At 35.7% G+C, this 125,369-nt stretch overlaps 17 protein-coding genes, 2 non-coding genes and 7 pseudogenes across 21 annotated transcripts; 16 read left to right on the forward strand and 10 right to left on the reverse strand.

Annotated features, from left to right (window-relative positions):
* Window positions 1-13,501: 13,501 nt before the first annotated feature.
* Window positions 13,502-15,089, forward strand: LOC125201271 (cytochrome b561 and DOMON domain-containing protein At5g47530-like). Its single transcript, XM_048099313.2, has 2 exons — window positions 13,502-14,209; window positions 14,341-15,089. The coding sequence occupies exons 1-2, from the start codon at window positions 13,601-13,603 to the stop codon at window positions 14,914-14,916; spliced, it is 1,185 nt and encodes a 394-aa protein (XP_047955270.1). The 5' UTR covers window positions 13,502-13,600; the 3' UTR covers window positions 14,917-15,089.
* A 64-nt stretch (window positions 15,090-15,153) lies between these two features.
* On the reverse strand, window positions 15,154-18,137 carry LOC125201273 (inositol monophosphatase 3-like). Its single transcript, XM_048099314.2, has 12 exons — window positions 18,005-18,137; window positions 17,847-17,902; window positions 17,627-17,677; window positions 17,226-17,306; window positions 17,022-17,125; window positions 16,851-16,935; window positions 16,467-16,521; window positions 16,343-16,386; window positions 16,056-16,124; window positions 15,847-15,947; window positions 15,714-15,770; window positions 15,154-15,392 (listed from the first exon to the last, which is right to left on the reverse strand). Exons 1-12 carry the CDS (start codon window positions 18,015-18,017, stop codon window positions 15,296-15,298), a joined length of 813 nt encoding a protein of 270 aa, XP_047955271.1. The 5' UTR covers window positions 18,018-18,137; the 3' UTR covers window positions 15,154-15,295.
* An 898-nt stretch (window positions 18,138-19,035) lies between these two features.
* On the reverse strand, window positions 19,036-23,117 carry LOC125202819 (putative MO25-like protein At5g47540). Its single transcript, XM_048101292.2, has 11 exons — window positions 22,702-23,117; window positions 22,166-22,327; window positions 21,839-21,957; window positions 21,625-21,699; window positions 21,346-21,439; window positions 20,668-20,727; window positions 20,335-20,403; window positions 20,109-20,207; window positions 19,636-19,680; window positions 19,440-19,542; window positions 19,036-19,345 (listed from the first exon to the last, which is right to left on the reverse strand). The coding sequence occupies exons 1-11, from the start codon at window positions 22,822-22,824 to the stop codon at window positions 19,269-19,271; spliced, it is 1,026 nt and encodes a 341-aa protein (XP_047957249.1). The 5' UTR covers window positions 22,825-23,117; the 3' UTR covers window positions 19,036-19,268.
* Window positions 23,118-27,370: 4,253 nt separating this feature from the next.
* Window positions 27,371-27,739, reverse strand: LOC125202821 (cysteine proteinase inhibitor 5 pseudogene; annotated as a pseudogene).
* A 4,641-nt stretch (window positions 27,740-32,380) lies between these two features.
* LOC125201889 (cysteine proteinase inhibitor 5-like) lies at window positions 32,381-32,926 on the reverse strand. The gene has a single exon (XM_048100179.2). The coding sequence runs from the start codon at window positions 32,889-32,891 to the stop codon at window positions 32,526-32,528; it is 366 nt and encodes a 121-aa protein (XP_047956136.2). The 5' UTR covers window positions 32,892-32,926; the 3' UTR covers window positions 32,381-32,525.
* Window positions 32,927-33,630: 704 nt separating this feature from the next.
* LOC125202606 (hydrophobic protein RCI2A-like) lies at window positions 33,631-33,894 on the forward strand (annotated as a pseudogene).
* Window positions 33,895-35,474: 1,580 nt separating this feature from the next.
* Window positions 35,475-36,042, reverse strand: LOC125203457 (cysteine proteinase inhibitor 5 pseudogene; annotated as a pseudogene).
* Window positions 36,043-37,941: 1,899 nt separating this feature from the next.
* Window positions 37,942-38,012, forward strand: LOC125202881 (small nucleolar RNA R66). Its single transcript, XR_007173217.2, has one exon. It is a non-coding gene; the product is annotated as a small nucleolar RNA R66 (small nucleolar RNA).
* Window positions 38,013-38,091: 79 nt separating this feature from the next.
* Window positions 38,092-38,173, forward strand: LOC125202912 (small nucleolar RNA snoR118). Its single transcript, XR_007173242.1, has one exon. It is a non-coding gene; the product is annotated as a small nucleolar RNA snoR118 (small nucleolar RNA).
* Window positions 38,174-39,656: 1,483 nt separating this feature from the next.
* Window positions 39,657-41,111, forward strand: LOC125210113 (F-box protein CPR1-like). The gene has a single exon (XM_048109695.2). The coding sequence runs from the start codon at window positions 39,745-39,747 to the stop codon at window positions 40,945-40,947; it is 1,203 nt and encodes a 400-aa protein (XP_047965652.2). The 5' UTR covers window positions 39,657-39,744; the 3' UTR covers window positions 40,948-41,111.
* Window positions 41,112-43,455: 2,344 nt separating this feature from the next.
* On the forward strand, window positions 43,456-45,637 carry LOC148931664 (protein FAR1-RELATED SEQUENCE 5-like). The gene is made up of 2 exons (XM_089063377.1): window positions 43,456-44,256; window positions 44,961-45,637. The coding sequence occupies exons 1-2, from the start codon at window positions 43,496-43,498 to the stop codon at window positions 45,097-45,099; spliced, it is 900 nt and encodes a 299-aa protein (XP_088919503.1). The 5' UTR covers window positions 43,456-43,495; the 3' UTR covers window positions 45,100-45,637.
* A 36-nt stretch (window positions 45,638-45,673) lies between these two features.
* On the forward strand, window positions 45,674-46,518 carry LOC148931665 (uncharacterized). Its single transcript, XM_089063592.1, has 2 exons — window positions 45,674-45,975; window positions 46,072-46,518. The coding sequence occupies exons 1-2, from the start codon at window positions 45,771-45,773 to the stop codon at window positions 46,458-46,460; spliced, it is 594 nt and encodes a 197-aa protein (XP_088919718.1). The 5' UTR covers window positions 45,674-45,770; the 3' UTR covers window positions 46,461-46,518.
* Window positions 46,519-47,082: 564 nt separating this feature from the next.
* LOC148931666 (uncharacterized) lies at window positions 47,083-49,490 on the reverse strand. Its single transcript, XM_089064854.1, has 3 exons — window positions 49,116-49,490; window positions 47,286-47,494; window positions 47,083-47,092 (listed from the first exon to the last, which is right to left on the reverse strand). The coding sequence occupies exons 1-3, from the start codon at window positions 49,488-49,490 to the stop codon at window positions 47,083-47,085; spliced, it is 594 nt and encodes a 197-aa protein (XP_088920980.1).
* Window positions 49,491-53,045: 3,555 nt separating this feature from the next.
* On the forward strand, window positions 53,046-54,586 carry LOC125202206 (F-box protein CPR1-like). Its single transcript, XM_048100570.2, has 2 exons — window positions 53,046-54,251; window positions 54,366-54,586. Exons 1-2 carry the CDS (start codon window positions 53,122-53,124, stop codon window positions 54,403-54,405), a joined length of 1,170 nt encoding a protein of 389 aa, XP_047956527.2. The 5' UTR covers window positions 53,046-53,121; the 3' UTR covers window positions 54,406-54,586.
* A 2,217-nt stretch (window positions 54,587-56,803) lies between these two features.
* Window positions 56,804-62,131, forward strand: LOC125200598 (E3 ubiquitin-protein ligase UPL5-like). The gene is made up of 3 exons (XM_048098259.2): window positions 56,804-58,650; window positions 60,807-61,396; window positions 61,662-62,131. The coding sequence occupies exons 1-3, from the start codon at window positions 57,009-57,011 to the stop codon at window positions 61,923-61,925; spliced, it is 2,496 nt and encodes an 831-aa protein (XP_047954216.2). The 5' UTR covers window positions 56,804-57,008; the 3' UTR covers window positions 61,926-62,131.
* Window positions 62,132-62,628: 497 nt separating this feature from the next.
* On the reverse strand, window positions 62,629-65,052 carry LOC125187848 (E3 ubiquitin-protein ligase UPL5 pseudogene; annotated as a pseudogene).
* A 6,643-nt stretch (window positions 65,053-71,695) lies between these two features.
* LOC125204206 (uncharacterized) lies at window positions 71,696-72,723 on the forward strand. Its single transcript, XM_048102802.2, has 2 exons — window positions 71,696-71,770; window positions 72,134-72,723. Exons 1-2 carry the CDS (start codon window positions 71,753-71,755, stop codon window positions 72,560-72,562), a joined length of 447 nt encoding a protein of 148 aa, XP_047958759.2. The 5' UTR covers window positions 71,696-71,752; the 3' UTR covers window positions 72,563-72,723.
* A 3,451-nt stretch (window positions 72,724-76,174) lies between these two features.
* LOC125187858 (E3 ubiquitin-protein ligase UPL5 pseudogene) lies at window positions 76,175-78,527 on the forward strand (annotated as a pseudogene).
* A 932-nt stretch (window positions 78,528-79,459) lies between these two features.
* On the reverse strand, window positions 79,460-80,410 carry LOC125201822 (uncharacterized). Of its 2 annotated transcripts, none has more exons than XM_048100079.2 (2): window positions 80,281-80,410; window positions 79,460-80,078 (listed from the first exon to the last, which is right to left on the reverse strand). In XM_048100079.2, exons 1-2 carry the CDS (start codon window positions 80,293-80,295, stop codon window positions 79,614-79,616), a joined length of 480 nt encoding a protein of 159 aa, XP_047956036.1. In that variant the 5' UTR covers window positions 80,296-80,410; the 3' UTR covers window positions 79,460-79,613. The 2 variants fall into 2 exon arrangements, with proteins under 2 accessions (XP_047956036.1, XP_047956035.1); XM_048100078.2 differs by having other exon boundaries at window positions 79,460-80,081; window positions 80,281-80,372.
* A 5,066-nt stretch (window positions 80,411-85,476) lies between these two features.
* On the reverse strand, window positions 85,477-88,880 carry LOC125202160 (uncharacterized). Its single transcript, XM_048100516.2, has 8 exons — window positions 88,657-88,880; window positions 88,471-88,564; window positions 87,687-87,806; window positions 87,549-87,597; window positions 87,194-87,293; window positions 87,023-87,084; window positions 86,812-86,870; window positions 85,477-85,834 (listed from the first exon to the last, which is right to left on the reverse strand). Exons 1-8 carry the CDS (start codon window positions 88,806-88,808, stop codon window positions 85,727-85,729), a joined length of 744 nt encoding a protein of 247 aa, XP_047956473.1. The 5' UTR covers window positions 88,809-88,880; the 3' UTR covers window positions 85,477-85,726.
* Window positions 88,881-89,453: 573 nt separating this feature from the next.
* On the reverse strand, window positions 89,454-93,302 carry LOC125211003 (uncharacterized; annotated as a pseudogene). The gene is made up of 7 exons (XR_016134976.1): window positions 93,059-93,302; window positions 92,466-92,852; window positions 91,830-91,941; window positions 91,578-91,749; window positions 91,300-91,487; window positions 90,889-91,034; window positions 89,454-89,805 (listed from the first exon to the last, which is right to left on the reverse strand). The product of XR_016134976.1 is annotated as an uncharacterized LOC125211003 (transcript).
* A 935-nt stretch (window positions 93,303-94,237) lies between these two features.
* LOC125223280 (sulfate adenylyltransferase subunit) lies at window positions 94,238-98,044 on the forward strand. Its single transcript, XM_048126362.2, has 4 exons — window positions 94,238-94,442; window positions 96,122-96,343; window positions 96,444-96,661; window positions 97,747-98,044. Exons 1-3 carry the CDS (start codon window positions 94,272-94,274, stop codon window positions 96,648-96,650), a joined length of 600 nt encoding a protein of 199 aa, XP_047982319.1. The 5' UTR covers window positions 94,238-94,271; the 3' UTR covers window positions 96,651-96,661; window positions 97,747-98,044.
* A 548-nt stretch (window positions 98,045-98,592) lies between these two features.
* Window positions 98,593-101,330, forward strand: LOC125223273 (rho GDP-dissociation inhibitor 1-like). Its single transcript, XM_048126351.2, has 5 exons — window positions 98,593-99,232; window positions 99,341-99,407; window positions 100,157-100,375; window positions 100,470-100,594; window positions 101,011-101,330. Exons 1-5 carry the CDS (start codon window positions 99,038-99,040, stop codon window positions 101,086-101,088), a joined length of 684 nt encoding a protein of 227 aa, XP_047982308.1. The 5' UTR covers window positions 98,593-99,037; the 3' UTR covers window positions 101,089-101,330.
* A 4,578-nt stretch (window positions 101,331-105,908) lies between these two features.
* On the forward strand, window positions 105,909-110,098 carry LOC125202770 (uncharacterized). Its single transcript, XM_048101234.2, has 9 exons — window positions 105,909-106,292; window positions 107,228-107,472; window positions 107,692-107,776; window positions 107,893-108,078; window positions 108,153-108,320; window positions 108,394-108,585; window positions 109,010-109,181; window positions 109,638-109,809; window positions 109,898-110,098. The coding sequence occupies exons 1-9, from the start codon at window positions 105,972-105,974 to the stop codon at window positions 109,989-109,991; spliced, it is 1,635 nt and encodes a 544-aa protein (XP_047957191.1). The 5' UTR covers window positions 105,909-105,971; the 3' UTR covers window positions 109,992-110,098.
* Window positions 110,099-115,919: 5,821 nt separating this feature from the next.
* Window positions 115,920-118,362, forward strand: LOC125187880 (uncharacterized). Its single transcript, XM_089064855.1, has 6 exons — window positions 115,920-116,306; window positions 116,406-116,734; window positions 116,939-117,013; window positions 117,289-117,437; window positions 117,670-117,747; window positions 117,857-118,362. The coding sequence occupies exons 1-6, from the start codon at window positions 115,920-115,922 to the stop codon at window positions 118,360-118,362; spliced, it is 1,524 nt and encodes a 507-aa protein (XP_088920981.1).
* A 73-nt stretch (window positions 118,363-118,435) lies between these two features.
* Window positions 118,436-119,032, forward strand: LOC148931667 (uncharacterized; annotated as a pseudogene).
* Window positions 119,033-125,369: the final 6,337 nt, after the last annotated feature.

Below are 125,369 nucleotides of genomic sequence, written 5' to 3' on the forward strand. Positions count from 1 at the left end.
CTAGCCATATTATTTTAGTCAAAACTTTATCAGCATGACTATGATTGGTTGAGCTAGTAAAAAAAGTATCATTAACTAATGATTTACAATTGAATAAGAGGTGAAGTCAAGATAACCTATTAAGTAAACGATAGGCCACTAAAATTAGTTTCTACTCACCTAACTTTTTAAACAAAACATCCATTATGAATTTCAATAAATTAGTTTCTTTTATACCTAAGTTAAATTAAGTAAGTTTCATAATTTCTTAATTTCTATTGATTTATGTACGCATATATTTTGGAACCTTTGTGTCTATTACTTGCATTATTGATTGCCCTTTTTTTGACCTCATAAATAATTTGTTGAAAAAACTTAACTGCAAATTTCTCCGTTGAAAATTAAAATGCTAATATCTGATTGTATTTGCATCTGAGCATGATATAAATTGTGAGCTATATCAGTAATTTAAAATTTGCATTTATATATAGTTCCGTTACAATTTTAAAAATAGTGATCCTCTAATTGTACATCATATACAAGGATGTACTATGTGGATTTGTCATGTATTTTTAATTAGAGAATATTGTACTTTTCGCATTTTCATCATAGTGGGATGGGTATGCCCCAATAAATTAGTTTTATGTATTTTAATTCGTTTTAATATTTTTGGAGGTGGTACTATTGAATATGGTGGAGAAGTAAATGATACTTAGTGGCTGTGGCGGTAATAATTGAATTTAGTCCTTTAGATTATACTATGTTTGAACTATGAAGTCTCACACTAAGCAGTGAGTGTGTCAATTCAAAGTAATGGAACCGTGTTCGCTCAACTTGCGATTTATTTTGATAAATGAGTATAATCATTATCAGAAAAAAACGTGGTAACCTGTTTGTAACACGTTTTTAAGAGAAAATTTACTGACTCGTTTGAGGCTTAATGGAATTACTAATTACCACTGACCACTGACACACACACTAATTCACCATCATAATTTCCGCGCTCAAACAAAATACATTTAATTTTTCATGAGGTATATCATTATTTACCACTACTTGGACATGCTCAGTGGACTAAATACACGTAACATCTAATATTGGTTGTGGATTATCATTTTCATCGATACAACACATCACAATCACTAAATATCAAATTAATTAATTTGCCAATCTTAAGATAAACGCACATAGAAGCATCGACATCAATGAGAGTTAATTTGATATTTTTGGCTGTGGATTGGTTAAAGAGCCACACTATGGTGCATTCGTCCTAATCGGATGAGTGAATTCAATATACATCTACACATACGAGTATTTTTTTTTCTTTTTAACTTAAATTTAATTTTAATATTTATATATTAAGAGTGATATTATTATACTCCATGTCTTAATAATGCTACTCCCTTCGTCTCCAAAAAAATATAAATAATGAGCTTGACACAAGTTTTAATATATAAAGGAATGAATAAGAGAGAGAGGATTGTGGAAATAATGCAAGGGGAGAATTGTTAATGGTAATGTTATAAGTTGTAAATAAAATGACATATAGGGGTAATATGTTATTTGACTTTTCAAAATTAGAAATTTCATATTTTCCAGGGACATGCAAACAAAAAAAATACTACTCATATGTCCCAAAATTTAAGTTAATTTGTTTTTTTACATAAGATTTAGGAAAATTATATTTAATAGAATAATTGAAGATATAACTAAAGTAAGAGACATAATAAATAAGTTATATTAGATATTTTATTTTTATTATAAAAATAATAATTCAAGTAATTAATTTGGACCATTCAACAGCAATGTTAGTGTTCAATTAATTTTTAGATAAAGGAAGTAAAATCTAATGTTTTTTATTTACTGATCACTATAGTTCCAGTATCCAAGATTGACTATTAACAGTTTAGCATAATTGATTAAAAGTCAAAAAAAAATTTCTTCGAACAGAACCCTTAACACTGTGATTAGGGTAGGGTGGCGGTGGTCTTAACAAAATCTTTACTAGTGGTTGACCTAATTAAGTAGATTGTATCAATCCAAGCAACACATTGTTTCTACTCCATAAAATATGAAAAAGTATTTCTTTCATGGAATTAAAATTAAAACTAAAAGTTCATAAAACAGTTCACAGGTGATTCACAGTTGATATTCACACGATTACACTGGAGCTCTTAAAATTGAATCTGATCATAGCAACCGATACAAATCTTTTATGACAAATAAATTAGTATTTGATGTGTATTTTTCGAGCTTTTATATCAATAAACTAATAACACACAAGTATATAAAATAACTTTAAAATTATAATTTTTCTGCAAGAGTACAAATATAGTTGTAGTAAAAGAGTGTCAAACTACAGGGAGGCGTACGGTTATCTAATTCGAAAGAAAGTAAATTTTTGGAATTTTTGGATTGAGAAACCAAATTGAAACAAAAACAAGTGAAGAAATAAAATGACAACGCAAAATAAAACCAAGAGAGTAAGAACATTGCTTCTAATATGCTCCAGTTGTGAATTAACTTAATGGACCAATAAAGCTAGCTATGGATTAAAGATTAATCTAATGAAAGTTGTAAATATCTCGTTCATTCTACTCACACTAAACATGTTCGCAGATGCTTGAATTTAACCTTGCTGAACACTAAGATTAAATTCGTCTCATAGGATTATCACTTCTACGGTAGCGTGGTAAGCTCTAACCCAACTTCTAAGTTCCAACGTACATGATTCATTTACAAAATCAATTGAACATTCCTACGGAAGCATAGTAAATGTCCAACAATTATTGTAACGACATGTAAATTAACTTATCCAAAATTCATATGCGGAACACAATACAAATCTCAAACTCTTTATATACGTTTCCACCTTTTAACCAAGTTAAAGAGACATTGGCTAAAAGACATGATTAAATAATAAATCAGGCCGGAATTATAAGTCAATGTAAAAAGCACCGTAGAAAAAGATCATAAATTAATACTAATCCATAGAATCCAAAAGTAATTCACATCTTTCACAAATTAGGTGTAACGACCCGCCCATCTAGGGTATAATAAATGCGGCGATCGTTAAATAGGCAGACTTAAATGTATCAAAGATCATAGGCTAGGGTTCCATTCAAGAAGGGATTTAACCAAAGCATTTAATGAACAAATAAGTAGAAGAAGAATAATGTCTTAGCAAAGAAATCCAACCAAAAAGGCTATCGCAATAAATGCTTATCAAAGTTTCCAAAATAATCCCATCTGTTTCATATCCAAAATATTCCCACGAAATAAAAGTATTCACCCAACCAAAAGATCACAAGTTTTAATAATATATAGCGGAAGCGACCAAGAAAGAAGTGAGGCTATGTATGGAGACACAACGACACTTAGAGTTCCAACAGATCATGATATTATTTCCTACTCAACACCGCCGCCCGCTCGTCACCGCTCAACCTGCACATAGGGAAAACACATGCAGGGCTGAGTACTTATAATCATACTCAGTGGACTCATTGCCGAAAACAATTTTATCAACAATAGTAATTATCATGTCATTTTCAAGTGTCCTTCGGGGTTTTAACTTTAGAAAGACCCGAGGCACCAAAATATATTCTTTATCAAATATCACGGTCGCGCAACCATTTTTCACATCGACGTTTACCATATCCTCATTCTACATGACAAGGAATGCGGCCGCAATCCAGGTCACTAGACCGGCCAACCCGTACGCTGACACTCGGTCTAACATTGGTGTACACTAACCCAAGTAGAGTTTGCGGCTCTATAAGGATTCGAATTCGATTAAATCAATAGTGGCATAGCCACGAGGGATAGGCACGACAAAACAAATCAAGGCATGATAACACATATCTCATTCTCATCAATATCAGTTTAGGACAATGTCCTTATTTTAAAAGAAAGCCCACCTTGTCGGCTTAGCTCGTAAGTGTTCTCTTCTCCTCGTTTATCACGATGAGAGCGCGAAGTATCACCTTTAAATTAGGCGTATCATAAATCAGTTTCAATCATTGATCTCAAATCATGCATGTTCCCATGTTTCCCTTTTTCCCATCGATAAATCTTTAATATCATCATTCAAACATCGAAGTACGATTAGCATATCGTTTTTATTCGACTAACAACTCCAAATTCACCATTAAATCGTGTCACGCATGAGTGTTCTACACACACAACACACGCACACGAACACCACACATGTGCACGCACGCCGAGGCGTGCGCACACACACACACATCCATGCATCCCAAATTCATCAATTTAGTTCCCCTTCACTCAATCTAAATGCATGTGGACTCAAGAACACCGATTAATCGGTAGAAGAAGAGGAGATCAAAAGTAAAGTACCTTTTTCCAAAAGAACAAACGGTAGAAACAAGTTATAGCCTTGATTCTTCAATAAACTCTTGAATTTCAACTTGAATTCTTCTCAATTGATGAAGAAAATTTGGAGAGAGTGGGGGAGAGAAAAGAGCGACGTGAAGTAGAGGGGGGGGGGGGCGGTTCTCTTCTGATGCTAGGGTTTTGGATTCTCACTCTTATTTATAGAGTGCAAGATATAATCCAATAATTAAATAAATAAAGATTTGGGAAGATTTGTTTGTTGAAATAGCCGAATATTTGAGGAGTAATAATAGGGAATTCGAATTCTAGGCTATTAAATTAGCCTATGATTTAATTTGAATATTTCACGGAGTAGAATAATATATCACGGAGCAGAATAAATAATTAAATCCTCTCCAAATAATAGTAGTAGGCGATTTTTATGCCTATCTCACAAGGGATTTAATTTCAAATCCTAATTTAATTAGGATATGGCAATATCTTCTTAGATATGACAAGATATGGTAAGATATTCTAGCATATTTTTATTTATTCATGGAAAATCAAAGTGGAGTTTTTCGAAAATTCCAAGGTGGAATTTAAAGTATAATCGGACTTTGGATTTAATTTGGATAATTATCCCAAACAAATAATTAAATCCAAGAAAAATAGGATTTCTTCTCCAAATAATAATAGGAGGGATCGAATAATTCCACATGATTAAATAATGCTCCTATTTAATTCTCACTCATCCCTTAGGAAAATAATCCACCACAATTATATTACTCCGCATCAAATATTCACACCAAATCAATCATTTTTTCATTTTCACTTCATTTTCTCAACGCATTGACCTTTCAACGGCCACGTCATATTTTCCACATCTTTGACTATTCAATAGCCACGTCATAATTTCAACAAGTTGACTATTCAACTCAATCTCAATTCTTATACGCAATTAGGTCACAAAGACACCATGCAATTAATTACTCATCAAATAATCCAAATATCATAGCATTTAAGGCATTTAAGCAAAAATTTTATAACCCAAAAATTAGGGTTTGAAAAAGTGGGGCGTTACATTAGGAGCAACGTAAGACTTTAGTTACACATCCACGACCAATAAAGAAAAACCATAGAACTCATGAAATTGATGTGTAGATGGTAGCAAATCTCCTCCGGGATGATGGAAGTTGAATGATTGCATCCCCAATCTTCCTCTCTTCATTTCTCCTCTCCTTTTTCGTCTGGAATATCTGAATCACTCCCCAGAAACCGCTCCAGAAACCAATTTGAAGACTAAATTCGGCAGTTTCCGAGAAAAACGCCCGACCCGGGCGTTTTTTATGCCAACCCGGGCGTTTCTACTGGACCTGATGGACATGGGCGTTTTCGCCGGGTCCGCACTGCTCCGCACAACCTTCGTCAAATGGTCATAACTTCTTCATCCGAGCTCCGATTGAGGCATACAAGGTACCCATGCGAAGCTATTTCTAAGACGAAGATAATGGTGGTAATATAAAAGAATTTGGACCCCGTCTTGATAGGCAACGAACACTTTGAATCAAACCCACCATTTTGGCTCATTGTAATCACTTCACATGTACATCTATCAACTAATATATAATAATCAAACTTTAATGATTAATTGATAGATGATTTTAATATAAAAAAGAAGAGAAATCTTGGAGTAGAATTAACATCATTTAATTCACATCAGTATTAAATAAATAAAACTAAATGTATATAAATTATACATATACATTATAATGAACTTTCTTTAAAAATTTAATTGAATTTAGTTACTTATTAGATCTGTTATTATTCTATTGCAATATGAGTTATTTATGACAAATTTTCAGTTGATTTCAAGCTTAATTCTAAATAATTACCCGTATTCAATAGAAAAAATTAAAAATATTGAATATGTAGATATTTAATTGTTGCAGAACGATTTGTATATAATTTATTTAAAATTAATAAATTTTTCTAAATTCATTTTCAATATAGACTATCTTTACAAATTCAATTATTAGTACATTTATTAAATGAGATCCCTTGATTCAGACAGTGTGCCACAGTCTTGCTACATTTATATGCAGAATAGGAATGGTGCGGTCTAAATGGAGATCCCTATGTAACAATTTTTAATTAATTGATTACTAAAAATTAAAATTACTGTATTAATAACTGCTTTAGAATAAACACAGGTGAAAGCCGGCAGCTGTCCATTACAAAGTAGGTGAGCAAGATCACATGCATTAAATTTGCCTGATTTTGTTTTTTTCTTCTTCTTCTTTCTATTAATTTGTTATTTTCTAAATGGCCAATATTCGATTTATCATGTAAAAGAAATAAAAAATTAGTACTATCACTTTAAACCATAAACTATCTTATCTTTATCAAATAAAGTTAAATTATGTCCATTCTCATATAGTAGTAAATTTAAAAGGTGCTCATGATTAAATCCTTTTAAGAAACTCAATTTTTGTGAGTGATAATTTAAAAACTTTAATTTACTCTCCAGTATAAATCCGAGTTGTGAATGATAATCTGAAAATCTCATTTAAAAAGTATTACTACATTGCAAATTAATTAATTAATTAATGAGATTATGCTTTACTAAAAAAAAATGGCAGTAATTCATCCAACCCGTTCTTGAAATTCTTGCATGGATTAATTGTTTTAGGTTTCAATTTCCATGAGACTGACAGGATTTAATGCTTCTAGTTGATAATAAATATATGCCTCAAGAAACAAAAAATTTAAAGTCTGGTCCATCATCATCCATCCACAAAAAATATGAAAATAATGTTGACTTAACAAGTGGTAGATGGTGTGTGATGCAAAAGTATTATATACACAACATATACATCTTTTTCTAGAGGTAGGGCATCCAAATCTTGAAATTGTAACAAGATACAAGATATGTTAAACATCAACATTCAAATTTATTGCAAAATTGACTCAAATCTTTAAAAATTTATTAGTTACCCAATTTCTCATCATGTAGTATTCATATCCCTGGATTTTGTGTGCGAATTTGAATCGGATTTCTAAATATCAACCATACATCACATAGTCTAATTGTACTAAGTATCATATTGTCAAATTCATCATTGAATGCTCGAAATTGTGACTCGTACGCCCCGAGAGCCCTAAATACGCCAACTAACTCCTAACTCGGTTATCCAATCTTTGGACGTCGGATGATTAAATTGGCAACATTGATGATAGTCCAAACAATGAATCTTAAAAGTTGGATATCAAAACATTTTAAAATTTAGATATAATTTTTCAACATGGCATATACAAAGAAAAGAGAGTTGAAGAACAATCATCCATTTTCTCTTTATGCAGTTGGGCTGGTTACACTGTGTGGAAAAAAAAAAAAAAAGGAAAAGAGAAAAGAATTGTTTCATGTGGGCCAACTCGTATTTCCGAAATAGGCCCATCAAGAAGTTTTATTTGGGTTAATAAAAAAGAAATAAGGCTCGTGTATTTTATGTATCTGGGCCTATTCGTTTTCCTAATTATATGGGTTATACATCTTAATCTATAGTGGTAATTTTATATTCTCAACACACACGTATGCATGAATTTATTGTGTGTTTTACCAAAATGTATGGCTAGATGACCCCCTAAAGCGATTTAATATTTCACCTAAAACACTAATTTTTTTATTAAAAGAGAGGGCAAAGCCCTTAAAGAAAATACTAAACCCTATCCAGCTTGAACATATGCATTTCTCAAACGATAGCTCAATAACAAGTTTCGTACTTCAACTTGTGGCTCATCATGCAAATACAAACCTGTATCCCGACCTGACGACTAACTTGCCAAACTAATACGCAATCAAATTACATCATTACAAATCAATTTCTGACATATACTCAAATATTTCAAATGAAGCTGCAACAACTTCCATCTTCTTTATTTTCGGACTGATCAAAAAGACCACAACTTGATTGCCACTTTCAACTTCAATACTTTGTATGTCATTGTCCCAAGCAAGCAACAAACCATTATATATGGTCCACAACTAAGCCACAATTACTGAAAATATGACCTAAACTTTTAGAGTATCCTTTAAACCAGCTGACCCTGAAGTCATTTCTAATAACACCACTAAACACCAAATTGCCTAAGCACATGTGTTTAAATAAATATATTTGGGCCTAAGAATGAGTGACAGAATCCTAATGTTTTCATTTCCAAAGAGACAACTCATGGCCCATCAATATTATAAAAACATTGTTATTGCAATTAACCGAGGCGTTTACCGTAAAAAATCAAACATAATTTAAGCACATAGAATAAAATAGTGGTTAGATTAGGGGTAAAGGAAGGATTAATTGGAGTGGTTGAGTCAATTTTAGTGATGCAAAGTCTTTCACGAAACCTCACTTTGAAATGTTGATTCATGATATCAACAAACTAATTCTGCCCAATCACTAATCAAAAGTTGTTGGTGAGAGAGTCTCCAGTTACGCCATTGTTCTTCTGTTTTTTATTTTTAATATTCTAATCCGTTTACTTCCTCCAGCCACACTGCTAAATTGCTAATAGTCTTGATAATAGATGTTACTACTATATTTTGAAAAAAGAAATTTTTTGAAATATTGTTAGATCAGAATAAGATTCACGAAAAATAATACAAAAATGAAAGATAATTAATTTTTGTGGACAATTTAGAATAAAAAATATAACTATTGATTAGAAATAAATGGAATATTTATTTTAACTCATCTAAAAATAGTAAATTAGTAAATAATGCAATCTTGACAATTGATATTATCATACAAAAATGTTGAAACTCCAATCTTAAGGGCCCCACACATCTCAGTTCGACATCATTGTGACGGGTGTTAAATCAAGGTACTCACCTTCTAAGGCCTTACACTTATGCCTAAGAGGTGTTGCAAGGGATTTAATCCTTGGCCAACCATACAAATCTACCCCCTCCGGAATCAACTGCACTCTGCTCTGCGGACTTGACAATTGATATCATGGAGTACGTGATAAAGGAATACAAAATTGAGACAAAAGTTATCAAAATATTGACGATGTTGAGATGCAAAATCATAAACAAATAAATGAAAGTATATACCCTGATGATGATTTTTTGCGGGCTTCGTTAATTTGGAAGAAATTAAAAAGTAGTGGTTGCTGACTAATGGTAATGATACCAATATATATATTTTTTATTGTGGAAAATAAAAGAATAGGCCATACCCAGAAATTGCTCATTCAATCTTGCATGTCATGCTACGTGCCACTTGTTGTCATAATCTTACCAACTTCTCGACGTATGAATAAATACATTAAATAATACATACGTCTTCTGCAAGATCTTTTCACTAATATTCCAGAAGTTCTAATTTAATACTACTAGACTAGATGCGTGTGAAAAGAATTGCGAATAAACAATTCATATATTTCTCCGCGAAATAATTAATTATAGATTTCATCTTAATATCTCCAATCAAATTATGTAATTTTATATCTCTCTGACGTATTTTCAAGATCATGCAATGCTACGATGGCAAGTAGCATTTTAATGGATGAACCCTTGTCAGGAGATAATGTGCATGAAAGTAATACGATCATTTCTTCTATTTGAAGCCTTCAGCTATTAAACGAGCTATATGCAGTTTATACTATTTATCTATTGTCCAATTGCTCAATTGTATTGGACCTCACTCATCCCTCCACGAAAATAAACAAATGAATACACTAATTAAGAATACCTATCAGATTTCACACCAGCCATTTAATTTCAACAAATCCAAATTTGTTATCAAATAATTAAATATTGACTTTACGCTATATATACTCAATAGTCCTAACATTTATCTGTGATTGTGACTTTTGTAGTTCTTGATTGATATAGTAGTACTCCTACTTATGTATTTATACTAGCTACATGTTCAATTTTAATAAGATATTCTAATTAAATTGAGAATAATGATGTCATGCTTTGTCATGCTCACTACATATTAGTGTTATATAAATATGTACAGTTTTAATGTAAAATTAAGTAAGATAAGAAAAGATTGAAAAGAAAAAGCAGTTATAGTATATTAAAAACTGAGACTCGTTTATGTGGTGACCTTGAGGTCACCGGTTCAAACTTTATCACCTGTTGGGAGACTTCAATCCGCAAGTTCGGTCGAACAAAATTAGTCAGATTCCGCCGAAAGGCGGATTCAATACACCTGTGGTTAAATAATAAAAAAATTTGAGACTCATTTCATTAACGTAAGAAACTTGTAGAAATACATCAATTTTGTTGAATAACAAAAAAAATAGAACTACTATCTGTAATCGGTGATGATAGTATTATATAGCAGTTTATTATTTAATTTAGCGCATGTTTGGTAGATATATTAAATTAACACAATATAATTAGTTAAGATGGCTTTAAGATAAGGATGTGGTATCTCACTCTTTTGGAATGTTAAATAATCCACCTTTTTGAACTAATTCGCTTCGGGCCTCAGCGGGCTGAGATGGGCTTTGATGGCCTAACATGACCTTGTTTTATCAACCAAACAACCAATAACCTATATAACTCATATATCTTGATTTTATCTAGGCTACCAAACAAGCACTAGTGTATGTGTTATTTCTAATATACGCCAGTAATACAACTTTATCAAGTCAGAATGCACGCACTAGAACAAAAAAATCGGTTAGAGTCGTTTTTAAATGCATTTAATGACACTAATTTGTGTTTCCAAATATACAATTAACGCTTGAAAAAAAAATCTTTATTATTGGTGTCCTAATTAAAATTAGAGAATGTAAATAAAAACGTCCTAAAAAAAGCAAAGATTGAGTTAATTTATGTTGTCCTTAATTGTTGTTATTTTTATAAATTTTACAATGACGTCTTCATGTTTAAAAAGCAACAACAAATCACAATGCATATTTAAATTGTGATTTTGGATTCCATTAGTAACTCTTATTTATATATAAAAAAAATGTTTTAATAATTAGATGCAATTTTCTTCATAATTCCATAAGCCATATAGTGATATTTGAATCATAAACATGCCGATTGCAATCAAAAGGCATATATACTGTTTCGGTGAAAGGGAAATTGGAAGAATATTGCTTATGAATCTTCTTCAACTTTGCATTTACGGCAAAGATATAATTATAAAGTGAGCTACGCGGTTTCTAGTAATGGAGTCATTTCAATTGACTAATTTAATTTTGAAAATGTAATTAAGATGTGTAGCAGATAAATTAAAACAAAATCAAGAGACAAAGGGGTCCATCTCTACTAAATCAAGCCTGTAAACATCAATCAAATTTCACAAATCTTTCCATTTATTTTGTATATCATATATTTTAATGTATATATATGTTTCTAATTGAAAAGTCGAGAATAATTGAGACATCATTAGATGCTCGAGGGGTACAAGCCATGCACGTAATCCAACATTAAAAAACAGTCTTAAAACATGCAACTATGATTTGAATTTCCTTATACAAAATGATCCTTGTTTGATTTTAATTTTTAAATGAATTCATTATAATTGAAATATATATTTAGACGGATAGAATTATTTGTATACTACTTAGAATATAATCAGTGTACGTTGTTGATTTTAGTTGATTGGAATGGAGGGATGAGCAAAATAATAAAAAATCGAATATTCAATCTGTATCAAATCGAGATATATAAAACTTAGTTCGATTTGATATAACTAAAAATCAAATTGAGTCGAAAACCAAATACTCATAAAAGGTTATGATGAGGTCAAGTGAGGAGAAAATTTCACACGGCAGCAATGATTGTTATTCTACAAAACGTGAAGTGGTAAGAGACTCTACCCCTGCATGCTCATCTCCAATAATACTATCACAAATAATTAGGAAGCGTATGTCACACATCAATATAACTTTCAAGTCTTGTATGGCTTCAGTCTTTCAGTTTTAAATTAATTATCACATTTGTTCCTAAAATAATTTTCTTAATAATCCTGAAAAACTCGTCTTGAAAGTCTACGTTTTAATTGAAAAATTTAACCTAAAATATCGATTACACTTACAACTTTGGAAGTTAAATACAGGCCTTGGTACTTTTGGTAGATAAATGTAGATAGTTAGGTAAAAATACTATGCTACACTCTTAATTTGCACAACATATTGTTCAGAATATTTTAGTTCACACAAATTATAACGTGATATTTCTATCTCTGGCATCAATCATAATTTAAAAGAATTATAGCCTATCCAACCATTTACACTAAATTCAAATCTATTGTAATATAAATATCATATTAAATATAATTTTACTCCAACCATTTACATTAAACTAAAACTTAAATGAATATTATCTATATTATGCTTTTTTTACTCATAAAATTTGAAAAACTTTTTGGTTTTGGTATAATGTAAACCTAAATATCGGTATTTTTCTCCAAAAACCAAAAATATAATTGATTTTGGAGTACTATTGGAGCTAATTATCTATCTCATTTTAAATTTTAATGTACTCTTATGGTCTAATAGCCTAAAAGTACAGCTTTTGGCCAATTCAGACTTCTATCACGGATTTTAAAAGTGGTTAAAAAATACACCAACTTTTAATTTGTGGAGTAACAAATTCTCCCGCGAATCAAAGTTTGTGTATTCTTTTTTACAACATTATCTTAGTCGGGAACGACTATCAAATAATGTAGACATCTTGATGCACCACGTAGGATTAAATTTGGGCGAAGTTGATTTTTATGGAAAATTTACTAATAAGTTAAACGCTGGTACATATTTTTACCACATTTAAAGTTTGTGGTAAAAATTTGAATTGACCTAAAATTAGTGTATTTTTTCGACTATAGCCCTAAATAAAATATAGGGGTGAATTTTAAATAACTAGCACAAACGATATATTCTATCCAATTGAAACAAGCCCTAACTACACCCTGATACATCTTTGTCACTTGAAAACACTTAGCTTTATTGCGTGTCGATTATCTTCCAAATTAAACCATGAAGTTGGGTGGTTGAAGTTTAGACCTAAACAAGGGTGGTTGTAAACTAGTAAACAAATTAGGATACCAAATATTTTGCCAGATGCAATTATCTCAATAAAACAGCACCAATTATTTCCTCACACTTCCTTTACCAAACTGTAACTACTCTTGTCCCCACCATCCTCTTTCTATAAAACCACCTTCATCAAACTCAAACTCATCTCTTCATTTCTCACAAATTCAACAAACATAAAAGTGATCAAACCAAAACTCTCATTCCTAGATTACTGCAATTAATTAAGATGTTGAGGATCCTCCCTCTCCTCCTCTTCTTCTCACTCTACATATCCTCTTCCCACGCCCAATCATGCGCCACCTACAACTTCGCCGGCAACCGGATATTCAGCCACTGCGCCGACCTCCCGAACCTCAACTCCTTCCTCCACTGGAACTACGACGACTCCGCCAAGACCGTCCAAATCGGGTACCGCCACACGGGGGTGGCGGCCACGAGATGGGTGGCGTGGGCGATCAACCCCACCGGGAGAGGGATGGTCGGTGCGCAGGCGCTCGTGGCGTTCCGGAAATCGGACGGCACCATGAGGGCCTACACGTCGCCGGTGAGCAGCTACCAGACTCAGCTGGCCGAGGGGGATTTGAGCTTCCCGGTTTCCGACCTGTCGGCGACTTATGCCGGGAATGAGTACACCATCTTTGCCACGCTCAAGCTCGATAACGTGACATCCACGGTGAATCAGGTGTGGCAGGAAGGCCCCCTCTCCGGGGATTCTCCAGCGAGGCATCCCACCACCGGCGCCAATGTTCAGTCCACTGGGAATTTGAATCTTTTATCTGGACAGACGGGAGGGACGACGACCGGATCAGTCGACTCGAGGACTAAAAAGAAGAATGTGAGTTTTTTTTAAGTCAAAAACTGATATTAATGTATTTACGAACTGTGTACAACATTCTCGTTTTAAGAAGAGTTCTTAAATGAACCATCTCCTTTATGTATCTTGAACTTCAACTCGAAACGATGCAGATTCACGGAGTGCTGAATTCAGTGAGTTGGGGAATACTACTGCCAATCGGGGCTATCACAGCAAGGTACCTGAAAGTATTCCCGGCAGCTGATCCAGCGTGGTTTTACCTACACGCACTTTTCCAGAGCTCGGCCTACATCATCGGAGTCGCAGGCTGGGCCACCGGCCTCCAGCTCGGTAGCCAGTCTGCCGGAATCACATACACGGCCCACAGGATCATCGGCATTGTCATCTTCTGCCTCGCGACCCTTCAAGTGTCTGCTCTGTTTCTGAGGCCCAAGAAGGAGCACAAATGGAGACTCTATTGGAACATCTACCACCACTTCAGTGGATACTCTGTTATAGTCCTCAGCATCGTCAACATTTTCAAGGGCTTCGACATCCTACACCCCGATCAGAAATGGAGGAGATCCTACGTTGGGATCCTGATCGGTCTGGCTGCTCTCGCTGCCATTCTAGAGGTCTACACATGGTATGTCGTCTTAAAGAGGAAGAAGTCGAGCCGCCCAGACAAGATGTCCAATGGAAACAATGGCTATAATGGATATGGTGCAGGTGATCAAGATAGAGTATGAAGGATAGGTTAATGTTTGCTCTGTTTTGCTCTTGTTGGTTTTTGGTAGCCAACTTTTGATGTTTCCATGATTTTCTACTGTCTTTAGTTTTTTATTTAGATTTCTGTTGGATAGTTATATATGTTCATTATTTATTTGGTCATTTGGTGCTAATACATGATTTTATTCTCTTCCCCACTTTCTCAATTTTCACAAGTACAAAAAACGGAGAACATATTAGTGCATCACAACAAGGAATTATTCCATAACAGAAAGTATATATGTTTTGTATAAAATGTAAAAATAGTATGGGTTTAAGCCTCAACCAATAGGAAGAATAAGCAAGCAAGTAAATGATATGTGGTGCTACAGAGGTGACAAGAAACTCAACTGGCTATCTCTATTCTGATTGTTTCAGAGCATCAACAAATGCATCCTTTAGAAAACCATTTGAAGCTGCTACACGTTGAGCAGTGATGTCGAATTCCTTGCCGGTGCTGTTGAAGAATGAAAGCATATGATTATTTTGTGATAAGAGAAAGTTCATGACCCCATCTTTCAAAACCTAAAAGTTTGTATTTAGGGTAAATTTGCTATTGTGCATCCAAATTATACTCCTAATTTTTTGTGTTGTCGTATGAACTTTCCGGTACTTGTTGGCTGCTATCTAGTGCCACTTCTGGCAAAATATGTGAGAACATTCCTTGCATATTTTGCTGGTGGTGGCTCTAGATGGCAACTAAAATAACACGTATAGTTCTTGGATGGCCATAAACAAGTACTCATGGTTTGAAGGAGTTTGAAGGCTTGTTACTTACGGATCAAATACATGCCCTCCAGCTTCAGTTAGAATTACAGCTCCAGCTGCTACATCCCTGAAAAGATACAACCTACGTTTAGTACTTCCTTGGAAAAATTCTAGTAGCATATGAACCTCACGTAAAATCTTACCAGGGCCCTCCAAAACCGACTTCATAGAACAGATCAAGCCTTCCACATGCAATTCCACAGAGATTTAAGGCACAAGAGCCACTCATCCGAAGTGACCGAACCTGATTAAGAGAAAACCCAAGCCATGTGTTAAGCCATCTATCAGAATTACAGAAACAATTACTAAAAATCATCAACAAAACCCACAAGACCGCCAATAGTGAGCTTACCTTGAAGAGTAAGCTATTGATCCTATTTGTGGATGCATCCAAGGTGGCCTTGTCACGCTTGGTACCTGCCTGTCATTATAATATAGACAAATTTGATGAGGTTCTGACAAGCAGAATTACCTAAACAAATATTTGATGAAGCTAATAACTGAGAGAATCCAGCAAATAAAGAAGAATGAGGATGGAATAGCTTCCGAGTGATTCATAATCCCTTCACTAAATAATTGAATAACGCCGTATTTCAGTCTGTCAAACAGTCACTATCTGCAATATGTATAGCTAAGTACCTCTGTTGCAAGTAGAGACTTTACGAGCTCAGTTTGTGAAGACGCTGCATTTTCACAATACAATATCAGTGATCACATTGACGTTAATGTTCTTAAAAATTTTCTACAAGGAGAATTGACTTACCTTTAATAGATTTTCCGTTGAGGAAAGCACCTTTTCCATGAATTGCAGTAAAAAGCTGAACATCAGAACGTAAAGCACAGTAAATAAAAATTCTGTTGAAACGCAATGCATGCCATATATATTCTTATACCAACAGGTGGCAGTGGCTAGAATGACTAGAACGGTTAATGACGCTTTCGACCTTGCATAATTCAGTATATCTAGGTAACACGAACAGAACACTACAAGGAGTAGGAATACAACACTTTGAGCATGACGAGAATAGCCATAATTGGAAGTGTATAAGAATTTCCCAGAATTCCTAACAACAAGTCACGATATAAAATATGATCATTAACAGAAGTTGACCTCTACTACTAGTGCTTAGCAGCTGTACAATTTTACCTCATCCATTATCGGGTTGTAGACGACACCCACTTTAGGAATTCGTCCGATTGTGAGTCCAATAGATACACATACAAATGGGAACCTGCAATCAACAATCAGCCTCAATCAAGTATAATCAGGAATATGAGAAACTTTTCTCAAAACAGATGAAAGAGATATGGCACTTGCCCATGGACAAAGTTAGTTGTTCCATCTAGAGGATCAACGATCCAAGTTGGTTCATCCGTCAATTCAGTCACACCACAGGCAGCAGTTGTTTCTTCCCCAATGAACTAAAGATGAGCAGCAATAATGTCAAGAGTAACAAATCATGCAGTGAAGACGATTCAACATCAATCCAACACAGGAAGCAAAACCAAAAAGACGGTTCACCTTATGGTCAGGATATTGCTGTTTTAGCGAGCTGAATATGAGTTCTTCGCATGCCTTGTCAGTCTCTGTGACCAAATCCACCTACACACATAGAAAGAAACCTTAATATAGGAAACCTTAGAAGCTAGAATTAGAACCCAAGCTCATTGTATTCCCATCCACATTTGTAGCATTCAAACAATACTTGCCAAACATATTTCTTCCAAATAAATTTTTTGATCAAATGTCCCCATTCTAAAAATATAGCTTTTCATGAAGCAGATGATGCATTCCCAATTCAAATAAATGATTGCAGGATAACAGATTATTCAAGATCCTTCAATTTTATCCACAAAATCAAAGAAAAAACTTCACAAACTTGCCAAAAATGAGTTAAATCATTTAAAAAACGAATATTTTACCAGGCCTTTGTGCTCAACAAGCTTGGTCTCATAAAAGCCACGACGAATAATCTGCAATCCAGTTGAATTCATAAGTAATTAGATGATTGAGAATCAAATTCATAAGTAATTAGATGATTGAGAATCAAATTCATAAGTAATTAGATGATTGAGAATCAAATTCATAAGTAATTAGATGATTGAGAATCAAATTCATATGTAATTAGATGACAGAACTCACCTCTCCAGCTTTCTTGGCAGCTTCCACCGCCTGGGCCAAAAAATCCTCAACCGAACCTGAAATCCGATAAACTATCAGCAAAGGTGTGGATATTCACAGGGAGATAGATACATTGTGCAGATAATTGAGTGCGCGAGGGGAAATGATAGGAGTCGCGCCTTTTTCCGCCATTTTTGTTTTTCTTTGAGGATTGGGAAAATGCAAATTTGGTGGTTGGAGCTTTTTCTATTTCCACTTAGCAGATGACTGATGCTAATTTTTTATGTGGAAAAGGAAAACAGAGAGAAACACATATTTATACAACAAATTTAATATTTTTATGATTTTATAGTTCAGTGACTTCATTAAATCTTTTTTTCTGAAATATTTACACTAAATATGTACTCACTTTACTAAAAGTAAGTACTAATATGTTAATTAAATGAATGACTGATCACTTGGATTTGAAATATTTTAGTAAAACACATAAAAATACTTTTGATTATACATATTTGATGTAATCAAAAGAATTAAATGGAGTATGATATAAATGCAATTTAGAACAAAAATTTATCTGAACAATGATGAATAAATTCTAAATAATATTACTGGCCCATAAAATAACAAGATTTGGTCTAATTTAATATTTTTCATGAACTTAGAATTAGTCGGAAAAATTATGAATTTTTCTATTGTAGTAAACTTTTTAAGTATGAATTAGGAAGAAACTAATTTCGTGGAAATTTACTATACAAAACTTATGTTGATAATTTTGCAACTTCAAATTCGTGAAAAATACCAAATATTTTAGCATGTGGTTTTATAAACTAATACCATTTAATAATTATTTAATTTGGATACCTTTCTCCTACGGAAATTATTCAACTCAAACCAATTATTAACAGGAACGTGTAAAATATTGGCTTGATTCTCAATTGATAAAATAATAGATTGGTCTTTGATTATCAGTAATAATTTTAAAGTGATGAAATACAGGTCATTTTGAAGTTGGCAACGGAATATGCCAATATCCTAGCTTTATATTCGAATCTAAGCATTATTTATATTCATTTATTGATTCGAATCAATTTCTAAAATTCTCGTGACTTCCACACAATTATAAGACGATAGAGAAAGCAACCATTATCGAAAAAGTAACCCTCACGAGAAACGTCACTAGCTTCACAGTTTTTGCAGACTTGGCAAAAAATGAAGAACGAATAAAGAATTATTCCAATAATTTCTTGTTTAAAAATGATACCACATGTAATTACAACATGTAAAAAATATTTATTACCAAAGATGCAACACAGGAAGCACTTTGCAGATCGACTTCTTAGTATCTCACAACATTGAGATCTGATTTGTATTAATTCACAATTATATATAGCAGAGAGAAATGAAATGTCACAAGACAGCTGATACACTTCACAAGAGCTGAATTCATGGCCGCTCTTTAGGCTCGAGGGCAGCAATTTCTTTGACAACTTGCGCTTTATCAGCCTCGAACTGCTCATCCTCTGCAACCGAAAAAAAATCCATCAGAAACACACCAGATAATGCAAATAAAAATATTCGAAGATTATCTGTGAATATATCATTCCTCGATTTTACCTTTGTCGGGCTTGAAATCAGCAAAGAGGCGGAGGAGCTTGCTTCGGTTGGTGATGAGAATACTAACAATATCCGGAGGTTTGTTCTGATTAGCTGCAAATAGCTGCAAATATTTGCATTCCAGACCACAGTATGAGTTACCTAAGTATTTCCAATATAGTAGCATGTGACAAGCTCGGTAAGCAAATACCCGTACCTTGAAAACATGGAACGCTTCAATCTGTATGCTCTTGCTCGTCTCCTGGGATAAGTCAACAGTTCATCACTAACATGTGGTACACAATATGCATGACTAAACATCTCGAATTCTTTCAAGTAAGACATCACCAAAATGACAGGGTTCAGAACGAATTAGTACATTTTAATTCATTTAACATGTTCGGGAAGGGTTCAGAATATGGTAAGTCATTAAACATCGACAAATAAACAAGTAGCGCTCTTTCAAGCTCTTATGACATCGATAGAATATTCAGTATGTGATAAGAATATTCGAGAATGAATGGGGTCTAATAGCATCAGATCAATTCAAATCCTTGAGATTAATTAAATTACATTTGCCATGCACTTATAGCCTACATATATTTCATTTCTCAACACTTCGCTAGCCATTCAAGTGGTGAAGGGAACTTAGGGAAGTAAGGACTGACTAAAGCCAAGAAATTAACATACCCTGAGAAGATTCATGAGGATCCTCAAGTTGTCCCTTGAGCTAACATATCGTGTCATTACAGCCGAATTCGAACGATCCAGCAAGATATCACCCAAGAGCTGAAAGGGGTGCATCATCAAGAATCAGAATTATAGTCAACCATACACAAACAATTGTGCATGTGAATGGTTCATCATGTGAACGATGTCTAACAATACTAAAAATGAGATACAGGCGCCACATTACCTTGATAGCCTGCCTCCTAGTGATGTAGTTAGTAGATTCTAGCAGCTTCGAGTTGTACTCAGCAAAGAACTATGAACAAGAGATGAAAAGTAAATCAGGATCAGATGCGATGCTCATGAAGCACTCCAAAAAAACTATATTGTGATATTTGAGGGCGGGACATGCAACATCATATTATAAGGTATGGCTGGGTCTCTGAGTTGTTTGTATTGACCAATGAGCATAATGTATAAAAGCATGTAGAGACAATATTCGAAGCTCTGCAGTATAAATATTAAATCAGGAAATAAGCAGTACAAAGAAGCTCTAGGTACTAAAGCAGTAAAAACTTACCCAGTCATAGTTTTTAGAAAGGAATTCGGCTACTGTTGACTTGTGCCTAGTCAATAATTCCTGCAATAAGATGTCAATCCTGTTAGATAGACTTTAATGTCAGTACACATGCCAAAAATACCCAAAAAAAAATGCATCATTAAGGAGCATAATCTAGAACTTAAATAACCTAGGTTTCAGTAGCTTATATCATTAGTGTCTTAGAAGAAAATTGGCACACTGTGGACTTCATACATCATCTAGGTGTTGCACATGTAGTAAACCATTCATGTAAGAGCACATGAAGAAAAATATAGGGTCATAAAAGACAATGCTACCCAGCTTAAGAACCGAGTGGCGCATCTCATCGAACATCAATACATCATAAGTTCACTTTTCCCATTACCATCCCTAGCACTTCCTCAAATCATAGTAAACCTGAAAGTTATCTCTTTAAGGTATAAGGTATTCTATTAAAGATTTTTCACCAAGCAACCACATTTTTAGTAGAGTGCCAAATGAGGGAACTGTATACTTAACACTAATTGCATATGAACCTTCTAATGATTAGTTAAAATGTAAAAGTCAGTAACTTGTCAACTACACTGCATATACTCTAATGCAGCAAAGTGAAAGATAAACCAATTATTGAAAAAAGGAGGATAATATATAATCACTACTTCAGATGGAATACCCAACCTTGAAAGTAGCAGCAGCATCTGAGGCAATGTCGAAATTTGGAAGTTGGATAAAATCGAAAAATTTCTTCATATGCTCCGATTCCAAAACATACCTATAGCACAGAGCAGATCCTAGCATTAATAAAATGTTGGTTTTAATCTGCAGCACTTAAACACTGAAGTAAGCTAATGCAATAAAGAAAACAAAAAAGGCAGGCAATTTAGTCAGTGACTGCATACATGATAGAATGATCCACACAAGATATCAGAAAACGTGAAAATTGAGTGATTTACTCACTTTGCAACAATTTGATGGCGTATGCATTCCCTCAACATTGCACCATAGTGTAAAGCCAGCTCAGTGTTCTCATACCTAGATGCAAAAAACAAACCAAATTGAAGTCAATAGATTGCAAACAAGAATGAAATCCCAATTCAAATGAAAACTTGGAAATATAAGTTATTTCATTGAACAATCCAGAATCTAATGCAAATTCTTTATCATAACATACCCTGCTATTAAGACATCCATGAGATCTATGTTCTTTTCCAAGTAATCACACGCAATCAACTTTGACTGAACCTGTTGCCTCTGCAGATTTGCAACAACCTGAGTAGCATCTTTGCGGGTCTGCAAAATTGTCTCTTTAGTCAACAGAACAATCCCTTCACTTCTCATGGTATAACTTAAATTTAACAACTATAGGTTTAGAGATTACTACACCAAGAATACACTATGCTCCTAACTCGATCCATTCAATACAACCATGAAGCTAAATGCACAAAACAGAACTCTGATAATTTCTAGTAACCAAATTAGGGATCAACACTACACTTACCTCTAAATTCAACTTCGGCAGACATGTAATTAGGATGCGAAGAGTGTCCTCTCTGAAAAACTCCTGAGTCAACTGGGCACAGGCTTCTGCCACTGGCTCAGATTCACTGTCCCCATAAAGAACTTGCTTCAATTCTCTCATTAGTTTGCTCAATTCCACCATCTGCGCAGTACAATCAGCAAAAGACACACCATTAGAATCGTAAAATCGTCCTCGAGACCGCACTCCACTTGCTACCATACAACAATACAAAACAGACATTTCAAACACCAGAAGCCATCAACTAAACCATCAATCCAGAGCTTTGCCTATATTCACTTAGATCCTCACTCACAAAAACATAGACATTCCAATCATGACCTAAATGAGCACAAATTAACAAGTGAAACAGTAGCTCGCAATTCACTAACTAATACCGCAATTCACTAACTAATAACAGAAACAATTTTCCTTCTATCGAAATTCGACGATAATGTCAAACTACAAGCACCACCAGATCAACCAAAGCTAAACGCAAGGAAGTTAAACAGGACAACCTTCTCGTCTCGCTTGCTCTCCTTAGTATCAGGAGCGCCGAGATCCGCGAAGATGAGTAGATCGCGAGTCTGCCGCACCAAATCGACCGGAGTCCTCGGCTTAGACTTGAACAGACTCTTCATCTTAGCGTTTTCCGAGCCGCCGTCTGTGGTATCTGGTATCGGAAGCCTACGGACGGACGCCTGCGGCACCGGCGGCCGCGGCGCCGGCGGTTTCCCGCCGGAAGACAAACACCCTCCTATTTTGGATAATTGTCAAATCCCCCCTTTTTTGTGAAAAATGGGTTTGAACTCGTTGAAGTTAGCTCGACTCTTTTCCAATCGATTGGTTTAGGGATTCGGATTCAACAAAGCAGATTTTTCGTGGTGAATCCTAACAGAATATTTTGGAGCTTCGTGTATCAGACTGAATTTCTGGGGATTTTTTAAATTTTATTTATATAAGCTACATGACTCGATAGTATGAAGCATTTTTATCCATTCAAATTCAAATCAGTAATTATTTACGTAAAAAAATTGTGTTTCTTATTTACTTACACTAGATTTATATAAAATCAAATTAAATTAAATATAGGTCACACTTCTTGCCAAATATTTTATTCATGGAATACGCTAGTCTCAAACACATATTACAGATTATTTATCTAAATTGATAAATTTACAAAATAACAAGTTTTCTAGTTTATGACATTAAATTATTTTACAAAACTGATTTAACATAGCCAAACATGATAAAATTAATACAATCCACAATACAATTAATTAAATATTTTATGTGTCCATCATTAAATACACTTATAGTTCTATTTTATTAGTTTTATGTACTCCCTCCATTTCAGATAATTCGTCTCTCTTTGATCGGGTACGAGTCTTAAGAAATGTAATGAAAAATGAATTTGAAAATGAGTTAATATGGAATCCAAAATTAGTATAAAATAAAATGTGACAAATTATGTGTGACGGATTGAAATAAAAAATGGGACAAATTATCGAGGCAGTATTTTCACATTAGTGACCGGTACTATATGGAATCTATATTCTTTTGGAGGTATTCAGATTTTGGAATCGGCCCAAACCCATTATTGAAGTGGGCTGAATTTTTTCTAAACAACTGGATCCAGTCTAGCATAGACACACTTGGAAAGTGAATTAGAGCATCCACTATAGGTGGACAACATTTTTTTTGTCCATAGCCCCATTTTATTTGTCCACAACCCTAAAAAAAAAGAGTGTTTGCAGCAATAGTGGACACTTTTTGGTGGACAACTTTCACTTTATTTTTCTTGTTGTATTTTTTAATTCAATTTTACAATTAAAATTATCGGACTAAAAATAATTAAAGAACAAGACAATAAATAATAAAATTAAAAAGTGCGATGAGATCAAATATTCGTTGTATTCATGGATACCGGAAAATTACACAACGAACATTTAAAAAAAAACATACAAAAACAAATAAAAACACCGCCACCATCTACTCGGTGGCGGAGTCGGAAACATCGGCCTCATCTTCGTCGCCCACTCCCCCCGGCGCCGCCGCCCCTGCCCCCGTCGCCCCCGGTGTCGCCCCTGGACCAGTCAGCCCTAGTTCCTCTCTGATCCTACACATCAGCTCATAGTATATCGACTTGGTGATCGGGTCGGTGGCCGACTCGTAGAAACGGCAGTTATCTTGCAGTTGTTTCATCAACTGCACATTCAGGTTCCTGTTCAAGACCACATGGGCCCCATGGTCCACAGACTGAGCTCCAGAAGGCGCCTGCGCGCCCCGCGATCTAGACGCGGCCGCCGAGTAGCGGGAGGAACCTGCAGACATCCGGGCGCTGCGGATACTGGCCTTCTGCCCCGGAGGGCGTGAGCGCCTGGTGTGTGTATCAGAGGGCTCATCCGCTTGGGCGTCGTTGAGGTCGATTGAGTGTCCGCCGCTGCTGCTGCTGTAGTTCCCGGCTCTGTTGCGTCTGTTGCGCTTCGCCGCGTGACCCTCGGTCTCCTCTGCACAGATGGCCTTGAATTTCGGGCAGTTCTCGAGAACGCGGAACTCCTCCCACTGGGTGAACTTAGGCTTGTATAGCGCGTTGTATTGGGACACGGAGAGAGCCTTCACGTCGGCTTCGTTGCGGCCACTCTCAGCGTTGATAAGGTTGTTGCCGTAGATGCCCGCGAACTTCCTGGTGGGTGTCAGAATCCTCCCAAACTTTTTCCGGATCTGTTCCGCGTCACGCGGTTTGGCGCCTCTCGGCTTGAACTCATTGTAGGTCAACAAAACGCGCTTCCAAAAGCCAATCTCGGTCTGATCGGTACCAACACAGGGGTCGGATGTGACGGCATCCCATGCCCTCGCTACAGCAATCGACTCGTCTTTGGTGTAGTGCACGGCCCGACTTGTTACCGGCGAATCGCTACCGCCGCTGCCATCCCCATCGCCGTCGCCGCCGGCCCGCCCCCCACCGCCGTCGCCACCGCCCCTCCCCCCACCGCCGTCGCCGCCGCCGTCTCTCCCCCCACCGCCGTTGCCGCCGCCCCTCCCACCACCACCGTTGTCGCCGCCCCTCCCACCACCACCGTTGCCGCCGCCTCTCCCACCACCACCGTTGCCGCCGCCTCTCCCACCACCGCCGTCGCCGCCAGATCTCGTCGGCGGGGTCTCCGGAAGGCCCGGACTCATCATCCCCATCATCTGCTCTAGTGTGAACCTATCGAAATCAGACAAAGGAGTCTGGGTGCGCTGGAAAGAGTGAGAAGGGGTATCCGGCCGCGGATGGTTGGGCGAGTCCATAGTGGGTCGATAATCCCCAAACGCCGAACGACCCAAATTCCTCTGATGAGAAGATTGAGCCCGATATTGGCTTTGTTGCCATGGCGGGGATGTCGGTGACCACGCCTGGAATGGAGGGGGACTGGGACTCGATCCCCGGGGGGTGGGACTCGATCCCCACAGCTGAGATGGCTGGGAAGAAGGATAGTATCCATATCCCGATTCTTCCGTGCCGGGTGAATCTTCGTCTCTCCCGTGCATCTCGGTAAAATCTAGGGTTTAGGGTTGTGAAATTGGGGGTGGAGTGAAAATGGGTGTGGAGTGTAAGACAAATTGGTGGGTATTTAATTTAAATGGGTGTGGAGTGGAATAAATTAAATAAAAATCGAAATTAAAAAAAAAAAAAAAAAAGGCGGAACCGGCAGTCCGCCGCGGCGGTGTCGCCGCGCAATAGGTAGGCGCGGCGACCGCCGCTTTTCTCTCTCCAGCGGCTCGTCCTCGCCGCAAAGCCGGCGCTACCCCTTCCGCCCCAACAAATTTGTCCGCCCCCGGGGCGGACGCGTCCGCCACTATACGCCGCCGCGGCGTAGCCGGAAAGGGGGCGGCCGGCGCGCCGCCCCTATAGTGGATGCCCTTAGTCTGGATTGGATTGAGACTATACATAAACTTATTTGACTTTACATAAAATTATTTTGACTTTTTATTAAATGGAAGCGTAAAGTGTAATAAGGGTTTTCTATTGAAGAGATTGAGAATGTATTTAATGTTTATTTTTAGGAAGATATTAAGTGGCATAAATTTTGTGGAACAAATGAAAATAGTAAAATGGACAAACTTTGTGGGATGAAAGAAGTAAGTACTTGTAAATAAACAAAATAGTTACTGTACATTTTTAAAATATTTTACTAGATTTATATTCTAATTATATTTCATATGTATTTATTGAATAATTTTAGAATCATAAGAATATGCATATTTAAATTTCTCATTTGTAATTATTTTTAGAAAGTTCATTTGTAAAGATAGATTTTGAAAATTAGAAATTAATACCAAAATTTAGAATAAATATAGTTAAAACTATAATCGAAATAATTAAAATATAAAATTAGTAATTGTAGTCGTTATCTTTACTAGTGTTGAGACTTCCGATGAGCATGGTTTTTAAAAATGATTCAATTGAAATTCATCTTAAGTTCTTAACTAATGGAGTGATTTTAGAATATAATATTAAATTAAATGACATTTCAGTTTTTGGGATTATATTGTATTTGCTTTTCAGAATCTTTTCATTCTAGGGGATTATTATCTTTTTCTTTTCTTTTTTCTTATTATTTATCTCACTAGTAAATGAATGGACCAAACTACCCAATATAAGATTTCTCTTGAAATCAATGCCTTTGTGAAAGTATATGGTAATTCTTATAAATTTGAGAGGGAAAAGAGGAGAAAGTAGGAGAAAAGGGCCAAATTTGTGTACCTCAATCCATATTCTGAAAAGATGTTGAATATACAGTTGGATTGTTTAATCAATTCGTTTACTTTGTGATAAAAATAATAAGAAAAAGAAGAAGAAGAAAAAGATCCCCTAAAAAAAGATGTCATATTTTGAAGGTTCATCTAATTTAATCTCGAAAATTAAAGATTATCCAATTCAATCACAGATGATTATCATAAGTCATAACTGATGCGTCGATTTCAGTCGCCCATTGACAACTTAATTTGCGGAGATCAGATTTGATACTAAATTGAAAAAAAAAATAACAGCTGTGTTGTACAATTTGATATAATAAAAAAACGTAAGTGAGAATGGGTAAAAACATTAGAATTAAAGTATGCATCAAATTTGAAACTCAACAACTATCCTCAACATATTTACACGCATCCAAACACCAGATTTAATTTATTACTACTATTTTAGGCTTTAATAATTTGGTCGAAGGAGTCAAGCTGCTGGACTCCCATCGCAGGCTTGGTCCATACGACGGCGGAGTAGATATAGGGGGGAGGGCCGCTGCCGCCGCCGACGTCCATCTCCAGCCTGTATTTCACACCATTCGCCACCTGCGATTCCGCCTTCAACACGGAATTCAAAGCGAAGCCCGTCTTCGCCTCGAAGTTATGCTGCGCCACCGCGAATTTCGCCAATTTCACAATCTCCGGTGCGTTTGGATCCGCGATCGGGGTCCAGCCGCCGGCGAGTGGGCCACGAGCGGCGGAGGCGGAATGCGCGATTGCGAGAAGCGCGAGAGAGGCGAGGAGAGTGTGGACAGATTTGGGGGCCATGATTTTTATTGGTTGGGAGAAATGTGCGTGGGAAAGTTGCTTTTATAGTTGGAGGCTTTCCTTTAATAGTCAAGTTTTTATTGTTGAACGGTCAAGTTTTAATTACTACATTTAAGTAAGGCAGGATTTTTTTTAATTAGATCGGAAATTTGAATCAATATTTGTATCTTATTTGAAAAACATGAAAGTACAAAAAAAATGAGTGATAATTTGTTTGCTTGGCGATGTACAAAGAATGGAAACCAAGATAAAAAAGAGTGTGTAGTTTGGAATGGAAAAGACAAAGGTGTGGAAAATAGTTGATTAAAATCAAATCTAGCAGTATGAGTAACTTTTTAGTGTTTTTTTTATTTCTACATTATGCACGTTGCTTAGAATGAATGAATGAATTTAACTACGATTTTCATTCTTTCATTCCTTTACGGTTTCTACATTATTTTATTCTAGAGTAAAAGTCATTTTTGTTCCTTAACATATGACGATTTTTTGATTTTGGTCCATAACATTATCTTTTGAATTATTTGGTCCTTAACAAATAAAAATCGATCACATTTGGTCCGAATTGGACGAGAAGGGCTAAATTTAACGGTCAACGAATATTAATTGGATTTTGACCGGATTAAGTTAATTATTAACTTAATTAATAATTTCTTACAAAATGCTCATGTATGATTTCGAAACACCAATCTCCGCCGCGTCACTGCCGCCTCCGCCCATCGGAGTAGAGGACATCGGCACCACCTCCTGCAGTGGCGTTGGGAGCGGCGAACTCCGGCACATGGGGCACGACGCATTGAGTTTCAGCCACGCATCCACGCACATCACGTGGAAGCAGTGGCGGCAATCTGGCAGCATCCACAGCATTTCCGATTTCCTGTAATCAGGCAACAACATTGGAAGGGGATGATTCCTTAATTCTGGAGTTCCCGGTAAGAGAGGTACCCCATGGAACCACAAGCAGAAGCCGTCCACAGCTGAAACACCAAAATCCCCAATTCGGCACCAGCCCTAATCGCGAAGCTCATTGCTCCATCCGAAATTATACAATTAATTCCCGACACCTTCGCCGCCGTAGCCAGCTTCCCCAGCAACCGCCGGAAAAAGGGTAGGCAAGTCTTCCTAATGGAGTCGCACAGCGCCACAAGATCTTGACACACATCTCATGCCGTCATCAACTCCTATCCGAAATTCGTCTTCACGAAGAAGAGCGGCGCCGCTGCGGACGACGGCGTATGCTCGATTTGTTTGTTGGAGTACAGGAAATCAGAGATGCTACGGATGCTGTCGGATTGCCGCCACTGCTTCCACGTGATGTGCGTGGATGCGTGGCTGAAACTCAACGCGTCGTGCCCCATGTGCCGGAGTTCGCCGCTCCCAACGCCACTGCAGGAGGCGGTGCCGATGTCCTCTACTCCGAGGGGTGGAAGCGGCAGTGACGCGGTGAAGATTGGTGTTTCGAAATCATACATGAGCATTTTGTAAGAAATTATTAATTAAGTTAATAATTAGCTTAATCCGGTCAAAATCCAATTAATATTCATTGACCGTTAAATTTAGCCCTTCCCGTCCAATTCGGACCAAATGTGACCGATTTTTATTTGTTAAGGACTAAATAATTCAAAAGATAGTGTTATGGACCAAAACCAAAAAATCGTCATATGTTAAGGACCAAAAAGTACCTTTAGTTTTTATTCTATACATTTGTTATATATGCACATTCATCAACATTATACATGCTTTAATTTGAATTTTAGGTATATTATCATAAATGAACACGTCTGCATTAGATTTGTAAGGAGAGTTTCATATAGTATGATTTTTATTGGTAGTGTAATGAAATTATTTTCATAAATAATTTATTTAAAATTAAGAAAACGTAATTACGCAGTTAGTTTGTTGCGTAGGGTTTAAACAAGAGAATAAGAGAATTGTGTGATTAAGAGATGAAAACCACATGTGGACGCTGCTAGGTGTTTCCAGAGTTGAACAAGTCTTAAAATTTAATTTAACTAGGTAAATAATAATGGGGGATACATAAACTACAAAAAAAATTGCAATTTTTTTTCATATTAGTAATTGAAATAGGCCCACTCTTTTTTTATTTTTTGATTACTGTGCATTTATTAAATTATCAAGGTTATATTAAAATTATGACTGGTTGGTTTCATAAATATTAAATTAGTGTTTATATCAAATTGGTTACTAGAGTTTGATTTGTTTCAAAATGAATTCTAAACTTTATACTCCTATTTTATATTGTTTGTAATTTAATTGATTTACTTAATTAATTAATTCCACATACTAATTAAAATACCTCATAAGATTTTCTATTTAAGCAATTTAATAAATTATTTACACATCCTGAAAATCAAATAAATCACATTATACAATGAATATTGATCAGGAAACAAAATTTCTTTCATATCACATATGATTCAAAATTTTCTTCGACCATAGTAAAAGCTATTTGCTTCTCCAATTTCAATTTCAAATTCAATTCCAATTCCAATTCCAATTCAAATATAATATTATTTGATATCTTCGTTTCAACTATTTATGTGCAAGATTACAAAATTCGGTTCACCATAAAATACAAACACATATCCACAAATTGCAATTCACAAGTTCGCATCAAGGCTCGGAGCATGTCACAGGACTAGAGGGCGAAAGCGGGCGATGACACCTACAAGTTAAGAGTTCACGGCATGCAAAAAAATCTATGTCACTTCTACCGTTTTTTTGGAGGCGAAGAGAAACGTTCAGATGATTAGGTTTTAATTTTAGGGACTTAAATTGTAGGTATAATTTTGATCTAAAACATTTTCAACAAATTGGGCTTGATTTGGACTTGGTTTAACCCTTGGGCTAATGGCTTTGTGGACTCGCAGCTTGACCCAAATCCATCAAATTTTATTCTTATCAAGTCTCAACCCAGGGGTTAAGTGGTAATTGGTCATTGGAGGTTGGCCGCACTTAGATTTGCCAGTGATCCCATTGGCAGATAGAGAATAGAACTAAGGGGGGACAATGGTACCCCCAATATATTCAAATAATAGTATATATAATCCCAAAAATTGCATGGAAATAAGTTAGCCGAATGGTTGAATACACTAATATTGTCGTCAAGACCTGGGTTCAATTTTGGGAAAGGCCATTTCTTTTATTTTAAGATCTGTTGAACTGAAAATGTTTTTCTATTTATATTTTCAATTTCTAATGCACTTAACTATATTATATTAAGTGTAATTCTATTTATATTTTCTATTTTTAATGTATTTAAAAATTTTAAATTATTTTTTCAATACATTTACTTTATGCATGTTTAAAATTTCTCAATTATTTTATAAAGTAGTAGTAGTATTTTAATCATCTTCTATTTTTTTTTAAAATAATTGAAATTTGTTGATTAAATCAATAGATGATGTGTTATTTAGTTTAAATAAATTATTCGTAATGTATAAATATGAGAACTTTCATTTTAACAGCGAAAGTTAAAATAGTAATATTAAGTAATCCGTTTTTATAGATAATAATGTTTTTTACCAGAAAAAATAATGAGGAAAAATAACGACGTAGAGAAGATAAATGATTAATTGTGGAGTTCCAAGTAGGTATTACTCTCTACTAAATTAATCGTACTCCCACAATGAAAATTCTAGATTCGCCACTGGCTGATCCCAACCCCTTTCTTATGTTATTTTAAGTGAATCAGTGAGTTGTGCATTGAGTGCAAATATTGTAAAGTAATACTTCCTTCATTTTGAGAAAGATGACTTCTTCCTTAGACGACTAATATTTTATCCAACTTTATTTTCTGTGTTAGTTAGAGAGAATAAAATTAAAAATAATGAATAAAGTAAAGATAAAAAGTATTTTCATTTTTAATAATACATCATTTTGCCTAGGATACACCAAAAGAAAAACTAACATCTCGTGACCATCTACAAATTTGACATTTTCTACGAAGCAAAAAGAAAGTTAATAAGAGATCATGTAAAGATTAATCCTTGGACCTTGGGTTTTGGACATTCTATGGGCTTGCTGCTTGTGTAAGAAATTGGAGATAAAAAAGAATAAAAACACATTCAAAAAAGAAGTCTTGAAAATAGTCTCATCTCGTCCACAAAATAATCTTAAAATCTTTGGAGAAAATACATTTTTTAGTTGCAAACTTTGTCGAAGTTTCATTTTTAGTCAATTATAATTTATAATAGCATTTAAGTTTCATAAACTTTAATTTAATAGTGATATATTCCACGAATTATTTTTACACTTTTTAAATTTTATTTTGGGCAAAAATACCCTCAAGGCTCAATACTATAAAGGACAACTTAGTCTATTTATTCTTCATTTTTTATTAAAATATTTAACTTATCAATTATTTCTTTCTTCTCTTCTTTTCTTCCTTCTCTTTTTCTTTTGTCAAGTTCAATTTTAGAAGACTTACGTCTTATTAGAGGAAGAAGAGAGAACGATGGATAAATAAATATTTTACTAAAAAAAAGAGAGTAAATAGTACATTGAATTATAGTACTCCTACTTGGTTAAAAAATTTACACTCTGAAATTATTAAATGAAATTTATAGACATCAAATAATACTCCTACTTAGAAAAATAGCTTATCATGAAAAATAGTTTCAATGAAAAGTGAAAACTAATAGGCATAGATATAAACGGCAAATTCTGCAAGCAGATTACAATAATCTCGAAATTTTATTTCACTTTAATACGAACTGATACAAAATGTAGCCAGTTTGGTAAAACAAAATTCTCGTATAATCAGCGATTAGGCTTTAATTGGGTCGAAGGAAGTGAGCTCTAGGGATTTCGGCGCAGCCCTGGAGTAAACCACGGCGGAGTAGGTTTTGGGGGCGGCGCCGCTTCCGTCCTTGGCGGAGATCTGGAGCCTGTAATTGATTCCAGCCACCACCTGCGTCTCTCCCTTCACCACACTCACGAAAACCAAGGAGGCGTGCGCCTGCTTGTTGAGCTCCGCCACCGCGAATTTCGCGATTTCGACGATCTCCGGCGCATTGGCATTGCCGATCGGGCGCCAGCCGCCGACGATTGGGCCACGCGCGGCGGAGATGGCGAGCGCAATTGCGAGAAGTGAGAGAGAGGCGAGGAGGATGTGGAGAGATTTGGGGGCCATGATTTTATTTTCTTTGCTTTGAATTTTGATTGTGGGTTGGGGACACTTGTATTTATAGTTGGATAACTTTTCCTTTCATTGAATTGTTTGGATTAGAGATATAGATGAAAGTTGCCTCTCTTGGTGACGGTTGAGCGGTCAAGTTTTAATTAATACTCCTTTCTATTTTATGATAATACAAATTTTGAAATATTAGTACTAAATTTTAATGTATAATTAAAAAAAAGTAAGACAAGGATTTAAAAAATATTATTTATATAAAAAACATGAAAATACAAAAATAAAAAGAAAAGCTACTCCACATGACAAATTTGTTTACATGCCAATAAATGATTACAAAAAGGAGTAGTAAAAAGAGTAACACGTTTTGTAGTTTAGAATGCAATAAAACGGTGTGGAAAATAGTTGACTAAAATCAGATCTATATCTATCTATACCATCTATAATACCAATCTATAAAAAGAGAATTTTGAGGGATTTTGAATAATCATTTTACGATGAGGGATGTAAATATAATTAATATAAAATTTAGAAATTAGTTCTAATAAATATATAATCTTACTTAATTGGTCTCCCACATTTTTTCTTATTAGTGAATATTAATTTTCCATATTTCATATATACGTGAGTGAATGAGTGGGAGGTTAGCAAATATAATTTGATTCAATTTATCTTCTAAACGTTTCTACATTTCTATTTTCTTCTTCTTGGAAATTAAAAAAAAAAAGAGAAAAGAAAAATGAAAACAACAACTTTCATGAACATTATCGTGGCTATTCTTCTTCCTCCACCCGGTGTTTTCCTCAAGTTTGACTATAGGGTACTTCTATTTCTCTTTCTAATTAATATTCTTTTCTTTAATTTGATAGTATATAATTACCACTATATTTATATTTGATTTTGGTGAAATTAATAGGTTGAGTTTTGAATTTGCTTCTTATTGACACTTCCTTTTGGTTACATTCATGGAATCATTTATGCTATACATGTTCTCACACAGTAGACATATTCACCTCCCTCTCACTTTCCCAGGTAAATAAATACTTTTATTCTCTATTTGTTACTTTGATTGGTGTTAATTTGTAGTCAATACAACTTTATCTTTTTGATTTGGATGGCTAGGGAAGCCTCCACAAAATTATGCGGTATGAATTGTTCGATTGTGTACTTTCATGGGTCTTAAACATCTTATGTTTTGCTCTACGGATGATCGTTTTAATACATATTGATTATTGATTTTGTGCATTACAAATTGATTTTGTTCTTTATTTTATTGTAGTTTTAGGTGAGGCAGTTGGCTTTACCAACGAATTCTGTTGAAGAGTGACGAATTGTGAAGAATTGAAGGTTTTAGTTTATAATGATGAGATTGATTTTAATTTTAAAGTTAATGTAGTGTATAAAGAAGTTTTAAAAATAATGAGTAATTAACCATTGTATTTAATTCTTTATTGTGATAGATTTTTATCTTCCTACTCCATAATTTATTGTTTAAACATTATATTATGTGATTTATTTCAAATATCATGCTTCAATGTTGATCTGTATAAATTTTTTATTCTATAAGTAAAATTGTTACTTATATTGTTCATTGTTTATATTGATTCTAATTTGTTGAATTAATTTAAAATTTAAAATTAATATTTTAAAATATTAATCTGTGCATAGCACAAACGTGATACTAGTTTAGTAGTAGTATTTAACTTTGTTCCACGGTAGGTAAGATACTTTGTTAAGTATGAGTTTTAAAAACTGATAGTATGAAGTATATTTAAATTAAAATTGAGAGAAAGTAAACTAAGAGAGATGGATAAAGAAAAATCAATTTAATTATTTTTCTAAAACTCGTGTTTAACACTAAAAAAATGGCTCGTGTGTGGAGGAACGGAGGAAGTATATTATACTCCTAAAATATATATCTCTAAACTTATTAATAGTTTATTTTATACATTTTGTTATATGCACATTCATCATACAATATAAAATTATTAGTATTCCCTTATCTCATAAAAGTTGAGTCACTTTATTTTTTGGACTCGTTTTAAAAAAATATTAATAAATAGTTAGAATGAATAAATAGTAAAATAAAATCGAGAATAATGTAGATAAGAGTGTTTTCTACATTATTTTCGAATTTATTTTATCATTTATCCAATTTAGCTATTTATTACGATTTTTTAAAAATGAGTGGACAAAATGAAGTAACTCAACTTTTATGGAAGAGAGGGAGTATCTTTTAAGGACACTAAAATTGAGATCCAATTACTTGCATTAGATAGTTTTAGGATAACAATTTAGGATATAAAAAAAAGTGTCCCAAAACTAATGACAAATTAACTTAATCTTTTGGGGTTTTAAGTTTTAGGATGCTTAAGGGAGTATGATTTTTTAAAATGGTCGAAGGGAGTATGTCATTAAGTTATTAGATTTATAGAAACAGGTTCAAAACATAAAACCTTTATTCAAATATATAATCATAACAATTGTCTTAAAAATCTCTTTTCATACCTACGTTTCAACTTTCAATTACTTACTCCACTATTTTATTAACATACCAATATTTCAAAAAAATCTTCAAGCACATACAAAAATCTCGAAATTTTATTTTACTTTAATAATTCATTCACAGTCTAGCCAGAAAACTAAATTTTCTTAAAATCGGCGATCCGCATTAACCCTATAAAATATGCAAAATCGTCGATTAACCTTCAATTTGCTCGAATGAAGTGAGCTCTAGTGAAATCGGCGCAACCTTTGCATAAACAGCGGCGGAGTAAATTTTGGGGGCGGCGCCGCTGCCGTCGCTGACCGAGATCAGGAGGCGGTAATTGATACCAGACACCACCTGCGACTCTCCATTCACCACAGACACGAAAGCCAAGGACGCCTGCGCCTGTTTGTTGTGCGCCGCCACCGCGAATTTCGCGATCTCGACAATCTCCGGCGCGTTCGGATCGGCGATCGGGCTCCAGCCGCCGACTAGCGGGTGGGCGGAGATGGGAAGCGCAATTGCTAGAAGCGAGAGAGAGGCGAAGAGGATATGAAGAGATTTTGGCGCCATGATTTTCTACAATTTGATTTTGGATTGTGTTGGTGAATCACAGAATTGTGTGTGGGATGGTTATTCATTTATAATCGTGGATTAATTATGAGTAATTGTGCTTTTAACATAATTTTTTAATATATCGACCGTTTTCGCGATGAATTAAGTAAATTTATCAAGCATTAAATAAAATTAAGGCCGGATTAATTTGCTAGTATTTATTTCTTTTGCCATGGTAGTCAAAGAAAATTAAATTAAATAAACAATTATGTACAAGCATTCGCGCTCATGGAGTATCATCATATGGTCATCCAAATATAGATTATTAATAGTATGAGATTTTAATATAATAATTTACAAATTTGTTGAATAAATTTGGAGATTCTATATAAAAAAATGGCTCCTCTCCATGACAACACAACTTCATTTTAAATCTCAAATCAAATTCACTACTCACCTTTTCGTTTGCTACGTTAATAATTTACTTAAAACTTTAAAACATACCTTCTCCGGCCTATTTCAAATATTCATATTCATTTTTGTATTTTGTCTTTTAGATAAAATTTTTATATTTCTTTTAATTTTTTTATCTACTATTCTCTGTCTCATACACTTTATTGGAATATCTTTTTATTTAACCACTAGACAAAACTTCTAAAATTACGTAAACAAAATAATTAATGCTTCCCACTTATTTTGTATATCTGATTCGCTACGGTGGAAGCTTTGCGCGCAAGATTACCAAATTGACTGTGAATTTTTCATTACAAATTTCAAACATACTTTCCCTCTGTAGTTCAAGAATTTCAGATCTGGTGTGGAGTGTGAAGCATCGTTCGAGGTCACCTGCACATCGGCAGCTAGATCGAGGCCATGCAAGTCACACGGATTAGGGTATTAGAGTTTTTTTTATTTGTTTGTTGATGTGGTTGTCTTAGAGATATTGTTTCTTCGATTCTCAGTTTCCTCGCCACCGCCGCCTCAGGTAACCGTCGATCTCTCACCACGTATATAATCACTTACAGATAGCTATTGTATTACTCTCTAATGTGGTCGCCAAAGAAGCACTGGAAATTAGGAAGCCAGAACAAGAGCAGGAAGGGGAGGTCGTCGCACGATCTGAGAGCCATCTGCCTCGCGGCGGAGATTCCGCCGACGCTGAGGACAGTGCCAGATTTGTTGACCGGTAGCGGATCCGCAGAGGCTGCGGCGGCATCGCCGCCGAAGCTGCTTCTCCACGTGACTATTCAGAGGAGCATCAGCGTGGTAAGAGTGGTGATGCCGCCGGAGGCGACGACGGAGGATCTGATCATCGCGGCGCTATGATAGTACGAGAAAGAGGCGCGACTGCCTCTCATTTGATCCAGCGACGAGAAGGAGGCGTGGCTGCCTCTCGCGCGTCTATATGTGATTGGGGTAGTTGGTGGAAATTGTAAAAAATGTCAGGAACATTATTGCCCATCACTAGCGGGTATATTGTCAACCCGACCCATAAAGTCAATTAGTGATGTTCATTTCGTGTAAACCAAACGTGGAGGAATAATACCAATGTGATGGGGTCACCCACATTCATCTCTTTCCTTAATTATTTCTGCCAAATGGAAATGTGCACAACCGAATGAGCCCTTATAGTACGTCATAGTACTAGTTGAATCAATATACTGGACAAAGTTAATAGCCATTAGCCCAACCAAAAGTGATAGCCATCAGCCCAACTAGTTGAACATACATAAGCCCAGTTTCCAAACCCTATTCCAAAAATCCCACTATTTAAGCCACAATAAGCCCTTCTCTTCATCTCATTTCTGTGTCTACAAATTTCCACAAATTTAGCTGAGAAATGCTTCCGGAGCTGCGAATTTAGATAATCACCTCCTTTTTCTCAATTTGATTTATATTCAACACAGTTTTATGATTTATTGTTAGAAATTCTTCACAGATTTTTTCTAGGTAATGAAATTTCCGATTTGATCAATTTTTTCTATTCAATCTGAATTTTTTGTGATATCCAATGATGGCATGTATCTTTGAGACCTGATTGTCAATTTGATGACAACTATAAGCTTTTCGCTGAGGATTTTACCAAAAATTCGAATTATTCAGTTGCTTTTATTAACATTTGATTTCATTTTCTAAATTTATTTTGATTCCTAATGTTGAGATGATGATCGCACTGGGCTCTGAGCAGTTAAACTGCGATATTGATGGATAATGCAGCCTAGAAAGCTATATCTGATCTTGATATTCATGGATTTTTAATTATATCGAATTCTTATGTTGTTTACAGCGTTAGTAACTGTATTAACTTCTGATTTAAAAAGATTAGGAATTTACTACTTAAATGACTGTTTCAATCAAATATGTATACAAAAATATATGCTGCACCAAAATCAAATTGTTACTGTATCGACGAATCTAAAACATTATTGATTTGTAAAACACATGTTTTTCAATTTGTTTTTTCAAGACCTCGACAATTCAGAAAGAGGAATCTTGAATTCAAACAACCCAAATACTAAGTCTTAAGCTGGGTAATTCTTGAGAGTCCAATCTTCGCTTTGGATGTCATCTTTTTTAGTGCAGTACTATACTGAACGATAGAGTGCATATTAATGTTAATAAATTAAGGTTTATATTAACGGTAACACGTCAAAGTGTCATACTCATTTTAGTCTGTCTCAATTACTTAGAATTATCTTGTTCTATAATTTCAAATATATCATATATTCTACTAACTTCATTTTACTCAACAACCAAGGTTTTGAGCCCAAGTGCCCAACCATCAGCTTCAAAGCCAATGACAACTAGCTTCAACTAGGGTATTATTCGACCTTTGAGATTTACCCTAGATGATTCGTATTTTTTAGGACGATCAGATGACCTACATAGCCGAAGAAAGCTTACTCTGTGCACCGGTAAGAGGTTGTGCGAAAGGACCGGGAACAAACATTTTAGTCAGTCGAGAATGTAGTGCTGGACTCAGTGATTGAGTGAACGAAGATGCTGCTAGATCAAGCCACAATGTGGTCATTAATCCCATACAAATGGGTGTACCGCATGGCAAGTCTTTAAAGCTTCGTGAATTTATTAGTACCACTAGAGGAAGAAACCTATCTTCAACTCCAACACGATATTATTGAAGAAATTTGGCACGTAAACATTGATGTGCATTTGACTTTTATTTTAATGTTTGTTTATCGTTGTACTCCAAAAGTCTAATACAATGAAGATTTTCGTGTAAGTAGTGAAGTAGTGTGAAATCATAATTCTGGATATGTTTTTTTTAATATGTTTTTTTTGTCCAATTTATTTGATTTTTGTTGTTTTATACTCCTTGTGTCCCCAACCATGCAATCGCTCTTATTTTATGCTACTGTCATTTATTCATAGTCTCTATATATCTCTACTTTCTATTTATTTTGAAAAATTGTCACTTATTTTTATTTTAGTTTGTTCCTTTAAATTTGTCACATCCTAAAAAGAAATTTACAACTCAACTTAATTGAGACGTGTGAGTATATAAAAGTAAAGTATAATTCACATTCGACTCATTTTTCATTATATTTTATTATATTTTTTAAGATGTAATTGAAATGGACGGAATATTTGATAAACGGTCACAATTAAAGTCAAACAGTCACAATTAAAATTATTTATATTGAATGAAAAGATTATGAGATAGGATTAGAATTAATTATATAGAGATGAAGAGATATGAGATATTCTGAGGCACTAAGATGGGCAATGAGATAGTAGTAACTACTTATGTGATGTGGCATGGCAGGAGGAAAATGAAGATATTGATTTGAGATGGGCTCTCGTGAATGCTCTCGTAAACACCCAAACTCTTCTTCCAACCAAATCCAAAGCGCCGCCATGCCGTTTCTACCTGAAGAAATCGTCCGAGAAATTATCGGCCACCTGCCGCCAAAGGCGCTGTTGCGCTTCAGGTCCGTTTCCCGATCATGGCGATCCTTTATTGACAGCAAACAATTCATTCAACTGCATCTGCACAACTCCTTGAGATCCAACAGAAATCTCACTCTTTTAGTCGATTCATCCCGGTTTTACTACGTAGATCTGGATTCCTTCAACCAATTGCAAGTTGGAGACGCCCGAATCGAGCCTTTCTCCGTCAAAGGCTCCTGCAATGGCCTCGTTCTCCTCACCCCCACCTCCGGCGACATATTCCTCTGGAATCCGGCGATCCGTAAGCGGATCAAATTGGCCGCGCAGCCGCCGATTCCCTATCGATTTTTCAGATTCGACTCAGTGCAGCTGGCTATGTTCGCGCTGGGATACGATTCCAAACACGACGATTATAAAGTTGTTAGTGTTAATCAGGCTGCAATTGACAAGGATGGCAACACCTTCACCACGGAAACGACGATCTACAGCCTCAAATCCAATTCATGGAAGAAGGCAAAGGATTTCCCCTATTTGTTGCCACGTCACACTTCAAGGTGGGGAATCTACCTGAACGGCGCGCTCCACACCGTTGCGAAACACGGCGGCAACCCTGAGATGGTGATCATGGCGTTTGATCTCGGAAAGGAAGAGCACCGCGAGATTCCGCTGCCGGAACACAGCAGCGGCGCGATTCGTGGTTTGGAATCGGTGGAGGTGTTGGGAGGGCGTCTCGCGGCGGTTGTTCCTGGGAGGAAATGTAGCACTGAGATCTGGTTGATGAAGGAATACGGCGTGAAGCAGTCATGGATGAAATTACTGCAGCTCGATCCGCCGCCGCGCGGCGATCTGCGGCCGCTGGCTTACTCCAAGAGCTGCCGCGAGGTTTTGCTGAACGATGACGGAATGTGCCTCAGCTGGTACGATCTGAAGAAGAAAACCGCCGCAATCGCTCGTGTTAGCGGCTTCAGCGCCTCGTTTGAGGCGAAGGCGGATGAGCCGTTTTTCGATACGGAGGTTGTTGTTGGGAGCCTTGTTTGGCCTTGTGTGGAGGAGCACAATGGTGTGAAGGAGATGAAGATAAAGAAGAGAAAGGTGGTTTGCTGATTTTACAATTTTGAGTGCTTTGGATATTTGTTTTGTTTATACAGTATTTCTCCTTTTTTGTTGTGATGTTTTGCTGGGATGTTTCTATCAAATGGTGATTCGAGCTAATTCTATGAAGAATTAACAGTGAAAGTTAATGGAGAAATGGAGGTTTATTACTACTATGATAATATTTCATTTTGCTTGTGTGAAGTGCTCAGTTTTTGGGCCATCAGCTCTTATCCATCTCTTCTCTTTATACTATCCATACTTCCAACAATTTTTAGTCAATCACTTCTCCACAAGTAGAGCACTCTGTTGGTGTTGGTCCGGGGAAGGATCCAGTCGAACTGTAATCGACGAACCAAACCATCAACAAAGGGAATAGCTCAATAGCCCTATGATAAAAACCAGGAAAGCCAGCTGATCTTTTTGAACATGAGTTTATCAAGCAATTCATTCTCTTTATAGAGACCGCCATGAAACTCTTCAATGACGATGTTTATGAGAGCCTCCACGAGCTTCTTTGTAGGGCCAACATCTTTTGATTTCAACATCTTAACTCTGCCTTCTCTTAGATGGTTTATCACTGCCTCTGCCTCAATTGATCCTACCGTCTTGAAAGAATCTACTTGAACTGTTTCGAAGGAATCGTGTTTGTAAGGTGTTGCAGTAGTAACGGAGGAGGATAGCGTTGAAGTCGGAAGTGACTCTGATGGTTGTGTCTCTATTGGATGAACTGAGTCAATAAGTTCTGGAAACAGAAATGGTGGTTAATCATCAAACACTTATTATCAAAGTATTCCTACCTGATGATTCACTATTCGAGCTTGTTATATGCAAGCAACAGTAATGCAGGTAAAAGATCCTCAGAATATGATGAGTGAATTGCAAATTTATTACTACATCAAATTCATGATGATACTCACCAAAATCCAAAAGCAATAGTAGATAATACTCTTATTTCATGGCACAAGAAATGGAGTTTGTCCATTATCTCACAGAAATCTCAGTTATTTACTAGGAAATCATCAAACAAAAATGTTACTAGTATTGAATTTGTCAAAACATTCAAAGCTTCCTACTGCTAAATATTCCCTTTCTCCACCATTTGAAGTCCAGCTTTATCATTTCAGTTTGCTTGTTATTAGCAATCACAGTTCATTTTTACTATAAAGATTGATCTCATATTCCACTATGTTTTCTCACCCACTTTTCTTTATAGTATTTCTTAAAATTCGTGCCGAATTAAAATAAGACTTCTAATGACGGACGAATGGAGTACTAGACACAAGGAAAATAGGAAAAGATAAAAAAAAAATAACAGCTAACGTGAGAAAAACACAAAAATGAAAAAAAAAAAAACTAAAAAAGATGTTAGTATATATTGAGTGTGTATATTATGTGAATTCTCTATGTATTCAGTGAGTGTGTGCGATTACATATAATGTGTGTTTTACGACTTTAATTACTTCTAATACGACTTTAATTTGCATATAGTGTGTGCATACAATGTGTATTATATATATATATATATATATATATAGATGCGATCATATCATAACCCTCAAATCACATGATAACTCTATAACTAAATCTGGACCACACATATTTTATAATCTTGTGGTTGAGATTCAAACTTAGATTTACTTAATAAAAATAGGCGCAGAGGGTAAATATGTCATTTCGCTAATTTAATTTTTGAATTTCGCTCCAGATTCACTCCAGATTTCACGCTCTTCTCATCGGTTTCTTCTCAGCGATTTTCGATTCTCTCCTCTTCTCTGTGATTTTGTTTCCATTTTGATCCAGATCACTCAATTTGATTCTCTCCTCTTCTCTGCGATTTTGTTTCCATACTTCTCGCTTATTTTGTTTCCATAGGCTCCAGATTTGATTCATTTTCCATAGTCTTCAGATTTTGTTTCCATAATTGTGATCGGGAAGATGTTTTCAATTTTGCGTTCTTATTTTCATTGATTACCTCTTCAATTGCTGTGAAAATTTGCTTCGATGGAATCTGTAGCAAATAACGAAGGTAACAATCATTATCTATTATTTAACTTATTGATTGTGTTCATATTCATGTATTGAATTTGATTTTAGATTAATATTAGTTGTTGATTGGTTTATGTTTCTGATGTACTGAAATTCTTATTTGATTATATTATGTATTGTCGATTATATGTTAAAATGATACTTTTGGCTTATAAATGTTAGGTTTACTGCATAACATGATAGTTTTGTCGGATAAAATGATATTATGATAAAATGATACTATGATAAAATGATACTATTACTGATTTGTAGGTATGTACATTCCTGTTTGTGATGATAGGTTTACTGCATAACATGATAGTTTTGTCGGATAAAATGATACTATGATAAAATGATACTATGATAAAATGATTCTATTACTGATTTGTAGGTATTTACATTCCTGTTTGTGATGATAGGTTTATTGCATAACATGATATTTTTACTGCATAAAATGATACTTTTAGTGCATAAAATGATGTTATGATAAAATGATACTATGATAAAATGATACTTTTACTGATTTGTAGGTATGTACATTCCTGTTTGTGATGATGCTTTGAAGCCAATGATTGGTATGAAATTCAATACATTAGTAGAAGCAGTTGGTTTCTATGAACATTATGCTCGTTCAGTTGGTTTTGGCATTCGTAAAATGGGTAACAAATCAGTTCAAGGTATTACTAAGTGGCAGTATTTGGCTTGCAACAGACAAGGCTCTAAGAATTTTATACCTGGTCATGCATCCCCATCAACTGAAGTGTCTTTTAAGAAGCGTAGGTGTCGGTCATTTAGGTGTGAATGTCTTGCTAAGCTCAATTTGAGATATTATTCAGATGGCAAGAGCAGAGGATATGAGGTTTATCAGTTTGTTGAGTATCATAATCACTTAATGGTTGCGGATGAGCATAGGCATTTTATGATGGCCAATCGCAATCTGGATCCTATTCATCGGAGGTTTATGGAGGATTGTGGCAGGTGTAATATTGGTCCCACTCTCACATTCAAACTTTTGAAGGAGATAATGGGTGGACCTGAAAATGTTGGATGTGATATTATTGATATTAGAAATGGTTATCGTGATATTATGTCCAATATTGATGGTTCAGATGCTCAAATGATTTTTGATTATATGCGTTCTCAAAAGGAATCATCTGATGCCTTCTATTATGAAATTGAGATAGGATCTCATGGAAAGTTAACTAGACTCTTTTGGGCTGATGCTATTTCAAGACGAAATTATCATATGTTTGGAGATGTAATTTCATTTGATTCAACATACAACACTAACAGGTATATTACTTTTGTTGCTAATAGACATAAAATGATACTTTTTGCTGATAAAATGATACTCATATCTGATAAAATGATACTCATATCTGATAATATGATACTCATTGCTGATAAAATGATACTTGCAGTAGATAAAATGATACTTCTTACTAATAAAATGATACTTTTGCATGATAAAATGATAGAAATTGTGCTTTTGCATAATAAAATGATAAAATGATACTTTTGCATCATAAAATGATACTTTTGCATCATAAAATAGTATCCCTTCTGTCAATAGCTGATAAAATGATACTCATTGCTGATAAAATGATACTTTTGGCTGATAAAATGATACTCATTGCAGATAAAATGATACTTTTGGCTGATAAAATGATACTCATTGCTGATAAAATGATACTTCTTACTAATAAAATGATACTTTTGGCTGATAAAATGATACTCATAGCTGATAAAATGATACTTGCAGTAGATAAAATGATACTTCTTACTAATAAAATGATACTTTTGCATGATAAAATGATAAAATGATACTCATTGCTGATAAAATGATACTTTTGGCTGATAAAATGATACTCATTGCTGATAAAATGATACTTCTGGCTGATAAAATGATACTCATAGCTGATAAAATGATACTCATAGCTGATAAAATTATACTCATAGCTGATAAATATAATTCATTTTTATGTTATATTCTGAAGGTATTGCATGATTTTTGCTCCATTCACTGGAAAAGATAACCATTCTAGACCAGTTCATTTGGAGCTGGCTTGTTATCAAGTGAAGGTAGAGAATCCTATTCTTGGTTGTTTGGCTGTTTTGTTCGATGCATGGGGGTAGCACCCAAATTGATTATCACTGATCAAGATTGGGGGATCAAACTTGCTGTTCAACAAGTACTTTTACAAACAAGGCACCGATGGTGTATGTGGCATATCATGGTTAAGGTGTCAGATAAGTTGCCCAAATCTTTACTTGGTAATGAAGATTTCAAAAAAGAGTTGAATGCATGTGTTTGGTCTGATTTGTTAGAGCCTGATGAGTTTGATATAATATGGAATGATATAATGGAACGGTATGGATTAGAAGACGTGCACTGGTTTGGATCAATGTTTGAAGATAGAGAATTCTGGGTTCCTGCTTATTTTCGAGATTTTCCCATGGGGTCGCTTCTTAGGACTACATCGATGTCTGAATCGGAGAATAGCTTTTTTAAAAACTACACAAAGCCACGTGCAAATCTTGTACAGTTCATCAATTTCTTTAATTATGCTGTGGGAGATCAAAGGAATGCCAATTCACGATTGAACTACTTGGATTACTCAACTATTCCTGATTTGTCAACCCAATTGCCTATTGAGAAGCATGCATCTACAATCTACACCGATTCTATTTTCAAACATGTACAACAGGAAATAAGTATTGTATGTGAGATTGTTTCTATAACTACTGTTGAGGATAACATCAAGAAGCATCAGGTCAAGGACCAATATGGTAGAACATTGGATGTTATGTATGATTGTAAGCAAGACACATTCGACTGTAGTTGCAAGAAGTTTTCCAGAATTGGTTTGTTATGTTGTCATATATTTTGTTTGTTGAAGAATAAGTTTGCTAATCTCATTCCTGAGAAATATTTTGGTCGAAGGTGGTTGAAGAGCTCTTTACTAAAGGCAGCACATGGTCTACCATCTGAGGAACAACAACCATTTGAACGTGTGTTCCATTTTTAACCTTTATTTGTAAAAATTCTATTTTTCAGTCAGAGAAATGATAGTACTTATTGTAATAATGTTATCTTTTATCTTGCAGATTTGGATGAAAAGCAGGAAGTTAAGAAAAAGTTGTTCTCCAACTTTTATCGATTAGTCCAAAAGTCTGAAGGAAGTATGGATCATTTGTCTTTGTTAAGTGCTGGTCTTGATGATTTGGAACAACATATGTTTGGAAATTGTGCAGCACCTTCAGTCATTGAAAAGAAGAAGATGGTTGAGGATTTTTATGGAATGGCAGTACCTGATGTAATTGATGTACATCCTCCAGACGTTGTTAGTACTAAAGGATCAGCTAGTGGCAAAGTAGCAAAGAGGCAGAGTGCAATAAGGAAAGCAAATAAGCCTCTACGACGGTGTGGTAAATGTCATGAGATGGGTCGTCATGATTCAAGAAATTGTGGTAGAGTCAATGAGAAGTCAGATTGAAGCCATTTGATATAGTTTAGGTATTTTAGGTGTATAAAATGACATTTTGGCTGATAAACTTATTCTTTTGTTTATAAACTGATAAAATGATACTTTAACCTGAAAAAATGACATAAAAAATGATATATAAGCTGATAAAATGATACTTTTGGCTTATAAAATTATAAAATGATACTCGCAGTTGATAAAATGATACTTTCAGCAGATAAAATGATAAAATGATACTTCTGACTGATAAAATGATACTTTGGCTGATAACATCATTCTTTTGTTTATAAACTGATAAAATGATACTTTAACCTGAAAAAATGATACTCGCAGCAAATAAAATGACAATAACCTTATAAAATGATGTATAAGCTGGAAAAAATGACATATAAGCTGATAAAATGATACTATCAACGGATAAAATGATGTTTTAATCTCACAAAATGATATATAAGCTGATAAAATGATACTTCTGACTTATAAAATTATAAAATGATACTCGCAGTTGATAAAATGATACTTTCAGTAGATAAAATGATAAAATGATACTTCTGACTGATAAAACGATATAATGACAAAATCATACTTGTAGCAGATAAAATGATAATTTGAGTGATTATATTCGAAACCACTATTACAAAACGCTATTATCAAGTCATAGAAGTTAGTATACAGGGGGTTTAAATTCTCTAATCATCTTTTCAACATCAATTTCTTCTTTTTTTGCTGTCATTCTCAAACTTCTTCTTTATCATTGTAAGTGTCTCAAAAGCCTTCTTGTTAGTATCTCCAATAAGCAATGCTTCAGTATATCTGGCACGGAGTTTTATGAAAGACTCTGTTCCCTTCTTCGTTAAACCCGAATTCCAGTTACGAACAGGACCACCCATGTAAGTCTCCAAATGGCGCATCACATAAATTCCACAGTCAACTTTATTTGTATCGTTCTGCCATGGCATATTCATGTATCTGGTTTTTGACAGTTTGACAGTTCTTCCCATTGATGGATTGAGTCCATTTCCAAGATAAGTTCGGAAGAAATTTCTCTATTCAAATAACACAAAACATACATGAGGTTGATTAAAAATTATATTATGTTCCATACTGAATTATAGTCATGCATTTTAACTAATAAATACTGAATGCATTTAACTAAACATACCATCATTTGCATTTTGAGATTGAAGCAGATGATATAATAATGTTCGTACGCCCAGATTGGAAAGAATATCTAATTTTCAAAACATTATATATAAATGTCATTTTCAAAAATATAGGTATGTTGTTCTGTAAGGGATGTGATCATATCATAACCCGTATTTATTGTGATAACCTAATAACCCTCATTTTATGGATGAAAAGTATCATTTTGTAGAACAGAATATCATTTTATGGACGAAAAATATCATTTTTAGTAAAAATGATACTTTTGACCCATAAAATGATAGGGTTATTAGCTTATCACATAAATATGGATTACCATTATAACGCACCCTTGTTCTGTAATGTATATCTAATTATGACTTACCAGGTCATAATTTTCCCATTTGAAATTTTCAATCTGTGACACAAATTCATTCAAGTTTGAGCAAAATCTTTCTCGACTCTCTGCTTCAGTCCAACCAGATCTCCTTGCAGTAATGTTGTAAATCTGTCATGTTTACATTTTTGTAAATATATTTTAACTTTTAATGTAATACTATTATTTATTTACTCGTTTACTGTACCGTAGGTGTGGTGTTGATGAAAAGACGACTCGGTGATGCCTTTGATTTGAATTTTTCATTGTAGTTGAGGAACACAGCCCATGCATCTATGATGTTGATCCTGACGTATGAATGTGGAGCAAGGCTGTGGAAGTCAATCTTGAACAATGTGATCTTGTCGTTCTCATAAACTACCTCATAACTGATTTCAAATTCATATTTAATGTTAGTTAAAAGAACTGAATAAGAATATAATTATGTAATTCAAAACTTACTGTTCACTTTCTTCATCTTTCATCAACCAGTACATTATTTCTCTCTCTTCTTTATTCAGCTTTCCTTTCAGATTTACTGCTCTGACATTGTAGGGAGAGCACATTGCTTCAACAATTTTCTTTGTTGTTCTGACCACTTTCTCCTTCTCCTTTTCGACTGGAGGATCTTGATCTTGAGAAACCATCTTCTTCCCTTTGTCCTTATTCAAATTTTCTTCTCTCTGTTTTAAAACTTCATCATCTCCTTTTTCAACATTTATATCCTTGATGACAGTGGATATTATGTTATCAACTCTGTCATGCTTTCATTTAAAAAAAATATAAATTGTTATTGACAGAAGGGATACTATTTTATGATGCAAAAGTATCATTTTATGATGCAAAAGTATCATTTTATTATTTTATTATGCAAAAGCACAATTTCTATTATTTTTTTCAGGCAAAAGTATCATTTTATCATTTTATCATGCAAAAGCACAATTTCTATCATTTTATCAGGCAAAAGTATCATTTTATCATTTTATCATGCAAAAGTATCATTTTATCCGCTTAAACTATCATTTTATGATTCAAAAGTATCAGTTTTCAAATAAAACAGAACTACCAAAAAACATCATCAAACATATATCATTTTAAACATATAAACAATCATTTTATGTACTTAAACTATCATTTTTAAAAGTTACCTCATATTCTTCATTCTGAACTTCTTTCTCTGAAACTTTTTCCTTTTCTTTTACAGCTGCTTTATTAGCCTTTTCCTTTTCGTTTTCATTCTGTTTCTCTTGCTCGTTTTCCACCTCATCATCTTTTTCCTTCTCCACATCCTTTTCCCGATTAAATTCTTGATTCTCATTAGGACTGTCATCACATTCAGGTATCAGAGTGAAGGTAGGGAACTCATTCTTATTTTTCAATATATATGTCCTCTCAGCAGCTTTAGTTAACTCAATCATGATATCAATCCATTCAGGATCATCAGTTTCATCATTGTTTATAGCATGTGTCATTGTATCCTGACTTTCTATAACATGCTTCACACCTTCCTCTCTCAATCCCATTGCATTTCTCGTTGTATCACAGATTATCTTAAAGCTATTGAGATTCCTGAGTTTATCCGGCGCTGCTTCAAGGACATCAACCATCTTCAACATTGAGGCTTTAACATCCTTTGCAGCTCCCTTCCATTCATTTATGAAATTCTCTCATTCATTGGTTGTCCCCACTTCATCATGATCATGATGATCATTTGTCTTCAAAACTTCTACATCTTGAGATTCATCTTCTTCGTCATCTTTATCATTTTCTTCATGTGGCTGCTTTTTATATCGGTCATACATATGACCCAGACCAAATGTTGAATTCTCCATTTCTGCTCTTTGTCTATCTTTCAACAGTTCCGCAGTCCATCCTTTCACTGTTGGGTAACATCTTGGCACCATTTTTTTTTCAAAGAGAATCCTGTCCACGTAACAAGCCTACATTAAACAAAAACTAAATATTAGTTTTTCTGTAAATAGATTCATAGATAATGGAAAACAAATATATTCTTACCACTACAAAGATAACTGGCCCGGTAAATATCTTTGCTGTGTCTTTTTTCCACCTCTTTTGTGTTTCATGCAATCTGGATATGACATAGCCACACCAATTGTATTCTTTGATCTTCTCAACATCAGCTATGTAATCTAAAATTTTTGGCCTCAAATTTCCATCAGCAGGAGTGTTAATCAAGGCATACTCCATGAGAACCATAAAAGTCCATTTAAAGAACTCACCACCTTCTTTGTCTCTCTCCATCTGCTCTACAACATACTTTGGCACCATTTTTTTCTCTCCACCTTTACAGAATTTAGCAATTTCAGTTTTGATGTGGGTATTTTTCTGAAATTTGCTTTTATTGATAGGTAAAGATCCAATCGGGAACCCAAGAGTTATGTGAACATCTTCATCATCTAAAAACAGTGATTCCCCACTGTTCAACTCAATTGATGAAGTTTTACTGTTAAAGTTATTGATTAGATAATACGCTAATGCTCTTGGGAAACTTCTTATATTGAAGTTTAGGAGTGCGCCAAACCCAATCTCTCTAACAGCTCTTCTTTGATTCTCGTTTAGAGATTCAAGCATGTCAACGAAGAAGTCAGTATTCCTTCTTCCTGCCAAAGTTGCTATCCTAATGACTGTAATATCTTGAACAACTTTTTTCTTGCTCTTCTTTGATGCTGTCTTACCATCAGTTGTATCGTCATTCTTTCTTTTCTTCTTATTTCTTATATGTTCTACTTCTTCTGCTAATGTTCTACGTTCATCATCATCATCATCACGAATGTTCTTTCCTAATAAACAAAAGATTTCAGTGTGTTAAACAGTTTATGTCATTATATAAAGTCAAAGTATCATTTTATAATCTGAAACTATCATTTTATCAAGGGTATTATCATTTTATCTTCTGAAACTATCATTTTCTATATTTCAATGAGTTTAAAAAAGCAGAGAGGGAATAGCAGAGAGGGAATAACTTGTCACTTAAGTAGAACAAAACACTATTTACAAAGTATCATTTTATCATTTTCAGAAACTATCATTTTATGCACCCAAAGTATCATTTTATCAAGCAAAGGCACAATTTCTACATACAAAAACACAGAGATACACACAACAACACACACAAAAACACAGCAGCAGTAGCATCAGGACACACACACAAACAAACATAAAGTATCATTTTATCCCATGAAACTATCATTTTTTCATTCAGAAACTATCATTTTATCCCATGAAACTATCATTTTATTCCATATCCCATGAAACTATCATTTTATAATCTGAAACTATCATTTTATCAAGGCAATTATCATTTTTTCTTCTGAAACTATCATTTTCTATATTTCAATGAGTTTAAAAAAGCAGAGAGGGAATAACTTGTCACTTAAGTAGAACAAAACACTATTTACAAAGTATCATTTTATCATTTTCAGAAACTATCATTTTATGCACCCAAAGTATCATTTTATCAAGCAAATGCACAATTTCTACATACAAAAACACAGAGACACACACAACAACACACACAAAAACACAGCAGCAGTAGCATCAGGACACACACACAAACAAACATAAAGTATCATTTTATCCCATGAAACTATCATTTTTTCATTCAGAAACTATCATTTTATTCCATATATCCCATGAAACTATCATTTTATAATCTGAAACTATCATTTTATCAGAAACTATCATTTTATCTACATTTAAACAGATCATGCAAACACATAGCAACACACACAGCAAAACACACATAAACAAAGCAAAACACACACCAGCAGCATATATTGTTATGCATGAACGATATTGTATAAATATAAGAAATATCTACACTAAAAAACTACAGAATCTAAAAATAATCGAGAAAATCATCAGCAAAATGATAAATCGATCAAAATCAAAAGTGAAATAAGTAATAAACTTCATCCAACCTTTCTTCGATGAAAAAACTATGATTTCCTTCGACATATTCCAGAATTGTGATGATTTTTCCTTCGATTCGTAGGGTTTCAAATGCGATTCAGAGTGTTTGAGTGTTTCCTTCGATTCGTAGGGTTTGAAATTCGATTCAGAGTGTTTGAGTCTGAGATGAATTTAGAGCGTTTTCTTTTTTCCCACCAATTTTAAAATTGAAATGACAATTTTGCCCTTAATATATCCGAAAATGATAGTTTTATTTGATAAAATGATAGTTTTGTTAGATTAAATCTAGACCACATATTTTAAAAATGTGTGGTGGAGATTTAGTTATAGGGTTATCACACAAATTGGGGTTATCATTATAATGCACCCCTATATATATATATATATATAGGGGCATGTTAGGGTGCCACCACCCCTTAAAATAACACCATACCACCATTTCTAGCCAATCATTTGTACACGTGGACGAATAAAAAGCTGCCACGTGGCAAAAAAAAAAAATCTGGAAAAAGACGGGCAACAATCTGCTGTTCTTTAAACAACAATTTTTCTTGAACAACAATATCCGACACACTATACAGCAATCTATAGATTGCTGTCTACCGTATTGAATATTGCTGTGTAGCGTTAATAATATTGCTGTATAAGCGTTGTCACATTGACATTTTAAGAGGAGTTGTCATTTTAACACAAACATATATATATATATATATATATATATATTCAGTGATTGTGTGTGCGCGCGCGGATTGTAGTGTATATCTAGCATTTGTGTCATGCGCAGTGTGGATTTAGTGAATGTGGGTATTGTGGTGTATGTTGTATATAATACAATTTTTTTAAATTAAATTTAATTCTACCAATTTATTTTACCAAACATAAAATTTTAAATTCAGTTCCATAGATTATTTATTCCAATATAATTCTTATCACATGTACTGAATGAACTCTAAATCTCGGCTCGAAACCTTTGAAATGGGCCTCTCTCCAAGCAGCCCATCAACTTTTCAAATGGGCCTCTCTCCAAGCAGCCCATCAACTTATGTTACGAGCTCATGAGTCATGATACTTTCCAACCGAAAATAATTAAATTAAACATAATTTGCGGGAGTAGCCGAGCAGTCGTCGAGTATTTGATACTCCACTTCAACAGTCAGTCCACTCTCCTCGATATTCAAATCCAAGTATCCAACATCCAATCCAAACTCTCTCAGCCCTACCATGCCGTTTATACCTGAAGAAATCGTCAGACAAATTCTCTGCCGCCTGCCGCCGAGGGCGCTGCTGCGTTTCAGGTCCGTCTCCAGATCATGGAGATCCTTAATCGACACCAAACAATTCATTCAACTGCATCTGCAACACTCCTTGAGATCCACCACAAATCTCACCCTATTGCTCGATTCATCTCCATTCTACTACGTAGATCTGGACTCCTTCAAGCAATTGCAACTCGGCGACGCGCGAATCGAGACATTCTCTGTCACAGGCTCCTGCGATGGCCTCGTTCTCCTCACCCCCGCCTCCGGCGACATATTCCTCTGGAATCCGGCCATCCGGAAGCAGCTCAAATTGGCGCCGCAGCCGGTGATTCCCTCTCGATTTTTCCGATCCGAGTACGGCCAGTCTGCATTCGCGCTGGGATACGATTCTAAACACGACGATTATAAAGTTGTTAGGGTTAGTCAGGCTGCAAACGACATAAATGCAGACGCCTTCACCATAGAAACGACCATCTACAGCCTCAAATCCAATTCATGGAAGAAGTCAAAGGATTTCCCCTATGTGTTGCCACGTCACACCTCAAGGTGGGGAATCTACCTGAACGGCGCGCTCCACACGGTTGCGAAGCGCGATGGCAAGCCTAAGACGGCGATCATGGCTTTTGATCTCGGGAAGGAGGAGCACCGCGAGATTCCGCTGCCGGAATACCGCGGCGGTGGTTTGGGATCGGTGGAGGTGATGGCAGGATGTCTCGCGGCGGTTGTTCCGGGGAAGAAGGGAAGCACCGAGATCTGGTTGATGAAGGAATACGGCGTGAAGCAGTCGTGGATGAAATTGCTGCGATTCGATCATTTTAGTCGCGATCTGCGGCCGCTGGCTTACTCCAAAGGCGGCGGTGAGGTTTTGCTGAACGACGATGGAATGTGCCTCAGCTGGTACGATCTGAAGAAGAAAACCGTCGCAATCGCTCGTGTTAGCGGCTTCAGCGCCTCGTTTGAGGCGAAGGCGGATGAGCCGTTTTTCGATACGGAGGTTGTTGTTGGGAGCCTCGTTTGGCCATGTGTGGAGGTGCCTCGAAAGCACAATGATTCGAGAAAGGATGAGAAGGAGATGAAGATGAAGAAGAAAAGGTGGTTTGTTAATCCTTTTTTCTACTTATCTTGATTCTTGATTGTTTTCAATTTTGAGTGCTTTGGGTATTTGTTGTGTTTATATTTGCCCTCTTTTGTTGTGATGTTTTGCAGGGATGATTTTCTTTCAAGCGGATTCAAGCTAAGGCTATGAAGAATTAACAATGATGGAGAAAAGGAGGTCGATTAAGAAGTGCCTGGTTTATTTTGTGAAAATGTTATGAGACTAAAATGAAGTGCTTTTCGTTTGTTTGAAGTGCTTATTTCTTAGAATGCTCTATAAAAAAATGTGACCATAGTTTTGGAGAAATAAAGAAGAAAGGGAAATTGGAGAATTAGATAAATGGAAAAGAGAAGAAAATTACATGATGACGAAGAAGAGAGCATAGCTTTTAATGAGAAATTTGGAAACGAGTGAAAATTGAAGAGACTCTGCATATTGAAGAACAGTTCTTCTCATCTAAAATTACTTTAAAATCAATCTTTTCTTTATAAAACATGCACACACTGCATTTACACTCGACTTTCAATCTATTGGAGTTTGTGTGCCAATCTATATTTGAGACGTCCTAAAAAAAAAAAAAGCTATCGCCAATTATTTATAGTACTAAACTCAAATTTACTTTTAGCGTACTTCACACCAAAATATAATTTTACTCAAATGATTTATATCAAACTCAAATTTGACATAATTTTTTAGCATGTCTCGCAAAATTTTGAAGTAACTTTAGTGTACACCCATATTTGGTGATTTTCCGTAGAAAAATGCAAAAATGTGATTTTACGATATGATTAGATAAGTTTTCTACACAAAAAATGAGATTTGGTGTATGATTAGAGATATTATTAGCAATCAAATTGGTAGAATTCTACTATTTGATCATTTTATACGAACTTCATTAATTGATCATTTTATTTAATTGCAGAAAGACTGAACTAAAATGACCTCAAAATGAACTATGTGTGCTGTCTAATAATGAACTACTTTTTGTTCGATGGTTCGACATTAGGAATTAGTTCTATCTATATCACAACACTATATATATACATGTATGTTTATATTAAAATGACAATCCAACTAAAGTGACAACCTACCACCATTTGTAACCATCACATCCGTTAAATGGATGGAAAGGATTGTATTGTAGGATTGGAGTACAAATTGCTTGCGTTTGAAGAAAATATTGCTTGTAAGGATAATTTTGTCATTCTGCCAAATTTGACAGCATTGATGATAAGCAAATGCTAACACATTGACAAATATATACAGAGTACGACAATGGTAAGCAAATGCTGACACATTGACAAATATATACAGAGTATGACAATGGTAAACAAATGCTGACACATTGACAAATATATACAAAGTACTACATACCTAAATATTTTAGAGTTTTATACCTATTTCTTTTCTTCTCCTCAAATTATAGAATTTTATAATTTGTTTTAATATTCTCTTTTATATTTATTCTGATCTCCATATTTTGTTATAAAAATTTAGTAGATGTTACGATTACAAAATATCTAGAATATTTTACTACTTCTGTCTATTCCACTATTTTTTTTTTTTTTTAGTTCCTCCTATAAGAGTATTCACTTTATAAGTTTGGAAACTCAATTCACTTTATTGGGATGTGATTCATTTTCCATTGACAATACTTTAATTATTTTTTCTTACTTACCAATTACACAATAAAATTCATATCCAACTAAAACTACATTGTGGGACATGAAATTATAAAATATCTAAATAATTCAAATTATTTTTGTTTAAATACTTTTTGATATATTTTTTCAATTAACTTTATTAATCGATATGGAGTATATATATATAAGTTTGTATTAAAATGACAACCCCTCTTAAAGTGACACTGTGATATCACTTATACAGCAATATTATAAACGCTACACAACAATATTATAAACGCTACACAACAATCTATAGATTGCTGTATAGTGTGTTGGATATTGCTGGCCAAGAAAAATTGTTGTATAGTGTACAAAATATTGCTGGCCGTCTTTTTCAGATTTTTTTTGCCACATGGCAGCTTATTATTCGTCCATATGTACAAATGATTGACTAAGAATGATGATATGATGTTATTTTAAGAGCAGTGACACACTAACACTTTCATATACTCCCTCCGTCCGCCATTAGGAGTCTAATTCATGGGTGGCACGGGATTTAAAAAATGTTAAGAAAAGTGGGTGGAAAAAAGTTAGTAAAATATGAGTTCCACTTGTATATATTAGTTTTAAATGAAATGCGAGTGAAATGAGTTAGTGGAAGGTGAGACCCTATTACCATTTATGGTAAAAGTGAACCGAGACTCTTATTCGCGGATAGACTAAAATGGAAAAACGAGACTTCTATTCGTGGACGAATGGAATATATATTTTTCCTACTCACAACCATATTACTGTAGAGTAGTACTAGTACGAGTCTCAACTTCGCCCATATTTATCCGCGGCAACGCAAGGGTAGTTCGGTATTTTAGCGAGGAATTCGCAAATGAAGCTTCATTTATGTTGTTACCCCAAAATAAAATAATAATGACACGAAAACCTCCTTCCATTTCCCCACAATAGAAAGAATCCTCTCTTAAATTTTGACAAACACAGCTTTACATTTACACTCGTCTCCACCTCCCTCTTCTCCTCCTCCCTTCTCCCTTCCATCGCCGCTCCCGATTCCCCAATTCCCCCAAAATTGAACTCCGTTGCGCCGCCGTGTTCACGATTCCATGAACACCGCCGATGTCGTCATCTCCCTCCAAGCGCAAACTCGACGATTACGCCGACGATGACTCTCCTCCCTTCTCCATAAACCCTAGTAGGATGCGAAAGGACCACTCTACCCTCCCCTCCCCCTCTCCCCTCTTCCGATCATCCTCCCGCCCCCTCCAATTCTTCGTCCGCATCCTCTCCGACCGCACCCTAGTCCTCCGCGCCGACCCCTCCGACACCGTCGAATCCATCCATGGCAAAATCCAGGCCATCACCGGAATTCCGGAATTCGAGCAGAGAATCGTCTACAGCGGGAGGCAGCTCCAGTGTGATCAGACCCTAGCCGAATGCAAGGTGCAGAACGATGCCAGTCTCTATCTCGTCGGCCGGATGCGCAGCACGGGGCATCCGAAGGCGTGGAAGCTCATCAACAACGTGATCAAGCTGATCTTCAAGCTCTGCGGGAGCAAATCGCCGGTCTATGTTACGCAGACGGTGAAGGTGATGCTCGCGGAGTTCATGTCTTTGATTTCGCAGACGGACGTGGAGAAAGCGACTGAGCATTTGCAGATTTTCAGTGCTTCGTCAGCCGCAAAAGCGCTGGTCATGCTCTATATGTCGAAGGACAATAGAGGCGCGGCGGATGAGGCCATTAGGCATTTCGTCACCTCGAGTAAGGGAATTCTTCATGTGATGCATAATATGAGTGCTGAGTTTGTGCCTATAATTTTGGAATTCTGTAGATTGTTAAAGAAGGCAGCTGGAGTTGATGATCCATTGTATTGTTTATGCCGAAGTAGTTTAGCGGGAATGGTACCGAATACCGAGCTTGGAGAGAAGGCCAAAACTGGGATTCCGGATATATTTCCTTTTGTTCAGGAGTTATCAGATAAACTCAGCAATGATTTCGCCTTGAGTACGCAGTCAATGCCTTTTCCCGGGCCTTCATTGGCTGATATACGGGATTTCGCTTCATTTGTGGCACCGTTGATTAAGGAGATTGAGGGCTTTTGTGATCCTATTAAATTTCCATCGGACTTTCGTAGGGCATGTCGTTATGGAGAAGAAGCTAGACTGTTGTATAAAATTTTTCATGATCTATTGCGTACATTCGAGATGCGTTTGAAGAAAGTGGAGGACCGTATGAACAATGATGTGAAACAGGATTATGGTATCCTTTGTGTTGGATCTTGTCATCACCTTGAATTTGCCAAGGAACTTCATAAAATCTCAAAAATTTACAGTGGTTGTGATTGTTTGTTTTGGGAAACCATGAAGAGATACAAGGGGGCTTTCTGTAATCTTGTTGTTAGGTGTGCAAAGAGGGGTGAGGACCATACTTGGATTATGGAGTGTAAGGAAGTGACCAACTTTGAGGCGAGGAGACATTTAGCAATGATGAAGCTTCCCGAGGTGAAGGATGACTACGGGGAGATACATGAGATGCTTATTGACCGCTCACATTTGTTGGCAGAATCATTTGAGTATATGAAAAATGCTGAAATTGAGTCCTTACGTGCTGGTTTATTTATGGAGTTCAAGAATGAGGAAGCCACTGGCCCTGGTGTTCTACGGGAGTGGTTTTTCTTGGTATGCCAAGCAATCTTCAACCCTCAAAACGCCCTCTTTGTAGCTTGCTCTAATGATCTTAGAAGGTTCTATCCAAATCCAGGTGTGGATCCTTTGTTTCAAACTATAATTCCTTATTTTTTCTGTTTTATGCTTTTTGCAAGCGTTTGAATTTTTGCATACATTTTATAAGTTATTAGAATATGATCTACTGTTGCTTATGCATCTCTATTTTGTCATAACCTTGAGTTGTGCTTTAGTCTTGTCAACCATGTAATAGAGCTTTACAGGATGGTTAATTTTTTTCTAATATTTACTTGATTTTTTGTTGACATAATGAAAAGACATAATGTTATCGGTCTCACTAGTACCTTGGTATGAAAAGAAAAAGAACATCTGGTTGCTCCTAGTTAGATTGGTCAGGTTTTGGAGACATTGTCAGGACACGAATTCCCACTTGTCATTTAGATCTGAGTTTCTATAGCAAACATCCTTTCTGAATTGTGACAGTGGGAACTGTGTGAAACAAGTTTGAGCTTTGCTATTGGTCGCCTAAATAAGCACTCAGAAGTTCATCTTGTATATAACATGAATTGTTGACCACTCTAGTAGCCTTATGAGCAAGAAGTCCTTAGACAGACTGTGGGTGACAATGGTAGTGCAATGAGATTCATGATCTGTGAAGACAAGTTATTAGACACATTACAAGCATTTACAAATTACAAGTATCAATTACATGAAGAGACAGAAGTTGAGAACTGAAAGCAAAACTGTAATAAGCTAGAATTTGGATTGGTGTTACATAAACATTACATGGTAGATATTGCATTAAAAGGCTAGAGTGATACTGCTGTTGGCTGGTCAACATACTATTTGACTATGATCTATCTCATTCTCATAGATGAATGCCGCATATTTCAAATTTTCTTAGATAGTTGTAGATAAAAGCACTGGTTGCTGTTAAAAGTTTCACATTTACATGTTGTCTGTGTAATGGAGAATGGGAAAAGAAGTCAAGAACTTAATAAGTGCATAGCTATCTAATTGAGACTCACCTGTGTCTGGTGTAATTCCTTCATGTTCACTTGTACAAATGTGCTTTTACAACACATGTTCTCTTTAAGGGTACACAGGAATGTCCTGCTTTAATTCGGTGAAATTTCTTTCCTATTTGTATTTTGTAGATAGTCAACCATACAATTACAAATACTTAATTTCTTTATTTTTGGGCTTGCGTTATGGACCGATGAATCTGTAATGCTTCGGAAAGTTTTGTTTCAGATGTGTTTGAGATACCTCAGTGTAGGAAATTATAGTTGCAAGATGCAGCAAGTTTCTAGCTTTGCATTTCTGATTTCTCCACCATCTCCAGTGGTCTGTGTTTGAGTATTCTATAAATTATGTTTCCAGCCAGTAGGACAGAATAGTTTCTGATCTTTACTGGGATTATTGAAACTGTGACTAAGTTGTCCATTTTGTTGGTTGTAGGAGATTCTTGATAGTCATGATTTGTTTTTTGTTTCCACACGAGTAGTTACTCTTGTATTCATTTTAAACAAACGGCAAACACTGTGGTAGTTTAACTCCATTATCATTACTCTGTAAGCAGTCTGACGTTGAGGGTACTATTCTTTTTCTGGATAGGCAAATTTCATAGTTATTAGGCAAAAATATCTATTTTCTGCTATTTTTAGTTTTATTTTCAAGCTTTTATCATGTTCATTCATTATCTCATTTTTTCAGTTAGCTGTTTACATTGTTTTTTGTGACAAAAATGATCTTTTACCAATTTCTGTGTAATCTATCATTAATGGCTTTGTTCCAACTTCTTTCACTATAAAGGAATAGAATATTCTATTCTTCATAACTTGTCCTAAACAAGAGAATCAGGGTCAGGGTACTTTGCCTTGGTAACAAAGATCATTAGAATGTAGTTTCATTTTTGTTACTAATATAGGGAGTACATTTTATATGCTTTTTTTTACGTTTAGAAATTTGGCTTTTTTAAATATTTGATGGGGCTCAATTGAGAGACTCACTAAGATTCAAAATCCTTTGGTAAGCTGTGCATAACTTGGTTTGGTAGTACCAGAATCCTTGTGACATTAGAAGAAATTGTATTATTGGGTAACTCAAAAAAAGAAAAGAAAATTCTTTCCTAGGTACCAGAATCCTTGTGACATTCGAAGTACTTCCAGTTCCAGTTCAGTTGAAACTAACAAGGCTGATCATTCCATTTATTGCATTTTCTGTTTGCAGCATCTAAAGTGGACCCAATGCACCTTGAGTATTTTAGGTTCTCCGGAAAGGTGATTGCCTTAGCCTTGATGCATAAGATACAAGTGGGCATTGTGTTTGATCGTCTATTCTTTTTGCAATTGGGCGGGCGAACAATTACCTTAGAAGATATAAGGTATGCAGATCCCTTGTTATATAACAGCTGCAAGCAAATCTTGGAGATGGACCCGGAGCTCGTTGATCAAGATGCCTTAGGCCTAACATTTGTTCATGAAGTTGAGGAGCTGGGAACAAGGAAGACTGTTGATCTGTGCACTGGGGGGGAAAATATTGCTGTAAATAGTGAAAATAGGAAGAAATATGTTGATTCTCTTATACGCCACCGGTTTGTATTAGCTATTGCTGACCAGGTAAAGCATTTTGCTAAAGGTTTTGAGGACATTATTGGTTGTCCTCGTGTCCAAAAATCTTTCTTCAAATACTTGGAACCAGAAGATCTGGACTGGATGCTACATGGCAGTGAAAGTGCAATCTGTGTAGATGATTGGAAAGCACATACCGAGTATCATGGCTTCAAGGAAACAGATGATCAGATATCTTGGTTTTGGAAGGTATGTTATTGAAGTTCTAATTTATTTTAGTTGTTGAAGGCAAAACAAGGTTTAGTTGCACCTCATCCTACATATTTACATGATTCTGTTTAAATGTTGTCTTATTTATTCTTAATTTGCCCTTCATTCCATTTCCTTTTTCCTTGTTTGATGTGCAGATCAGTAAATATTACAGTCAATTTCTGTCCATGTGAACAAGTTTGTTTTCATTGTATATTCATGTTTGATACATCCATTGTTTTGGTGTTTTTGTCTCAACCCATAGATTGTCGGAGAGATGACAGCGGAGCAGAAAAAGATTCTACTCTTCTTCTGGACCTCAATCAAATTTTTACCTGTTGAAGGTTTCAGAGGTTTAGCTTCTCGCCTTTACATCTACAAGACTTCTGAATCCCGTAGAAGGCTTCCTTCGTCTCATACATGCTTTTACCGATTGTGTTTCCCTGCGTACCGGACCAGTAATGTGATGCGAGATCGTCTTAACATTATCACTCAGGAGCATGTAGGATGCAGCTTTGGGACATGGTGAAAATATGTGGATTTGGGTCATTGTGCAGAAAATAGAAATTCTCAGAGTCTTTTTTGTACATAATGGATGACTCTAAAGACCTTGACCTTTTTTTTGCAACTAGACGAAAATCGAGACGAGAATGGTGATAAATTACAATTGTAACATGTAGCGACCTCTATTTAAACTGTGGATATGGGTAATATAGAAGGCGTGAATGGTGACAATATCCTGTTTCATTTATCAGTAGTGGCGGATCCGGAACTCGAAAATAGAGGAGGTTGAATCCAAGAGAATTGCGCCGATGTTTTTGCACGACATTTTTCGATCTTTGTGGCATCTGATGAGTTATCATGTTGGAGGTTGAACATTTATTTATACAAATTTGATCGATGATTTAAATAAATAGTTCTACTAATTCAGGATATCATATGCGTTGTATTGTCAACGTGTTTGAATTTGTATTGCCAAAGCGTAAGAATGAGTATTCTACAAAATCTTCCGTATTGCAATTGTGTTTGAACCAAATTACGAACCAAATGTATTTGTATAAGAAAGGTAAAACACAAAGATGTTTAGGTCTTTTTACAATTTTTTGTTTCATTAGGTAATGAGTTTCCTAGTTTTTGTTAAGAAAAAAAAATCCATATAAGCTCAAAATATAGTTATAAAATCTAGACAAAATCTTAACTTTTTCATATCATGTCAAAAAAACTAATAAGTCATTAATTAAGTTACCCATATTCAGAGTTAATAAGAGGCTGCTACATGTTACAATTGTTGTAAAAAAACATGAGATGTACCTCCATTTTCATCTACTACGTACAAAACTATGAAAAATTCTATTTTCTGCATAAACATCTAAATCCACATATTTTCACCCTGTCCCAAAGCTGCATCCTACATGCTCCTGAGTGATAATGCTAAGACGATCATGCATCGCATCACTGGTCGGGTATGCAGGGAAGCACAACTGGTAAATGCACGTCTGAGACGAAGGAAGCAGTCCAGTGGATTCAGAAGTCTTGCAGATATAAAGCCGAGAAGCTAAACCACTGAAACCTTCAACTGGTAAGTATTTCATCGAGGAGTAGAATCCTTTTCTGCTCCTCTGTCATGTCTCCGACAATCTTCCAAAACCACAATATCTGATCATCTGTTTCCTTAAAGAGTTCATACATCTACAGAGATTGCACTTTCACTGCCACGTAGCATCCACTCCAGATCTTCTAGTTCCAAGCACTTGAAGAAGGATTTTTGGAGACGACGACAACCTATAATGTCAGCAAAGCCTTTGGCAAAATGCTCTACCTGGTCAGCAACGGATATCACAAACCGGTGCTGTATAAGAGAATCAACATATTGCCTCCTATTTTCACTATTTACAGCAATACTTTTCCCATCAATGCAAAGATCAACGGTCTTCCTTGTTCCAAACTCCTCGACTTCATGAACAAATGTTAGACCTAAAACATCTTGATCAATAGCGTTTGAGTCCATCTCTAAGATTTTCTTGCAACTGTTATATAACAAGGGATCTGAATCTCTTATATCTTCTAAGGCGATTGTATGTCCAGCCAATTGCATAAAGAATAGACGATCGAATACAACGCCCACTTGTATATTATGCATCAAGGCCAAGGCAATCTCCTCTCTGGTGAAGCGAAAATACTCGAGGTGCATTGGATCCACTTTAGATGCTGCAAACAAGAAAGGGAAATAAATGGAATGATCAGACTTGTTAGTTGCAAATGAACTAAAACTGGAACTACTTCTAATGTCACTCTAGTAAGATAGTCAAGCAATTATTGTAGGAAAACAAAGGATCCATACCTGGATTTGGATAGAACCTTCTAAGATCACTAGAGCAAGCTACAAAGAGGGCATTTTGAGGGTTGAAGATTTCTTGGCATACCAATAAAAACCACTCCCGTAGAACACCAGGGCCAATGGCTTCCTCATTCTTGAACTTAATAAACAAACCAAAACATAAGGACTTAATCTCAGCATATTTCATAGACTCAAAAGATTCTGTCAACAAATGTGATCGATCAATAAGCATATCATGCCATTCCACATCATCATCGCCATAGCCATCTTTGGGAAGCATCATCATTGCTAAATGTGTCCTTGCCTCAAAGTTGGTCACTTCCTTACCCTCAAAAATCCAACTATAGTCCTCACCTCTCTTTGCACACTTGACAACAAGTTTACAGAAAGCTCCCTTTCTTTTCTTCACGGCTTCCCAAAATAAAGCTTCACAACCATTGTAAATCTTTGAGATACTATTTACTTCCTTCATTAATTCAAGGTAATTAGAAAATCCAATACAAAGGGTATCCTTATCCCATTCCAAATCACTGTTTATACGGTCCTCGAGTTTCCCCAAACACGACTCTAATATACGTAATAAATCATGGAAAATCCCATACAAAATTCTAAGCTCATCTCTATAAACATGAGGTACGCCACGAAGATCCTCAGTCAATGGAACAACAATCCGATCACATCCCTTAATCTCCTTTATTAGTGGTGCCACAAATGAAAAGAGCTCACTTATATCAACCAATGACTCCGCACTCAACGCCAAATCATGAGAGAGTTTAGCTGCTAACTCCTCAACAAATGGAAATATATCTGGAATATCAATTTTAGCCTTCTTTCCAACCTCAGTATACTCCAGCATTGCCCCTAAACTACTTCGGCACAATCGATACAACGGATCATCAACTCCAGCTGCCTCCTTCAACAATTTGCAGAATTCAAAAATTATAGGCACACACTCATGATGCATATGCTTAGGCAGGATGCTCTTAATCGAGGTGAGGAAGTATCTAATGGCCTCATCAGCCGCACTCTTATTCGTTCTAAAAGGCGACATATAGAGCATGACTAGTGCAGTTGGGGCCGAGGAAGCACTGAACATCTTCAAATGCCCACACGCTTGTTCAATGTCCGCCCGAGGAATCATCGACAAGAACTCCTCGAGCATTAACTTGGGTGTAGTGTGAACTTTGATCGTAGGATTTTCCTTGCACATAATGAAAATAAACGAAACGGCCTCGTTGATGAGCTCAACCTTGGCGTCGAGCTTTTGGCGCTTGGAGGGAATTGACAACATCTCCACGGGGCGTTTGATGGAAGTCATGATCACTCAGTTATGACTTTGAGGCGAACTAGGTTTTCAGAAAAAGGAAGAATTATATTGAGTTGTAGACAATGAAGTTTGATCGAGTCTCGGTTTAATCTAAACTAGTATCACCCACGTGCTATGCACGAATCATTTTATTTTCTTCACACACTTATTTTATACTGTAAAATAATTTTACGAAACAATAAACAATATCTTCATATAAATTCAAAAATCATAAATATATATAATAAAAATGTATTAAATTCTCATTTTATATATGTATAGATATAGATATTGTTTGATAACAATTCGAAAAATATTAGTAAATTAAAATACTATGCCAATTATTGAATATTTAAAATTGTTATAAAGAATAAATTATTATAAGACAACATTCACATATACATATACAAAGAAGTATGTCAATAAAATAATTAACTATTAATATAATAGAGAAAATATAAATTATACAGGTCCTATATATTGCTAGATGTCTTGAACGTCAAAATTTGTATCTTTTTTTTACCTTCAATTTTCTTCATTTTTTACTACAAAGTGTCCGCAACAAATTTATTAATAGAATGTGTACATGTAGATAAATATACACACATTATTATTTTATTTATTACTATAGTCTATCCAATTTTTGTGACCCTACTTAATATAACTATAACTTCATTGATAATGTAGATATATGAAAATAATAAATCTGTGCTAAAATGAAGAAATATATTATGCATGTTTTTGATTAGGAATGTTATAATTATGTCCTCTTTAAGAAGTGCTAGAAATATTGAGATAAATTTTCCGAACCCGGTATTCTAACTATTAAAATCAAAGAAAAAGAACAACGATAAATGAAATATAAATTACAATGAAAATTATAAAATAAACTGAATTATAAGTCGAGTCGAAGAAAATCCGCTTTCCCCAAGTCTCTCTTGGATTGTCGTATTATTATCTTAACTTGTAGAAACATCTCAAATCTGATAGGCACCGATAAACATGATGATGCTCCAAAAATTGAGCAATACAATGCTCCAAAATGCATAATAAAATATTGAGAGCTTTAGAGAGAATGAAGAAATTTGGTTGTGTATAATCCATTTACTCTATGCTTTTTATAGATACTTGGTAAGACACTTCCTAGTCGAGCTTCATTTCATTGCAATATAGTGACCCTATACACTAAAAAACTAAACCTTGAAACCTAAATCATAAACCCTTAACTTTAAAATATACTCATCATAACCACAATTCGATAAAAATTACATAGCTTGAAAATTAAAATACGATCCATTAAACATACTACAATAAAATGTACACATAAATGAAAACATATTTAAACATTGGAATTCAGTACATACTATAGTAATAAAATGTAAAACGCCTTATTACTACTACAATCTAACCAATTATATTAGCCCTTGAACTCCAGTCACCTTTAACTCATAGAACGAATAATAAATTCATAGCCTAAAATACGAGCGGCGCCTTTAAGTCTCTTCTTCCTCCACACTTCTGGAGTCTCTTTATCTTCTTCGACTTCTTTTCAGTTTCAGATTCTTCTTCCCTTCTACCCAACATTTTAATATCCAGAAAAAAAATTGATCTTGAAGGTATGTAAACAGTACCAACCCATTACCCATATATCTCATCTCCGATTTTCTTGCCGGAATCACGATGGAGGACTCAAGCAACTATGGCAAGGAAAACTGCGACGAACTTAGTGGAGATATTCATAAAAATTTATAGAGAGGGAAATTAATGCCCTAAATGTGTGGAAGAAGAAAAGATAGATAATTTAGTGAATTTGTAACGTACTATTTATTATGGCCCGCATATCATTGGTTCCACCATTCATTTGATTAATTTAAAATTATATAGAAATAAATGGATGAAATTATATAATGTAACCGTTATATTAAGTACTTATTTAAAAATTAATAAAAATTTATTTAAGAAAATGCTTATAGTTGGTCAAATTATAAAGAAACGTTCACTTAACAAAATTATTAAGAAACATCCACTAAGCACTAATTATAGTTTCATTGTTCCATTGTTCCGGTGAAAGTTTATCATTTTTAATAAAAGTATAATTTAATATTTCCATAAATACCCCAAAACTCCCCCTTTATATATGTATAGAGTGCATTTATAATGTAACCGTTATACTAAGTACTTATTTAAAAATTAATAAAAATTTATTTAAGAAAATGCTTATAGTTGGTCAAATTATAAAGAAATGTTCACTTAACAAAATTATTAAGAAACGTCCACTAAGCACTAATTATAGTTTTGATTGTTCCATTGTTCCGGTGAAAGTTTATCATTTTTAATAAAAGTATAATTTTATATTTCTATAAATATTCCAAAACTCCCCCTTTATATATGTATAGATTATAATTTTATTGTTCAATTAATAATTATGGGTATATCAAAACTTGAGTATACAAAATCAGACTAACAAATCTATTAAATTTAAAAATATGATGCGCATCTATATATATTTACTTACCTAATTAACTAATCGAATTTAAATTTTACGTAGACAATTATTATAACCCATTTTTATGTTGTTTATTTTAAACGCATTAACTAATTTCTACATTCAAAACAGCGTAAACAAAATCAAAACCAATTAATTTTACAATTAGTTTTATGAAATAATTAAATCGTACATGAGAGAAATATTAGGGTGTCTCCACCGACGGCCGTCCCGTTCGCCCGTAGTGAGTGGGACGTCCGCCCACGCCCGTCCCGAGTGCCCCTGCGATGGGCTCGTCCCTCGCGTCGACGTCCGACCGGACGTCCGCCACTGTGGCGAAGGTCGGACTTCCCGGTCGGACGTCCGACATTTTTAATTTTTAATTTTTAATAAACTCTATAAATAGGGCTCCCCCAACTTCATTTCATTCACACCACTTGTGTTGACAAATTTCTCTTTCTAAATCTACAAATTGCATTTCTACTACAATGGAGTACAATAGAAACTCCCCCACCAAGAGCGGATGAAACACACCCTCGATTCCCATCGGATCGGAGGGAAATTTTACGGGGATGAATCCCCAGAAGGCGGGGACGGCGGGGATGGCGGGGATGAGCGGTATGCCGGCGATGACTCCCCAAATATTCTACACTATGTACACTTGGATGAGTCAGATGGATCAGATGATGCCAGGGTCAGCGGGTATGCCGACATATATGTCGGGGATGGGTGGGACGATGCCAGGGGCAGCGGGGATGGGCGGTATGCCGCCAAATATGTCGGTGGGTGGGTCGATGGAGATGCGGAGCCCGAGGACGCCTAGGGAATCTGTGTATCGGCCATATATAGATTTGTTGGCCGATGATTCCCCTAGTACTGTTCCGGAGACTCAGTACGCCAACATCGAGATTTTCTCTTTTGAGGATCTGGGGCTATCGCCGATCTGTGAGACTCCCGATGAGGCGGAGCCAGCTGCAAGGGGCAGGAGCAAAGGCAAGGGGAAGGCCAGAGGCGGGGGTAGGGGCAAGGGCAAGGGCAAAGTCCCGAGCTCTTCATCGCACACGGGGGCAGAGGAGGAGGAGGGCGAGGATGAGACTGAGAGGAGGACGATCTGGTCCGTGTGGGAAAATGCCGCGCTTGCGAAGGCATGGATCGGTGTTGTAGAGGTCCCTATGTCGGGGCGAACTAGTATGTTGACCGAATGTGGCATCGCATTAGTGCCGCCTACCGCAACGTCAAACTGCCTGGGGCGAAGCCTCGCATACCCGAGCAATGACGGAAACAGTGGCTTCGGTTGAGGCCTAAGCTTAGTCGTTTTGCCGCCTCTACCAAAACAACATGCGCATGGTAACCAGCGGCATGTCTGAGGATGATGTGAAGAGACAAACCTTGGCCCAGTACCCCAACCGAGAGTTGAACATCAAAGAGTTTGACCAGTGGGAGGCCTTTCTCGTGGTCAAGGATTTGCAAAAGTTTGCGATTGGTGTCGAATCGGGCTGGAAGCGGACGTAGATCAACTCTTCCGGTGAGTACAGGAGCAGTGCTGGTTCGCAAGAGCTCCCCGAAGCCGAGGAAGAGGCCCCGCTACCACGAACAGACTCTCGCCGTCGTCGGCGCCCGATGGCGAGGGGAAGCGGCAGCGACAGCGGGTCCTACGAGGTCGAATCGGAGGCCCCAGGAGGCCCAGAGGACGGCGTCCTCGCCCGCGCGCAGCAAACGAAGACCCTGATGCAGAGCACTATGAAGTGGTATAACACGTAGGATCCAGTGTTGAAAAGGCTGTACAAGGAGGTGGTCGACCAATGTCGGCGCGATTTAAGTCTGCCACCCATTGATGATTATGGCGTCGAGATCGGAGGACGTCAGCGGCACGGGCGATGGGGACGAGGACGAGGAGGAGGAGTGAGAGCCGAGGGTATTATGTAATTTTATTTTTAAACTATGTTTTTTTTTAATTATGTAAATTTTTTTTAATGTCATTTTTTTAAATGAAGTTTTCGAATTTTCCCGTATTTCGTTTCGACGTATTAATAATTTCGTAAATTTTTAGTCCGTAAATTGAATAATTGTGGGAAGGGCTAGTGGAAGTCCTAGTGGGAAGTCCTAGTGCAGTGGGAAAGGCTAATGATGTGACAGTAGAATGGGAAGGGCTAGTGCTGACGTGGCATGCAGTTTTTGTGGGAAGGGTTAGTGGAGGTCCTAGTGGGAGGGGCGCCACCGGAGACACCCTAAATTACGAAGTAATAAATAACTTTTGTTAGTTTGACAAAGGTACATCGTAATGTGCATTAGAAAATATCATCGCTTTACACATTCATAACTAGCTAATATACCTTTTAAAATTAGATAAAAAAATCTCGTAATAAAATACTCCATGGAATAACATTATAGTATTAGTAGAGCATATATGTCTCTTAATCTTTTAATTTTATTACGTCAATATTTTTTAATATAAATCCAAAATTCAAACTCAATTTACTATGCAAATGAATAAATTATTGTAAGAAACAATATTTAAACTTAAAAGTTGGTAAATGTAAATGAGTTTTGCACTTTTTATAAATTCTTAGGAAAAATCACATTTTAGATACCTGAAGATGAAAAACTATAAATCATGTGTCTTAACTGACCAGGTAAAAGAGTGATATGTCCTTAATGGCAATAGGAGCAAAATGGTAAAAACAAATGGTACCAACTATAAGAATTGAGCATATTTCTTTATGGAAAATTGTGTCCCAACTCATTATGTATGCACGTCAATTTATTTACAATTTATACCACTATGTTACACTATTCAACTCATTAAACATAGTTATATGGATCTCACTATCTACTAGCATTATATTAACTACCCTTTTCATCCTCTATCTTACTTTAACAATTGTACATTAGTTCTCATGTCATTTTAAATGCACATATTTTTATGGGACTAAGGAATTATTATTTCTAAGAAATATAAAACATTTACGATTAATAAATAAGATAATTTTAATAAATAGTTTGGTGCCCGATTTGTTCGTTTTGCTAGTATGAAATCTAAACGTTTAGGATTAAGGTTGTAATATCGATAAAATTTCAGTCCGATTAGCTCGCAACCCGAACAGTAACACCTCAAGCTACAAATTAAAGTGTATTTATATTTAATACGAGTTTTAATATGAATATATTTATTTTATACATAAAGTATGCCGGTAAATATTTTAATACGAGTACTCCTTTCGTTCCATAGTAATGGGGGCGTTTCTTTTCGATACGGAGATTAAGAAAAATTGTATTAGGAGAGTCAAGTAAATGAAGAATAAAGTGGAAAATGAAAAAAAAGGTAGAGAGATGAAAAGAGAAAAAAGTAAGAGAGAGTAAAGTATGTGTGGAAAAATGTATTGACTTTTACTAAAAGGAGAAATGACTCTATTACAATGGAACGTACTAAAATGACAAAATGACTCTATTACTATGGAATGGAGGTAGTACTATTTTTCTAAACTCGATCTCTGGCTCAAAGTGACATTTCCTATCCCGTTTCACTTTAGTCCTCCCAATTTTTATCTTGAATGAATAAATATAATTCTTTTTCTAAATTCCATCTAATCCTCAAGGTCATACGTTCCCATCCCTTCTCACTTTATTATCATGGTTCTTATCTCTCTCGTTTTTTTATGACAAATATATGTCTTGTACATAATTTGGATATATTTTAATCTTATGGCAAATCTAATTCTCTTTCATTGATATTCCTATTTATTTCAATGTTTATATTTAAAAATATTTGAAAATATTATTTTCAGGTATTTATTAAATTTAAATGTCTATAAATTAAATACATTAAATACTCAACAAAAAATGTCTAGCTGCGTCACTATATTAGAACATGAGTATATGTTTTACTCCATGAAATCATAAATAGCAGTTCAAGTAAATGGTAAGATAAAAATAATAATGTGGTATTGCCCCTTTCCCTATAAAAATTTAAGAAAAATAAAATCCATCTATCTATAAATTAACAAGAGAGAGAAAACCTAAAATAACAATATATTATTTGAGTTTAATTTTTGAAGGAAAGTAAAGTAAGAAATTACAACTAAGCATGAGTGTACTCTATGTGCCAGTTTGTGACAATACATTTGAGTCCCTATAAATACCCACTCTTCTCCATCCCCAAATATCATCACATTCACTTAAACACTAGCTTATTTCAGCTTTGACTCCTTCACCATTCTTCATACTACAATGGCATCATCAGTTGAGGTATATATTTCTTGTTTGCTAGTGCTAGTTTGATCTCTTGTCGGTTTAAATAAAAAACTATAGGAGTATATTGTTTTTTCTTCAAGTTTTTTTAGGATCTCTTCAAGTTATTGTAGTATTAAAATCACATATTGGAATTTTCACATTGTGAATGTCATCTATGTTAAATTGTGTCATCGATTATACTCACTCCGATCCCTATTTATTGCCACATTGTGCCATTTTCACTCCGTCCCATTAATTGTCTTATTTCATTTTTGCTATATTTGGCAAGAAGATTTTATATTTCACTAACTTATTCAATTCACAATAAAATTATTATGCATAAAACTAATACATAAAAGTATGACTTATTTCGAGCAGGTTGGATCAGTTCCAGTGGCAGAGATCGTTGCTCCGGCTGAGGCACTGGTGAAAGTGGAGGAGTCTCCTGCAGAGGTGGTGGCGGTAGCGGAAGAAGTAGCAAGTGAGGAAACTGCAGCTGCTGAAGCCGCAGCAGTGGAGGAGCCAGCCGTTGAAGCCGCGGCTGTGGAGGAGCCAGCCGTTGAAGCTGCTGCTGTCACCGCTGAAGTGGCTGCTCCAGCTGAAGTCGCCGAGGAGAAGGCTGCTTCAGCTGAAGCCGAGCCTGAGCTGAAAGAAGCCGCGGCGGTGGAGGAGCCAGCTGTTGAAGCTGCTCCTGTCACCGCTGAAGAGGCTGCTCCAGCTGAAGCCGCTGCGGAGGAGGAGGCAGCTCCTGTCGCCGCCAAGGAGGAGAAGGAGGCTGAAGTTGCAGTTGAGAAAACTGAGGAGTGAAAGAGCAGCTGAATATGTATTATGCTACTATATGTAAAAGGTGGCACTATTTGAATATCTTTTATCTTGGTTTTTGATGGATGGTGTTGAGTTTACTTAATTTCAATTTTTATTTGTAGCACCATCATTCAAGTTTCAACTAATAAAACTTATGTCATCTATTTATGGTTTCTTTGGCAATTTTAACGAATTGCATTATGTTGTTTTCATGCATAAGATGATAAATGATCCGTCTTATATTTATTTAAATTATTGTTAAAGTTGATGATGCTGCTACTTGAGATCAAATCTGTATCATTGGTGGAATTCAGGTATTTAAGAAATTTGATCGGTGTGAGTTTCAAAATTTTGTTTGATTTTGTTCGATATTCTTCAAATGGTGATGCATAGATTTTGGATGAAGATTGTACAATGATTTAACAATAGTAATTAGGAGTATGATTTTATGTAGACTAAAGTCTCTTTTTGGTCTTTAACATACGGCGATTTTACGATTTTGGTCCAGACATTATCTTTTGAATTATTTGATCTCTAACAAATAAAAATAGGTCACATTTGGTCTGAATTAGACGGAGCTTTCTGTGAACTTGTTGTCAAGTGTGCAAAGAGGGGTGAGGACCATAGTTGGATTTTTGTGTGTAAAGAAGCGACCAACTTTGAGGCAAGGAGACATTTAGCAATGTTGATGCTTCCCAGGGTGAAGGATGTCGATGACAATGGCAATGATGAAGGGGAACGACATGAGATGCTTATTGATCGGTCACATTTGTTGACAGAATCATTTGAGTATATGAAACATGCAGACATTTTTTCTTTACGTGCTAGTTTTTTGGCGTTCAAGAATGAGGAAGCCACTGGCCCCGGTGTTCTACGGGAGTGGGTTTTCTTGGTATGCCAAGCAATCTTCAACCCTCAATATGCCCTCTTTGTAGCTTGCTCTAATGATAGCAGAAGGTTCTATCCAAGTCCAGTTATAGATCCTTTGTATTCCTCTTCCTACCAGTAATTGATGTCTTATCTATCAACCTGAAATTGAATCATGTTTATTTGAATTCCTTTTTGCCTACTTTATGGTAAGACTATCTGAGGCATGTTCAATAAAAAATTGTCTGATTCTTATTGTTAATTAGCATACTTTAGGTAAAGAAAGACACTTGCGCCATGCTTGGTATGATGGAATGGAATGAGGGTGGAATGGAATGGAGGTTGGAATGGAATGAAGATAGGAATGAAATGTCAATTTTCTTGGATTTACTTTGCATTTTCATCCATTCACTCATTCATTCCATCACACCAAGCAAATGAATAGAATGGAAGTAGGAATCACATTCCATTCCATCATACCAAGAAGCCTCTTGATTTGTAAATCTAGAGGTACTTCCAGTTTCAGTTCAGTTGAAACTAACCAGACTTATCATTCCATTTATTGTCTTTTCTATTTGCAGTATGTAAAGTAGACCCATTGCAGCTTGAGTACTTTAGGTTCTCCGGAAAGATGATTGCCTTAGCCTTGATGCATAAGATACAAGTCGGCATTGTATTCGATCATCTATTCTTTTTGCAATTGGCTGGACGTATAGTCACCTTAGAGATATAAAGGATGCACATCCCTCGTTATATAACAGCTGCAAGCAAATCCTAGAGATGGACCCGGAGCTCGTTGATCAAGATGCCTTATGTTTAACATCTGTTCATGAAGTTGAGGACAAGGAAGACTATTGATCTCTGCACTAATGGGAAAAGTATTGCTGTAAATAGAAAAACGGGAGGCAATATGTTGATTCTCTTATGCAACACCGGTTTGTGACATCTGTTGCTGACCAGGTAGAGTATTTTGCAAGAGGATTTGCTGACATTATTATTTTTCGTCGTTTCGAACAATCATTCTTCAAATGCTTGGAACCAGAAGAGTGTTGTTATTGTAAGGAGATTTGAAACTCAAAAAAATCAAGAAACTTGAAGCATTGCTATAACAAGATAGTCATGATTGATCTTATAGCTTACGGAACAAGAGCGCATCACAGCAGAAACGAAAACACGAAGAATTGATCGTGAAAGATGCAAATTTTTATTTTTTATTTTTGATTTTTGATTTTTAATTTTTTTGTGACGATACTATTGAACTATAGGGCCATGTTATAAATGAAAAGCCTTCAGTCAACAATTCCTAAGGACTATTTAAGCATCGTAAACTCTAATGAAGTGCGTAAAATAATTTTATTTAATTTAGTAAGACCATTTCTTAATTTGGTTTACTAAATTTATTCATTTAATAATAATTAAAAAATAAAAATAACAATATAGCGGACTTGACTTTCCTAGCAAAACCAACTAGATTTACTAGCACAATACAAACTTCAACTAGGGGTATCGAAACGGGTAGCGGGTATCGGGAAACCCTCAATCCGACCCGCTATCCGCCGGGTAACGGGTACCCGCTACCCGATGATAATGGGAAACGGGGCGGGATCGGGTAGTTTGTTTTAAATTTTTACGGGTATGGGTATACCCGCTACCCGCGCGGGTATACCCGTTAAACCCAATAATACCCGTTATTTTTAGGATTAGAATTTTCAAATATTTTGTTTTAGTTAGTTAGTTTTAAATCTATATATACTCCCCAATGATACACTTTATTTCCAATTATTATCTACTGCCAAATGAAGGATTGCAAGATTGGTGAAAGTGGAACTTTTATTAGTTTAGTGTCTTTATATTAGAGATTGAAAACATAGTTATTTATATTTAAACTTCTGATGAAAGTGAATTATTTTTTATTTTATATTAAACTTTTGATTGGTGATTTAATATTAGACATGCTTGATGTTTCTATCATATTTGCTTATTTGAAATTTGAATTTGCATTATATTTCATACGTAGTCATATTATATTTAAGAGATGAGAAATCACCATATTTGTGCATAGTTAATAGTTGGAAATTATGCAAATACAACTAAGTAAAAATAATACAAATTTAAAATCATAGTGTACCAACTAGCAACAATCCCAAAATTCATTTTAGAATTTCAAACATGTACATAAAATATGTCAATATAATACATGTAGAATGTCAATATAAGCAATGGGTTAACATTCTTAAAGCATTGTGTTGACATTCTTAAAGCATTGTGTTGATATTTTCAGAACACTATATTGACTTTTCATCCAAAACTCTAATTTGTAGTTTTTTTTTATCTTTTCCGATTTAATTAATAAAAACAAAAATTACATGTGACAAATTGTAGACCACACATTCTCTAAAATCCTATGGCCTTAAATTAGTTGTAGTTAACGATTAAAGGATTAGTTAGCAATTGATCACTCCCCCCCTGTACGCCAAATTAGATTTCCATTTTGGTATAGTGAATTTTTTAATTTCATGGAGAGAGTCGATTATTATTTAATGAATAAATACTACTCCTACTTTGATTTGAATTTCAGATATTACAAGTATCGATACTAACAAAATTAATGAAGTGACTTAATTCAACCTCCTTATCAAAGCCCTATCATAAATCTATAAATAGGTTATAGGCTCAATTAAATTTGAAACCCTTTGATTCAAACTTCCCCACACGAAATTCTTTGATTTCGACGCCTGAATTGCTCCGATGTCGTCTTGCGCCGCCCTCCTCGAATGCCACGTCATCATCACTAGTATATTCGTAGACAGTAGCATAGTCTTACTCATCGACTCCTCCGCCACCGTCAAATCCATCCACGACAAGATTGAGGCCATCACCGGAATTCCGGTTACGTTGCGGAGGCTTTTCTACCGCGGGAAACAGCTGCACTGGGAGCAGACTTTAGCCGAATGCAAAGTGCAGAACCTCGCAAAACTCTCTCTCGTTGGCAGTATGCGCATCACCAAACCCCCCAAGCCCTGCCAGCTCATCGACGAGCTCGTTTCGTGTATTTTCATTATGTGCAAGGCAACTCATCCGCTCAACGCTCCAACTGAGGTGAAGTCAATGCTCGACGAATTCTGGTCATGGATGGACCTTGATCAAGCATCTGAGCATTTGCGGATCTTCAGTGCTTCCTCGGCCCCTAAAGCTCTGGTCATGCTTTATATGACGCCTGATATCGATGGAATGAATCGTTTTTTAGCTGATGAGGCCATACTACATTTCCTCGGATTGAATAAGACTATTCTGCCTAAGCATGCGTATCATCAGTATTTCCTTATAATTTTTGAATTCTGAGGGAGCAGCCGGAATTGATGATCCCTTATATTGTTCATGCCGAAGTAGTTTAGCGGCATTGATGAAGTATGTTGAGGTTGGAAAGAAGGCTGAAATTGAGATTAAAGATATTTTTCCATTTGTTGAGGAGTTGGCAGCTAAACTCTCCGATGATTTGTTGTTCAGCGTGCACCCAAATCGTTTTTATGGGCCTTCATTGGTTGATATAAGTGACTTCTCTTCATTTGTGGCACCGCTGATGAAGGAGATTAAGGGATGTGATCCCATTGTTGTTCCGTTGACTGACGTATCACATGTTTACAGAGATGAAGTTAGAAGTTTGTTTGAAATTTTCCATGAGTTATTAGGTATATTGGAGAGGTGTTTGGGGGAACTCGAGAACATAATTAACAGTGATTTGAAACATGCCCACGGTGTTAGGCGTTGTCATTACCTTAAACTTATGAAGGAACTTAATAGTATCTCAAAGATTTATAGTGGTTGTGAAGGTTTATTTTGGGAAGTCATGAAGAGTACAAAGGGAGCTTTCTGTAAACTTGTTGTCAAGTGTACAAAGAGAGGTGAGGACCATAGTTGGATTTTTGAGTGTAGGGAAGTGACCAACTTCGATGCAAGGAGACACTTAGCAATGATGATGCTTCCTAGAGTGAAGACGAACTATGGGGTACGACATGAGATGTTGATTGACCGCTCACATTTGTTGGCTGAATCATTTGAGTATATGAAACATGCTGAGATTGAGTCCTTACGGGCTGGTTTATTTATGGAGTTCAAGAACGAGGAAGCCACCGGCCCAGGTGTTATACGGGAGTGGTTTTTATTAGTATGCCAAGCAATCTTCAACCCTCAAAATGCCCTCTTCGTAGCTTGCTCTGATGATCGTAGAAGGTTCTATCCAAATCCAGCATCTAAAGTGCACCCAGTGCACCTCGAGTATTTTGGCTTTGCGGGAAAAATGATTGCCTTAGCCTTGATGCATAATATACAAGTGGGCATCGTATTTGATCGTGTATTCTTTTTGCAATTGGCTGGGCATACAATCACCTTAGAAGATATAAGGGATGCAGATCCCTTGTTATATAACAGCTGCAAGCAAATCCTAGAGATGGACCCGGAGCTCGTTGATCAAGATGCCTTAGGTCTAACATTTGTTCATGAAGTTTCGGAGCTGGGAACAAGGAAGACTGTTAATCTCTGCACTAATGGGAAAAGTATTGTTGTAAATAGTAAAAACAGGAGACAATATGTTGATTCACTTATACAGCACCGGTTTGTGATATCCGTTGCTGACCAAGTAGAGCATTTTGCCAAAGGCTTTGCTGACATAATGCATTGTCGTCATCTCCGAAAATCATTCTTCAAATGCATGGAACCAGAAGATCTAGAATGGATGCTACAAGGGAGTGAAAGTGAAATCTCTGTTGATGATTGGAAAGCACATACAAAGTATGATGGCTTTAAGGAAACAGATGATCAGATATCGTGGTTTTGGAAGATTGTCGGAGAGATGACAGCAGAGCAGAAAAAGATTCTACTCTTCTTTTGGACTTCGATCAAATACTTACCAGTTAAAGGTTTCAGTGGTTTAGCTTCTCAGCTTTACATCTACAAGACTTCTGAATCCTGTGGGCGGCTTCCTTCGTCTCATACGTGCTTTTACCGGTTGTGTTTCCCTGCGTACCCTACCAGGGATGTGATGCACGATCGTCTTAGCATTATCATGCAGGAGCAAGTAGGTTGCAGCTTTGGGACATTGTGAAATATGTGGATTTAGGTAGTTGTGTAGAAAATAGATTTTCATAGTAGATGAAAACAGAGGAGTTGCTACATGTGTTTTTTACAACAACGGTAACTTGTAGAATATGGGTAGACTCGTTTAGTTTGTTTTAAGATTTTGTGTAGAATTATCACTTTGTTTTGAGCTTATATGGATCTTATTCTTAACAAAAGTATAAATGCTTTAATTTGGATTTCAGATATATTACATGGAGTATATCTGTGCTTTGAATTCATCCACAAAAGCATTGCACTCTATTAATTTATCTTCTATGCTTAAATTTTTTCTTAATTTAATTCAACGAATAATCAGTGGTATTATTTAATTTTAATAACTGAAAATCACCGGGATTCTGGTTACCGAGCAGCACCAAACACCCGAAGGCCTTGGGGCTCATCAACGAGGTCGTTTCGTTTATTTTCATTATGTGCAAGGAAATTCCTCCGTTAATACTAGTTGAAGAAGGTCAATGAATCCAGGGATGGACCTTGAAAAAGCATCTGAGCATTTGCATATGTTCAGTGTCCTCGGCCCCTACCACTATAGTCATGCTCTATATGTTGCCTCTTAGATGAATAGGAGCGCAGCAAAAAAAGGTTCTACTCTTCTTGTGGACCTCAATCAAATACTTACTTATCTGTTGAAGGTTTCAGTGGTTTAACTTCTCAGCTTCACATCTACAAGACTTCTGAATCATGTGGACGATTTCCTTTGTCTCATACGTGCTTTTACCAGTTGAGTTTCCCAGAGTACCCTACTAGTGTAGTGATGCGCGATATGAGCACGTAGGTTGCAGCTTTGGGATAGGGTGAAAATATGTGGATTTAGGTGGTTGTGCAGAAAATAGAATTTCTCATACTTTTGTACATAATGAAAACGCATTGTCGTGTATAGCACTGCAAATACATTAAAAATAGATGAACATAATTTTTATTAATTGAAACTTGAATGGTATTGCTAGTACAAATAAAAATTGAAATTAAATACTACTCCTCAACACCATCCATCAAAAACCATGATAAAATTTTCAAATACTGCCACCTTTGTCATATACTAGCATCAGCTCTTTCACTCCTCAGCTTTCTCAACTGCAACTTCAGCTGGAGCAGCCTCTTCAGCAGCGACGGGAGCGGCCTCCTCAACAGCCAATGGCTCTTTCTCTGGAACGGCTTCTTCAGCCGTAACCACTGTCGTCTCGGCTTCAACAGCTGGCTCCTCTACGGCCGCGGCTTCTTTCTCAGGCTCGGCCTCAGCTGGCTCCTCCACTGCTGCGGCTTCTTTCTCTGGCTCGGCTTCTGCTGGAGCAGCCTCTTCAACGGCTGGCTCCTCCACCGCCGCGGCTTCTTTCTCTGGCTCGGCTTCAACTGGAGCAGCCTCTTCAACGGCTGGCTCCTCCACCGCCGCGGCTTCTTTCTCTGGCTCGGCTTCAGCAGCTACTTCTTCCGCCACGGCCACCACCTCTGCAGGAGTCTCCTCCACTTTCACCGCTGCCTCAACCGGAGCAACGATCTCTGCCACTGGAACTGATCCAACCTGCTTCAATCGATCACAAAAATTAACATAAAATGGCATTCACGAGAAAGGAAAATCATTGGATTCTAATGCAATAATAATTGATCAAAACTCTAGATTTCTTAAAGGTGATCTATTAATTTGAAGAAAAAACGATACTACTACTATATTTTTTGATCCAAGCTAGGAAGAGATCAAACTAGCGCTAGGAAACAAGATATACCTCAACTGATGCCATTGTAGTGAAAGAGTTTGAAGCTGAACAAGGAAGAATTCAAACCTAAAATGCTACTAGTGTTTTAGTGAATGTTTATGTGATGTTATGAAAGGCAGGGTTAGAGGTGGTATTTATAGGGGTTCAAATTAGCTACTTTAAAATATATACACTACTATTATAATTTAATTAGAGAATCTTGAGTCATGCCTAGTTGTAAATGATTATTAACTTTTGCCATAAAATTTAATCAGAAATATTCTACTAAATTTTTTAAGAAATATTATCTACTACTCTATTATTCTATCTGCCCAGTAATATTCTTATTTTCACTCTGCACTTACAAGTGGATGAAAATAATATTATGAAAAGTTAATGAAATATGATCTCAATTTTATAAAGTTTATAATGAAATATCATTGAAATATGTTGTTTTGAAATGGCAAAGGGATATGGAGGTCAATATCTTCTCGCATTTTCTAAACTGCTCATATATATATGGTTTCGTGGAGATGTTCTAATTCAGTGACAAAGGCTAGATATTATATACTCCCCCGTCTTTAAATATTTATTAACTTATTTCCATTTTTGTCCGTTAATAAAAATTTGTCACTTTCACAATTTTTACTAGTATTTTTTTATAATAGACTCCACCTTCCACTAACTCATTCTCACTCACATTTTATTATAAAACTAATATACAAAAATATGATCCATATGCCACACATTTGCAACTCACTTTTTATTATATTTCTTAAATCTCGTTTCAGGTCAAATGGTGACATGTTACAAGGGTCGGATGGACTATTAGAGATCTAAGCGCACTTAATATATAGAAATTCAAAAAAATATTTTATTTTATTTTAATATTAATCTTAATAAATAAGAATATCAAAGAAAGAGAACAAATTTGGCATAAGAGTAAAACTCTAGCATGATTTTATTTTTGAACATAAAGTAAATGAAGGTGAAATGAGGCACAGTGCTACAACTGGAAAGTTTGTAAAAAAGCGTGGTGTGGGTGGCCCTACTGAGTGACGAAGGTCGGTGGCATTACTTTGATGTGGGCCCAACAGTGCCAGCTATGCCCATTTGTAAATGGGGCCCATCAATCTGCCGACGTGGACTCCTTTCCAATTTCTTAAATCACCAAATTATGGCATTTTTATAGTATATAATAATAAGGGTAGCTAAACTCATTGTATGAGGGAATATTTCAGTATCTCATTCCACTTGTGTAGTCAGAAATCTCAATATTTTTCTATCATAGATCCAAATCTATTGATTCTAAGGAATTAGATTGAATATACAGTAAAACATTACTTATTTTAGTAGAAGAAGTCTAGATGACCATTTTCACAGATTTAAGCGACCAAGAAATAAGATGGGTTGGACTAGATTCATATCAATAAAATAGCCAAGATATATGTTTGCCACTATCCCAAAATAATTGATAATTTTATTTCTATTATAAATCATCGAGGAATCCAAGAATTATACAGGAGATAAAGAGAGATATAAATTGTACAGTATGAAAGAAAAATAGAGATAAGAACCATGAGAATAAAGTGAGAAGAGATAGGAACTATGACTCTAAGGAACAGATAGAATTTACAAAAATTAGTCATATTTCTTCATTTAAGATAAGAACATTAAGAAATAAAGTTAAATGAGATAGGAGTATCACTTAAGAGTGATAGATAAAGTCATAGAACTTAGAAATATAATTTTTAGTATATATATATTTCAAACATTAATTACTCCAAAATATTATAAAATAAATAAATATATTTGTGGATATATAAAAAATCATACTATCAATTATGAATACAATTTAGGTGTCAAGCACCTACACTTACAATACATGTCTAACGGACTTTTGATGAAAATGAAATAGAAAAACAAATATACATTGATGTTAATAAAAGGTACTCCCTCTGTTTATCAATAATGTCTTATTTTATAATTTTTATTCATCCATTAATAAATATTTTATTTGTTTTTTTTTTTACTATTTTTTTTATAATGAATCTCACATTCTATTAATTTTTATCTCACATGCATTTTATTATAAAACTAATACTCCCTTCGTCCCAAGATAAGTGAGCATAAACTTTTTAGCACGAGATTTAAGAAAATGAGATTGTATTAGTAAAGTGGAAAGTAAATAAAGTAAGAGAGTTAATAAAGTAGAGAGAAAAAGTAAGAGAGAATACTAAAAAAGAAAATGACCCACTTATCTTGGAATGTCCCAAAAAGGAATGTGAGTCGCTTATCTTGGGATGGAAGGAGTATATAACATACATTTCACAATTTTTTTAATTCACTTTCTATTGCAATTCTTAAAACGCGTGTCAAGTTAAACTGAGTTTATTATTCGTGACCGAAGAGAGTACTACCTAAGTTAAACTGAGTCTATTATTCATAGACGGAGGGAGTATTAACCAGTGTTTTAAAAACCGGACCGGACCGGCCGGTTCGAACGGTTCGGCCGCGAACCGGTGAGTGGTCCGGTCCGGTCTCTCCATAAAACCGCCAGCATATTGAGCCGCTGCGAACCGCCGTAACCGGCCGGTCGAACCGGTCTAACCGGGAACCGGAAACCGGTTTTCTTCATTGTTTAAAATTTTTGTAAAATAAGTGCTTTTGGTGGGAATCGAACTCATGATCTCTTGGTCAAGAGACCAAGTCTCTTGGTCCATTACCACTCCACCACAAGCATTTCTTGTTAATAACATGAACATTAGTTATTATTATATTAAAACATTTTTTTTATTTACTCAAACTAATCATTCAAGTTTAAATTTATATTATAGTGAGTAGGTATTAATATTATCATATTATATGATAATATATTTATCATCTAAAATTCACTCTTTTTTACTAAAATTAACTATTATTTGTATAATATAGATACTTATGTAAATATAAGTAGTTATACCTAAGGTTTATAATAAATTATTTACTATATAGTATATTTTCATCAAAACTAATTAAACATTCATATTTATTTATATATTTTGTCATATAATTTTTTTGAATTATTATGAATTATCTTTTTTTATATCTAAAATATTAAAAATTTTATCCATACTAACTTGTAATTTGTACATTTAATAATTATGGATAAAAAATTTAATAAATTTTATCATTCATTGAAATTGAATATATTTTATATATTATATATAATTTGTAACAGTAAAACGGTTCGACCAGTGATTGAACCGGTTGGACCGGTTGAACCGTGAACCAGTAGCCTCGCCGGTTCACTGGCCGATCCGGTTTTTAAAACATTGGTATTAACTAAATAAATTTTTTATTTGAGTTCGTTCATAAAAATGTAGTACTATCTTTGTGTTTATAATGAGTATAGATCATGAGTTGAGCCTATTTTACACAAAAAATAATCAAATCATTTTTTATTTTTATTTTTTTTTCTACTTTATCAATTTTATATTAAAATTATATAGTAAACTATAAACACTATTAGTATTGGTGTATTCAATTATAATTTAAATTAAAAATTGTTCATTATAATTAGAAAAGGACAGCAATGAATTTATTTTTCTTTATTATAGGAGCATGTGGACTGTGGTATTGTGAAGTATGGCATTTAGAAATTTCATAAAATAATTTAGCATAAATTTAATTATAATTATAGTTAAGTTATATTCTCTTCGTTCCATGTTAATAGAGTCATTTTTCTATTTTAGGAAGTTTCAAGATAATTGTGTCATTTCTACTTTTGATAAAAAATAGTAATTCACTTTTTAATTTTATTCTCTCTTCATCTTGCTTAATTTATTATCTCTTGCTCTATTCATTATTTATTTAACATATTATTTTTAAATTTTATGTCTAAAAATAATATCTCAATTAACATGGAAATGGAACGAATGGAGCAACCAAAAATATAGAAATGAAATATTTCCATGGAATTGGATTCCTTACCGTAACAAAATGCACAGCTTTCATGTTGTACAAATTATATCTCTCTATTAATTTTTATTAAGTTAAATTATTTTTTTTTATGCATAAATGAGTGACTTTGATCTGCACACCATCCTCTGCGTGCAAATATACAGAGGATCCAGTCCGATATTTCCATGCATATATCTCCTTGTCGATTAATAGTACAGGCCCCACCACCACCCCGTTTGATTTAACGCTGTCCATCATTGGCGTATAATAACTCGCCACGTGGAGCACGGTGCACGTCACTGTTGCCATGCCCAATTTACCTAACCTTGGGCCCACATACCAAGATTCTTTCTTAACCCACATTTTATTTTTATTTTTCTCAACTTATTTGATATGAATCCATGAATCTATACAGATACTTTGTATCGATCGAATTAAATTACTCCTTTCACCCTACTTTATGTGGATCTTAATTCATGAATAAAAATTAAAACAAATATTGTGTTACTATAATAATTACAACGTAGAATATGTTTTATTTAAACATTCAAGTGGTGCGACTCCTCTATGTAAAATTGTGTTACCTATGTAACTCGATAAACATAGTACATAGTAGTAATTTGTTTAGCTACATTCAATTTGTAAGACTCAACTGCAAACTAATTCATGTGAATTGACCCAACAATAGAGTAGTACTCCCTCTATATTTTAAGAAATGTAAAGAAAAGTTGGTTGAAAAAATTAGTGGAACGTGAGATCCATTTTTTTATAATTTTATAATAAAATGTGAGTGAAGTGAGTTAGTGGAATGTGAAACCTACTTACTATTTATGATAAAAATAAAGTGTGACAATTATTGAGGGACGAACTGAGATGGAAAAGAGTGACAATTAATCGGAGAAGGGAATAATATTTGAGATTAAAGGTCACACTTTGGCACGGTCTTTGAAATAATAGTAGTTATTTACACATAAAAAAAACTGCATAATAATTAAGGATGAATGTTTAATCCTCACTCCTACGGAAAACTAAAAGAAAACACTTTTCAAATAGTTTGTAAACTTTGCACACTGATCTTTGATCATAGGAAAATTCACTCCATTAGAATCTAAACTAGCAATTCTATAATTTCTTGATGAAATTATTGTTCTTTGTCTGAATTTTTTTTTAAAAAGCCATTATCTACGTATTTTTGTACGAAAAGAAAAACACACTTGTTGTTGGTAGTACAATTCTAAATCCCAAGGAACAACAATATAATAATTCCTTGGCATAAGATGTTGGTTGCTTAAAAAATTTACTGGGGGCAAAGTATTACCATTTGTTAAAACCTACAGCCAACATCAAAGATGGTTCCTTTTACTACAGTTAAAACAAACAATGTAATGAGGCGGTTTTGGCTGGTTTAGACCCCAGCACTCGATATCCTTTCGTTTAGAACTACTGGGATCATGGCTCCAGACGCACCACGAAGAGCATGGGGGATAGCAGCAGCAATGATGTATGAGTATGACTACGGACCGCATGTACTTGGTCATTTCTGGACAAGTTTCTTCAATACTGATTCTGCTCGCTGCTCGAATTTTGGTAAGGCCCAGTCATGTTGGACGATGTCCAGATTATCTTTCTCTGCACCCAAACTCTGATCCAACAAGAAGAATAGAAACCCATAAAAAACACTCATGATAACAAATTTCATTTCAGAAACAGTAGCGTGTTGGCATATTTTTAATATCTAAATATTTTAACAGAAATTATGATTACCAAGTCATTAAGAGGTGCCAAACTGCTTAACCAACTTAGCTGCTCATTTAATCAGTGTAAGCTGTGTCTGTGTAGATTCTTTGATAGACTTACACTTGTTATAAATCATCAATCACTAAGGTATCCAGATTTCAGACACTCAAATCCTAGCATATGTGCTAAGGCTGTGAGATTAAAATGTGCAAGTTCTTTAAAGGTCTTGAACCTAATCTCAAAATGGTTCCTTTGGCAGTTTGACAGATAAATGTTTGGTCAGTGTGCTGTTAAAGTTAGGCACCCACTAAATAATGATTAATGACCACATTTCCAGGAAAAGGATGCTGATGTAGGACAGCTTTTGGAGTTTCGTGCCATTGGAAAACTGAGGAAAATCATAAATTACCGAAGTACTTAGCATTTCAAAAAGGCAAGATCCTTATAAACAAATGGCTGTGGAATGGTGAGGTTAACGAATCCAATAAGGAAATAACAAAGTGCAGAAATGGGAACTAAATCAATTGAAATTCTGGGCCACCAAACAACAGGTTTTCTGCTTAAAGAACAATATGTGTTCAAATAGGTTATACAGGTTAATGCCCTCCATAGAGTCCAGCACAAACTGCCTACTAAAAAAGTGGTAAAGATTTTGATAACTTCTATCCAGGTCAATAGAAAAAGTTGATCAAGTGCTGGAAAAAAACCTTATATTTACATATTCAAGACTATAATCAAGCAACAATCAAATTCAGAAGACAGTTAGGTACTCATCAAATCCGCAAGAATTATGTAGAAGTAGAACAAGGAACATGTTCAGAAAGAATACTCTGCTCTATTATAAAAGCATATACAGGGGAAGGAAAAAACATTTAGCCTTACCCTGGTTGGGTCGAATCCAAATCCACCCATCTGCATCATGCGCTGTGTATCATCAGTTGCTGTTGAGATCAAGGACTCGTGTCAGTTACCAAGTAAAAGTACTCTCTTCATTATAGTAATAGATACGTATCTTGTTGGTTCTACAATTTTAGTTGTGTGGTTTTAAACTACCGACAAAGAACAGCATTGACAAAAGGTCAAGAATACTGACCATTGTCTTCTCCAAGAATAAGACTGAAGAGACCCCTTAGCCCAAAAAGATTGAGAAAATACCTGCCAAGAAATTTATTTTATCACTTTTTACATCAGCTATAATCTCAAAGCCAGTCAAAAGAAACTGTGGTCGTGATTTGAACTTTTTGTTCATGGGTAGCGAGAATACCAAGAGCGACTGCTGACATAACTAACATCGACAGTGCTCAAGTCTATGCCATTTTGCAGCATTGCCCTGAATCTCTGGGTAAGAGGAAATGGAATCTTTGCTGCAAAAACAAGATGTACAACCTTCATATCGGACTTGCTAGGATATAATTAAATGCTGAAATTACACCAATGATACACAATAACTAATACTCCTATTTGATTTTAGTAACAAAAGTTCCAATAATTGGACATAAAAATCAATGTAAAGTGGCCATAAATTAACTATATGGAAATAGAGCATCTCAGGTTACACTGTATGCTGCGTTCACAAATATGTGAGGAGAGAATGAAAAGAAAAGGCAACCTAAACATACCTGCTACGAATCCAGAGAAGAAAAAGTTAACCCAGGCAAAAGTAAGTGTCTGTTCAACAAAAAGGCAAGCACATTAGAAAAGATAGATCCTGTTACAAACTACAAGTGTCAAAACGATGGAGCAGGCAGCAACTTCACCTGTGGAATAATCATTGAGAGATTTTTTTTCATCATATCCATAGCCATGTTCGGATCTGAAAACATCTGTGCCTGTGGGTTCTGAGCTTGACCCTTGGGGACGTGTAGTAATCCATTCTCCTGCAATTTGAAGCCCAGTGTTTAATCTTAAGAAAATTAAACCGCATGTCAATCCTGGTTGGCATCAGACAACAAGTGCATAGACATAAAAGGCTATAGAGAAGATATATAATCAAAGTAACAAGTTTTCTGCTAAAACTCAAGGTTTCACACAAACTCACAAGTAACAACTTAGACACCTCAGATGAAAATCAATCATGTGCTCTTACAATGAGTTTTATCATAAAGATAAATCTAAACTCTTGCTTTCTCATGGTGAAATGTGCTTGGCAGGTATGAGAACGGAAAAAAAGAGGAATTTGGTTGTGTCAGTTTAAGCCTTTAAAGGGGAGATCATAGTGGTCGTTATATACATAAAACCAGCCATCTAAGAATGCAATAGTAGTAGATTTGAGGTCTCTCGCCCTTAGAGAGGGAAGAGCTACAAGGCTGACTGATTTAGCTCAAGGTCTCTTTGTACTTGTTTACTCATCAAACTACTCAATTTTTTTCTTATTCATCTTCACAGAAAACTTTCTGAGATCTGGAATAGAATTACGATGGTTCTGGTGATAAAATTCCATACCTATGCTTTTCATCATACATATTCGCTCCAAAAACATGTGCTCATCAATTACCAAATCACAAACACATATACAATGAAATCGAAAACAAATTCTCTCACCTCATTGCTGTAGTAATGCTTTCGAGCACGAAACGACTTAGCAGGGATGAAATTAGCGGCCGCCCTAAGATTCCTCGCCCTAGTTATCAGTTGCCTGTCAACAGAAAACCAATCCGCAAACTTTCAGTATTTATCCACACGATTTTAACCTCAGCCATGAATTATAGAAAAAAAGTTAAGAGATACCCTTCTTTGACGATTTTGAGATCGGGAACTTGATCGGAGCGCATGAGCTTAGATACGAAGTAACGGAGGACTCCGATGAGCACCATGACCACCGATAAAGGTATCAACACCCAGTCTCTGATCGCCGTATCTAACACCAAATCTTCCGCCATTGTTTTCCTCGGAAGGTTTCGGATCCGGCTATCTCAGCTCTACACTTTGGTTTTCTAAGTCAAGCAGATGATATTCTACTTGGGCCGTTGATGTAATTCTCCATCTTCACTATTGGCCCTCTTTCACTCTTGTTGGGCTTTGAGTTGTTTAATTAGCCTATAAATTATGCTAAATTTTATGTAATATTTTTCCACTAAAATAACATAATTAACCAAATTAAAAGCATAATTGATTATGTTTTATTTTATCATTATAAGGAGGATGAAGAATTGGCAATTGGGTGCAATTCTAGTTACCTTCTCCAACTCAGAAACGCATGTATTCATGCTATGCTTTAGAAAGAGAATTTTTTTTTAAGAAAACTAAACTAAAAATTATACTAAGATACATTAAATACATGGATCATCCTTCCTAATTAAATTCTGATTGAAAATTAATGCTAAAGTTTAATTAGAAATAAATAATTCTTAGTTGAATTTAATAAGATTGCGAATGCTGCAGCAACAGATAAACAACAGTATTTAAAATTTTACATGACCAAATTAAGATTCAATCAAGGATAGGTGTTATCTTTTGATTTTGATGCCAAGAATCATATCTTTGTATAGCATCGAGCATATATTTCATCACAAGAAAAGAGGGCATTGGAACTTGCAGGATACTACATATCTTTGCCATACAAGAGGCATCTGTACACCAATCATAAGGTGTTCACAGTCAAGTCTCGTACTATCTATTTCATCCTATCCGTTACAACGGCGGTAGAGGTGAAGCCAGAGAGAAGAAAGAACACCCTAAACAAGCTACGGCAGCATAATTACAAAACAATTATAGCCCACATCCAGGGTAACTAGGATGCACACGGATCTTAGTCACTACCTGTGAGTGACACCATAGCATCTAAACATTAGACAAGTCAAAAGAAACTAGAACTACATCTCCATCAGCATCAGTCATGTCATCATAATCAACTAGCAAGCTACAGCATCAAGATCCCTGCAAAACTTGAAGAAAATGGAAGATCAACTGCGGTGCTATCACAACTCGATAATGTTAAATTCCACGTAAAGCAAAAGTTCGCAGCTGCATTACATGATGATTTTTCTGAGCAAGTTGCACATAATTAGCCCAATAGTGCTGTTATTGTTCTTTACCTCAAAATCCTACTCACTCATAAACACAGCTCTAATGCACATCATATCCCATAACGTTATCATTATCACCATATCACCACACCACAAGTAACAGAATTACCACATCAGAATCAAATCAAGAGCACATCATATGCCACCAATTGCTATCATATGAGGAAAACATATTTTTGGTCAACCATGACCAAAAATCACTGTTGAAAGACCAGAAACCACATCATACAATGTCAATGAAGTTCAACTTATGCTACTCTAGAAGCCAATAACTAATGAACTCCACCATCTATGGTTTAGACCTTGGTATTCCTCACCATCACTATTGTCTCCATATTTAATCCGTAGAACATGCGCATTCAAGATTTAGTGCTAGATGTGTAGTAATGATAGGTTGTATGGATCAAACAAGGAGGAAGAATGTGGGCTCTCGATTCTCAAAAGAGATATAGCAGTATCTTGTTTAGGTGTGTGTAAAAGACAATGGTGAAGTTGACCCTACTGGTATGCTGGTTCCAGGAGAAGGTGGAATCGGATAATTAATGTCTAGGGATTCAATATTTTCCTCTTTCCAAGCGTTATCCATCCCTCTGGTTACAGGTAGGAGAGAGACGATTGTGATCTCATCTCGAGTGGGATTCCAAAAAATTGCAGCTACATATATATATTATCGACTGGAGAAGGATTAGAGCTGAATGCAACGAGATCATCTCAACCTATTAGATTAATCACTCTATGCTAGCTTTCAACCACAAACCATATGGCACCATACAAACCAGAAAAGGAAGCGGGGAAGAGACAGGAGGAAAACATAGTCTTATGGTAGCAAGGTCAGGTCCTCTGAAAAAGTAACTAATGAGAAGGTTGACTAATAAATATGTAGGTACCAAGTTTATATGTGTGATATGCACACTCAAGGCAACTTACTGCTTACCATTCACATAAAAGAAAACATTAACACTGCTTCAGCAAATGATGGCGTTAAAGCATCTCCTGAATTCCCAAAGCAGAAATGCTTTCACACCCTAAAAGCTCTTGAAGCTTCCCATCGCAGTGAATAACCATAGAACTCAGTGGATCCTATGCAAGAGAGACGGGGTCAAGAAAAACTTGTAATGGTAATATGTTAGTAACAAACACAATGTGCAATAATTTAGGCAGTGGTCCACAAATCAATATTGCTTCCATACCAGAAAAAACACAACATGGAAAGTATGCATAACAAAGATCAGCGAATAACATTTAGGCAATAAATTGGGTGTAGAGAAAATATAATAGTAAGATAAACCAGGCATATCACACTGGATAAACCCGCATGCATGTCATACAGATACGGTAACAGTACCTCTAGTTGGTCAGCTTTTATGTACTCCCAGACACGACCCAAGGCCTCCGACCGAAGCATCTCTTTTTCCCCAGTTCCAAAAAATTTAGCTAGTTCATCTGATATCGCCACAGGAAGAAGACTGGGATCAAAACTTTGCTTAGTAGAATCATCTTCAAGTTTCGATTTCTTGGATTGAACTGGTTCTTCTGCAAGCAGTTCAGGAATACTGTGAAAAAAAAGATACTATTTGTTAAAATAATGTATAAGTGAGGTGGCCCAAAGTTCCTTCCCCATACTCGCTGGATCAAGTCGCAAAATGTGCTTTGCCAACAGCTTATTCATCTTGAACATGTCAGTGCAGTCTGTCTCAAAAACCAATCGCAGAGCATCATCACAGATAATCTTTCTCTTGTTCTCTGGATCCTGAAGGTTGTGCTTCCTAATATACGCCCACAGCTGCTTCACTATCTGTATCAATAACAAAGCACTTTGTAATACCTTATGCATAAATTAGATCAAGTTAAGCTAGCAGCTCATGGGATCAGAACCTCCGTCCTTGGCAATTCCGGCTGCCCAACAATGGCCTGAAGTTTAGGTGAAACACCACATAGTTTGTTTAGACCTCCCGGACCATCCCTTCTTTTGGTTCCTGCTGGAGCTCTGCAAACAAAGTATATTACTCATATTACATTAATAGATGATCACTGAGTCTTATACAAGCTAGACGTCAACATTAAGTTTCTAGAAATGGAAGAGCCTAGTAAGATTCCTTCCAAGCAGGGAAACAATTGACGGCTGAAAATCATCTTTGCATGTTGAATACTAGACAACTACTACTACTCAATTTCTTGCTTCATATACGAAAAAACTAAGCACTGTTCAACAGAACAACACGTTAACAGCACTACACAGTAAATTTCTTAGTAAGAAGTTCAATAACTATCAAGAATAACTCTGATAGTAGCGTGAAATTGTAAGTCAACGAGCAGATACACCAAAATAGCTACTAATTTACACATTTCCACTAAATACAAAGCCTAAGCAGAGTTAACGATACACACCACAACAAAGCAACTCATGATTCCTGCCTAATGAGAAAAACAACTTAGTCAATCGAAGAGCTAATTATTTCACAAAAGACAAAAAAATACTAAATAAATAGAAATAGGAAATGAAAAGCGCACCTTCCTTTGTGCGTTTCAGAAGCATTTGCTGCCGCATTCTCTTCTTTCGGCGGCGATTGCGTGTAGGCGGGGTGAGTTTGGTGGTGGAGAGCGAAATGAGGGGGTTGTGGAAATGGATGGGGTTGAGGGGGCAGGTGTTCTCTGGAAACGGGGTGGGAGCGGAGGAGGAAGGTGATCTGGTCTCTGATGACGTCAGATTTGTGCGCGAGGCTCAGCCCTAGCTTGGCCTCCAGGCGCTGCACGACGCCGTTGAGAGAAGTGACGGCGTTGGAGAACTGTCTCCACGGCTTGCGCTATCTCATGGTCCGGGGGTACATGATGTCGCCGATGGATCGGCCGAGGTACCGCCGCCTGCTGCCGCCACTGCCCTAGCAATCGATCAATCGCCTATTCCACAGCCACATCCAATTCATTCTCACTATCATCATCACTATGAGACATCCAATTCATTCTCACTATCATTATCACTATCACTGGCGTCTCCGCCACTACCACCCGCACAACTACTAGACATTTTAGATATACTTAGAAAATAGAGTTCAGAGAGAGAAACTTGTCACACAAGTGGTGTGAATGAAATAAAGTTCACGTACCATATTTATAAAATAAAAAAAAAATAAATAAATTGAATTTTAACTCGGACATCCGACTGTGACATCCGACTGACGCCACAATGGCGGATGTCCTCACGGGACTCCGTGTCCGACCTTTTCCTTCACAATGGCGGATGTCCGGTCGGACTTCCACGACGTCACTCTCTCTCTGTTTCGAACGGCTTTTCCCTCTCTTCTCCCTCGCACGGACGCAGTTGCAGAGTATTTTTTTTTTTTTTTTCCAGAAAAGAGAAAAGGAAATACTCGATTATTCAAAAGATAAAGAAAAAGAAGCCGGAGTGAAAGTAAAAGTTTTTTGGAATTTTGTTCAGTAAGTTTGCACCAAATTACCATCTTGCCCATTGTGATGGACATGTTTGTTCAAAAACCAAAATAAAGGTAAAATGTTTTTGATATATTTTGTCGTGTGTTTATATGCTTTTTAATTCATTATCTTTATTCACATTGATGCAAAAAAGTCATTACTGTTTCATATTGATACAAAATAAGTCCAGTTAATATAATTAATAGTATAGAAGTAAACGATGTCCAAATGTTGCCAAACGATATTCGAATTATCTACTTAAATGGCAACAAACGTGTGACATTTTTTAATGATATATTTTTTTTATTATATTTCAATTACGTAATTTAATATTTATTACTTATATTAATTATGTAGTAGTGTAATACTTTTAGGTAATTAAAGTTATGTAACTTTTAATTCTAATTATGAAATAATGATGTAGTAGTAATATCTCATAGTAGCAAGGAGTTGATGTCTAAATATAAATGATGGAATGTATCAAAATAAAATGCGAATAAACTTTTACTATATCAAATAGTATATGAACATCAAATTTTGTGTGCTCGGTGAAATATTTCGTATAAATATTATAGCCAAATTGGTACATCATAGGAATTTGGATGCTCTCACCAAAATCCAATGATGGAATGTATGAAAATAAAAGACTGAATAAAATTTTTGGTACTCATATTCGATGAAAATATATCACATGAATTTCATAGCCCAAATTAGTTCTCATAGGAATTTGGATTTGTCATAAAAAAATCCAATGGTAACATAGGAATGTGGATGCCTTTCTTTTGGGCCAGAAAGCCCAACCCGGCCCATGATTAATTATATGGCCCGAGAAGGAGATGTAGGCATAGAAGGGAAAAGGAAGAAGTGGAGACTGGAGAGTTGTGAACAATGGCGCAAATACTGAGTCTTCCTCCACTACTCCCAGCTTGTAGAAATCGAAATCCAGCTCTGCTCAAAACCGCCACTTCCACCAGTTCAAACCACAGCTGGAGCTCTCTCTCGCATTCTCTCAATTGCAACGCCAGGTTTTCTTGCCTCTTCTCCGATAATCGTAAACAGGTTCGTCTCCACTTTCGATTTTTTTTCGAATAACAAACTACCAATTCGCGAAGCTGGAATTGGAGTAGTTTGGTACATATGGAATCGATATGCGGTTTTTTTTTCCCTTAAATTGGGTGATTTGACTTGTTATTTGCAATTGAACATGAAAAGATATTGCCCCGAGCCATGATTATAGGCGGCTAATGCAACAGCATTCTGCTAGGGGGATAGTCGTTTTTTTGGTTCTTTAGTTAGGTTGCTAAGTAATGATTAAAGTTTCGTATCTAAGGGGAGACTTATTTGCAACTTAACTTAATAGTTCATGCGGAATTTTAAGCCAAAGGTAACATCATTTGATAGAGTGAAAGCTATGTTGTGTCGATAATCTGAGCTATATCATGGAAACACAGTTCAGTTTTTTGGCCATGAATGTGTCCTTAGATAATAACACAAGTGTCTTCAGTTTCAAATGGAAGCCAACAGCTTTTTCTTCAATTTCACTTTATGTATATGCCTAAATTGGTAAATCCGGGTCCAAAGTAGCAGATGTTTGAACATAAGCAAGGAGGGTGTAAGCATCAATCCAATAGAAACAGGGGAATGAGGTGCGCTAGCATTGCTTCACTAAAAACCGTATCTCGAATATACTGTAGGAGCTGAGGGAGAGAACTAGGAGCATGGGAGAGGAAAGAGGTAAATAAGCCAATGAAGACTAAAAAAACCCACCTCTTCTACAACCTTAACTGGCTCCTAGCACCCATACACCTCCAGTAGATTTTTCTTTTTCATATGGTATGACGTGGAGGAACATGCAAACACTTAAGAAGCTCAATGAGACTATTCTGGAATTGGAATTGATGAAAAATAAAGAGAAAACAATGGGGAAAGAGGAAATTGAGAGAGCTTACTTAGATTGATATTCTGGAGGTAGGCAGATGGCTTATCTATCTAACGAAGTGAGTTGGTTTTAAATTGTGTTCCAGAAAGAGGTAAGTCTGAGTTATTCTTTTTTTCAAGAAAATGTAATAGACTAATACTATAAGGGAACTTCCAGCCAGTAGATATTTTAGTGCAGCATCAGTATCCATCCTAAAACCATAAATACTATATGTGCCTAGTCCAGGCTCATTCTCCAGTGAAATTAAGTAAAAATAGACTATTTTGGCGAGAAATTTGCAATAGCTAAAATATATGTAAAAAATAGTCCACTCATGACCACCATACCACCCTCCTAAGCTGCAGTCACCGCCACCACAACCAGTCTCCTGGCCACCAGGTTAAACCAAATGTCCCCTTAGTACCTAATAATGCACACTTAAATTTTGGGTCTTTTTAAAAACCGAAGATTTCATCTTATTTGAAGAATTTTGAGGATATGTTTATTAACAAATCCTTAGAACTGAGTGTTTGGTTTCGTTTCTACAGTTTAATTTCCGGTGAATGCATCCAGTTGAAAAGAATAATTGAATAGACTGACTTCCTACTGAAGAATGAATGATATGTATAACATGTGTGTTGGCCCTTATGGATGACATAATAAAGATGGGTTTAGATTTTGAATTTGGCTGGGAAGTATGTATCCATATTTGAGGAATAGGGGACTTCGAATGATACTTCTATATTCCAGAACCGTGCATAAATTTCTGATGCACTCTTGATGGCATGCTATTCTTCTATCACATATATGTTAACTACAGGACCAGGCTCGAAAAGCCTTAGAAAGTGCCCTTGGTGGCAAGAAAGCGGAGTTGGAGCAATGGGATAAAGAAATTAAAAGGAGAGAGGAAGCAGGTGGAGGAGGAAATTCTGGGGGAGGTGGTTGGTTTGGATGGCGTAGGTGGTTTGGTGGATCCGATGATGGTCATTTCTGGCAGGAAGCACAGCAAGCAAGCCTTACAATTTTGGGCATTCTTGTCATTGTAACATCCTTCTCAATATCATTCCAATTCCTTTTCTTTTGGGCTGCGTCTGCCTTTATTCTTCTCTTTCTCCTGAAACTTTATATTTGTGCTGATACAGTATCTGCTCGTGGCCAAAGGAGATGTGTTGCTTGCTGTCATTTTCAATCCTCTGTTGTTTGCTTTGCGAGGGACACGGTCTGTATTTGCCTTCTTGACATCAAAGATTACAAATCAAAGTGGGCAAAACTTTGGCACTCCACAAGAGGAAGTGGTTGTACATGTTTCTGCAAAAGAGCGAGTAGTGGGAAAATGGGGAAGCAATTGATTTTATTCCAGGTAAAACATTCATCACTGTACAAATAATATCATCTTTTTCATAACAATAGCAAAATGGTATGTGCAACAACATAAAAGTTATTGATTTGAATAAAATGAATTTTTATATGTATATAAAATAAATCACAATTTTGAAGAACCTTGGTTCATAAGGATTCTTATATATCTTGTATCAAATAAATAATGCCTAAATGTTTTATATAAACATTAATTTACTAAAGTAACCTTATAAATTAAGATAAGCGGGGTTGTTATAGGTGTATCAAAATCTGTAATCATAATAGCAACGATGGAACTAGATAAAGGAGTTATTTCTCACCCTTAGCAAGAGTATCAGTTTAACATAGCATGTGAATTGTGATAGAGGCCTGGCATTCCGGAAACACTTGGATTCTTTGATTTTGTGTCATCATTTTATATCACATCAAGTTTGTTTGGTCATTTTCAATGCTTTGGTGTGGTCCGTATGGATAATCCTGTTATGCTTTTGCCCCTTCGCAGTTATTTAAATGTTTACTGGAATTTGTACACGGACAAATATTTTTATCTTGTACTATGGTTAAAAGGGTATATTATTTCTGAGTATGTTTTTTGGAATATACTGTATCATGCATAGAGCATGATTCATGAAATATCATGTATTATTGTTGAATTTATTTATCATGATGTAAGGTGATTATGATTTATGAACACCAAGATAATCACTCTTAAGATAAGAGGGAATCGCCAGTGATATCTTATCTAATCAAGAATATCAGAGTTATTGAAAAAGGATATGTTTTATGATCTTGCAATCACACCAATGAATCAATTTGATTCTAAATAGTAGTAGATTTTAGCAATTGCTACCTTTCTCAGCATATACTACTAGTACTTATTTTGCAATTTTCTCTTATTAATGACTCCTAGAAGTGGATCTATCAGACGGTTTCTTGATTAGATATTGGCATATTGCACAAAAACACCATGTAGGGCTAGGCACAGACTCTACTCCTTATGGCAAGTTTGTTTGCAAAATTTATTGTTTATGTCACTCGTTTTGCTCGTGGGAGTATGATGTATCCTAACCCAGTCTACGATTACAGGAGCAGCCGGTGAAGATCTTTCTTCAGAACACAAGCCTGCAAGGCCGCACCAATCGTGCTATAGAATGTGACTATGAAGAAGACGAACAAACACGGGGCGAAGCAGTCTGGATTGTGCAAGGTCATAGTTTTGCTTTCTAATCTATGTGACGATACTTAAGTTCATGTTCAAGTTTTGCTTTTGTGATAGGTCTGTAGTTTTGTTGCGACATAAGACCCTCCATGTGAGAATATGCTGGCCACAAAATGGAGAAATCGTGCCCCATTACTCCTAACATAAAATCATGGGTTGGAATTATATGGCCTCTTTATTCAATGCAATAATTCTTAATTAGACTATTTTATTCCTAAACACGACTTACCAAATACTATACCAAGTAAAACACCATCACGACATGAATGGTAAATAAATGATCTTTGTATCACTAGTATTGTGTCTATTTCATACGCAATCTATCTACGTTACATATAATATCAAATCTCATTAAAATTTTATGTAGATAATCATATTGCGGATTGATTGACGGCAAAAAGAAAAAGATTTTAAATGTAATAATAAGTCGTACGAATTCCGACATGGACTTTCGGCATACTACAAAACACCACTTTATTTATCAAACTTTTTGACTGAGCAAAACTGTTTTACCGTATAAACACGGTCGCTGAAACAGTAAAAACACCAGTCATAGAAGACGACGAGTTTTTACACAGTGTAATTGGGTGCACGTACACCTCACTCAATCATAGGCCAATTGAACTCGCACATCATTCCTAGGCTGTCTCTTATCATACATTTTTGAATGTTTCCATGAAATTTCATAACTAGTGCAAACGTAATGACCTTCACGATCTCCCCACCTCGTTAACTAATTATCCTACTCTTTTTTTTTTGAAACGGATATTTGATGCCATTGGCTCATTAATTCGCAATTCTCGATCCAATTTCAAGCATCCCAAGAATCTGTCTTTTCTTTCATTTTCTCTCTCATCAACTCATCATACACAATTTTTGTTCCTTTGTTCCGTTGTTGATGTCGTTTTCTTGTTAGTTCTTCGCAGGCGTTATCCATTGTGGGGCGTGTTTTTTCCTTTTGTTTCTTCTTTACCCTTTATCGGATTCTGCCCCTTTCAATAATTTAATTGCGGTAATCTCAGTTACTAATATTTAACCCCATTCTCTATAAAAACTCATTCTTTTCCCAGTTGTCGTTTATTCCCACCACATTGAAGAAGAAGAGGAAGTAGAATCACCGTTTCGCCTTTTGGGATTCTTGAGAATTGTGTGAAATTGATGTCTTTGGCTGTTGGAGTCGCTACGAGTTCAAAAGACATGGGGTTTGATGATAACAACAAGGGTGATGGTGAAGAGGGCAACCCGGTTCATAACCCGGAACCCGAAACCGAGGATGAAGACGAGGATGATGCCGAAGCCAAAATTCAGTTGGGGCCTCAGTGCACTCTCAAGGAGTTGTCTGAAAAGGACAAGGTTTGTCTCTTCTACCTTAGCTAGGACAAAGATCCTCTCTTTTTGTTAAGTTTTCAAGGATCTTGCACTCACCTTGCGATTTTGTGCTGTTTTGCTCTGAGAATTTAGGATGATGAGAGTTTGAGAAGATGGAAGGAACAGCTTCTTGGAAGTGTGGATATCAACTCTGTTGGAGGTGATGGTTTTCTGGTTTTGATGAATTTTAGTAAATTTCATTGCACATTCAAATTATAATGATTGGTGTATTGAACTCAAAATACTTGTAGATCTTAGTTTAGTTGTCAAGATGCAGAGAGTGGATGAAACTGGACAGGCTTGTGTGGTGCTTAAGAGTTGAAACAAAACAAAAAAAAGTTTGAGATTTTTTGCCTCATTGCTTCAATCTGTGGTCACAATAGTCATAGTGCCAAATGTAGTGATTTTGTGCTTAAAAAAAGTTTCAAATTTGATCACTTTCTTTGCCTTATTCACTGTTTTGCTCTCTTCTTTACTCTGAATTTGGGGACTCGTATGTAAGATCTATCATATGCTTGATCTGGTTGTATTGTCGGATTTTGCAACAAATGTAGTCATTTATGCTTAAAAATAGTTTCAAGTTTGATCACTTTCTTGGCCTTCCTCACTGCTTTGCTCCCTTCTTTACTCTGAATTTGGGGGCTCATACTTGACACTTGTGTGTGAGATCTATCATAATTAATATGCTTAGTCTGATTGAATTTTTGGCTCTTGCAACGAATTATATCCAGTGATCTTTTCGAAGCCTTCGAATTTGGTCTTGCATATTATATGTGTTTCTGTATATCTTGCAAGTGTTCCACTTATGGCCATAAATTTCTCAAAGATGTTTGATAGTCGTTGTAATCTATGGAGCGATATTTTTTGTAGATTATTAACCTACTCTTCCCCTCTGATTCTGCATTGTAGAAACACTTGATCCAGAAGTGAAAATCGTGAGCCTGACGATTAAAACTGCTGGTAGGGATGATATTGTTCTTCCGATCCCCGAGGATGGGAACCCGAAAAGCCCGTGGTTCGTACTGAAAGAGGGAAGCAAGTACAACCTGGTATTCACGTTCCAGGTTAGCAACAATATTGTAGCCGGCTTCAAGTACAAGAACAACGTCTGGAAAACCGGCATTAAAGGTTGGTTCCTATTGTCTCTCAGTCCCTGCAACATTTTTCCATTTAGACAAACAACATTCCCAAAGTTGGTTGTTTTCCAAACTTTGCTTTTCAGTGGACAACACGAAAGAGATGATCGGAACCTTCAGCCCTCAGCCGGAACCTTATACACACATAATGCCGGAAGAGACTACGCCTTCTGGAATTTTTGCTAGAGGTTCATATTCAGCAAAAACTCAGGTAATAGAGCCATTACTTTTTTAGTGGAATACATGTTTTGCTGAAATGCAAAAAGAGTATGCCGTTATCGTATAAAGTAGTATTATCTTGTTTGCTGTGTTAGCTATTTGATGCTTACATATCAGAATTTTGAGAACTACTAATAAATAAAATTTGAAATTATATGTACTCGACTTTCCATTAAATATCTGCAGAAGCAGGTAGAGAAGGACCACCTCTTTATGACCCCAGATAATGAATCATAACTGAATGTTTCTTGATCTTTTGACATCAGTGATGCAAACTTATTAGATAGACTATCTTAACTGTGTGAAATTCGACGAGGAGTTCGTTGACAATTTAGCAACTATGTATGCTTCAGCTGTCACCACTCACCACCACCATCTTTTAACCCTGTGTTTTCACTACTACTGCAGTTCCTGGATGATGACAAGAGATGCTACCTGGAGCTTAATTATAGTTTCGAGATCAAGAAAGAGTGGCCGCAGTCATAAACTAAAGGTCCCAAGTTAGAACCACATTTCCTGTGCCCTGAGAATGTACCTTGTTTCAGTGTTTTTTAAAGCATTTTTCCGCCGATTTGTTGGTATGTTGTGTGATGAGATGATAGAACGAGGAGGTGAGATTGGTTGTTGAGATGACAAAGTGGATGATACATTTTAGCATTATATCTCATTGATTTGTTGATTGTCATGCAATAAACTTGTGCTTGACCTCCAACAATTCACTTGTGTTTCTTCTCTCTTGTTCCGCCCTTTTTATCGAGTTTCTTGTATGACCAGGGAGTTGGATCTTCTATTGCTGCTGCTTTAACATTTTTGTGGTGTTTAAGATATCAATTATGTCGAATATATAGAGAGTTGAGAATCATATAACTCTCATATTGTTGAAAGATAAACCGTGTTCATGCACTAAGACATCCTTTTGTTTGAGGCGATACTTTGGCTTCCATAACGATGGGGAGCCAATCGTCCTGAGCTTATGTTTGCGAAAACGGGCTTGTTTCCGGAGCGTGGACTGATTGGCCTTTGTACACTTGAACATGCAATATTCTTGTTTATGGGTGAAATTTTGGTAAAATCTTGTTTTCTTGAGCATTTGCTATTTGAAGTAGTTACAGTGTGTTTAGTGTGTATAGTATTATTGAGCTAGTTACAGTGTGTTTAGTGTGTATAGTATTAGGGGGTGTTCAAGTTACTTAAAATGAAATGGGCAGAATTTAATCTGATCCAGATTTTCTACTGTTCCATCAAGTTATATTCCAAGTGTTTCTAGTGTTCTAGATGTCAGAAATGTATGCGGATATGGGCTTTTCATTTTTTTTTCCTTTTTTATTTAAAAGGGCCCATTTTGTATACTTCCTAAAGTGCCCTAAAATCAAATTTTCTATGCGGCAAACCTTTTCAATTTCAATGCAATTTTTGGGATAAATAAATGGGCGCTACAATTGTCTGCAAATCGAGGAAGCCAAACTATTGTCTGCAAATTGAGGAAGCCAAACGGAACAATGTAGTCGGGACACCCCCAAATCAGACTTGAGCTCCGCCGCGGAATCGATTTCTGCAAATCTAGCGGGGAACGTAAGCAACGGAAATTTTCAGTACAACCCCAAATCAGAGACTTGAGCTCCGCCGCAGAATCGATTTCTGCAAATCTGTGGTTGGGTCGACATTTTTTTGTAAGCCGGAAAATGGTGAGGGCTCTCTATTTTGGGGTTGATTTAAAAATCGCAGGGGCTAAATGGTAATCTTCAACTTATTTCTGGATCCGAATTTCTAGGCAAGAAAAATAACGCAACTCCTTCGATCGTTTAGAATTAGGCGTATTTCAAAGTCAAACAGTGCGGGCCCGGATTTGTTCAGCGGGCTTCAGTAGGTTAAATCATGAAACTTGAACAGCCACCAAGACCAAGAAATAAGCCCATATCTGCTCATTTCGTGAAACTTGAACAGGCCCTTATTGAGCTTTGCAGGAAAAAATGATTTCAAGATCAAATAGTGATACAAGTACACTACTATTTGAATTACTGTTTATGTGTGTATGAAGAGGGCTATTTCAACTTGTTTAATTCTGGAGTAATTCCTCCCCTTCTACAAAGAATGTGAGTGCAAAATTTATAAAAATAGCCCATGATTACTCGAAACTAGTAGCCGGTGCGTTGCGGGTCAAGCAGTCAGACACTAAGGGTGTCCACAATGGTGGCCCGGAGGGCCACCATTTTTTTTTTCTATTTCAACAATTAAAATTATTTTTATACATTTTTTGTATATTTTGATATTCCTAGAATAAAAATTATATGCATATAATAAGTGAAAAATGCATACTTAAAAAAATGCATACTTTAAAAATTACTAAAAAAAATTGAAATCAAATTGTCGTAGTATTATAGATAGGGTAAAATTATACAACGACAACGTTTTAAATACAATAAAAAAAATGACGCACACCGCCCGACTACTCGGTGTCGTCATCGTCATCCATCACATCATCGGCACCGCCTCCACCGCCTCCACCGCTGCCACTGCCACTTGCACCGACCCCACTACCGCTGGCACCGCCCGACTGCGACCCTTCGGACCATCCCAACTTCGACCTCAGTCGAATAATGAGGTCGTAGTAGAATCTCCTGGTCTCCGGATCAGTTGACTTCTCGTACAAGGCCAAATTATCCTGAAGTTGCTCAATCATCTGCACCTTTAGGGTATGAGCTAAAGCCGCCCGCGGTGTTGAGGGCATTGCTGTAGAGGTCGCAGCGGAGAACTGAGAGCCGGTTCTAGATTCCCGGATTGCGGCACGCTGGCCCTGCGGACGTGGGCGCCGAGAGAGACTGGAGGGGGGCTCCTCCTTCGAAGCATCATCGTTCAGGTCGAAGGCGCGTGAGTCACTGCTACTGCTGTAGTTGCCGGTGACGCCCAGTCTAGTTCGCTTCGGCGCAGAGACAGGATCTTTGTCGATGAGGACCCTGAATTTCAGGCAGTCATGCAGAACGAGGTATTCATCCCAGTAGGTAAACTTCGGCCACGATTCAGTATTGAACAACTGATACAACAACGCTCGTACGTCGGCTTCGGTGCGGCCGCTCTCAGCAAGGCGGAGTTGGGTCTCGTATATGCCACTGAACCTCTTCAACGCTTTAGTAATCCTTCCGAACTTCTTCCGGACCTGGCTAGCTGTACGCTCGACGCTCCCATCTGGTTTGAATTCGTTGTACACATCGAGAACGCGATTCCAAAAGCAAACGTCGGTCTGATCCGTACCGACTATAGAATCGGTCGTGACCGCATACCAGGCTCTGGCTACAGCAATGGATTCTTCATTGCTATAGTAGGTCGACCGCCACCGCCATCGCCATCACCATCGCCGCCGCTGCCACCGTCACCGCGTCCGCCGCCTCGCCGACCACTTCGGCCGCCACCTCCTCCGGTGCCTTGCTCTCCTCGGCGGCCGGCGCTTCGACCACCGCCGCCGCTTCGCCCCCCACCATTTCCGCCATTTCGCCCACCTCCGCCGCCGTTTCACCCCCCAACGCCTTGATTTCGCCCGCGGCCGCCTTGAGTACCGGACACGGGGGTGTCAGGTGGTGTTCCCATCAACTGTTCCCACGTGAATCTATCAGATTCAGATAGAGGGGATTGGGTGTATTGGAATTGGGAGGATTGGAATTGCTGAGAAGGGTTGTTGATCGCGTCCATATTGGGCCGGTAGTCGCCGAACCCTGATTGGGGACGACCCACGTTCCTCTGTGGCTGAGAGGAGGACTGACCCCGGAGTTGGGGTGTCTGTTGCCACGGCGGCGGCGATTGTGGACTCCACAGGTTCGTTGGAGGGGGGGTCGGACTCGATCTCCACGGTTGGGAAGACGAAAATGCGCCAAATCCCGATTCTCCATAGCCGGGAGAATCATCTCCACCTTGCATTTTGTAGACTTTGAAAATGGTAGATAGTGAAATTTTTAGGGTTTAGAATTGAGGAAGATAAAAAAAATGGAATGAATATAGTATTTATAAATATAATTTTCAAATTTTTTTAAAAAAAAAAAAAATGAAAACCGGTGGGCAGGGCCGCGGCTCTCGGCCCTTGCAGTGGCGGGCCGAGCCGCCTGCCCAAGAGCCTCGGCTTGGCCGAGCGCTCGGCTCTCTCTCGTCCACCCCCCCGAGCCGCGGGCATGCCTCGCCTCAGTAGTGGGGGGCCGCGGGCTGCCCAAGCCCGGGCCGAGAGCCGCGGCTCCCCCACTGTGGACGCTCTAAGCGCAGTTGATGCCCGAAGAAGGGTGGGAGACTGGGCTCGGTTCGGCACTGAGAGGGGTGTACACTGCGGAGGAGAGGGCCGGAACTATGGGGCGGATGGGGATACAACTTTAATTTATTTAACCCGGAATTGAGAATAGAATTACTCAATTACTCAAAGCTTGCTTATTTTATAGAAATACATTTCAATTTTTATAGTACTAGTAATTTTTAATGAGGGCGCATTATGATTTTATGATTTCAATTCCTCGAGTCTGATTATTTTTATGATCTTGAAGTAATTTTATTTTTTACTCTACCCGTCCACGAAAAATAGAGCACAATTACCATTTTTTGCCGTTCACAAAAAATAGAGCACATTCATTTATGGAAAGTTTTCAACAAATAATAACTCTACACATCATTCCACTAACACTACTTCCATCCCTGAAAATTTGTCCCATTTTTCCATTTCCGTCCATCCCCCAAAATTTGTCCAGTTTCACTTTTACCATTTTTGGCAGTAGACCTCATATTCCACTAACTCATTTCTACTAACATTTTAGTATAAAACTAATATATTAAAGTAGAACCCACAATCCACTAACTTTTTCAACTCACTTTCCATTACATTTCTTAAAATCCGTGCCGGATCAAAGTGGGACAAATTTTGGAGATAGAGGTAGTACTTTTTCTCATTCTCTCTTACTTCTTTTCCTTCTCTATTACTTTACCAATTCTACATTAAAACCCGTGCCATACACAAATTGCTATATTTTTTTTGGACGGAGGGAGTATATTGTTATTTTATTTTATAAAGTGAAAGTAATTAAAATTAAAAAAAATAATAAATGAAATAAAATTTGTTGTATTACATGCATGTGAATAGTGAAAGGGGTTCAGATTAAATATTTGCTCAATTTGATTTCGAAAATAAAAAATTTCTTAAAATGAATATGATTCCGTACAAATAGCCCGAAAATCCATTACCGAACAAAAAATCCAAAAATTTTATACTATTACATTTATTAAATTTATAATTACTAGTATTATTTTTGTAATATTTGTAAGTAGATGAAACTCTTTTTTATAAACAACGCTATATAGAGAAGAGTTTTCCTCTGTATCTGATGTTTGAACCCTAATGAGCCATGAAAACAGCACGAGAAGAATCCGAGAATGCAGAGATCGAAGAGGGCGCGCCGAAGAGGCAGAAGCTAGATCAATCTTCGCCGCAGCTTGCTTTCGAAAACCCGCTCCTTCCGCTGGCTTCGTATGAAGATGTTGAGGAGGAAGTGGAAGAGCGGAGAGATGGCGGTAGGGTTAGAGAGATAAATCATGGAGAAAAGGAAGGTCTAAACGGGCATATTGAAGACGAAGACGATGAAGATACTAAAGCAGGGCAGGGACGACGCAATCGGTCGATTGAAGTAAGAAGGGATTGCCCCTATCTCGATACTGTTAATAGACAGGTATTTCTCTAGTTAAAGCTCGAGTTCATTGTTCATTAATTTTTCACTGTCTCACTTTTATGCGATGATGATTTTTTATTATATGCTGGTGTAATTGATGGTGGTTCTGATTCTGATTTGGATAATTATACTTGTTAGGGAGCCTTTACTTCTAGGGATCACTGATTAGCCTGGAAAATATAAATAGTAACTAATAGTACATTGTTTACTAAGATGAATTCAAACTTTTAGATATCTAAGGCCTTGATAATTTCTACATTTTGGGCTAAATGACATGAGTCATATCCTATCGAAGGTGCAGTATTGGAGAAATAGTAGCAACGAAGATAAATAACTGATATCATCTATCTTGAATAAAATATGCCCCTAATCTATTATCAGCGTTAAGTGACTGTTCATAATGGCCTTGTTGTTTGCTATATGCTTAAGTGGATGAGAAATGTATAACTAAGTTTGAAACCATAAATTTTGTTATTATCTATTCCCACCCGGTATGCCCGAGTCTTCGTTTTGTATTCTGTTTTTGAATTGTACTTTTAGTCGCACTTTTTGACCCAAAAAAATCTTCTTATAAAACATACAGAAATAGTCAATTAGAACTGTTGCTTTGCTAGTTTGTGTTGCTGAGTCTAAGACCAATTGATTTGATGCTATCTAAAGCCCTAAGAAGGTTCTTGGTTCGTGAGCCAAAAACATTGGTATTTTCCAACAAAGAAGTATTTTATAGTTTCTAATTAAAACCATTAATGTTGATGTTGTGCTCTCTGGCATCTTAATGGTTGATATGCCATTATTTGGTGTTCTTACAAAATATAATATTTTAGTTTGTTTCGTTTATATCATATTCGCCATTCTTGCTAATACAATTATCTAACAGCTACAACTTTCCTTGTTTGTGATTTGATTTCTTAATAAATGTTGCATTTGTCTTTCAGGTTTTAGATTTTGATTTCGAGAAATTTTGCTCAGTATCCCTTTCCAACTTGAATGTCTACGCATGTTTGGTGTGTGGGAAGTATTTCCAGGGAAGAGGACCAAAATCTCACGCATATACCCATAGTCTTGAAGCTGGACACCATGTCTACATTAATCTCTGTACAGAAAAAGTTTACTGTCTTCCTGATGGATATGAAGTCATTGACCCATCATTGGATGACATCCGCCATGTACTAAACCCAAGGCATGTGTATTGTTTCTGTGCTCGATTGTCAGTTTTAGCTCATGCACCTTTCCTTCTGTGCGATTCATTAGACGAGGGAATATATTTTGTCTCCAGGGTGGATATTGTTCACATTTGCATTTTTGTTCATTTTATGCTGTCACCTTATTGTTTTAGTGTCTTGCTTCACCCAGCCAAGTTATTTTCATATCATCCCCTGATATTTTGTAAATTGTACAGGTTTACAAGAGAAAATGTTATTCAGATTGACCGGAATCGTCAGTGGTCCAGGGCGCTTGATGGTTCCGATTATCTTCCCGGAATGGTATTTGATTGAGCCTTTTTTTGGGTGTTACAGCCATCTCTATTCCAAAATTCTTCTTGTGACGTTTGCTGAAACATACTAATTATGTTGATCTTTTCTGTTTGAAATGTTTGTAGGTGGGATTGAATAATATCAAAGAGACTGATTTTGTCAATGTCACCATTCAATCTTTGATGCGTGTTACTCCCTTGAGGAACTTCTTTCTTATTCCAGAGAACTACTCCCATTGCAAATCCCAACTGGTTCATCGATTTGGAGAGCTCACTCGAAAAATCTGGCATGCAAGGAACTTTAAAGGACAGGTTGAACCTTAAACCTAATCATGACTTCTGTACTGGTTCTTGACCTTTATATTCTGATGCTGAAAGTTTTGCAGGTCAGTCCGCATGAATTTCTCCAGGCAGTTATGAAGGCTAGTGGGAAAACATACCGAATAGGTGCTCAATCAGATCCAGTTAGATTTATCTCATGGCTTCTTCAAACTTTGCATCGAGATCTTAGAAGATCTAAAAAGGGAAGCAGCATCATTCACCAGTGCTTTCAGGTTCCCCTCTCTCTCCTATTTGTATGTATATGCTCTTTTCATCTTGTTCTTTTACTAAATATTTTGTGTACAGGGTGAGCTGGAGGTTGTCAAGGAGATCCACAACAAGCATCTAGGAGAGAAAAAAGATAATGGAGATGATGCGGGAAATGAAGTGGGTAATGTCATCATGGAGACAAGCAAAATGCCGTTCTTAATGCTTGGGTTGGACTTGCCACCACCTCCACTTTTTAAGGACATTATGGAGAAGAACATTATACCACAGGTGTGTTTATATTCTTAAAACTTGGAACTGTATTAGCTGTTCCTGAACAAACTTGTTGATTTAATTTACATTTTTCTGATATGGTATGGAGACTGTGACCTATTAAAGGTTTTTGTGCATAGCCTTGGACAATGTTTTCTCTATTTTTGTTATTCTTCCGGTATCCTCAAAAAAAGGTAGACATGATATTTTTCCTTCATTGTCAATTATTGAAATTGCTGTTTCCTTCACAATGATCACTAATTTTTAGGGCCTGAATACTTTTGCCATTAGCCTTTTGTGATTATAAATATTATACCAGGCTTTAGCCTTTCATATTTGGCAATATTCTGGATTGATCTACATATAAATCACTTTTACTCAGCATGACCGTCTTGACACTCTAATTTGATAGTTCCTCTTCCTCGAATTTGCGAATTTCTAGGTTCCACTTTTCAACATACTCAAGAAGTTTGATGGTGAAACTGTGACAGAAGTGGTTCGGCCTCACACAGCAAGGATGAGATATCGTGTCACAAAATTGCCGAAGTATCTTATTCTCCACATGCTTCGGTTTACGAGAAACAACTTTTTTGTCGAGAAAAATCCTACACTCGGTAAGTAGTTATTTCTCCCTTTGTCTCATTTCAATAGGGCTTTAGAAACAGATAGTTTGTAATAAAAGAGGAGAGAGAAGATAACTGAGGCTGAATTTGACCAAAAAGAAAGAGGGATAAATCAAGTGCACCCAAGTTAGGGTACATGTTATGTAGGTAGACCTGTTGAAATGGGACGGAGGGAGTGAATCTTATCAGGTAGCTATTGTTGAATCAGTTTCAGGGTGCTCTCTCTAAAGTGTAGACAGGGCGTGCTTTTTTGTTGATCCTGTGCAGCTCTAGGATTGAGGAAATTAGATATTGACTGAAATATGATCGAAACAAATTGCTTATTTCTACTTCAGTTGACAGTAGTAGCTACAACTAGATGTTTGCTGTCTTCTGCTCTGAGAATCTGTGTTATTATTTGGCATTTGCCTGACTGTCTTTTTATCCGGACATTATTTTTGGGTGCAGTTAATTTCCCTGTGAAGAATCTGGAACTGAAAGATTACATTCCCCTTCCTGTACCGAGGGATAATGAGAAGTTGCGTTCGAAGTACGACTTGATTGCTAACATTGTTCACGACGGTAAACCGGGTGGAGGATCATATAGGGTATTTGTGCAGCGAAAGTCGGAAGAACTATGGTAATTAGTTGAAAGGCTTTTGGGGTCTCTTTTAGTAGAAGCCATTTTGATCCATCCCCTTACCTTAATCGATCTTCTTGTTTACTAGGTACGAGATGCAGGATCTTCATGTGTCGGAGACGTTGCCACAAATGGTCGCCCTCTCCGAGGCGTACATGCAGATTTATGAGCAGCAGCAGTAGAAGATTTCAGATACTGAGAAGTAAAATGCTTGTCTTGTTATATTGTTCCATTTCAAAGTGTTATAATATGCTTTTGGAGATTTTATTTTTTATCTTTTTTCTTTTCATTTTCTTTGGATACGATTATGGTCAGGCATATATCCGGACATTAGGGAGATCCTCTGCTGTGTTTACAAAACACAGCAGCCCTACAGTGGTTAAAACGACGGCCGTTTACATACAAAACGCATCAATATTAGTGAGCGATTTTAAAAGATGGTATAATATTAAAATATAAACTACACGTACAATTCTCGTTCGCTTTTAAACGGGGGCTGGATCGCCTACTGTGGGAGAATCACAGTACCATTTGCTGTGGTGCTAAACGACGCCGCATTAATCAAATTTAAACTTCATTTTTTCTTCTTTGCGAGTTTAACCATTGATCAAAGAATAGTAGTCTATTTATTTTTTCTAATTTTTTCTAGATTCCGTTATTATTAGTTGTCTTTAAAATAAATTTGCACTATAAAATAAATTTGCAACACAATTTTAAATTTTGTAAATGATGTTTCTCGTTTACATCTATACTATATAAAAGCCAAGTCCCCAAAAAAGTTGTTTTTCCCGCCCACTTTCATGAAATATTGATAAGTACTTTCTCCGTCCACGAATAAGAATCCCGTTTTTCCATTTTGGTCCGTCCACGAATAGGAGTCTCGGTTCATACATACCATAAATGGTAAAGAGACCCTACATTCCACTCACTCATTCCACTCACATATAATTTAAAACTAATATATACAAGTGGGACCCCTATTCCACTAACTTTCTTCCACCCATTTTTCTTAATATTTCTTAAAATCCGTACCAAATAGAAATGAGACTTCTATTCGTGGACGGAGGGAGTATATTATAAAATTGTACTCCCTCTGTCCCATTAAATATGCAACATTTGGAAATCGGCACAGGTTTTTATGTAGTGTTGTTTTGTGAGTTAATGAAAAGAGAGTAAAGTAAGAGAGATGAAAAAATAGAGATAGAGATGTTTCCATTTTAGGAAATATTTCTTTTTTAATGGGACAAATTAAAAAGGAAAACGTTTCATTTCTAATGGGACAGAGGAAGTATTAGCTTAGTACAATATTAATATATGATTGATTTGATATAGAGAATAAATGGTTGTCAATTAGTCAAATCGCACTCCTTTTGACCATTGGGTAAAAATAAAATCAAGTAGTCTCTCTCTCATTTATTTTATTGACCAATAAGATTATGCCATTTGTTACAATCTCATAGGTCAATAAATATTTTAGTTATTATTCAAATATCTTTAATATATTAAATGAAATCGATAAAAAATTTATATCAAAATTCATATTTTTTCATCCTCTACAAATTGATATCACATTTGCTATAGTTCTATTCACAAAAATAATTCTCTATTTCTCTCTACATGTAATCTTTTTCCAATTTTATTATTTCATTAGCATATTAATATACTATATTAACATATGATGGATATGAATATATAACATAAAGGGTGTCAAATCAATCAAATCACACTTATATATATCCAATTAACACAATGAAAACTCTGTTGACCGATGCATAAAATGAGACCAAGTGGTTGAGGAATATATGTGATTATGACATTTGTTACAATCTCATTGGTCAATAAATATTTTATTATTATTCAAATATCATTAATATATTAAATTAAATTTATATAAATATTTTTCCAAAATTCATATTTTTTCATCCTCTACAAATTGATATCACATTTGCTATAGTTCTATTTAAAAAAAAAATCTCTATTTTTCTCTACATATAATCTTTCTTCTATATTATAATTTCTCTTTTTAAAAAAAAAATTTATTCATCATGGATGATGACAATGAAATGTTCTCTAATTCCAAAAATTTAAATTATTCCAAAATTATTTGTATTTTATATTGCAACTTATGAGTTTTATTTATTTGTTTTAATTTATTAATGTCATTTTTTAATAATAATTCCCCAAATTGAATTAATTAACATTGTCTACTGAACATGCACATAAAAAAAACGTGAAATTGTGATTGATGTAAGTGATTGACATGTATCCCATTTAAAACTAAAGTGTCCCATTTAAAACTGATGGTTTATTGATTGATATGGATTAAAAAATGCACCCACATTTCATATAAATACAATTTCAAAGATTTAACTCAGTTTGATAGTTCTATTCTTCAAGATCTAGTTCTTCATCCAGGTACCAATTTTCTTCTTGCATTTGTTATGTTTTAATTTTGTTGTTTATAGTTCACAATTTTGTAGAGTCATTCTCTCATCTTCTCTTTCTCTCTACTCTTTCACTCCGTTCTGTTCATCAATGCGACGGTAAGAATTTCCACACTGTGGCTCACAACCACCGTATTAGATTCATCAAGATTTACTTCCGTTTGCTCTCCTGCATTTGCAATTTTTCCGTTAAAGGTTTTTCTCTATTAATCTAGAGAAATGTTGGATAGAGCTTGGTTGGAGATTTGAAATTTGTAGTATATTTGTTGACTTACTTGTTGGGTTATTGGATTTGCATTACTGCTATTTATTACAAATGGAATTGCAAAGTGCGATTATAATTAAAGTTTTTCCTTTTTTGGCATCAGTGTTCAATGGAGACTTTCTTGCCATCAAAGTGAGTTGAATGTGTGCCTACAAAATTATTGCATCAGAAAATAAGTGAGTTTAATATGTGAATACAAAATTGCAGAAAATAATGAAAACTTTAGACTTGGCATAAGTATGTTCTTCAATTTACGTAAGATATTCATATTTTATTTATTTGTTATTTTGATGAGTTTAACATTGATTGCAGGTATCTTTTAATGAACAATGAAAAAATTAACAAAGTCTACAAGACTAAATCCCCAAAGCAAAAACTCAACAGGTCAGTTTTGATATGTATATTTTTTTTAATACATGCAATTTCAATTTTTAAATTTTGGAAAACTATTAGTAAAAAATATGTGACTGGAAAGAGAGATTGAGTATATGACCCAATTATTAAGAAGATGAAAAAATTCAGTTATCAATATAGTATAATCTAAGTTCACGATTTAATCAACATATATATAATCTAAGTTACATATAAAATTCTAATTTCACAATTATATTCAATCTTGAACTTAGATTATATATTTATTTTCCTCTATTTCTAATATTTTAGGATGTCCATTATTTCTTTATTTATTGATTGCAATAATTATTTTGTGATTTTATAGATGAATCGCGTTCAAAGAAATTTAAACATGTGTTTAATGATATTACTAATGTTGGAGAAGTTCGTATGTCTGTGGATCCTATTGTTGCATCATGTCCATCGTCCTTTATAGGTTAGAAGTTCAATTTTGAATTTGATTTTTTTTATTGTAATGGTTGCAATATATTTTGTTATTTATTGTTTTATTGTTCATTAACTATAGGATATTCAGATAATCCTCGAAAGGATTCATCTAATTCAACTTGCACGAATGTGTTAATTCAGAATACATCAAATTTCGACAGTAATGAAGGTTAGTATTCTTCTCAAAAAAATATTTTATTTGGCATTTATGTTTTGTTGTTTTCTTAATTTCTTCATTAAATAATTTTGCAATTAAAATACTACTTAAATGAGTTATAGATGGTGATCGTGTAACCTCATCTTTCAACTATTGCATTAGATTTGAACTTAATTCATTTTGTAAGAAGATTTGTTATTTGTTATTAAACATAAAAAATGCATGTGAAATTTTAAATTACTTATTACAGTGTTTATATATAATTTTGACTACAAGCTACTGATAGTATACTGTCTAATTCAATGTTTTATTTATTATATTTCAAATTTGTACATAGTGATACAGTCATCCAAAATTACATAAAATATCAATCCATTTGATTTATTTAAAAGTGTTTTTCACTTTAAAAAAAATTATTCTTTATTTGAATTATTTTATCGAATATTATAAAATTATAAATCTGTATGAATGAGCACATGATTGTGTTTTTTCATATTCATTATGAGTGTATTTGGTTAATTTAATATTTATTTTTATATGTAATTTTATTATATTTCAATATTTAATCTTAGCTTTGCTTAGTAATTATATATTTAATTTTTCCTCTATAGAGATACAAAATGCTTATGTAATTAGCTCATGGATGTAACTCTTTTTAGATGAGCCATGTACAAAGACGAGTGGGTCAAGCTTCAATTATAATACAAACTTTACAAAGGTTTCTTCGTCCACAGATAGTTTGTCGAAATCTAGCTCATCATCCATGATAGGTAAAAAGCTAAATATATAAATAGTGTCTTTTTTATTTATTAGCAAAAATTAACCTATAAATAAATATTGTTCGTCTTACTATATTTCTAATATGTATTAGCTTATGGATGTAACTTTTCTGTAGATGAGCCATGTGAAAGGATTCGTCGGTCAAGCTTTAATTATAATGAAAACTTCACAAAGTTTTCTTCATCCACAGATGGTTTGTTGAAATCTAGCTCATTGCCTAAAATAGGTAAAAAAGTTAAATATTTGAAGATGTCTTTTTTCATATATTTGCTTTGCTAGAATGAATCTATAAATATATATTGTTCGTCTTAATATATTTCTACTAAACACTAATTTAAATGTTTGCCATATTTTTCATAGGTCATAACAATGGTAGCATTGATTGTTCAGTAAAACTTGAAAATTGTAGTAAAGATGCATATAATTCATCTCCTTTGGTTGAAATAGCTGAGAATATCTCAAATTTGGACTATATTAATAGTAAATCTAATTTTGAAAATTTTATTTTGTTTTTAAATAAATTAACATACACATAGAATTTTCATCTTGGCTGCATGTTTCAATTTTGTAGAATATTGGGATATCGGTGATGCTTCATATACGTGTTCACATTGTGGTGCACTTTTTTGGTACGAAGAACGACTTGCAAAACCAAAGAAATCCAAATTTCCAAAGTATTCAGTGTGTTGCATACATGGCAAGATTCAAATTCCTAAGATGTCGTCTATTCCACTAAGTTTGGATGAATTAATGTATTATGGAGATGAGAAGAGCAAGCACTTTATGAAAAATATTCGTTCTTATAATGCCATGTTTGGATTTACTTCTATGGGTGGCAAGATTGATAACAGTATGAATCACGGGAAATCTCCTTCAGTTTTTCATTTGCATGGACAAAATTATCATCTAATTTGGCAGTTTAATGCGGCTGGATGGTGAAACTCTGAAGTTTGCCCAACTATATATTTATGATACCAATAATGAGGTTAATTATAGAATGGAGTCGGTAAGGTATGTTTTCCTCCTACTATTGTTGTCATTAAATATTCATTTTATTTGAACCATAATAATTACTTTTTTTCTTTTATGTGAAGGAATGGAGTTAATGAGCTATTGAGCTTCATGTGGACATCATTGCTGATATTCAGAAGATGTTGGATGAAAATAATGCTTTAGTGAAATCTTTTCGAATGGCTAAGCAAATGATTGTCGAAGGTAATCATAGGAATGTCAATTTAAGATTGATTGGCAAACGAGGTAAAGATGGAAGAACCTATAATTTACCCTCTGTATCCGAAGTTGCTGCTTTAATAGTTGGGGACTTTGACGAAGCTTTGGGGGAGAAGGACATCATTGTTAAAAAACAAAGTGGTGAACTGAACCGCATCATTGAGTTACATCCTTCTTATCTAGGGTTACAATATCCACTTTTATTCCCATATGGAGAGGATGGTTATAGGGAAGACATTGGTTTTGCAACTTCTAATAATTGTCGTTTATATGGTAGAAAGAAGATTAGTCCGAGGGAATATTTCACTTTTCGTTTGCGTGAAGAGAAGATGAGGCTACCACTATTTTGTACTCTCGGAGACTATTCCAACAATTTGTGGTTGATGCGTACACAATGATTGAAGCTGGACGGTTGAGATTTGTTCGAACTCAACAAAAGCAATTGCGGGTTGAAATGTGCAAAGGTTTGGCAGATGCTGTATTTAGAGGTGAGACTGATCCTTCTACACAAGGTAAGCGAGTTATTTTACCTTCGACCTTTGTTGGAGGTGCACGGTATATGATTCAAAATGATGAAGATGCTATGGCTATATGCGGTTGGTTTGGTTATTCAAATTTGTTTATTACATTTACCTGCAATCCAAAGTGGCCGGAGATTGTTAGATTTGTTGATAGTAGAGGATTGAAATCAATTGATCGTCCTGATATTGTTTGTCGAGTCTTCAAGGTTAAATTGGATGATTTAATAAGGGATATTCGACACAAAAAGATATTTGGGAAGGTCCAAGCAGGTGTGTATTATTCTATTTTTAATTTTTTTTTTCATATTTTTTAGTATGAGACATATAACACTAACATTTTATCAATATTTTTGTTGTAGTTATTTACACTGTCGAATTCCAGAAACGTGGATTGCCTCATGCACATATCTTGCTTTTTTTTAAGTAAGGATAATAAGGAGTTTGGTGTTGAGCAAATTGACAAATTAATTTCTGCTGAAATTCCTTCATTTGAAAATGATCCCCGCTACTATGCCTATGTTGAAGAATTTATGATGCATGGTCCTTGTGGAATTTCTGGTCTATCATCTCCATGCATGTCAAATGGCCGGTGTGGGAAACACTTTCCTAAAAGGTTTCTTGATGTGACAACATTTGATGAAGAAGGGTATCCTGCTTATAGGCGTAGGAATAATGGTCGAGTTATGTTGTACCTCACAATCGTTATCTACTTCTGAAATATTGGAGGTCATATAAATGTTGAGTGGTGCAATCAGTCGCGATCTATTAAGTACTTATTTAAGTATGTCAATAAAGGGAATGCTCGTGTTACAACCACTTTCATGGAATCAAGTATGGATGTGAATAAGAATAGGAATAATGTTGATGAAGTGAAATTGTATTATGATTGTAGGTACATCTGTTCTAATGAAGCTATTTGGAGAATATTTGGATTTGAAATTCAGTTTAAAGATCCACCAGTTGAAAGGTTGGGGTTTCATTTTGAAAATGAACAAAGTGTTATTTTTTTTCAAAATATGAACCTCTAGATATTATGTTGGATCGAAAAACAGATTATCAAAGTAAGTTTTTAGGTTGGATGAAAGCTAATAAAAAATATCCTCAGGGTAGGGATCTGACTTATTCTGAATTTCCTACATGATTTGTATGGAGATGAGGTTGTTGGCAACTTAGGAAGCAAAAATTTGTTATTGGGAGATTGTTTCACATTGCTCCTGGGTTGGGTGAATTGTATTATCTTAGATGTATGTTGAATATAGTTCGTGGAGCTACAAGTTATGAAGAAATCAGATTTGTAAATGGTATTCAATATGCTACATTTCGGGATGCCTGTTTTGTTTTGGGGTTGTTGGATGATGATAAGGAATATATTGATGGCATTATTGAAGCAAGTTTTTGGGCATAGACAAATTGTTTGAGAAAACTATTTGTGACTTTATTGTCTTCTGAATCAATTTCTCACCCAAATTTTGTGTGGGAGAGTTGTTGGAAGCTTCTATCTAAAGATGTTCTTTACAAACAACGAAGACTATCCAATAAATCAAGTATTTTTTTCTCTAAATTAATCTTCTAATTGTATATGTTTTTTAAAGTTTTATCTTATAATTATTGAAATATTTTCAGCTTTGATGTTGGATGATGATCAAATAAAGAATTTCGCTTTGGTTGAGATTGACAGACTCTTGGTAAATGTTGGGAGAAGTTTGCGCAATTTTGATTGTATTCCATATCTATCTTCGGAGTATTTTCAATGTTCTTTTGACAGATTGATGAATGGAATTATCTTATGATCGTGTAACTTTGTCAAAAGATCTTCTGAGCTACATGTCTAAGTTCACTGATGAGCAGCGACATGTATATGATGTCATTATGTTGTCAGTGAATTCAAATATTGGTGGAATATTTTTCGTCTATGAATATGGTGGCACTGGCAAAACATTTTTGTGGAAATCATTGTCAGCGGCTATACGATCGAAAGGCGAAATTGTGTTGAATGTGGCTTCAAGTGGCATAGCTTCGCTATTATTACCCGGTGGAAGAACTGCTCATTCTCGGTTTAGGATTCCTATAAATCCAAATGAAGATTCAACTTGTAATATTAATCAAGGAAGTGAACTTGCCTTATTGATTCAAAGGGCAAAACTTATTATATGGGATGAAGCTCCAATGGTCCATAAATATTGTGTTGAGGCTTTGGATAAGAGTTTGAGAGACATCATGCGAAATATCACTGAATCGAGTATGGAATTGTCATTTGGTGGGAAAACTGTTGTTTTTTGTGGTGATTTTAGACAGATATTACATGAACCATGGTGAATTAAGTCCTCATTTGCACGATCGAGCTATTTTGGCTCCTACATTAGACATGGTGGATTCGGTCAATGACTATATGATTTCTTTGAATCAATCTGAAGCACGTGCTTATTTTAGTTCAGATAGCATATCGAAATCTGACTCGAATTTCAATACTTTGTCTCAAGTTCATGATGTTGAATTTCTGAATCGGTTAAAATGCTCGGGTACTCCCAACCATGAATTATTATTGAAGATTGGTACCCCAGTAATGCTATAGAGAAATATAGATCCTTCTAATGGGTTGTGTAATGGTACCCGCTTGGTTATTTCACGATTAAGTGATCATATTTTGGAAGGAGAAGTTTTGAGTGGGAATAATGTGGGTCATAAATTGTTGATACCTAGGATGTCGTTAGTACCTTCTGATACAAGATTACCGTTCAAGTTTCAACGTCAACAGTTTCCTTTGATTGTATCATATGCAATGACCATCAACAAAAGTCAAGGACTGTCTCTTGCTCATGTTGGACTATTTTTGAGAAAACCTGTATTCAGTCATGGACAACTTTATGTTACAATTTTAAGAGTCACAAGTCGTGAAGGTTTAAAGATTTTGGTTCGTGATGATGATGATGTCGGTTCTGATTCTACAGTTAACGTCGTGTACAAAGAAGTCTTTCAAAATTTGTAAGACAATATAGTGTAGAATAATATGAAATGGCTGTTGTAAATTTTTGGAAATTGGATATGCACAAGCCCTTTCTGCAGCAGGTTAGATTCGACAAAACAGACACTTTTTTTTAAGAATCATGAGGATTTTAATATTTTGCTTATTCTGCTCAGGTGCCTTAGGAGTGGATGTGAAAGAATAAGTATTCAGGGTTCTACACTTCTACATTTTTCATACGTTGAGCCTTCTTTTGATTTGTGATGGTGATGATGATGATGATGATATTGCTTATGATGATGATGATGTTAGTTGTGAGATACATTTAATATTTTTTCGCTCAAGGTGCCTTTATTTTTTATATGTTGAGCATTTCTTTTGGCTTTGTGCTGACGATGATATTAGTTGTGATGATGATTATATTAGTTGTGATTATAAGATCCATATTCTATTCAGGTGCCTCAGGTCTCAGGTGTAGATGTGGAATAATAATCATTCATGTTTCTACACTTTTACATTTATAATATGTTGAGTCTTTCTTGTGACAATGACGTTAATTGTGATGATGTATTTAATATTATTTTGTTGTTTCAATATAAGATTCATATTTTAAAAATATTGAATCGTGCATCGCACGGGTGTAATACTAGTTATATATAATATCAAACAATTTTATATATTTAATAATTTATTAACTTATAAATCGTTGAAATTCTAAGATAAATTTTCATTGTGATTCACATAGTATGGAGCATAAACATCATTCAATATGATGGTGTTTAGTTTCCTAGATAAAATAGTAGTAAGATATAATCTAAGATTAAGTGGTGAGATTATTTAGTAGAAGGGGGTGACTATGGCTAATTATCACATATCTATCTATTTAAGATTAAGTCATGAGATTCAATTTCATGAACTAAAAATTAGGACGATACACATATTAGTAATAAGCTGACCCTTATAAAAAAAACGATAAGGTTGTTACACTACTGTCCAAGAGTTACTAGAAATAAAATCTTATCTTACAGTAACACACACATAAAAATTAGTAATAGTAGTTACAATTTAATTTTAAAGTTCTACTAGTAATCTATTAAAAAGTAATGGACTCTAAAAACCTCACACTTGCAGGAAACTAGAATCGTCGCAATGTCAACAAGCTTGATCTTGAAGCCATCGTGCGAAGGCTGTGGTTCGACAGACCGGATCTACGGGAGCGCGTGCAAGCATTTGATGCTATGCGTTAAATGTGGCAAGTCGATGGCCTCAGAACGGTTGAAGTGCAAAGTCTGCGGCACCCAATACCCTCGCCAATATCGTTATTTTCGCCCCTTGCTTCCGATGACATGTGTGACTTGTGAGGGAAAAGATATTGAGCTCCGCTCATCTCGTGGGTTATTCGATTATTCAGTTACTAGAGTTTAACTTTATACCTATAGTACCGTGTGAATTTCAAGTCCTGTGCAAATTTCAAGTCATTTTTTCACAGACACGGTGTCATTTAAATACACATAAATTATTCAATCATTAGGGTTTAGTATTATATCTATGATATTTTAGAATGACTTCTCAGCTAAATTTGCAAACACCGTGCGACTTTCAAACCATTTTAACACATAATTTTTTTGGCTCGTTTCGGCATCTACTGCAGGAACTGCATCAGTTAATTCAAAACATAATTATAACATAAATTAACAGATAAATTATTTAATCATAAACTTGTACATCTATACACAAAATCTAAGATCTAAGAGAATAAAAAAATGCATCGACTCTTTTCAGCTAATGATAATTATAGAAAACATATTGATTTTCTTAAGCACGCATGAGTAATGGAAATGGCCTAGGTGGTTCTTGAATATGGATTTATAGTTGGGCATAGTGTAACCGTAGATTACTACTAACAAATGGGCCATCTTATTGTTTGAAAAGGAATATGAAACTAGGTGGATGAGTTGATCTTTGATTACTACTTGTCTACTCCTACTAACAAACCCAGACTCAAGTTAGAAGTTGAAAGAGGTACTCGTGTTTCTTGGACTTGCTATTTATTAAAGTATGTATAACCCTCCTCATGTCTTTTAAGGAGTGAATGACCCATTTCTAAGGGTAATATTAAAATTCTTAAATGATTATAATATCTTGGGGTTGAGGCGTGTTAAAATTCTTAAGCAATCATAATATCCTTAAAATTCTTAAGTGATCATAATATCTTCATTCCAATTGGGGCGTGTTAAAATTCTTAACTTCTACCCAATGATAGAGTTCTATAACCTAAGTGATCAAATCATTTCAATTCTACCCAGTTTTCCATGATAGAGCGTGTGTTAAAATTCTTAAGTTCTATCCAGTTTTCCATGATAAAGTTCTATAACCTAAATGATCAAATCATTTCAATTCTACCCAGTTTTTCATAATATAGTTCTATAACGATCAAATCATTTCAATTCTACCCAATTTTCCATGATAGAGTGTCATTTCAATTCTATCCAGTTTTCCAATGATATTCTTAATATTAAAATTCTTAAGTGATCAAATTATGCATATGCTAACATTTCAATTCTACCCAATTGATAGAGTTTTATAAGTGATCAAATTTTGCATATGCCGAGAAAAATTGAAAGAGAAGAGTGGCATTTCTCCACCTTTAAATTAGCTTCTAATTATTATAATAATATATGGTAGCAAACTAAGACAAGTGGCATCATTTAACTATTACACTTGTTAATTATTTTTTTCTAGAATTCTCCATTAACTTCTAAACTAAATTTATTCAATCCAATCCATATCCCAAAACACATACTTGTTTCGTGCCTTATTTTTATAAGGTGGAAGGATTTAATTCAATTTATGAAAATATAAACATACCCATATAGATTTATGTTAAAATGACAACCTCTCTTAAAATGACAACGGGACACCACTTATACAACAATATTATAAATGCTACACAACAATATTATAAAGGGTAAACTGCTTCTAAAATCGTCAACTTTCATAAAAGGCTGGAATTTTCCGTAAACTTTAAAAGTTGCATGAAAAATCATGAACTTTGCTCCCGTGTGCAAATTTCCCGAGTCGGATATTCCGACTAAGTAGAGTGCTGACGTGTGTGACGTGAACGCTGATGTGTGCAATGACATGGATTTTAAATTTTATAATTTTAAAACCAGATTTTAAAATACAAAACCCCCCAAATTAAACACAAAAACCGTATAACCCTAAAATCAGAATTAAACAAACGTCAAACATCTTACCGATTTTTTATGCTTTTGTGTTACAAATTGCAGAAATTACATTCTGTTACAAATTGCAAAAATGACTGTGTTACAAATTGCAGAAATAGCAGAAATTACAATTCATGTAAAATACTACTAGATGCAATACTAAAACAATTTCATCTTCTACATCCAGAAAACTTGTTACATCACTGAAGTTAGGCATAAAAAAACCTATATATATAAGCTTTTACGAGATTAGAACTACAGTCCCACAACTATACAAATCAATTCGAGAATTTCAACCAAAAATGAGTTCCCTCTCCTCAAGAAAGCATCACAAGCTCTCCCTACTGCTTCAAATTCAGAGCACTTCTTCTCTCCCTTCAACAATGAGTTTCCCAAGTTGAACTCAAGCAGATGATCCTCCAGCAGTAGAAGGGAAGAAACAGAAGCTGCTGGAGTAATTAATAAAGAAGACACGAACAAGAAGGATAAATTAATTAAGTTAAAACTACATTTGCATTGAACTCACAATTCGAACTCACAATTCGAATAGAATCCTAAATCGATTTGAACCCACAATTCAACTGTTACGATCACAAAACTTATGTGCCAGCTGGAGTGCCACGTCAGCTGCTAAAACAGAAATGAGAGAAGGCAAAAATGAGGAGTATAAATACAGAGGCCAGAGGCCATCTTCTTCAATTGCAGTCATGAAAATAGTGTGTTAGCTTGCGAGCTAGGGTCATCGTGAGAATCCGGTAATTCTCCGTTGAGCTCGGGCTGAGGATCGGGGATCCGAAGCACTTCTATCTTAGTTTAGTTCGCATTTCATTATCGTTCAATTCCTTTGTTCTTATTTGATCATCTGAATCTATCAAATCATCTGTATTACATTCTGCAATTGGTGTTATTAGTTGATTACTTTAGTTGGTGTTGGTCTTGTTGATTTGGCATTGATTGGTGGTGTTGTGGTGTGGATTGTGGAGTTGTTATGTCGATTACGCTGTGGATCGTGCGTAGGTGTGATTGAGCTTGCGATTTCAGTTCTTCCATAACTAAAATCGCAACAAATGGTATCTAGAGCCAACGTTCCTCGGAAAATGACGTTGGCGACGCGATTGACAGAGGCGGAGAAGATAGAGTTGGAGTGATAGAATGTATGGGAGAGGATTGTTGCATCTTTCTGCAAAATCCAGCGAGAACAAGAGGCGAAATTAGATAAGATACTGAGGTCACTTCAAGATCTGCGCTCGACGATGGAGACGAAGGATGCGAGTTCCAGCAGCTGTAAATCACAATTGGAGCTTCCTAAATTCTCCGACGATCTGGATTTTCATAAATCAATTGATGTTGATCTAGCAATTGCTGATGAAGATCTAATGGAGCAACATAGCAGTGGAAGATATGAAGGAATGGATATAGATTTGAAGATTGGAGTGGAGGTAGCGCTGACTCCGTGGCAGAAAACAGAGGAGCCGCACAACTCAAAGTCGACGGAGGTGAACTCTATTGACTCTAAATCACACGTTTTGAGCTTCTCTCATAACTCAGCATAATATTCAGTGAGAGATTTAGATCTTTCTAAAATTGTGGACGATGGTTCAACTGAGCAACTTAGTGGTGTTGTTGAGGAAGAATCGATGATGTTAGGGAAGGATGTTATTGGTAATTCTGAAGAATTTGGAAATTACAGCAGTTTTTCATTGCAATTTTGTCTTGATGCAAGGGTTGGTGGTGGAAAAATCGACCATGGCCAGGTGATAAAGGGCATGGAATTAGAGCAGAATCAACTCAAGGGAACTGAATGTCTATCTCATGCTCGACAAAATGCCTCACTGAGAGAGATGACTGTTATTTTACCTATCTTAGCCTATTGTTGTGTGTCTGTGTGGTTGTTCATTTGGTATCCTAAGCCAAGGGTAAAGATGAAGCTAGAAGAAGGAACTCTAGAAGTTCGTCCTCATGATTTCTTGAGGATAAGGAATATCAAATTGTATAGTGAACATGGTTGCTTAGTATCAAATTGGTTGATGATACGCCCGGATTTTGCACTGTTTCAAGGCCATTATTTGGTCCGTTTTTGTTATCAAAATCACTCTACATGTCCATTATTTGCATATTCTATACATTTTGGTATTTTGACGTGTTTTGTGAGAAATGTGCATATTTGAGCCGAAAGGGGAGTAAAAACGCATAGTCTGGAAATCTGGAGTCAGACGGCGACCAACGACCGCCGCGAAGATGTACGGCGACCGCCGGCGCCCGGCGGGCAGAGCTATGTGGCGGCCCGCCTCGGAAATTTACGCTAGGAGAAGAGTCTCGCCCGGCGAGACTCTTCCTTTCAACGTTTGTATCGCATGAGCATAAGCTAGGTGACTCGTCCTTTCAAAGTATTAACTGTGCTAGGGTATTGTAGTTTGGAATTTGTATAACCATAAAAGCGAAAGCACATCCCTGGAATTCCCCTTATCTCTATACTTTTCTCTCCGTGATTTGCTTGCATTTAATTGTTTACTGTTTTCAAAAAGTTTCCAACAATTCTTGTTTCTCCAGATAGTAATTGAGTTCTAGTAGAAGATAGACACTTTGTGTACATCTTCCCCGTGTTCGATACCCGGTACTAACCTTTTGCTATACTATACCTACTCTGTATACTTGCAGGTATTTATAGTGCAAACAAAAAGTGCATCAAGTTTTTGGCGCCGTTGCCGGGGAAGACAATTCACTTTGGAGTGATATCTTCAAACGGATAATTTTACTACTTTGGATTTTTATTGCTTTCTGTTTTAATTTTTTTTTAGTTTAATTTGTTTTTTTTTTTTTTTGTTTTCGAGTCTTGCAGGTTTTGTATGCGAACGCGTTCTGGGAAGTACATCTTAGAGCCGCTTGATTTAGAACTTGAAAGAACTCGTAGAATAATAAGAAGTGAAAAAGGATCAGGAACAATGGGTGACCGAACAGATATTGAGAAGCTGCAGGAGATGGTGAAGTTGCTGATGGATGAGAGAGATGCGGAGAGAGCAGCCCGAGAAGCCATGGAAAAGAAGAACAGAGAAACATTACCTGTGATGAACATGTTCAATCATGGGAATATGATCACTTTTCCTAACGGCCCTCGTATTGATGCTAACAATTTT

Source organism: Salvia hispanica, chromosome 2 (genome assembly GCF_029641045.1).
Source record: "Salvia hispanica isolate PSC_SH4W2 chromosome 2, Shi_PSC_v1, whole genome shotgun sequence".
NCBI classification, from domain to species: domain Eukaryota; kingdom Viridiplantae; phylum Streptophyta; class Magnoliopsida; order Lamiales; family Lamiaceae; genus Salvia; species Salvia hispanica.

What these genes read in the sequence shown, in the direction of transcription:
- LOC125201271 (XM_048099313.2), top strand. Translation starts at nt 13,601, where the DNA reads ATGTTGAGGATCCTCCCTCTCCTCCTCTTCTTCTCACTCTACATATCC. An exon ending in CGAGGACTAAAAAGAAGAAT is followed by an intron (nt 14,210 to 14,340) that starts GTGAGTTTTTTT and finishes GAAACGATGCAG; the next exon opens with ATTCACGGAGTGCTGAATTC.
- LOC125201273 (XM_048099314.2), bottom strand. An exon ending in GTCGGTTTTGGAGGGCCCTG is followed by an intron (nt 15,771 to 15,846) that starts GTAAGATTTTAC and finishes GTATCTTTTCAG; the next exon opens with GGATGTAGCAGCTGGAGCTG. An exon ending in GGAGGGCATGTATTTGATCC is followed by an intron (nt 15,393 to 15,713) that starts GTAAGTAACAAG and finishes ATTCTTCAACAG; the next exon opens with CACCGGCAAGGAATTCGACA.
- LOC125202819 (XM_048101292.2), bottom strand. Translation starts at nt 22,824, where the DNA reads ATGAAGAGTCTGTTCAAGTCTAAGCCGAGGACTCCGGTCGATTTGGTG. An exon ending in TGCCGAAGTTGAATTTAGAG is followed by an intron (nt 21,958 to 22,165) that starts GTAAGTGTAGTG and finishes ACAATTTTGCAG; the next exon opens with ACCCGCAAAGATGCTACTCA. An exon ending in ATGGATGTCTTAATAGCAGG is followed by an intron (nt 21,700 to 21,838) that starts GTATGTTATGAT and finishes TTTTGCATCTAG; the next exon opens with GTATGAGAACACTGAGCTGG.
- LOC125201889 (XM_048100179.2), bottom strand. Translation starts at nt 32,891, where the DNA reads ATGGCCCCCAAATCTCTCCACATCCTCCTCGCCTCTCTCTCACTTCTC.
- LOC125210113 (XM_048109695.2), top strand. Translation starts at nt 39,745, where the DNA reads ATGGGCTCTCGTGAATGCTCTCGTAAACACCCAAACTCTTCTTCCAAC.
- LOC148931664 (XM_089063377.1), top strand. Translation starts at nt 43,496, where the DNA reads ATGTACATTCCTGTTTGTGATGATGCTTTGAAGCCAATGATTGGTATG. An exon ending in TCAACATACAACACTAACAG is followed by an intron (nt 44,257 to 44,960) that starts GTATATTACTTT and finishes TATATTCTGAAG; the next exon opens with GTATTGCATGATTTTTGCTC.
- LOC148931665 (XM_089063592.1), top strand. Translation starts at nt 45,771, where the DNA reads ATGTATGATTGTAAGCAAGACACATTCGACTGTAGTTGCAAGAAGTTT. An exon ending in GGAACAACAACCATTTGAAC is followed by an intron (nt 45,976 to 46,071) that starts GTGTGTTCCATT and finishes TTTATCTTGCAG; the next exon opens with ATTTGGATGAAAAGCAGGAA.
- LOC148931666 (XM_089064854.1), bottom strand. Translation starts at nt 49,490, where the DNA reads ATGGGATTGAGAGAGGAAGGTGTGAAGCATGTTATAGAAAGTCAGGAT. An exon ending in TTCAGAATGAAGAATATGAG is followed by an intron (nt 47,495 to 49,115) that starts GTAACTTTTAAA and finishes TTATTTGAATAG; the next exon opens with AGAAATTTCTTCCGAACTTA.
- LOC125202206 (XM_048100570.2), top strand. Translation starts at nt 53,122, where the DNA reads ATGCCGTTTATACCTGAAGAAATCGTCAGACAAATTCTCTGCCGCCTG. An exon ending in ATGAAGATGAAGAAGAAAAG is followed by an intron (nt 54,252 to 54,365) that starts GTGGTTTGTTAA and finishes GATGTTTTGCAG; the next exon opens with GGATGATTTTCTTTCAAGCG.
- LOC125200598 (XM_048098259.2), top strand. Translation starts at nt 57,009, where the DNA reads ATGTCGTCATCTCCCTCCAAGCGCAAACTCGACGATTACGCCGACGAT. An exon ending in AAGGTTCTATCCAAATCCAG is followed by an intron (nt 58,651 to 60,806) that starts GTGTGGATCCTT and finishes TTCTGTTTGCAG; the next exon opens with CATCTAAAGTGGACCCAATG. An exon ending in AGATATCTTGGTTTTGGAAG is followed by an intron (nt 61,397 to 61,661) that starts GTATGTTATTGA and finishes CTCAACCCATAG; the next exon opens with ATTGTCGGAGAGATGACAGC.
- LOC125202160 (XM_048100516.2), bottom strand. Translation starts at nt 88,808, where the DNA reads ATGGCGGAAGATTTGGTGTTAGATACGGCGATCAGAGACTGGGTGTTG. An exon ending in CTTCTCTGGATTCGTAGCAG is followed by an intron (nt 87,294 to 87,548) that starts GTATGTTTAGGT and finishes TTGTTTTTGCAG; the next exon opens with CAAAGATTCCATTTCCTCTT. An exon ending in TTGGATTCGACCCAACCAGG is followed by an intron (nt 85,835 to 86,811) that starts GTAAGGCTAAAT and finishes TTGTTGGATCAG; the next exon opens with AGTTTGGGTGCAGAGAAAGA.
- LOC125223280 (XM_048126362.2), top strand. Translation starts at nt 94,272, where the DNA reads ATGGCGCAAATACTGAGTCTTCCTCCACTACTCCCAGCTTGTAGAAAT. An exon ending in TCTCCGATAATCGTAAACAG is followed by an intron (nt 94,443 to 96,121) that starts GTTCGTCTCCAC and finishes TGTTAACTACAG; the next exon opens with GACCAGGCTCGAAAAGCCTT. An exon ending in TTTTGGGCATTCTTGTCATT is followed by an intron (nt 96,344 to 96,443) that starts GTAACATCCTTC and finishes GTGCTGATACAG; the next exon opens with TATCTGCTCGTGGCCAAAGG.
- LOC125223273 (XM_048126351.2), top strand. Translation starts at nt 99,038, where the DNA reads ATGTCTTTGGCTGTTGGAGTCGCTACGAGTTCAAAAGACATGGGGTTT. An exon ending in GGATATCAACTCTGTTGGAG is followed by an intron (nt 99,408 to 100,156) that starts GTGATGGTTTTC and finishes TCTGCATTGTAG; the next exon opens with AAACACTTGATCCAGAAGTG. An exon ending in CTGGAAAACCGGCATTAAAG is followed by an intron (nt 100,376 to 100,469) that starts GTTGGTTCCTAT and finishes TTTGCTTTTCAG; the next exon opens with TGGACAACACGAAAGAGATG.
- LOC125202770 (XM_048101234.2), top strand. Translation starts at nt 105,972, where the DNA reads ATGAAAACAGCACGAGAAGAATCCGAGAATGCAGAGATCGAAGAGGGC. An exon ending in CGCCATGTACTAAACCCAAG is followed by an intron (nt 107,473 to 107,691) that starts GCATGTGTATTG and finishes TAAATTGTACAG; the next exon opens with GTTTACAAGAGAAAATGTTA. An exon ending in CGAAAGTCGGAAGAACTATG is followed by an intron (nt 109,810 to 109,897) that starts GTAATTAGTTGA and finishes CTTGTTTACTAG; the next exon opens with GTACGAGATGCAGGATCTTC.
- LOC125187880 (XM_089064855.1), top strand. Translation starts at nt 115,920, where the DNA reads ATGATTGAAGCTGGACGGTTGAGATTTGTTCGAACTCAACAAAAGCAA. An exon ending in ACAAAAAGATATTTGGGAAG is followed by an intron (nt 116,307 to 116,405) that starts GTCCAAGCAGGT and finishes TTTTTGTTGTAG; the next exon opens with TTATTTACACTGTCGAATTC. An exon ending in TGATGGCATTATTGAAGCAA is followed by an intron (nt 117,438 to 117,669) that starts GTTTTTGGGCAT and finishes AAATATTTTCAG; the next exon opens with CTTTGATGTTGGATGATGAT.